This window comes from Blennius ocellaris (genome assembly GCF_963422515.1).
Source record: "Blennius ocellaris genome assembly, chromosome: 10".
Lineage (NCBI taxonomy): Eukaryota > Metazoa > Chordata > Actinopteri > Blenniiformes > Blenniidae > Blennius > Blennius ocellaris.
Window position 1 is genome coordinate 2,970,747 of NC_137659.1, and position 144,179 is coordinate 3,114,925.

The 144,179-nt window shown below is 42.7% G+C and overlaps 1 protein-coding gene across 1 annotated transcript; it reads right to left on the reverse strand.

Annotated features, from left to right (window-relative positions):
* Positions 1 to 22,585: 22,585 nt before the first annotated feature.
* cdh2 (cadherin 2, type 1, N-cadherin (neuronal)) lies at positions 22,586 to 107,899 on the reverse strand. Its single transcript, XM_080503173.1, has 16 exons — positions 107,618 to 107,899; positions 105,746 to 105,854; positions 54,750 to 54,961; positions 49,130 to 49,297; positions 47,822 to 47,977; positions 46,296 to 46,440; positions 45,471 to 45,643; positions 43,592 to 43,729; positions 43,135 to 43,320; positions 41,399 to 41,652; positions 39,816 to 39,958; positions 38,529 to 38,762; positions 36,399 to 36,632; positions 36,019 to 36,158; positions 27,662 to 27,826; positions 22,586 to 22,987 (listed from the first exon to the last, which is right to left on the reverse strand). The coding sequence occupies exons 1-16, from the start codon at positions 107,672 to 107,674 to the stop codon at positions 22,781 to 22,783; spliced, it is 2,721 nt and encodes a 906-aa protein (XP_080359299.1). The 5' UTR covers positions 107,675 to 107,899; the 3' UTR covers positions 22,586 to 22,780.
* Between the last annotated feature and the right edge of the window lie 36,280 nt (positions 107,900 to 144,179).

Consider the following 144,179-nt stretch of genomic DNA (forward strand, 5'->3'; position numbering starts at 1 on the left):
TAATGGTGCTCTAATCACGGATGCCATTTCCTGGGTGGGATAGAGGAGTATGTGTGTGTGTATGTGTGTGTGTGTGTGTGTTTGTGGGGGTTGGGGGCCTTGGAGTGGAGAGGGTGCATAATACATTCTTCGTTTGTTTTCAACCTCAGACCAATGATCTCAAACTAATCGCCTGGCTTTTTGTCTTTCCTATAAAAGTGTTTCTAAAGGGTGTAAATTAGCCAACTGCTTTAGTACACTTCCTTTGGCAAGATATTGATATTAATCATCATCTCCAGAGCAGCACAGTCCTAATATCCATATGAATAAAATATAGACTGTGCACATGGGACGGTCAAATCCCTTCCCTGGCTCGCTTTTGAATGGAATCTCATTGTTCCTCATTATTGAAGTGGGTCAGTGCCTCTTCACCCCTCTGCTCACCTGTAGAAAAACATATGGGTTGAGAGGGAACTGAAATATTAATGCCCCCATAAAGCAGAGTAGACCTTTTCTGCAGCCATATATCACCGTCAATATAGGTTTATGTTTTGTTTGTCGACTGAGAACAAGCTCGATAAAAACACTGTGGGCAGTCGTCTTTTCCTCTCAGGATTTAACTGTACAAAGTCCTGGATATAGGGACATTTGTGTTTGGTGAGTTATTTTTCTGCCCCAAAGGAGGCGTCTGTGCGTCATTTTGAAGACGGGGATGTTTAAAAAAAAAAAAAGACCGTCACCTGGTTGAGCACTGAAACCGTAGTTGGGATGCGTATCAGCGCATTCAGGTCAGAGTCCATGATTCCGTCATAGAAAAAGATTCTGTGCCCTCTCTAGGTAAGGAAGACACCTACCTGAGGTCAAGGAGTTCAAGTATCTCAAGTGTTGGGAGGTCAGAATACTGTGGTTATTGTGTTGGACTGTGGCAGTGAATCATTAAATGGAGCTGAAGAAAAAGCTCTGTTTACTTACCTTCCTTCATCCATAGTCTCCAGTCTACAGGAGTAGACTGTCTATAGGAGTAGACTGGAGACTACTTTGGCCTTGATATGAATTGAGGTACCCGAGAAGATTTAGAGGAGGTTGCAGTGGACAGAGATGCCTGGGCTTCTGTGCTATATGTACGGACACTGCAACCTTATGTGGTCTGAGCCAGGAGGAATGTGGATTGATTGCAATGGATGTTGGACAGTTGGAAAGCTCAGTTATGTTCCTTTTGAAAGATGTTGTGTTTGTAAGGAATATCTATTTGTACAATGAGCAGCAAAGTTGAATATGTGGGCTGCATCCCTGAAGAATTTGCCAAATCGTCTCTGCCAAAAATATCCCCGGTATGCTGATGACACACTAATATATTTACCTCTAAGATTCAGCTGCTTTTCCATCTTTCGATTGTTGTTTTCTTGGCTGATGTCAAAAACTGGGCTGATTCCAATGAAAGAAAGCAGGTTGTCTATTGTTATGGCTGAATGAACTCACTATTTACTTGCAGTATCTAGCATCATGTGGAATCAACTGGAAGTCGACATTCGTTACCGTGGTCTTTATAAACTTGGAACTCCCATTTTCGTTTTTGAATTCTTGAAACTTTGATTTAAGATTTCAATATCCGGTCTAACATGTTTTCATTGTCATTTGACATAGAGACACCTTACATGCTCGGCTCTGCTGGTCATGTTTCATACAAATCTGGCAAGATTTAGGAGGACATAATCAGGCTTTGCAAAGAAAATATATTGCAAAAAGAAACTTTTATGCTTTTGTGCTTGATCGATTTAAATATAGAGAACAAATAGCCTGCTGTAGTGTTGATATCAAGCGTGCTTCTAGCTGTGAAACAAAGTGCATGTCCTTACTTTGTTTCCACTGTCTACATGTTGTGATTGTTTACAGTGTCCACCGTAATAAATTCTGTGAAATTATGCTGTTCTCTGCTGATATAAACATTCATTAAATTTGGATGATTGCTGGCAATTATCTCAGCAGTAAAGTGTTTAAAAAAACAAAACAAAAAAAAAACAAAAAGAAAGAAACAATATGGGCTATGCAGTAAAGTCATACCCTGCAGAAGCGGATAATTAGAAAATATGTATGAATACATTCATGTCGTGAGTAAGGTTCAAGAGAAATTTCTCTGTCTTTCACTTTGTCAAAGCTGAAAAACTGGCATTCGTGCCAAAGTCACAAATTGTTACCTTGTTTAATAGGCTTCCTTGCGCTCTGAATGCTGAGCAGCATCCCGGTAAGCATTGCCATGCAGGTACAAGTGTCCCACTAATTTGCCTGCAGGGCCCTGGGAACACTTAATTCCCCCGTGCTCTTGAACAACGTCTAAATTAGGTTATTTTGAGAAAGCTAAGCAGGATATGGACGTATTCTTTAACAGTCAGACAGTTTGTCTTCTGAAGATTGGGCAAATAATTTACATTTTTATTTCTTTTTGCTTTTGTTTTTCGTTTTTTTCTTTGCTTACCTCCTTCAGCTTTGTGGGCACCTCAGTCAGAACATCTCCCTCTGCAGTCTGTGGGTGTCTTCTCAAGTGAAGTGAAAAAGAAAAAGAAGCTCCTATTGGTCTTCCTTTTGCATCCCACCCACACACACACACACACACACACACACACACACACACGCAAAGGCTCTTCTTTATTATTCTCCAATCAGTCCCTGTAAAAACCTGGCAGTCATCACAGTGTCTGAAACACAAAAGGAACGTGTCTGCCTTAATACTGTCCCTGGGTGCCCGGCGATGCAAAGCCAGTATTGGCAACAAGAGAAGAGCACCGTCGCTTCAGCCCCCCCCCCCCCCCCCCCCCCCCCCCCCCCCCCCCCTCCTATTCACTCGGTCCCCCTTCGTTCCTTCATATGGTGGCGGATCAAACCTCAGAGGAAGCTTCAAGTCAAGTACAGCGACAACAATGGCTTTTTTTCTTCTTCTTCTTCTTCTTCTTCTTCTTCCCCTCAACCAAACACTGCAGGGGTGAATGGTGGAAAGCAGCCAGTCCCATTCTCACATCAATTACAGTGTTTTAGATAATAGACTGTGTCCAGTGCTTGATTTGCTTTCATGCCTTTTCGTGAAGCTCTAAATTGTTTTTGCTGCAAAAAGCAACAAATAAACTAAATAACTCATAATTTCCGATAAACTGCAAATTGGTTTCACTCTGAAATTCTGATAATGAAATGCTGTTTCATTTGTCCCCGGTGCACCCCCCCCCCCCCCCCCCCCCCCCCCTTCTTTCATTCCAGGTCACATTTCATTTCAATGCGCGACCCGGCCAGCTAAGGCGAGCATGCAGCCTTGTTGAGCTAATTAATAGAAGTTAGTTACTGTGTCTGTGTCCTCTTGCTTATTTGCATGGGCTGTCTCCAGCCCGTTGATTCAGAGTTGCATTGGCACTGCCGCTGCTCTCGCCGGCGGCTAATTGGCTGCGTCTGGTAGCAGCTGAGTGGCAGGAACAAACAAGTTCAACAGTAGGATACCAGACATGTTGCCTCCGAGCTCATTGGCCTCCACACAAAACAAAAGTGCCACAACTCATGAATACAAGTGGCTGTTTTTTAATCTTTACATTATGCTGGGCTGGGACTCATCAATTACTGGTAATTTTACGCCAGGGGCCATCGAGTGCGGTCAGATATTGTGCTGTCACTTTGACACAGCGGACGTTCCCTCCGCTGCGGGTCTGTGAGAATGTTTCTCGTCACTGTGGAAATCAAAAGTCACTTCCTGACACTGCTGAGCTGCACACGTTGGAACCGCAGGGATCGACTTACTAAGATCATTTACAAAGTATTGAAGTTGGATCGACTAAGAAAAACACCACTATGACCAACCGTTGCACGCAAACCGGAATTGATCTGCCATAAAGTCAAAAGAATAGAGTCAGAAAAGATTTCCAAAGCTAAGAAGGGGTGCAACTTACAAATATGTGTTGATGAAGTCTGTAAATAAAAGTCATTGTGGGCCAGCTGAGGAAACATTTCTCGTCACATAAGAGGAGTACAACAGTTGATTTCCAGCCCCTTTTCAACTACATAACAACGGAAATGTTTTCAGACATTGCAAGTCACATTGAACATGAATCTATCAGCGTCGACTGCTCCCAGTACAATATTTCATATTTATGAAGGTAAATGACCTCAGTTTTATTGTTTTGCACATCAGTCAGATCTGATTGGCTTCAGTGTGTGTGTTTAAATGTCAGGATTCCCCCCCTTTTTTAATACACATTACATTAATGCATGAATAAGCACAGCGATTGTGACGCTGACACAAAAATCAACCAAGTATTTAATTCAATACTTTAGTAAATCAGTAACATTTGCTTCTATTTGCTTGACATTACACGTAGCTGCAAGTGGAGAGTAATTCATTGACAGGAGGGTATCTCTTGCATTCCTTATTTCTCCAACATCACCATTGTAACTGGAACATGAAGCCTATTTGGTATCATTTAATATAATTTCTATCCTTGAGATGTTTGTTTTTCACCATTATTCTTGAATTAACACCATTAATATTTGGAAATAAAGTGAAACCATGAACTTACCTTTTTTCATGACACTTTAAAAACACATGATACTCTCAGTACCTTTTTCTCCTCCTCGTCCTCGCTGGAACTTTTTATGTGGGGTTCGTTGCACCTGTGACATATTATCCCAAACACAATAGAGAGGACAAGGAAAGAACATAAGTGAGTAAATGCACCTCTAATAATAGACTCAGCATATCACATGTCACACTTTTCAACCAGTTTCATGTTGCCTTCTGCTGACAGCTGTGACATTGTGTGTAGCCATGTCACGCTGACAAAAAATCTTTTTTTTTAAAGTGCACATGTGGCAATATAATGTGCAAAGTTATTTCAGAATTCAGAGCATTTCAAACGCAGTCAGTAGCAAAGCATGTCCTTCATTGTGGCCTTTTTTTCATTAAGGTTCACACGATTTTCGCTTTTATTGAGCTCTCAGCACTGTGTGGGTCAGTCTAATGACTGAGTCCACGTTTCAGCCGGTATTTATGAAAGCGGATATTCATACTCTATGTTTAAATAGAGACATTGTTCACCTCAGAACAGCCAGAGTAGACGCCACTTTAAAGAAATGATTCGTTTTCCACAAATCTACATTAAAAACTTCACAAAGTGCTGTGAGCATGCCAGACCTATAGGTGGCAGTGTAAAGACGAGCGTAATGTCTCTGCTCATCGACATAACGGGGCATTTGTCATTGTAAGTGCAAACAAACCAAAAGCTTTCAGACAAACGTTAAAGCAGGCACTATTTTAATAGCATCCATTATCATCACAGTCGCCAAACTGTAAACACAGGATGCACTCTTTTGACGCCGGTGGCGCTTCTATTGCATACTGTGACGTTAAACTCCATCTCCCCCAATTTTGTAGCTTTGTTTACTTGTAAACGAAAAGCTCAAATGCATCGAAATGTCACCGATTTTGCCACATGCAATGTTACAGACCGACTCTGCATCGCTTTCATTTACTTTGACTATAACTCCCATGAGTGTTACTGCATTACCAATTTCACGATCATAATCAGTTTCTAACAACATAGAGCGGTGTTCAAACACATTGAGACAAAATAAAACTACACAGAGTATTTAAATGCTGGGGTGCTTTGAATTTGAAAGGATGGCTTTTATTCCCACAATAAACACAAGTCCAGTTAAACAGAGCTGTTCCGAACCGTGGATAACAACTTTGGATAATGCTAATGCTAAGTGTCAGCTCAATGAGCACAAAAGAGAGACAACAGCTCTTGTAGTAACTGTAACTGTGTTACTGAATACATTCTAGTGTTCGATTACTAACATCTAACTGCCAGAAGTCATTCCAGCGTCACGTAATTCCCAACAGCGGTTGTCTTTTAGGCCGATGCTAATTTAATTGTGAGCCCCAGACCAGCCACCGTGTAACTATTCAGACCTACTTTAGCTGATATATGACTTGTCCTTTGTGGTAAAATGTCACCGAGAGGGGAAAAAAAAAAATCATATATTCAACAACAAAAGCAAAGAAAAAGCGATTTTAGTGAACATCAATATATCCTCTTACTTTCAGCCGAGAGTAGGTCTGTGGGAACAAAAAGGAAAAAAAACCCAACCCCTGATATATATTGGCTTTCTTGCTTGACTAACGTCTTAATTCTTTGGAGAAATGGCTGCTTGTTTCATATGTTGAGCACACAAAGGCGTATATCAGGTTATATGTAGTGTATTTAACATCGAAAGAGCGACTGAAAAGGGATTAGGGGAATAATCTCTTTTGACAAAATCTCTACCAGCTCAGAAATGAGCTATTGTACAACACCGTGGATAATCTTATCTCAAACAGTGTGCACACGGTGAAATTCCTCTAACTGCACTGCCGGAATTCCATTTAATAAAGCACATTGTATGCATGAGTGATCCTGAAATCATTACAGAGCAGCAACCAACAGGTAGCCATGAATATCCGTCCTTATTTATTTATTTGCCGGGCCCGGCTTGTTTGCATATGTATTTGGTATTTTAGTGGAGCGTTTCGCCCCTGGCTCGCAGAGGGGAAGCGGGACCTGGGCTGAATGCTAATCCCGGCGGGCCGACGTTCACGTTTGGAGGAGCGCTGAATAACACTCCGGGCGGATCGCCGGCCATCTATCACCGTTGTGGGGACTGTTGGGCACAACCTTATCAAGGACAACAGTCATGTTTACACATTGGAAATTACCTCCGATGAATATCTGATGGCTCTCTCCGGTGCATTATGCCACACGCCTCACTGATAATAAAGTGTGTCTGCGATGTATATTACACCTGACAAAATAGTTTCTCTGTCGCGAGGTGATGGCTCGAGGAGATGCCGGCATCGGGCTTCATTAGAAATGTTTTCAGATGTGTCAGCAGTCCCCGGAAAATATGTTTTCTGACTCTGACATCCGTTCATAACTCCCAATCAATGAGTCAAACTTTATATACATTGCACACTTTCCTACAGGTTTATGCAATTCAAAGTATGTCGCGCGCGATAAGGAGAGGAAACAAGTGAGAACAGGAGGAGGCAGAAACTTTTCCAATTAACCTGATCTATCTGAACGAGCTCAGTGGAGACGTGCCAGGAAGTAGAATCCATAGGGAAAACCTCACTTTCAGGAAAGACAACTTTGACTTTACAGGACAACCTGCTCTCACAGCAGCCGCCCCAATGGGCCGGTTTTACTTTCCAGTTTAAGAGCGTCTTCCTTCCTCTAACTGATGTATCTTCGGCTTACGCCCAGATTACAGTGCAGAATAAAACATGGTGCCAAGCGGCACAAATGCTCAGATCTTTGGTTCCATCCCACAAGAAAGGATGGCAACAGGGTAACCTCTACAGTTTCATTAAAGGGAGGAAATACGACCAATATGCCGTAAAATCGGCATATATTTTGAATGGACGCCGCGTTTTCTTGATCCCCTCCAGAGTGAATCTCAACCCGGCAGCAGCCGCGGCAACGTTAGCAGGTCCTCTGCCGTTTAATACTGCAGGTTTCATTTCCAAATGAGAATCGAGCAAGAACCGAATCGTTGAGCAGAATCGAAAATGGAATGGTAAAAATCGTATCAATTCCCATCCCTAACAGTAATACGGATTTTTACAGATTAAGACAGGACACACCGACTATTGAACGGTCAAAAGTATCTATCCCGAGACGATGTGGAGAATTCACATCTATTTTGGAAATCTCACTAAATAATTTCGGGAAATGATTTCCGACAAGCTGCAAGAAATACTGGGTTATGAGATTTCAATGTGCTGCAGTGCATTTTATATGTGCACTTTCACTGAAAAGAATGTAATGGAAAATGATAGATGTTTGATTAAAGTACTATTAGTGGCATGTATATATATATATATATATATATAAAGCTATTATGAGAAACTGGGGGAAGATATATCCACCCAGTAATGGATGAATATTATTGAAGGAATCTACACAATGGATAAACTTGGCTACACAAACTGACTACAGGGACAAATGGACAGTAAATGGAGAAAAAAAAACGTATTGAATACACGACTCAAACTGGCAGAATGCAATACAGATACAAGAGCACTGTTCATGTTTTTGTTCTCTGCAAACTAGTAGCCTGCCACCAATACTTGTTCGGTAACTGTATAATGCGAGCGCTGATTTTCAGTGGCCTGTGCGACACTGCTGATTGCCTAAAGCCTCCGCCGTGTGATGAAACTGTTCAATTATTCCTCCGCGTCAGGAAGGAGGTATAAAGTGTCGCTCTGGTGAGAGAAAAGATCAGGTGAAGCAGAGTCCAGGTCATGTCGTCATGTGATTGCGCCGCGCTTTTCTTCTGCCCATGAATAAACTCTAAAATTGTCCCTTTTTTTTTTTTTTTTTTCCCTCCGCCAATTTCCTTTCAATGTCGCTTGATAACGCCAAGCTCTTCTGGAGAGGCTATTTTGCATATGAATGCTTAATGACTCAAGCCCACCCAACTACAGCCCAGGCATTATTGGCTTTGCATAGCCAATTCATGACTAATGTGTCTTAATGACATCTCTATGGTTCCCATTTAGGACACTAATGGGCAGTAACAGATTTCAAACTGTGGTGTGTTATATTAGATTAATTATTGATCCCGGCCTCGGTGCAATTCATGTCTCCGTCCTCGGATACCTTGTTATCGATGGATGTTCACCGTTGCTGGAAAAGTGTGTCGGAAGATGAAACGCATCAGACTGCGGAGCTCCAAGCCGGCTCGGGGAGAAAAAAAAAAAAACCAACGCGCCAACACCCTTTCATCTGTAATGATGCAATTTGTAGTTCATATTGAAATGAGGGAGATCAATGAGAAACACACAAAGAGATGCATTTATGATGAGGATGGAAAACTCATGTTGCATTCAGTATTAATGGTCAGCAGATTTTTGCACCAGACGGAAATTACTCCTACCACTTCGACTGAGAAGAGAAAGTAAAGGAATTCACAACAGACTTCGCGTTGGATTAAAACCGCTACGGTGCTTAAATTTTTTTTGGACTCAGACACATAATTAGACTGCCAGTCTTTTAATCTCACACTTTTAAGCTTTTTGCACGAGGTATCGGCATCAGATCTGGGCCTTGTTTGTGCGTCTGACCGGAGCCGCTCGCAGACGCCTGCACATAAAGATAATAAAGTGGTTTTGGAGTTGTGAGCTCTGTGTTTGAGCCTCCAAAGCTGTGAAGGTGATTTATTCCTCTTGGCAGCCGCGCATTTCTGCTTGTTTATAAACTGAGGAGTTTATGAGGCTCTTAGTTTTGGCACTGCTGTCTTCATCTGTCTTGTACTTCTACTTTTCTTGTACAGATGAAACAGTTTCTATGCGGCAAGAGATAGCACTCCGTCTAAACATTGCATTTTTTTTTTTCTTTTTACAACCTGCACTTGCACAGGGGATTTCCAATACGGCGGGGGAAAGATAATAAAATGTATAGAAATTCCGATAACTCAGGTTAATCCTGACACTGAACCGGGTAAATGTGGTGGCGTCCTGGATTTTCGTGTCGGTTTCAGTATGACGACGCTGCGCTCTTCCTCGCCCGGGCAGCATCTGGACTCTCTGTGTGTTTGTTTGCTCATAATACAATTTCTCCTGCTATAAAGAAGTGGATCTGTGAGTGTGTGTGTATGTGTGTGTGTGTGTTAGTGCTAAAAATACTCGTGGACAAAGACAAAAGGAGAGCAGAGAGGAATATATATTCTCGAGCTGACAATGTTTTGAAATGTTTTGAATCTGTGGAGCAACCGTAGCGTTACGTGTCCTCCTTCCCCTCACTTAACAATTTGGTGATTACAGATAAATAAGCAGTGTTGGGGAAAACGTGGCATTTACGTGGACGGGCGTGGAACTTAAGCGTGGGTTTTGTGGAATCTAAGAGCCCATGCATTTGGGGGATGTGCAGCAGAACACAAGTATCAGGGCTGCACGTGTGAATATGGTGCTGGGTTTTCCGAAAAGTGTGTGATTCATGGCCGACAAACATTGTTATTGGCGAGTCTTGATATGAAGCGTGGGGAACTCGGGTTTGAGTCATAGTGTCAGCAAGAAGAGCATTCAGTGCAACAAAATAGTTGGTGTGACTTTCAAATTCTATGTCTGTATTACCCCATTATAATTTTGCCTCTCGGGGGGATTTCATCTTCTGTCCACCAGGTGGCAGTTGGGTTTCAGTCCTTGATGGTTTGATCCCAATCTTGACCTGTCCACGTCACAACAAGAAGACTTGTGTGTGGAGTTTGTATGTTTTTCTCGCCTCTCAATCCAGAGAATGAGTGACGTTGGCCAGAAGATGCGCGCACTTCAGTTTGGTGAACATCTAAGTATATAGTGACACTTTTTCAGTCGGTCTGAAAATCCCATATTTATTCTCGTATTTCTAAAAGAAACATGCACACCCTATTTCAGTTCTGAGCTCGGAGGCAGTTGTTGCCAGATCTCACTCATAAAAACCTGCCCACCTCAATAAAAACCAGCCCAAATCTCAACCTCATGCGTGATAAAGAAAATGTCATAAGCACACGCCTGCACTAAATAAACAAAGGAAAACGATAACACAAACAGGCTCCCAAGGAAGCCCGACTGGGCATATTGGAAACCCGCCCAACCTGGCAACACTGCTCGGGGGTCTTTCCATGTGAGGTGGAAGAATAAGAGCTTGATTAACTTTTGTTAATCGGGTTTTTATAAAAACATGTGCACACATGCTATTTTAAACACACATGTGGAAGCTGATGCACTGACACACTGAGGAACACATCTGATATATGTGCAAGATAATACACTACTGATGGTGAATACAAGCTCATAAGCGATACACTTCCCAGCAGGTCTTTTTCATGTAACATCAGTCCAAACTATTTAAAACCCAAATTTGAAAACTTCAATTATCATGTCAATCGTGTTTTTATTCTCCGTTGATTACCTGCAAAGCGCACGCAGCCCAAGACCCAAATCTATTGGCGTGAGCCCGCGGTGTAGCATATTTTATGCAGAATTGTATTAAATCGAGCCCTAAGTTGTGTGTAGGTATGAGTGCGGGTGCTCTCGCAGTCCCCATCCATGTGAAAATTATGAAGAAGTTATTATAGCTGCAATAAAACGGTTGCAGCTTCGTAAGCCATTTAGCTGGATAATGTATAAAGTGGGCCGCGGTGTGGATTTCACAATGACTCGATGTATGTTTTCTTTGTATTTTTTTTTTTTTATTGCTTCCCTCCACAGGAGACATGCAAATGAGTGAAGGGTTTCAGGTTAGCAATAAGCCTCAATGTGACACTTGTGAAAATCTCCCTCGGGTAAAATTGGAGCTCGGACTTCAGACTTCTAAAGGACACCTCTTTGTAAAAAAAAAAATAAAAAGAAAGAAAAGATGCTTCCCTCTGTAAGCCGCACTGCTTTTGAAGCTCCTCTCCACTCAGGATTGAGGCTAAAGGGTCAAATCAAAGGAAGGAGGCATTTGTAAAAATCAGGATGGCCTGAAGAGAAATTAACCAGCAGCAGGTGAAAACTCATTTACAACCATGTAAATCTGTTTTACACCTTCTGAGAGCAGCCGGGGCCGCGTCGCACGACCATGAAATACCAGTTCGAGCTGTTTATTATATCACAGGAATTTTTGTCAATTGAATTTAAAAGGGGGAAAAAAAAAAAAAACCAGGTCTGAAAGAAAGCTTTATTCCACTTCTCAGCCAACCACAGTAGAGTCCCTGCCTTATTGTAATAGGTGACATTAAACACATGTCAAACAAATAAAAAAAAGCTGATTAAAACACGCTCGAATTGACTCTCGCATGCGCTCCGGCGTCCTCCGAATAAAAAGTGATGTTGTGTCGTCGGACCCCGGCTCGGGGAGCTTTTGTAGACGGCTCGTCGCTCTCGCTCTCGGCTATCCGCACTACAATGGAGTCAGCAGACGGGAAACTCTGGCCTTCCCAGTGGCCTCCTTTCTCCTCCATGTACACAATAATGAAACGACCCCCGCTGTACAATCAGCCGCACATTGATCTCAGGGCTGTCTGCCCTTCAGCATGTTTATGTCCCACACTGCACTCTGAAATGTATTACACGCAGGGCCCAATCCGAAAGGGCTGAATTCGCCACCTTGTTCTGTTCCAACATTTTATGAATTTCTGTGGGAAAATGGAGTTGTCCGAACATACTTAATTGAACTAAATGTTTTACATAAACACAATGTATTGGCTTAATGACTCCATGTATTAATAATCCAACAAAATGAACTTGGAAAAAAAATGTTTTTATTGCTCAGATTGTGGCCACAGTTTCAAACAATGGATGCAGCCCATTATAACAACATTGGATTAAACTTATAGAACTCCCACCAAACTTGTTGTATTCACACAAAACATTAGAATGAGTGGTGCAGTGGTTTGCACTGCCACCGAACAAGGAAAACATATGTGACTCCAAATGGCTTATTGGTGTAAATGTGAGTGTTTGACCCGCCCAGGGTGTAGACTGAGATCAAACCATGAACATCCTGACACACATCTGTCGTCTTGAGGCAAAGCTGTGGAGAAACAACAGAGATTGGATATAAACCACATGGTTAAACTCACAAATGTCGATCCGATGCGAGATGCAAAGTTCAGGGGTCTTTAATTCCAACAGGGTCAGTTCACCAGAGGTTGTTTCAAATGAAGCAGCGGAAACAGAATCGACAGGCCAAAAGTACAAAATCCAAAGAAGGTCAGAAAACACACAGGAAACCAGACCCGAAGGAGAAGACATAGAAACATTGAGCTATTAACTAATTAGGAAAACCCCAGAAACCAGACAAGACACACATAACGGGCTCAGTTTTTTGGGGATTTACTCGGTTAGCCAATAGTTACAAAATCTAATCGACTGGTCCTTGGATGATGACAAATCAATGTAATTCATGCGATTCGGTTGAGTAGTTTTTGCAAACGTTTGGTAAAATAGATGCACAAACAAATCAATAAATAAATGTCTCATAAACATCAACAATGGGAGTAAACGGACATTCTCCCACGTAGTCGGAGCATTTTTCTGCTGCGGAAAGTTCCAAGAGCCATTTTCAAAAAGTCAATTACAACGACTATATGTAGCAAAATAAGAGGCATCTGAGGAAGATAGTTTGAGGTTTTTATTGTGCAATTATTACAAGTTTTTGTGTGAAACCTGTGGTTTTTCTTTAATGGAACACGATTATTCACATTCGTCTTTATACTCAAAGTGTTTTGTTTGTGCTGTGGATGTTCTGATGTATATTTGGTTGTCTGGTTGGCTGTCACGTCTGATGATCTTAAGAATCCACAACTCATTTGGAAACCAGACGTTTAATCTAAATGGTCAGCAGAGAGAGAGGGAAAGAGCGAGAGAGAGAGAGAGGGAGACGGTTGAGTTTAGAGCGACTTTACTAGAATTCAGTGTCAATGTAATGGCTTGTGTGCGTACATGTTTGTGTGTGTAAAGGTTGGGGTACAATGTTTTGTGTGTGTGTGTGTGTGTGTGTGTGTGTGTGTGTGTGTGTGTGTGTCTGTCTGTGATTGAAATCGTAAAGAGCTCTGAGACCACAAAAGAGAAAATACGCGCTATAAGTCTATTAACCATTTGCAATACTCCAGGATTCAGAACTATACATTTATTCAAATGGCGGTTGAAGGTCCTCTGAAGTAGCTCGGCCAAAGTAAAGTATTTGTTCTTTATTGGACGAAATTACCCCGTTATTGTGCCGGTGTGACCGAGGGACCTGAAGCCTTAATGACAAGAGGGTGATGGAGTGTCAAGTGTTTAAATGCATGAATAAATCTAAAGGCTCTCGAGGGATTCTTTGTTTCCCGCCTTATGCTCTTTTTTTTTTTTTTTTTAATTTCTTCCTCTCTCTCGCACATTATATGTCACAAGAGAGTAGAAATATATCAAAAAGTATTTCTCTGGAGTGAGTAGCTGCTTAATGTAATTGCTTTTCTCGAGTCATCGTCAGGTTTGAGATAAAGATGGTTGGTGTGTGTGTGTGTGTGTGTGTGTGTGTGTGTGTGTGTGTGTGTGTGTGTGTGTGTGTGTGTGTGTGTGTGTGTGTGTGTGTGTGTGTGTGTGTGTGTGTGTGTGTGTGTGTGTGTGTGTGTGTGTGTGTGTGTGAGGGAGTGTCTTTTAATGTGAGCACGCTTTGTGATTATTTGGGGTGCACATCAGCCGGTGAGGAAGTGATATTAAACGTTGCACGCACAAGTGTGTGTGTGTGTGTGTGTGGGGGGGGGGGGGGGGGGATTTCTCACGCTCGGCCGATACGCATCTCGAAGGAAGAAGTCCACGTTCATCATATTTGTCTCGGCGCGACTGCCCCCTCCAACACCTCCTCCACATCCTGTGCCCACAGTGTCACGACTGTGTGCACGGGCTGAGAGTAATGGCGGGCCGCGGCCTGATAAATGAGAGCTGATAAATCAGCATCGCCAACACGGGCCTGAACAATATCTGCTGAAACAGAGGGCGAGGCGTCGGAGAGATATCTGCCTGCAGTCAGCAGGAACACTGGGGCGCTGTACATCACATGTGTGTGTTTGGTGTGGGTGTGTGTGTGGGTGTGTGTGTGTGTGTGGGGGGGGGGGGGGGGTGCAAAATAAGAACAAGAAACACCACAAGAGAGCGTGGTCGCCACCGCTTCTCTACTGCCGAGCCAAACACGCAAAAAAAAAAACAACTCGTGGAATATCACAGTTTGGAGGACGAGTGTGCTTGATTGATTCCAAAGGAGCGATCGGCTCCGCCCACAAATGCATTGAAGACTGCAGGTGAACTAGCTGTCATCCTCTAGACCGCTTACTTACTTATTCATTCCAAGGAGGAGGTGGGGGTGGGGGTGGGGGTGGGGGTGGGGGTGGGGGTGGGGGGGAGACCATAAGAAATATGCTCTGCCTGCTCCGGGCCAGAAATTTCTATCGATAGCCTGGATAACATCCATCTTCCCAAAGTCCACCAAAGGTCAGGAGCAGCATAACTTAGAAGCTGGTTTGCATCGGATTCTGGTCTGTATTCTGCATGTTTACTGACAGCACCCACACAGAGGCCGGGTGGCTCTGTGACACTTCCACAGTCACACACACAAACACACACACAAACACACACACACACACACACACACACAGCTCTCCGAGGAAGCTGAGGATAGCTGTCTTGTAAATCTGCTGTGGTGAGGGGGTGTTGGTGAGAGCATTGTTTCACAGTCAATAAAAGTGGCCCTGGGGTGCTTGTAAGAACAGCAATCTGCAGCCATTTTCCAAAGACAACATCTTGGGAGTACTTTGGGGAGGGGTGGGGGGGGGGGGGGTCACGAGTCGAGTTCCTCCTCGGATTTGCAGTTAATATTTTATTTTTCGGAGGAAAAAAAATTCCCAAAATAATAATCTGCCCGGCACATATTGCCAGCATCTAATAGGAAAAAAGATATGGAATCAGTGGAAATGCAATACGCACACACAGCAGCCAGATTTCACTCCAGGAGAGACAACAAAGCCCTCAGTACCCGCCAACAACTGATAGCACATTCATTATTTATTTATCGTTTTGTTTTCCTGAGGTGTTTGCTTTCTTTCTCTCTTTCCCTTTTTTTTTTTTTTTCCTTTCCACGAGCGCGTTTTTGTACGTCAAAGATATCCACACACGAAGGCGCGAAGAAAACCAAGTGTCGCTCCCTTCCAGCTTAATTAGCCTCCACAAATAATATGCCGCACATTTAGATCACATTACTTTTTTTTCATCGGCTTGTCAAGCGAGCTAAAATGTGCAAATGAGATACTGTTTTTGAGCAATTATTTCGTCCAACCTTTTCCGGACCATATGGCAAAAAAGAAAGAAAGAAGGATGAAAACATGCTCCTTGCACAATACTTAGTCTAATTACTGCTCAGTCAGTCAATGTCAGTGATTATGAGGCTTGAGAGATGGCGTGTTGTGCTGTAACGTATTCCTGCTGCTCCCTGACTGGAGCCTTTCCACTGCATTATTCCTCTAACAGTACATGTCTATAAATGGTCGCCGTATGTTTTGGCGCTGGATATTGAAGGAGCTGTGCAGCAGCTGCCTTTATGTCCTGGGCTCCCTTAGATTGCCAGCGTACCTTCGGGGATAATCCATGTTGTGAAATTGAAGTGCAGCACTGGAATATCAATTCTTTTCAGTTTTTTTTCTTTTTTTTTTTTTTCTTCCTTCGCCTTGCTGAGGGTTGAAAAATGAAACAGGACTTGACTGCTTGGTGGAGATGAACCCGTCGGAGCAATCTGAACATCAAGATAACAATCCAGCAGGGTGGGGGATCCTGTAGAGGAACTGAGCAGCACGCAGCCAGGGCCGGGATATTCATCCGCTGTGGTGGATTGGAGGAACGTAGTGTGTTTCCCATTGGAGCTCAAGATAGCGGCCTCAGGTTAGCATGACCAGGCTAGCTTGGAAGCTAATGAGGCTAATTCATCTTTTAAAAATATTTTTGATCCCACTCGGTACACACATACACACAGCCGTACAAACGATAGATTTGTTGACATCTTTGATGTTTTTTAGTACTAGAGCGCAACAGTAGCGTATAGTAATGAACGATTCCTGAAGGTTTGGAAGATGGAAATGAAGTGATGGACTCACGACACTCTTCCAACTCGTCAAAACACCGATGATCTCTAACCAAAGACAATCCACGGAGTTTTTGTTGGCCGAGATAAGCGGTGACATTTCAATCAGGTGACTCCAGTGATCCATCTCAGGAAACGAATACAACCCGGTCCAAAGACTCAGCCTCTTCCTTTAATGGCGGTAAATCTCCTTGAAAGTCTGTCCCCGCTTGGATGCTCAGCTCGGGGCCCATCGGAACCATAAAAAGGATTTGATGAAGCTCCTTTAAGACGTTGAGTCACTAACCACAGCTGTGCCTTCTCCGAGATCAAAGCACAGCCGGTAGTTCGCCCAACGTTTAAGTGGTTGTAAGTCCTTCTTTTAGGGAAGCAGAAACAAAAGCAAACATGTTCAAAGCAGACGTCTGGTTTGAGGAGCTCGCCGTGTCGGGGAAGCGATTTGGTGAAGCGCGTCTAATTCAGCTGAAACAACACTCGGAAGGTCAAACACTGCGTTGGTGAACATTTCATCCCGAAACTTGTTGCTCCTGGCAAACGGAGCGCCGAACCCACTCAGAGATAAGTGATACGCAGCAGACAAGGTCCTTTCAGAGGGAGTAAGTCGTTGGATCGTCATCCACAGCGTGTGTTCTTAAGAAATACAGGATGTGGAACTGATTAACAGGGACCAGCTCACTGATTACGCCGGCTGAAAAACAGGAGGCGAGCACGGTTCACTGCTTATTCTCTAATAGACGTTCAGCGTGTTTTGTTTGAGGACGACAAAAACCAAACTAGCTGCTGTCTAATATTCTTTAATTAATAAGGCATGTCTGCACCTATTCAGCACCATAAACAACGACTCTGTGAGCTCCAGGTCAGAACCGAGGGTAAATGCTTCCTGATGCTCATTAGCCAACGATGCTAACGCACACGGCAGCAACTCACACACACACGCACGCACACACACACACACACACACACATTCATGCTTACACAAAAATTTATTATATTGACTTCCTCTACATTTAATTCTAGCCAACTCACTCTGAACTCAGCTGTACCCTCTCTCTCTCTCTCTCTCTCTCACACACACACAGCATCACATTGACTTACATGTAATTCTTGCTGACTCTCTCTAAACTCAACTGTACCCTCCCCTCTCGCTCTCTCTCTCTATCGCTCTCTCTCACACACATGCACACACACACACTCAATGTAACGTAAGACCTTGCATTGACCTACATTCGATTCTTGCTTACTCACTCTGAACTCCAAAGTAACTGCAATCTGCCAAATCTTATTTTAAGACTCATCTTAAAAAGACGTTTTATCAAACAAAGGGGACATGGGTCACGTGTCGATACGCCTCTCAAGGTTATTGCATTGACTTACATTAATATCCAGCTAATTCACTCTTACCTTCACTTATGGTTTCTCTCATGGGGACATTTTGTGTTCATTAGCATAGCAGAGCAATAACTCTCACCTTTGTGTTTCAATGGCTTCCAGTGACGTTTTATTGACACAGCCTCGTTTTCGTTTTGGGCCACCAGTGGGTGCCGTTCGTTTTTGCAATGAAACCGTACGCATGAAGACAGAACAATACACTAACAACATCAAGAACGGTAAGCGCACGGGCATTCATATGGACAGACAACAAAGTTGGGTTGTTTTTGCCGGTGAGTCTCAACTCCAAACCTCCCAAGTCCCTCGAGACTACGGATCGGGAGTCATGACGCTCTGGAAGCAAACGCTATTGTCGATCTGTGCAGAAGAACTATTTACTACAGGTGTGGTGCGCATGCACGGTAGAGACAGAGACAGTTGGAACCTTTTTGGAAAAAGTTTTCTAAAACCTGCGTTTTCAGTGGCTCTGAGCGCCGTTGTCATGTAAACAGACACCAAAAAAAACGGGGACGTCATTTTGCCTTGATGCCAACTCACGCTAAACTCAGCCTTCACTGCGACCTCCCTAACATTAACGTTACCTTAAAACATGTCTTCACATTAAGAAAAAAGAAAAAAAAATGTTACGACGTCCCTCATGGGGACTCTTACAGCGAGTCTTTAATGCCTTTCGGAGACATTTTATTGACTCGTCCCTGAAGCCAGCCGCAGCAGAACATTCTTCGAGATGCGAATTTAGTGATTATCCTCATGTGGACCACAATTTCTGTCCCCACGGTAAAATGAGCTCCCATGTGTCAGGGTGCTATCAGGTTGATGTCCTCACAAGTACAGAGGAACCAGACCGCTCACACTTATGTTTTGGGGTTTTTTCTTCACCTGCATTCATGTCGACAACATCAGAAATTCTGCATGAGGAGTTGACGTACATCCTCAGAAAGACAATGAGCACCTTTAATGAAAGGACGTAAACATGTTTTGTCCTCAAAAGTGATAATTACACACATATAGTATATCTAAAGAACTGCATTCCCATTGGTATAATGGACGAGCGTCAAAGAAAACAAAAGAAAGCCTGACCTTGAACAAGACCTTGAATCTTCTGGGCCGACGAGGTCGCTCGCCTTCAGAGAACATTGTGTTGACTTCCACCGATTTCAAGTTGACATAATAAACGTGGCTTTAACTTTGCTGTAACCCTCAGTCTAAATAAAAAAAAAACAACAGAAACACCTTCACACCAAATTGTATGGCTTTTCTTCACAATGAAAGTGTGTTAGGAGATTTAGGTCCCCGCGTCACGTACACAACAAAACTGTTGTTGTTTTCATCCTTTCCAAAGTCTCGGGAGACCAGATATGCAGCGAATCCCCAGACACAGACACACACACACACACAAAACCCTTTTTTTTTTGTTTTGTTTATCATGCCTTCCAGGGACAATACATTGAGCTACATTAATTTCTTGATGACCTACTCTGAATGTCAGCTTTTAGAAAGTCAGCCAGGAGACTGGTTTGGTTAAATATCGTGAGCTTGTACTCGTGAACACCCCTGAACATTCCTCTATTTCATTACGCAACACATTGACTTCCATTCATTTCTGGCCGGTTTAATCTAACGTCAGTCATTTCCCCACCTCGCCTACAGTTACGCTCAAATCATAATGGGGATCTGGGGTTTTTGGTCCTCGCTGGGACATGGCAGCCAATCAGTAGACAAACAAGAACAAACGCACGAGGTGTGTTTTCATGACTTTTGGGGGCATTTTTTATTGACTTTCATTCAATTCAGGGTCAAAGGGGTCACGGACCCCATCCCAGGTGACGGTTGGGGTGAAGGAAGGTTACACTCTGGACAGGTGAAGAGTGCACACACGCACACAAAGTCAATTTAAAGTCACCAATTAGCCTCAAAGGCATGTTTTTGTTTTCAACAAACCCAGCCTGAAATTGACACGAGGGATCCGCTTGCTTTGAGATGATCGCATGGCCTCCTCAGCTGAAACCTCTACTTGCCCAGCTCTACCTTAACCGAAGTCCAAGTCCACTTGGACTTCCCGTCAAGTGAAACCGCTCATTTCTTAACCTGGCCTCCAGTGTATGAAGCCGAAAACACTGTCACTTTTTGTTTTCAAGTGAAAATACAGATACATTTTTGTTTGTTTGTTTCATTTTGGCCATCCGTTTACATGACAACGATGCTCCGAGTCACTGAAAGTGCAACTTTTCGAAAATGCCGAGACTCCGTCGCCGTGCTAATGGTGGGAAACGCTGCACCGTGGTTGAAGTAAACAGTTCTTCTTCACATGTGCAAGTCGATGAACAATAACAACAATGGCGGCCTCCAAAGTGTCATAACAATAATAATCCAACTTTGTCGTCTATTCATACGAATGTCCTTATACTCCCAGCGTTAATATTTATGGTGCATCGTTCTCTGTGTGCGTGTGTGGTTTCATTTCAAAACTACTTGATAATGTATATAGTTTTTAAAACATTTCAATGTAAACTATGCATTTTCACTCCTGAGAATGAACATGTCCCGTATCCCGTTTGGCTCCACTTCAGCAGAATTTTCAGAGGTTTGGCGTGTTTGGACGTACTTCCTGATGCAATTTAATACTTTGTGTAAAACTGACTGGTTTCCTCTCCATGTGAACGGGCTCGTAGCCAAAAACGACTTCTTTTTATGTCCCCACAAGGGTGAAAAGTCATCTTAATATGAGCTTAAAAACAGATTTATGTCCCCACAGCATCCCTGAATACACACAATCATTGTTTCCATCCCACCCGAAGCCTCGAGAGGCCAGACATACACCGAGTCCCGGGAGTCAATTCCATCCTGACCTGCAGTACTCAACTGTACACTGCAGCGATGGCGGACAGGTGCCGAACGGATCCGGTCTTGACCTCGACTCGGCTCCGGGACACGTAGCTAGCATGAGAAAATGAGCTTATTGTTTAGTCCACGTCCCCTCCAGCCACAATACACAAGCCTCCAGCTTTTACACAGCGTGTGCAAACAACATGGCCCCAATGATTTATTCTCCCTTCCGGTAAAATACTGTGCGCTGAACTTCTTTCCGTTTCAAGCCCGGGTCCTTTGAGATAGATTACGCAATTCACAATCTAATTAAGCCTCTGCAACAATGCTGAGTTTGAGAAAAACAAAGAGGCAGTTTTTAGCTCCAAAATTAGCATTTTATTTGGATGGTCGGGGGTCAGAGATGTATAATTTGTGTTCCAGTACACATAGTTATCCACAAGGCTTTTGAGTCCAAAACCTTTTTTTTTTTTTTCCAGTCTTAAAGCTGATTCGGAAAAAAAAAAAAAATTAGTGCCGACTGCCCCAAGCCCCGCCCCCCCAACCGCCAGCCCCTCCCCGCCCGCACACCCCATTTTTTTGGTACAAATTCAACAGTTGTGCTGACAAGATCACTACTAATTTTTTTTCTTTTTTTTTTTTTTTTTAAATCAATGCATTTTCTTCTCCATTTTTTATACAAAAAAAACAAAACTCTTAACTTCTACACATGTAATGTCACCCAGATTTTTATTTTTTTTTTCACTTTGTAAATAAATTTGGGAAACAACATTTCTTTTTTTTCTTTTTTTTTCCTTTTTTTTGTCCGCTTTGTCGTCATGAAAAGATAAAAACATGCAAAAAACTTTGAATTTGCCGATTTACAAGTTTGGACCTTTTTGCACTTCTTCATATACTACATCAAAAAGAAAAAAAAATAAGGTAAAGAAAAAAAACAAAACATTATGTACACACATCTTTTTACAGTGAAGTAAAACTTAGAAATATCAGATGATGACTAAGGCAAATGAAGTGTACATAGATTAGACCAAAACAGATTTTTTTGTTGTTTTTTTTGTAAAGTACTACATCACCTCAAAGAAAAAGAAAGAAAGAAAGAAAACAAAATCTGCTACAAAAGAATGATTCATAACTCCCTTTATTCGCAACCAGCTGCATAATTTTTTTATTTTTTTTTTAGTGAGAAAAATCTAGAAGTCTAGCGTACTGTACAGTGCTGCTCGTAATCGTTTCTCTTCCCATCCGAAGCTAAATGATCCTTCATTTCTTTGTGGTTTATTTAAATAATCTTTAACAAACAGGAGCATTGTGTAACCAAAAAAAAAAAAACAAAAGAAAAAAAAAAACAAAGAGCATGTCGAAGCATACCAGAGTGTAACATACTTTGTCTGAAATCACTCCAAAAGTCAGTACCATTAAAGCCTTGAACATAAAACTAATCATTTAGATCCAAAAAAATGTACAAAAAGGCACATTATATCCCAGTGCTTCTGTACTGTGAAATTCAAGTGTAACTGAGCGCATTCAATACCAACAATCTGAGTGGCGACTGTCCACAGAGAGTTCCCTCCCACATCCTGCAGAACCGGACATCTGCCTATGGCCTAAGCTTTCAACAAGCATATGTATGCGGAGACTACAACAATAAGCCTAGGTTGGTTGGATTTCTTTTTTTCTTTTCTTTTTTTTTGGAGGGGGGAGAAAAAAATTCGGAATCAAATGTGTGGGTTTTTTTTTTTCTCTCTCTCTCTCTCTCTCTCTCTTTTCCTGTCACAGTTTCTATCACTTCTCTCCGGGAAATATCAGAAGCTGTCCGTGTCCGTCAGTCAACAGGAAAAAAAAAAAAAAAGATCTTTCCTTCATTTTATTTATTTAATTTTCTTCGTCGTGCGTTACAATCCGTTTGTCGCCTCCTCCCCCCCCCCCCCCTCCCAACTGCCCGATTAGTCGTCGCTCCCGCCGTACATGTCCGCCAGTTTCCTGAAGCGAGGACCCCAGTCGTTGAGGTAATCGTAGTCCTGGTCGCCCCCGCTGCTGGAGGAGTTGAGGGAGCTTAGGGAGCCGGCCGTGGAGCCGCTGCCCTCGTAGTCGAACACGAGCAGGGAGTCGTAGGGGGGCGCGGTGGGGTCATTGTCCGCTGCTTTGAGCCCCTGGAGAGAGAGAGAGAGAGAGAGAGAGAGAGAGAAAGAGGGAGGGAGAGGGAGAGAGAGAGGCTCATGGTGAGGCTGCACAAACACTAGAAATCTTTGACAAGCTTATTAAAAATTAAAAAAAACACCCTCTCACATCTGAGCTTTTAGGCACAGATTCTGCACAGATTGGAGATCTCAGAGGAAGATTATTTACAAGGCTACTACCAGAAATCCTTTAAAGACCCCACGAAGAGGAACACACCAATGTCTGTCTCAATGGGAAAAAAGTGGTGTTTTGTTGGTTTTTTGGGGGGATTTGTGGTTTAAAATGAGCAACCTAGAGATCATAGAAAGAGAAGCCGGCTACATGCGCCAAGATGTTCTCGTTAAGTGGTTAAAGCCTCTTTTACAAGACCGTGTTTCGCGACGAAGACACATTGGTTTTGGTTTCAGAAAGGTTTCGCGTTTCCATGGTAACGTTGGGGAAAATGACGTAGTTGGCACGCCAGGTCACAAGGGGACGCCGTTGGTCGTTTTGTGACGGAACCAAACATGCGTGCAGACAACCATACGCTCTAAACGGTAACGTTGGCGGGTAAACGGACGTTCATCGAGACAAATATAAACCAGTCTCAAATATAAACCAGGAGAATAACAACTAATCAATACCACAATGGAGTGTTTTCAAAAAGTGGCGTTTTCAGTGGCTCTGAGCACCATTGTCAAAACTTGAAACAAACAAAAATAAATAAATGAAAAAGAATAAATCACGCCACTTCCAGTCGACGGTTGTAATATAAATGGAGCCGCGGAGTATTTCTTTCACTCAGAATATTCTGCATTGGCAATAACAGCCCGAGTCTCTCCCACCTACCGCTTCACACAAACAGGCTAATCCATCCTCAAACCAGTCAGTGTTTCTGTCTCCATTTGTTCAGGAAATCAGGTTCTCGCCCCAATTAATCACCCTCTAATGTTCCTGTTAGCTCCGCCTGTGCTTCAGACGGGATTCTTCTGATGTTTCCCCGAATGTTGGATTATCCCCCGTTTGATGAAAAGCCAAGATCGAGCATGACCAGCGGCAGGCTCAGATGAGGGGGAATCACCGCCCCCTTTCAACCCCCCCCCACCCACCCACCCACTGACCCCTCCACCACCGCCCCCCGCCCGCCCGACACAGACGGCACAGCTTGGGCACTGATACTGCGTCATCTATCATCTGGACTGTATATCTTTAATATTTCACATTTATCTAAGCAGTCCAAGTAAGCTGAGCTAAGGCAGCTAGGAGAGTGTGTGTGTGTGTGTGTGTGTTTCTCTACGCCATATCTCCAGTCTCTAACTGCTGCTGCTGTGGACGGGGGGGGTGGATCTATTTTGAAGATTGTGCTTGACATTCCCAGAAATCCTCAGCGCGTCATGAGAGGTCCTTATGGATTGTTATTGATTTCCAGGCTCATTCCCTAACGGGGCTCAGGAGACTTGATGGATTGCTAATCTAGAAGTTGAGATGTGCTTTGGCCATGAAGCACTTTGGATCCGCGCCTGGTTTCTCTCTCTTATCGCCACAACTGAGGACACCCGACAAATAATAAATGAATTTTTTTTTTTTTTTTTTTTTAAGGCAAGAGAAGAAGTGGAGCAACACCACATAGAAACAAGACCTCAGCTCATTGGGAACTTGTCAAAGATTTATAGTTTCCTCTACGCTGCCATTATAGTGCTGAAATGCTCTCAAATAAAAAGATGGATTGAATTAAAGTGTCTGGGCACTAAGCGATTATTTTCCACTTGTTAGCTTTTGTTAAGTATTTGCTCAGGGCCGCAGTGCTGATAATTTTGTGGGAAATATGACAGATGGATCGTTCATTACAATTACTACCATAATCGCTCTGCGGGTTATTGCCCCCCCCCCCCCCCCTCTTCTTCCACAACTCCTTTCATCTCCGACCAGAAACCCCCCCCACTGGCAATTTTATAAGGTTATTCTATCACAGGATCCAGCCTGGTAATTTGGTTATGAGTGAGTCATGGCTGGAGCGGCAGACAGTCTTTGTGAAATAAGTCTTCACTTTTTTTTTTTTTTGGAGTCACTCTGATAACAGAGGAGTGTAATCCAACCCGCTGCTATCGGCCCTCTCACAACACGACTGGAAACGGGGCGAGACAATGAGTGCAATCTCCACAGTGGCACCGAGTCGACGTGGGTGCCGAGGTGCTTAATGTGTCTGTGGGAACAGACCAGGGCTGGACTGATGGCCCCCCGGACTGTGTGTGTGTGTGTGTGGGGGGGGTGTGTGTGTGTGTGTGTTAAAGTCCTCACTATAAACTCTAAACCCACGCTTCATTTTCAATCCTTGTGATTTAATTAAAAGCCCCAAGCTCCCGGGGCACGTACCCAACTCAGAACCCTCCTCTCAACTCCCCCCTTGGTTCACCGTCCTCCCCCCCCCACCACCCCGGTTTGGTCAGATTCGAGCCGCCGTGACTGAAATTTCCAAGCTATAAACAGATCCGACGCCGGCCGGGTGCCACGAGCGCTTTTCTGGGTCAGGACGCTTGGAAAATGTCTCGAAGGTCTTTCGGGAGCGATAAAACAGGAAACTGCAAAGTTTGTGCGACCACAGATAAAAGTGCAACATGTTTCAGGAACTATTAAACCTCTTAGCGGGGAAAAAAGGAAAAAAAAAAAAATTTTGCATGTAAGTCGAGGTACGCTCGCTCCATCCCTTACAGGCAATGAGCGCGGCAGAGCTCTGCATCGCCAGACGATAAAACGATCGGGGAAATGTTTGGAACAATGGAAACACAGAAGTTAAACACTTTTAACGACAGTCTCACGCTGGGAGCAGCCGTTACGGAACCTCGGCTCAAATCATCCAACCTGCCCGAAGCCCTGTTAAACAATGTTTTATAGTGGAAACGGAAAACTTTTGTAGTATTTTTTTTTTTTTTTTGTGTTCAACTACCGTGGTCGTAACACAAAAACACAAGTATTTGAAAACAGATCCCAGGATGGAACTTTTGGAAAAAGCTGCAACTTTTGTCTTTCTGCAGTTCTTCTGCACACGGAGAGAAGATAAATAACAGCAATGGCCGACTCCAGACCGTTGTTCTGCTGCGACTTGGTAGTTTTACAGTTGAGTCAACGTTAAAAGCAATACAACCTGGTTGTCTTCCCGTGAACTCGCCATTGTTAATGTTTAGAATGCATGTGTGCACCTACCAGAGCCCCAACGTGCGAAATGGCTTTCAGCCTTTCTGCCATTTCTGTGTCCAAACACAAAACTTTATTGAGGAAAAAGAAAAAAGAAAAAACGATGCCTTTTCCATTTAAACCGTTGTGTAAATGGGCCCCAAGTTCAAACTTGAAATTACAACTTTAAGTGGATTTTTGATTTGATCAAAATTCCACTTTTGCTGTTCCATTGTGCATTTTCTTCTTCTTCTTCTTCTGGGCCACTTGCTATATTGTTATTGGACACTATTCAATTTATATACAGCTTTGCTAATCGACAAATTGTAGCCGTACATCCCCATCAATTACTTTGAATTTGTTAAATCTGTATCCCATGCAAGGTCTCGTTTAGATGATTTTGTTATAATGACACTTTTTACAATTAAAGTGCAATTCCTGATTTTTTTCTAAAGGTGGTTCTATTCTTTTTTCTTCTTCTCTGGAGTAGCTTTCCTGTAACAACAATATAACAACAGATGGCAGCAACGCACAGCCCGTTATATGTATAAAATGTATAGAGGTCACTTGTATCATTTTGGATTAAAACAGACCAATTTGAACCGTCGGGATTTTAGACACCACTGAAAAATGCACGCGTTAGCATTATCGCCGCTAACTCTCCTGAAAATTCTTATTCCAATGCCCATTTGTTGAAATTTGCAGATTTAATGTGCCGCAGCAGCCCCCCCCCCACATGTTAAATTTGTCTGGGCAGCAGCCGTTGGGACGAGCGTACCGAGGTGTATTCATGACTCACGGCGAGACAGAAAATGAGCGGCGCCTCGCCGAGAGGATCTGAGAGATGGATGTTCTGGGGAGCAGGGCTGAAAGAGCGAGTTCTAATCTAAAAACATGGGCGCCATCCAAAAAACTGGCGAGGACTCCATTTGTAATGCTGGTGAAACTCTTGTCTGTTGGAGCTTGTGAAAAATATATGACTGCTCTTTTCATTTTACATTCTCCCTTCATGCTGGAGTCAATGATGGCCTCAGGCAAACGAGGGCACTCCGATAGAAAGCCAATGTATTGCTCCTCTCATCTCCCATTTCGACACTGACACATCTATAACTCTGCTTTGGCGGAAAGTGAGGAGAAAAACAATTACATCCAAGTGAGTTAGCGTCATGTACTTTAAGGGTATTATACGCGTCGGGGCTGATATATGTGAAATGAAAAAAAACCAAAACAAAGTTCTTTACTTTCTGCCGGGAAAAGATGAAAACAATTTTAATAACAATTGATTCGATATAAAAGGCTTCTTCTCCCACTATGCGGCGGCGTTGTGATGCTCAGTCATACGAGCCAAATTGTTTATTTAAGGTACAAGTTTATAAGAAAAAGCGTTCCGCTTGGAAATGAAATTTAAACTACGCGACACCACTGATCTTTTATTTTCTGAAGAAAAGTTTGGCGGGAGGGCTTTTTTTTTTTTTTTGGGGGGGGCGACTTCTTACCTCATTGATGAAGTCTCCGATGTCTCCGGGGTGGGGGGCTGCTGACCTCATGGGGTACTGCGGCTCGGGGTGGAGGGGTCTCTCGTCTAGACGGCGGATTCCCACCGGCTTGATGGCATCGGGCTCTATCGTGTCCGGCTGCTGGAGCTGACTCAGGTCATAATCCTGCGAGGAACAAGACAGATGGGACTTTAGCTCAGGGTGGCCTGACCAGATCCCCCCCCCCCCCCACTCACGCCACACACACAAACTGGCGGCATTTACCCCCCCCCCCCCCCCCCACCCCCCCCAAAAAAAACCAAGTAAACATCCTCGCACGCTGCGGAGAGCAGGAAGAAGCTCCACTGACTTTTCAAAGTTGCGGCGAGGGAGCGCGGAGTGAACACGGGGGAAACTTTAATCTACTCGCCTGTGAAGCACAAGCCCAGGGAACGATTTGACACATAAAGAGAGAGGAGACACCGAGGGGGTCCGAGATGAGGACCACATCACAGGCCGCCGAGTGTTTGTACTTGTGCCGCGTGTGCTGCAGGAAGGATGTGCCGGGCGACTGTTTTGCTCTAATCAATGCCCAGACACGGGATGGTGGATATGCATAAGCTACCGCTAATCCTATTAACATTACCGAGGCAACCTGAATGGCTCGCAGTTTGTGCAAAGTCATGGACAGGGAGGAAGAAGGAGGAAGGAGGAGGAGGAGGAAGGAGTGGGAAAAAAAAAGAGAAGAGGGCACAGTGGAGAGCAGAGCTGGAGGAGGACTGGATGCTATCCGGGCTGCAGCAGCAGATATGATAGAAGAAAATGCCACTGGAGAATCGCCGTGTGCCTAATAAGCGTACATGATGGATTGTCCTTCTTTAGCAGATTTTCGGTAATCCATCCATCTATAATAACACCCCCCCCCTCCTCAAAACTGTCTTTGCTCAGATGCACATGTACCTACACGCAGACGGTAGCAGGGAAAGAAAGAAAAAAAAAAAAACAACAAATCTGTGCATGATCCAAAATAAAAATAAACATGCAAAGTCACTTTCAACAAACACCCCGAAAACAACTTCAATCCACACGAATCACAATCTGCGCCGATTAGTAACAGCATCACTCGCCAAAAAGCATTCAGGGACGAGTCAAAGCGACACTCCAGAATAATGTGCACACTAACGTGCCTCTAATCCACTTTTTATCCAGCAGTCATCTGTGAAGCTGGTTTTGAATTGTACCGACCTGAATGAAAGCCGCGGCGAAAACACGGTTTGATTGACCGCGATCGTCGATCGGCTTTAATATTAAATATCTGAATCGGCACGAAAATGGAAATATCTGCTAATATGACAGGCTGATAAAAAAAAATCTGGCGTTAATTATGCATAGACGCTGGAGAAGTAGGTCAGAATCTGCTGCGTAGACTCTTTGAAAAGCATTCTCATGACTGGATCTTCAGCTGGCTTTCAGTAGAGACCTGGTTTCTTTTGGAGGGGGGGGGGGGGGGCATGTGGATGCATATATGCTCATATATCAGCGTCAGCTGCAGATTTTGTAAACATATCATAAAAATCGCTGCGAAATATCAGGTGAGCATATATATATATATATATATATATATATATTCATTTGTATTCATTTTGTTTGAAAATCAAAGTGTATATTTCACTTCTTATCTCAACACTGCCCCCCCACAGATACTGGTGGTACTGCAGTGTTGGATTCATATCCCTTAGGCCTCGTTTTAAGTTTTTATGGAAACCATTTTGCCTTTTGGGCATCATTTTACACAATATCAATGCTTGGAGTTGATGAAAATGCCCCTTTTTTTTCTTCTTTTCAAAACGCGTCAAGTCTGTTTCCGTGGAAACGGGGTCAAACGCAACTTTGGTGCAACAGTTGGCTTTCAGCGGCTGCAAAGTGGCTGCAGACACAAGTGGCACTGTCACTTCTCTTTCAGCTTATTTCAAGATTTTGATGATTTAATTGAATTAGGTTACAAAGTTGCATTTGTATCAGAGAACGGGTGTCGTAATCATTGCAAGAACAACGTGCTGCTGAAAACATTTGGACCCTTTTTCCTGGTTGATAAAAGCCAAACGTAAACAAGAGCCTTATTTATAGAGATAATTCTTAATATCTCCTCCCATCTTGGTAAATAATCCAGTTCGTGCCAAGAGGCTGGGACCAATTAATCTGGGAATAGCTTTAGCCTGAGGACTTGTCTGGGTTACACATGACGGATTAAGTGTTTGCATACCAAGTGTGAAGCATAATGTAAATGTGCTATTTTTCCCCCCCTTTATTCATTACAATACAGTGATTTCCACCCTGTTAAATGCGTATGCCCACGTCACAATGACGATAACCATGAAATTTTTCGGCCTGCACCCACCACAATCTCAAATCCAAACCAAATATATAGATTTTTTTTTTTCCCCCCCCCATTTGATTTCACGGGGAATGACGAAAGCCCCCGAGGCTAGCCGGAGGAGGACGATAATCATCGCGCTTCATGCAATCACGGCTTCTTTCATCTTGGCTTGGCTTTTTTTTTCCAGGACTGACTCACATTTCACCTTGTCTGAGGGTCGCAGCCGAGAGGGGTCAGCAGTCGGCGACAGTAATTGCAACAGAGCCCTATAATGGCTGAACTAAGCAGGAAGGTCTAATGACATACCGGCTCCCTTCAGGGAATTGACTCCTCGCACGTTGGCCGCGGCCTGGTCGAAATGGCCGCCCCTGGCACTCATGACCCACATTCAAACACGGCAGGCTGAACACGGCTTAGCCTTAACACACTTTATCTGCCGCGAGACATTCAAAGTGGAACCGAGTTTATCAGCGCGCACACGGAGGACTACAAGGCCAAGCGCACCCGCTCTGGGAGGAGGGGGGGGGGGGGGATGGTTGGAGGATTAGAGCTTGTGACTGAATAAAGTGAAGAAAATGTTTCATAATGCTCAACAGGGCCAGATTATGTGGTTCGGTAGGATGTACTAAGCGAGCGTACATTTATCTCCGCATCAAGGCGAGAAAAACAAAGAGACTTGTGGGAAGATTTGTTTTGTGCCTTTGGACACATGTGAATGAGATTTGAAGCGCGATGTCGACATGAAGACGAGTGCAGTGTTGTAAATACAACAAATGAGAATAATTCCTGAAATGGGTAAATTGATGTAAATATTCTTAATGGGACGCCCAAGTTATCGCTGAGCTTGTAACTTGAAATAATGTTATGTTTGATTTTGTTTGTTTTTAATTCACCATTGATCCTGTCCATGTTGTGCTGCTTCTCGAGCCACAAATCCCCTGAGGGACCCTACCAGAAGGAATTAAAACTTTTTTTTTCCATTAATCCATCCATCGCCGTTGAGCTGTTGACATTACATTTTGAGTATGACAACAATATGGATGCTAGCTCTTTCTGAGTATTGACAAATGCATTATAAGAGCACAGTATCATCAGGACACATTAAAGCAGATCAGTATGTAAGAAAAAAAGAAACCCCACAACTCAAAATACTCCGATTTCAAACTCGTAATTCCATCCCAGAAGAGCCTGGATTACAGTTCGGATGTCCGTGCTAACAGCTAAATGTTTAGCGTTGAGGTGAATTAAAGATGCACATAATCATGCTTTGTTTTCACGTACATTCGCATCAGTTCACATCGCAATGCAGCCGAGGCATCAGACAGCGCACCTTAATGGCTGCCGGAGCCTGTTCACCATGGCTGCCATATTGGATGAGGACCCGTTTCATCTCTTGTGAATTCACTTCAATTCAAATGACTCGCAGATTAAAATAGTGGCAGGAGAGCTTAATTAGCTATGCAGCGATGTTTCTCCACCTCATCCAGTGAGGTGAACCTCATCCTCATGCAATATGGTGGCCATGCTGAACATGCTCCAGTAGTCATGGAGACATCTATTTTTATACATTATAATAGTGATAATAATATAATTACGATAATAATAATTATTATTCAATCTTCCTGCAACCAATTAATTGAACTTAACACATTAAGGTCAATGGAATTTATACACTTCCTTAATTTCTATCCATATATATATATATCTCTTTTTGTAGTTTCCACAAGTGCCCTATAAAAAGTTAAAGTGCATCTGGGGCAAAAAGAGAAGGCAAAAGCAGAATTTCAAGAAATCAAGAGATTAATTGTTTCTTCCAAAGCACACTTTCTTTGTTATCTCTTTTGTCGAAAGCAGGGCACAGTTATCTGAGTAACAGGGCGACTTGTTCTCTTTCACTTACAATTTGAGATTAAAAAAACAAATCAAAAGTGTGTCCAAGGCCTGCCTGCAGAGCTGAAGGTTAATGCGAATGAAATTATTCGATGGTCATTTTGGGGATGACTCATCTCTATACCTGCGAGCGCGTTGCACACCCAATTGGGCCTTTTTTATTTTGATTTTTTTTTTAATTCCAGCGTTATTTTATTTAATTTTTTTATTTCTGCTCCGTGTCCAGGGGGAGCCCGATCAGCTGTCCGCCCGTGATGAAATGAGTGCCTCACAAACCAATACGAGGCAGGGCGATGGCAGGCGCGACTGAAATCATACAGTCTGAGAGCACCCAATGGCCTGACACTTCAATTTCTTCCCCCGGCACGAGATAGGGAGGAGAACAGAGGTAGGCATTATAAAGACCACATGGCAGTGGGTGGGGGTTGAGGTATGGGTAAGAGTCAGGTCCTTTTTTTTTTTTTTTTCTTTTTTTTTTACCCCGACGCTGACGAACCCATTTCCCCCCCTGGCGTCCTGCCCTTCTCCGAATGGAAGCTCGTTTTCCCCTCGATAAATCGCCGCCGCCGCTCGTTTGCCTTTCGTTATACCGCGCAACAGTTTCGAGCAACTTTGTGTGCAACGTGGGCACACTCCCTGCTGCCTAATCACTGGCAGATGTGTAATGGCCTCGCAGTCATATTGTTACCTTAGACAGGGCTTCATTATAGCGCCACAGCAGATGCCTGTCTCTAAATGACATCGGCTCACCAATTACAAGGCTCCCAGGCTAATTTGGCAACGGTGGCGGGTCAGACCGAGGTCTCGGTTCTACCTGAGCCTGCAAAGCACCTCGGCCAGCCTATCTGCTTTATAACAGCCTCTTAAAACCGGGAGAGAGAGAGAGGGAGAGAGAGAGGGAGAGGGAGAGAAATGAAATGATTCCGTTCTGCTAACAAGGGGTTATTAGGATGATTGAATTTGTGTCTGTGTGCGGCTGATCGGTGCAGGATGGCGCCGAGACGCGACTGCACTGGCGCCCGTGGCGCTTCTGTGTGTTCGTCGGTCGCGGAGCGAGGAGGCGGTTCCAGCTGAGGGGGCATTTTCAATATTTCCAGAACCAATCGGATCAAAATGTGTTTGCCTTATTGATCGCAGTTTCCATTCGAGCCTCCTGTTTAGATTCCTTTTTTTTTTTTAAGAAGAAGAAGAATAAGAAAAAGGTCCTCTCTTCCTCCTCCTTGTTCTTCTTGTGACTAAAGTTAATGCTTCAAACAAGCAGGGCGAATGTAGAAAGAATGGAGGTGGTCCGCTTTGTCCCCGCGCCGCCGCTTCTCTGCATAGCTGTGACCTGAATATTCGTCTCCCAACAAAGACCACACACACACACTCGCCTTCTGTCGCCCCTTTCAAGGGCACTGTACGGCTTCACGATTTGTACGACTGACTATGTTCTCTCGCATTGTTCTGCACTCATGCGTGGCAGAAAAAAAAAAAAATGAAAAGAAAACTCAAAGTTTTCCACGAAAACAAAAAAAACCAAAGCCTCACCGCAAAGGATTAACAAAACTGTTACCTCCTGTAAATAACTTTACAAGCCAAATTCCTCACAGGGGTGAAACTCCTGCAGCTTGGCAGAAATATTTCACCTCAATCAAAGAAGTTTTTATTCTTTGTTTGTACCGAGAAACTTTCACATTTATTCCTGTGACTTTTAAAGCAACAATAGTACGTTAATTAAAATTTAACACATTTCTGTGTCCTGTGAAAGCCTTCAACTCTTGAATTTGATTAAACGGGTGGCAGTTACAATGTGGTCATTACTCAAATATGCATGCAGACATGAATATTTCTTCCTTCAAATAACAGGATATATTAAATTAATGGCTTGTTTCTGGTCACAGTACACCACGTATATTGTGGGATACGCGCATTCAGTGGTCCATTCAATGTTAAAAATGTGGAGGATTTACAGAATACTAATATATTTGAAGTAAAACAAAGAAATACAATATTTCTAGAATGTTCTAGCATTTAAGCTATGTGAAGGGTCAACATTAAAATTGATAATAAAGGTTGGAGGTCAAATTAACGCCGACAGGTACAAGTTCAAGTTTAGCGATAAATTCCCGACTTAGAAACTTCGCTCCTATTTCAACATTCAAAATGAACCTTTTTTTTTTTTTTTGAAAGGTTTTAATAGATTTTTTTTTACTTCTATTGTACGGTAGTCGATGGTCCAGAGGCCAATATGGTACGATCTGGGTGGGCAAAGGCTACCATATATTTTCTGAAAGCCAACAGCCTCAGGTGTCTGAAAATGTATGTTAACCTTTTCAACTTGGGAGCTTTTAGAAATTACAGCTAGGCAAAGATCGGAAATTGTGAAAAAAATATGACAAACTGTGAACATTTCAAATTGCAATAGCTCTGCATACAAAAGTACATTTGCAATAAATGCCCTCCTTATAGGTTATTTGATATGGGGAATTAATTTATGGCACTCTAATTATCATTTAAAGGTGAGATCATGCTCTCAGGTCAAGGTCAATGTAAAAATCGCGCAAAATTAAGGATGTGACTTCATTTAACATGCTCTAGATGCCACCGCATATATGTTATAGCTCCAAAAGTAATGTAATCTTAAAGGCAAGGCTATGTGCTTTCAGGAAATGTGTAATATGATCATGTACCACAGTAAATTGTCCATCTTTGCTGAGCTGTAATTTCTAAAAGCTCCCAAGATGAAAAGGTTATCATGCATTTTCAGACCCCTGAGACTGTTAGGAAATATATGGTCGCCTTTGCCCACCCAGATGGTACCACTTTGTCAAAACCTGGCCTCTGGCCAATGAACTACTAATAAATTTAACATTCATTATAACCAATGTTTGGCAAGTTATCCATTAAAGCAGGGGGCAAATTGGAAACATATCAAAGGAAACATCGATTCTTTTGCAACCTGTTTCTTAGGAATAGCGGTTATATAGACTAGATATCGTTGATACCGCCATTAAAGCTTCCTAGCTGCAAAAATCCAGCTGAGCCTCAAAGACATGTTCCTATAGCTATAAGAGCAAGGAGAGTTTTCTTTTTTAAATACATTTTTACTATATTTTGTAGAAAACATCATTAAAATTGGCTTTATATTGAGATCGTAGTCATTTTCAGGGGGAGTAATTAGCTGGTAATATACCACAACTAGACATTTACATCACATAGACTCTTCACCACAACAAATAAAAACTTTAAAGATTATCATGGCACTGATTTACCGTTCCAGCCTAATCAAGATGATATCAGGCTGTATGTGGCCCCTGAACTAAAATGTGTTTGACACCCTTGCATTAATGATTAATTCCAGTTATAAGTTACTTACTGTTGCTGTTGCGTTTTAAAGGATGTTGTTTAACATTAACTTCTTGGTGCTTTTTTGGTCAGCGGTATTTAAATATCACATTTCCAAAACAACCAAGGTTGAGCACAGAGCTTTACAGTTCATAAGGAAAAAGAAGACAATCTGTGAGGAAATTAAAAAAAAAAAAAAAAAAAAGCTGTATATCAAGGCGTCAGCACTCACCTAGAATTAAAAGCCATACGTCTTTAGAAAGTACTTGAAGGTAACAAGAGACTGAGTGGTTCTAATTTGAAAAGGCAAGCGGAGTGCAGACACAGAAAAGGTCTGGTCACCTCAATTTCTGAGCCTGGATCTGGAAACTTTAAGGACAATCTGATTAGCCGACCTCGGCAATAAACCTGGAGCACGGACATGTAAAAAGCTCAGATGGATAAGAAGGCGCCGACCAATTTCACCAGTTAAAGCCAAGCAACACAATCTTAAAAACAACTCGGAAGCCGACAGGAAGCCAGTAGATGAGGCTAAAACTAGAGCGATGTGCTCTCATCTCCTTTGTCCCCTTTAGACGTCGGGCAGCAGCGTTTTGAACCGATCTGATCAAGACCGACATACAGGAAGTTGCAGTCGTCTAGACGAGATGTGATAAAGGCCTGTGCGACTCTCAAGAGCTGCTGTGGGAGAGGCTGGGCTTTACTTTGGACCAATGGCCTCAAACTGGACGGCGTTACTTTAACAGAAGATGTTCTGTGCATTCAAGAGACGTTTGTCTCCTACCTGATCCTCCTCTCCGCCTCCTTCCTCGTCGTACTTGAGGATGTTGTCTCGCACGTCGTCCTCCGGATCGATGAGGAGCTGCTTGGCCTGACGCTCTTTATCGCGGCGCTTCATCCACACCACGAACATCAGCACGAGGACTGAACGAGAGAGGGATGAAGAGAGAGAGAGAGAGAGAGTTCATATTCGAAAAAAAACAAAAATAATAACTCGCATATTTTCAGTGGAGTGTAATCGGATCTGATGTTTCAGAGCTTGGACGTGTTCCTGATCAAGGCTATCTTTTGTGGTAATCCGGCAGTAATCTAGTGATATCTCAGATCATGTTCAGCGGCCTTTATAATCCCTGCGCGCGCGCCGGTGTGTTTGCCGATACTCACTGAGGAGGATGATGATGCAGAGGAGGATGGAGATGATGGCGCCCGTCCCCAGGCCGGCGGCGATGATGTGCTGCTGGTCGGTGCAGTCGCCGTTGATGTCGCACTGGCACACCTTGACGCGCAGGTAGGACGTGTTGGACATGGGCAGGTTGCCCGAGTCGGTGATGATGACGGGGAGCTCGTAGATGCCGCTCTCGAGGAAGCCGATCTTCAGGCTCACCTGGGCGTAGTCGCCTGCGGGACGGAGGAGGGACAGACGGGAGGAGTCAGCGGCGCTCTGTCGGGGCGGAGCCACAGATTAAGCAAGCCGGCGCGTCTGAACGCGGCATCGCATCCTTCGGCAGCGGCGTGTTTGAACGCGGCATCACATCCTTCAGCCGCCGCGTCTTTGAGAGGGGATTAAAAAAAAACTGAAGTCTGAACAGTGGTTTGTATAAAAAGCGTCTTCGCGGCGCGATTACGCTCCCGTTACCGGCGTACGAGTCGTACCTGGAAGTTGCATCAGCATATCTAATCCAAAACACGGTCAGGATTTGGATTTCGGAGCTTAGAAATGTACCGAAAACCTTGTGATAATGCTGCTTAGGCTAAATTCCCAGCTGTGATAATCCAAACAGTGTTATCCTATTAACGTGTATTCACTGTGCTGCAACTCAACCCAACAAATTAGTTCTTCCACTCCCATTTTTGTTGTTTTTGTTTGTTTCCCCCCTTCCCCCCTCCCCCCTCCCCCCTCTCACTCACAAATTAGCATAAACAATTAATGACTATTTGGTGAGGTTAATATATTAGAATGTTGTTGGTCTCGGCTCTGACACTTCCGCCGTGTGCAGATTACACACTTCAGAAGTGCTCGCAGATCAAAGTCTTCCGCTTTAATTACTGAACTGTTGAATGCGAGTTTGGAGAGTAGTAACGAGGTTTGACAAGACGAGCGACTTGAAAAGAAAAAAAAAAAGAATGCCTGCCATCGGTTTGTCGACGCGTACAGTTCACGTTCATTTGAGGCGACAGTTCTTTCAGGGATTACGCGTGAAAATGGTGCAACAAACGACGTCCGCATAGTTTTTTGAAAATAAATGAATATTTCCAATAAAACCTCCGGGCCAAGTGTTACAGGTACATTAACAGCTTGGATGAGTAAGCTGCTTGCTTACAGAGTTTTAAATGGATAAACGCACCTTGGGTTTATCTGGTAATGCTTTGCAGATGAAAATATACCTTCGCTGTGAGTACTTAGTAAATCCCAACCCACCACATCATGGTGTTTAAGGGACTTTGCATTTCTAATAAAGCAAAAAAAAAAAAAAAATGCATAATAAAGTGAATCTCTATGGATGGAAGAAGCTGCATGCTGGTGGAATATTTTCACTGGATTGAATCGATCGCCGTCACCACTTTTCTTGGTTAAAATGAGGCCAATTTTTAAAGATGATTTCCCTTCTGAAGAAGGTTTTTTCTTTTCAAACGCATTAAATGAAACGCCTGAGATAAACATTACCCGACTGTATATACGGTGTAAAGCATTTATCGTAAGCTGCAAAAGTCAAAATGTAAAAATGTCTTCATAGGAGACATGTTTGGAAACAAGACTTTGACATTTGACCTTCCGAGAAACTAAAGTGCCTCATCAGACACATGAATAAATTACAGTATCCTCAGCATATGAAAGTATATTCTCATATATATTTTCATCCCTGGTTGAAGGATGAGGATGGCTGTTCTTTTCTAAGTTGGCGGCAATAATCTCTGCTATAAACAACTGATATTGTTGGCTGATAAGAAATATAGATTTTTTTGGGGGGGGGTTAAGCAAAAAAGAAATTGTAGGATTGATTAAGAGTTTACGAGTTAATGTTTAAATAATGATGGTAAAAGCCTGATCTGGCATATATATATATATGGAATTGCAATATATATTGCTATTATATCGCACCAAATACAACACAGTAATTTCCAGGAGATTTTACAGTGGCCTTGTCAAAAATATCCGAATAGTCGAATTAACTCTGCTATAGCTTTCTTCTATATCCTTGTTTTTACATCTTCGCTTTCCTTCGGTTCCATTCAAGCTCCCTTGAATGGAACGGGAGGAACGCGATGAAACTGTGAATATCTCAAGCCTCCTACCGCTGATCCTCGTTATGGTCCAGTTCCTGCGAACGTCGGAGGGCCTGTGGGCTAACTCGAAGGCGAACGGCCCGGCGTTGGGGTTCAGGTCTCCGTCCAGCGCCGTGATGTTGATGGCGTTGGGCTCGGGCTTCTCGCATATCTCCGCCCCCTGGGGGAACACCTTGGGCGCGTTGTCGTTGATATCCAGCAGGTAGATCTGGAGGGTGCCTGTGCCACTTGCCGGCGGCACACCTGTGTGAGCCCAACCCACCAAAAAAAAAAGAGACGAACACACTCAGCGCATACATATTTATGAGAAGAGGAACTTCTAAAAAAAAATTTACATAAGGAAGGGAATATATGCGGCTGAAACGCCGTCATTATACAGTCGGCAGAGAGGAGTAAGAAGTTTATTCTTTGGGCATCTTGCTATAATAAGACACTCTAAGCAGCTATTTGCTCTGGTGGGAGACGACCCATACAAACTGCATACTGATCTGAGAGTCTAATCGCGAGTGAGGACAGAAGGAGTTGGATACGAAGGCGTTCGGTGGGTGCGGGGAGCGTCTTCCTGACGAAGGATGCGGGACGGGAATACTAAAGCCAACAAACAGAGGCCACTGTCGCTTCTCTCAGGCTCCTCTATGTATTCACTGGGCTAAGAGGCTTTTTTTTTTAACCATTCAGGCCACGCTCAAAGGAGCTAGTCATCCAATCCTGACCCATTAACGCTGAGAAACCTCTTTATTGGTGGGGTTTTTAAGCCTATTGGCCCGAGCTATGCTCGGCGGAACAGGGTAAACCTGAACAGAGGTAAATCCCCGCCCGCGCGGACGAGAGGTGAATGCATCCACATGCCGCACGGTTCTGGGATCGCTCGCACATTAACCTTCGACCGAGGCGGCCGGCGCTCGCAGACGTGCCAAGTGGCCTCTACAAGGTTGACCTTCAAGCACGAAGGACGTCTTTGTGGCTCTAAGTGAGATGGATTTTTTTTTTTTTTTTTCCCCTCCCAACAGATAAGAGTGCATTTCTGGCCTGACTGGAGGTGAAAAACACCACGCAGGTAGTCAAAGCAACGCCGGGTGGAAGATTGACCTTTGAGCTGGGCTACGCTTAGACATGAAAATTTAGAGGGGGGAAAAAAATAAATAAATAAAATTATCTCCTCCACAATAACTGGATGGGAGGTGCTTGTGTAACAACCTGGAGGAAAAAAAAACATTCAGACCGTGTAACCGGTGCAACACAGGAGCTCAGTGTAGTATTTTTAGCCACTGCAGCAGCAGTCAAATGGTTACGTACCGCTGTCAGACGCCAGGAATGTGGCATTGTACAAACTGTTCCTCACATAGGGCGACTCGCGGTCCAAAATGGCAATTGTTGTAATCCGACCAGTGTTGGGGTCGATTCTCAGCCAGTTGGCCAGATCTGAGAGTTTGGAGTATCTGAAAATGGGGGGGGGGGGGGGGGGGGGGGGGGGGGGGGACAACAAAACAAAAAAATAGATTCACATTTTCAAGTGAAGAGATAGAAAGAAGGGAGAAGTCAAAAGAAAATCCTCCCAATTTCAAGTTTGGCATTTTGTTTACACCGAATCAAGATTTCAGACGTCGTGCGTCATTCTTCCAACGTTGCAGAGCTGCCTCACAGGGGACCGCAAACTGGCTCGCCGTTATCGACAGCTCAAACTAATTTGTAGGACAAACCGTGGAATTACAAAGCTAGCTTATTTCTCATGGAGCGTTTTCAGGCAGATAAACACTCTTCACGGCCAAAAAAAAAAACTGTGATGAAAACGAGAGGAATGAAAAATAAGACTTGTTGGGGGAACGAGCCGGCAGCTTGTTGTTGTTTGACTGTTCAAAACAGGCGAGTCACTCCGCTGTTATTACACTCTACTGTCGAGTGGTATTTAGATTAAAGGCTTTTCAACATCCATTTTGAACGACTCGCCAAGAATGCCTTAAAAAGTATATGCCTAATTAGTCAAATCATTCAAATCTATTTTAAAAGAGGGTCACATCATCCAACACTTTCACATGAGCCTCGTTGCTCCCAAAACATTTTATTCAGAGTTTATTGCCCCAAATCTAGCTTTTCCTTGATTTTTTTTCTCCATTTGAACATTGGATCAGAGGAGCTGCATTCAGAATCTGCTGTGTCTGTGTGAGCTGGACTGGCTCCGCCCACACATGCCCATCTATGGGAAGAGGAGGAAGTACTTCCTCTTGTGATGCCATGTGCCAGAGCAGCGCTGCCGGATTGTGGGAGGAGTCAAAGGGGGGGGAGGAGCCTACCTTGATTGGGATTGGCTAAACTCCCAATGACACTATATAGGGTTTGATTTCTGATTGGCTGGTTGGAGCAACACACTTTTTAAAAACTGAAACAAGCTAGGGAGAGAGAGGACACACTTTCTTCACTTCTGGGGCGTCATTCCAGGTATGGGGACGATTATTACTGTTGGGAAACCATTAAAAAGTGAATTTTGCATAATATGACGTCAGACAAATGTATCCCAATGTGGATGGGGGGTGCTCCAGATACCATTGACATTTTCATCAGCCAATCACTGACAATGTGTAATAAACATGCTTACTGTCAGTTTGAGCGCAAATACAGTTTGGATAAATTCCATCATTTGGTGGAAGGAAGATGCTGGACGATAGGAATTTATTGAAATAGTTAAGATGCAGTTAGCAGAAACGAGACAGTCTTTTCCGGCTTGTTCCCCCCCAAGTAGCACGGAAATGTGAAAATACCTAGAATATTACTTTTTCCAGTTTCTTTGAACAGGAGCAAAATAAACAATGTGAAAAACTGAAGATAAATACAAATGATTTTTTTTTTTTTGTAATTTGAAGGCATTTTCATGTATTGTGTACCGGATGGTTTGCTGCATGAAGCGGTCGGGGTCCTGCGCCGTGAAGGTGGTCAGCGTGCTCTCGGGCAGCAGCCCCTCCTCCAGTTTGATGAGTTTGGGGTTGGGCTCGAAGTAGGGACTCTCGTTGACGTCGATGACCCTGATGGAGACGGTGGCGGTGGACTGGCGCGGCGAGTGGATGCCTCTGGCCAGGGGAACCTCGTTCCTCGCCTCCACCGTCAGCACGTACGTCCGGCTGATCTCGTAGTCGATGGGCTGGAAAACGGGGCGAGAGTACAATTAAACGGCTGAAATATCCTCCGCGCACGCCGATCTGCAGCTTTTTATCCCTGCGATTAAATAAAACATCCTTTCGTTGTCGGCTCAAGAGCTGCACAGCCACTCTGCTCGAAACATGGTTTGGAATTTTACACATCTTGGACCAACTTTGAGCCGTGTCCAAGCTTCCCACTGCAGGAATCATCTGTGCAGAAGTAATCAGAGTACATGGAGGCAAGCCACACTGATTGGCACTTTTATCTGCATTAAGGTTATTCAAAAAAGAATAAAAAAAGCTTCACACCCAAGTAATTTGTTCTCTGCATCAACAGAAAGCAATATGACATTTTAAATCAGCTTCACTACTACCAAAGTGAGGGTTACTTCATATAACCACTGTGAAAACACAATAGAAAGTAACTTCTGTGGCTATTTGAAGTTTTTCCCAAGCATGAAAATGAGGCATATTTGATGTCTTGTATCTGAAAAGTGTCTCCAATATGTCTCTATGAAAGGATACACATTTCTATTTTTTCACAATTGATAAATGGCTGATGCCTTTATTCTGCAATATAATGTGACATTTCTCAAAAACAGTAGCTGAAATGGCAGACCAATAAAAACCGACTGTATATGCACTGTGCACGTCGTCAAAACTGCTGTCAAAGACAAAAACACACCAGTTTAATAATAAAAGGCATGACATAAAGCGCACCTGCGATAATAAACCAAATCAAGATTATACCCAGACACCAGAAGTTCAGTGTTTTCATTTAAAATTTCATTCAAAATTCTGTCATTTTGAATTTCCAGAGCATGAATGCAAAGTGCAAGCAAATGTGATATTCATCAAAAATCCTGCAAAAGTTTTTTGTATCTCAATGTTGAGCATTCCTTAAATTTAACAGTGTTGTATGATTTAGGACTGCATAATATATTGAAATATTGTGATATCGACAAGCACGATATACATATCGCAGAGTGAACTGCAATAAATCGTGCTTAAGTCCACTGTGCATTCAGGCTCTGGAAATACAAAATGACAGAATATCAAATGTGAATTCATTTTTTATTTTTAAATACTGCAATTCACTAATTAATTTGTTAAGATTGACAGTTGCTATTATTCATGTGGCTACAGGGCAAAAACCAGAGGCGCAAAGGGGAAAATATGGACTCTCATTCACAGCTGCTGTAAATTGTCCTTAGAATTTAGTTATTTAGAAGAACAAAACACCCACTCGTCCCGAATCCCATTGTTGTTAATCGACAAAATGACTGCATGTTTACATCATGCACATCTACGACTTGGAATGAGAAATAACGAACCAAAAACATGCATTTCCTGGAGCTTTGAAACGCGTTTCTCAACAGCACGTCCTCGACATGCATACCTGCATACACACGAGCCCAGTCAGAAATTCTTCATGCCTGCATCTCCATGTGATTAAAAGGCCGAGTGTGGAGAGCGAGCCTCACCTTGACAACCGTCACCAGGCCCTCGTTAGTGGTGGGATCAGTGGGCACCGAGAACCTGCCGGTGGGGTCGCCCCCGGTGATTTTGTAGACGGCGTTCCAGGCCGGCGTGTTGGGCTGGTCCTTGTCAGTCACCGTCAGGTTGGCCACGATGACGTTCACGCGGTTCTCGGGCACCTCGCCGAAAAACTGCATGAATAAAACATGAAACGTTAGCGATATCGCTGCTGCAGCAGGAACACACCCCACCTCAACGGCCCCCGCACCCCCCCTCCCGTCTCGTGTAAATAAGACATCCAGGGTAAGGCTATCGTGCCGTCATGGCCGTCTCGTTCAGAGTCCATCGAGGCGCAGTCAGTACTTCTCCCGGATGCACGTGTCAACATTTGGAGAAGGGGGGGGGGCTATGCCGTCAGCTAAAGCGACAGCATCGAGGTGAATCGGAGGGGGGGTTTCTTACCGTCTCCGCAGTGAACTCGGGCGGATTGTCGTTGACGTCGGTGACCCTGATGACGGCGGTGGCGGTGTTGGAGAGGCCGTACATGGGGTTGCCCTCCATGTCAGTGGCCTGGATGATCAGCGTGTACTGAGGCACTTTCTAGAAAAGGAAAGGGGGGGCAAAAATATATATATTACAATATTTCTGTTTCCCACTTTTTAAATGCTAAAACCTTCAGGCATTTTTTTCCTTTGTTGTTTTTTTTTTTTTTACTCCATTTGGTTTGTACCATCAGGCTGCATAGTAACAAGTCCAAAACCAGCCTGGAGGCGGGTAAACAATGAATTCACTTGGGGGCGCTGTTTCAGTGATGTTACCGGCGAGAACAGAATACAGATAGTGACAGAGCTAAAACCTAGTTCAACGGTAGGAAATTCAAATCAGCAAAGAGAGTCTGAAAATATGCACGCGAAAAGTAGATTGTATTGAACTGGCTCAACAGCGCCCCCTACAACTTGAAATTTGCGATGTATAGATGTAAAGATCCGCGCGCTTGAAGAACTCGTCAGGATGACAGGAAGTCCGACACGAAACAGGAAGTGATGTGTTCCAATCTGCCCAAAACTTGACACGTTTCCTTGTGGTGTCAATACATTTACATTTTTGACACTATCGGTGGCCCACATTCCCAACGGCTTGTCTGTCGCTGCTTGCAGCTTCAATCGGGAATCTTTTATCCAAAATGCTAAATCTTCACTTCATCGCTCAGAGCTAAAACATTAGCACCAGTGCGTAACCTGAGCCATAGAAGACACATTCTTTAGTTTGGAGAAGTTTAACTGCAAGACCAAATGACGATACTAAAATACACTTTTCCCCTGTAAGACAGCTGGCTCATGCTAAAACTTCCAACTTCACTTGTAAAAATAAAGAATTAGAGGAATCCTCAGGCTGCACTGGACTTTACAACCCTTTTTTAATAAGGTAGCAACACATTTTCCATTATCAACGTGCAAAAGTAAAATCAAACAAATCCTACCTGGCTAGCTTTTTAATTACGGAGATGAACGGTTGTGCGTGTGTGTATATATATATATCTATATATATATATATATAATATCACATTTATTCCCTCGGAGGTGATGCGAGTTTACACGCACTCCTCCGCCGTGAGCGCCACCGTGCCGCTAACAAATGACTCTTTTCACATTAAAAACCACTCAGGTGACGGACCAGTTGCTAGGTAATGAGTGCAGGGCAAATTACTTTCACGGTGGCAACTGGCGGACGTAAAAACGGCCGCTCCGGGGCGGATGTGATTGAGCGGCCGCCTCGGCCAGATTGCCCTCACTAGGTTTGCGCCAACTGGCTCCAGCTGTATCTATTATTTTATTCACCCCACCCCCCCCCCCACCCACCCACCCACCCACCTATCAAACAACCGTGCAGCTTCCAATTAAGTTGCAGCATTGGGTTAGAGAAAGAAAGAAAGGAAAAGCAGTTTTTAAGTGGGGGGAAAAGAGGCAGAAGGATGAGGGAGGGGAAACATTTAGCTGCTCGGTGATGCACGCCGCCTTCGTGTACGAGTAAATAAGTGTGAAACAGTCCACTTCTACTTCTCATTTAGTTCGTAATAAGCAAAAATTCACTTCGGCTCATTACTTCTCATACAGTCTGGATATTAGCTGCATTTTGTCATGGTATTAAAGGGGGGAAATTTTTTTTTAATAATTATGTAAACAGAGAATATGTTGATGTAAAAGGCGATTGAAAAAAAAACCACCCGTACAATGAATGTCCTTGCTAATGAGAACATCTTTTGACTCTATTAAGCCCGCCTTCATGCTGATGAGTCACAAGAGGAAAAAGTATGACTGACAAACGTAAAGCGATGGAATACCTCGCGGTCCAGGCCGGCCGCCACGGTGATGATGCCGCCGGTCTTGTTGTTGATGGTGAACATGTTGGAGGTGGGGCTCTCGGGGTTCTGGGACAGGATCTTGTAGCGGAGCATCCCGTTCGCCGTTTTGGGATCATCTTTGTCCACGGATGTCACCGTCATTACGAATGTTCCTGTGAGACAGATTAAAAGACTTATTCCCTCATTGCCAAACACTTTTGTCCCATTTATGTCTTTCAAAAAAAGTATTATTTTTTGTAAAAACTTAGCGTCACCCTTTATGATACTTCCATCTTATCGTGTAATGCATCATTTACAACATTAACATTACTTTTAGCGGTAACTGGTGGTTTTATCATCTTAGTTAGACTTTAGCTCATTTTCATAATATTAAATGCTTTTAGCTAAGTCCCATTTTAGACATTTTAAGAGCTTTAGGAATTTTGGCTGTTTCATCAGTTTGAACTATCTTTGCTGTTTGAGCCATTTGATCTTTTTTTAAATTTCCAGCCATTCTCGCCATTTTCGCAATATTAGCCTTTCTCAACCAATTTTCGCCCTCTAAGTTTATCATACAACCTGCAGTGGGCGCAAGTTAGAAATCACTGCCAAGTGCTTTATTTTTATGTGCACAGTATTAATAGTCCACTCCTCAATCAGCAATAACCAAAACTACTATTCGTGAATGATCGTGACAATAAAGTCACTAAACGCGAACACTCGCTCGATATAGAGTCATAAAATGACCAATGGCTTTGACACAGAAAACTCGTCAGGATGAATCGATGCCGTTTGGTTTGCTGGAAGAAAGAAACAAACTCTTACCTGGCTTGGAACCCTCCGGAACGGTGCCGTTCCAGATCTGGTGGGTGAACTCGGGCCTGTTGTCGTTCATGTCGATCACATTGATCACGATGTCGATCGGATTTTCCACCTGGTTGCCGTTCAGGTCCACGGCGTGGGCTCGCAGCTGGAGGAAAACACAAACACGTGAGTCCGCGTTTTATAAACCGCACGAACAAAAACCAACGCGAGGTTTCACGTCGCCGGTAAACTGTATAAACTGCTGAGAGCACTTAAATGTTTAAAAGGCTATAACTAAGAACAAACAATAGAGCTTAAATGGCGAAAAGAAACTAAAATATTTATAACAGCTAAAATAGTGTGAATTACAAAGAAAAGAAAAGTTACATATGATAAATCTGTAAAAAAAAAAAAAAAAAAAAGCTAGAAGGGGCTAAAACCATTGAAATGTCAAACAAAATCGCTGAAATTGCTCAAAGCACTAAAATGTCAACATGAGCTTCACTTCTAGTAAATATAGAAAAAGTTCAATTTATAAGCTATTTATCCTCATTTTTAAGGTTTTGTGGCTCCAGATGGAATTTTAATTTGCGGAAAGTTACAAAAACAGCTTTTTAGGTGATAAACCTTACGAACCCCCGAACTGGCTGGATAGAGCGTTTCATTAAAAAAAAAAAATTTTCATTCTTTACATTCGACTTAAAAATTCTAGGATTTTTCTCGTTACTCCTGAAATTCTGAGCAAGTGCAGAAAATACAGGTTCGAAAAGTCTCATGAAGAGACGAACGTTCTGAGCAACCAGTGATGCAGTGAGTGGATTTGTCACGAAAAAAATAAGAAATGAAAAAAAATAATAATAATAATTTCTCCCAGACACATCGCTCTCGATTCAGCTGAAAGCCGGTGAAGATTGCACATCTTAACTGTGAAAACTGGCTTTACACTCAATAGAAAAAGCTGACAATAAAAACCGGGATTGAAAAAACGAGTCCGATTTGTCTGCGGGGATTTAGACGGACCACCTCATTTTGGGTTTGCTGCAGCTCTGATTTCGGAACATGAAAGCTTGGGCCGCATAAGTAAGGTTTTCTCCTGTGGTTCACCTGCATGATCAAAGCAAAAATGCGGGGAATTTGAAAGATACAAGTAAATCAATTATCACCAAACTTCACAAAGTTGTGATATGTTTTAATGCACCACCTCACTGGCCCCTCCGGTTTGTGCCGAGATGCTTTCTTTTAATTTCCCTTGTTGGAGGGGGAAAGAAAGTTCACAACTTATCTGACGCACACTGAAAATCTTTGAAATTCTCAGACGGATAAGTCAGACTTCCAAGGAGACCCCCCCCCTCCCCCTCCACCCCCGTTTTTATTGAGTCTGAGGAGGCTGTTGCGGCTCCACATGACCCTGAAGCACATGTCTGCTGACAACCCCCCCTCCCCTCCGCGCGTCTCCTGATGAAGCCCCCCGGAGGAAATCAAAACATTTTTGAATCACAGTGAAATTATTGGAAGAGAGGTTGGGTTTTTTGTTGATTTTGACTCACGTGGAAGTTGGAGATGTGCTCTCGATCCAGCGGCTTGTTGACGGAGAGCTCCCCGGAGATCGGGTCGATGATGAAGATGCCGGTCGGAGGCTGGTCGGCCCCGGGGCCCGTCACGCTGTATCGCAGCGAGCGGTTTTTGTCGTGGTCCGATCGGATCTGTTGGTGGGAATAACGCGTTAGCGACAGCACTGAAACATCACCGACGGCTTGATTCGTTCGTCTCCATCGGCCTGATTGTTCGTACACCTTTTCTCTCTCTCGTCACCAAAATGACCTGTATGTATGTGTTTATATGTTGACTTATAACTTGGGGGGGGGGGGGGGGGGGATCATAAGCCATTTTTGACTCACCAAAGAGTTAGCACATCAAAATACACGAGAGCCAAAACATGAGGCGACTATTCATAATTATAATATAATAATAATAATAATTATAATAAGCGCGGATGCCAGACATGATCATGTCCAACCACAGAGGTCATCTTCAGCTCAAAATCTAATAATATCCACAGAAACGGAAATCCAACATCTGAGAGGCCGAACTCGGCATGTCTACCATTTCTGGAAAGAAAAGGAAGAAAAAAAAACCCCCGATAATTTCCATGTATATTCACTTCCTTATTGACAAACCAATCACAGTATTATTCTAAAAATAAGGCTGCTGGCCGAGTAAACACGAGCTTATAATGAGAGCCTACGTGATATTGAAATTCTGTCTATCCGGTTTGCTGTGTAAGCCGAGAGCCGCTGTGCCTGCAACCTCCATCCGTTTTTCCAGAGCCTCTCCTCTTCCTGATATCAAACACTAAATCCCAGTGACATCCCGGATTAAAAAATAAAGCATACATATGGCATGTACCGGACTTAAAACTTGCGGATGGCTTGTTGCTTTCCTCCGGCACCTGACCCTGACCGGAGAACAGCAGCCAATGAATTATCTATCCTAGAGTCATGAGAAAAGGAAGTACAATACCATCAACAATTACGCCCACGAGTATTTGGGATTTCTTTTTTCCCTTGCTTCTCAATAATACCTTTTTTTCGACTGGTGCACACTGCCCCCCCCCCCAAAACAAAGGATAAATAATAGAGAGGGAAGGAAAAGCCGTGACCTTTAGCGAAGTGCTGTAAATATGAAGCGTTTTGTTGAAGGCTGATGTCTACGACCCTTTGAGTGCTACCTGAGGGCACCTGCAAGGTTGTCATATCAAGCAAAGAGCATTTACTTTGAAGTCGAGACGACAGCGTGTGTGAGTGTGCACGTGTGTGTGCGTGAGCGTGTGTGTGTGCGTGTGTGTGTTACGTTACCCGAACGAGCTCCTGTGGGAACGGGCCTCGGGAGTTCTCAGGGACGTTGATTGGGGGGATGACCCAGTCTCTCTTCATGCGTTTCAGTGGGCTGTCCGCATTCCGTGATGGAAACGTTATTTCCTCCAAATCCTCGGACGTGACCGGAGGGACGAGAGCTTCCTGGACCTGGCGGAAGGAGAGCGGTTCAATCGTCAGACGCAGTCGAGGCGAGGTACGTACAATTTTTAGCCGCGCCGGCGGCGGCGCAGCTTCGCGAAAAGGCGAGGCACGACTTCTAGGTCGACGCAACAAAGAATGAAATGTTTCAACTATTACGCGGGCCGGGGGGAGGAAGTCGAGTGCTGACATTCAGTCCTCCTCAACCCCCCCCCGATGACTTTGAGAATCACCAAACACGAGTGCGTACCAACCGATAGCTGCCTTCCAAACACACAAACTTTCCCCGAGAACCAGGAACCATCAAGTAAATTTGTGTTTTGATTATTCGAATCATGGTTACAACATCGTCTTGGTTGATATTTTTGTGACACTCCTAACAAGTCCTTCTACTCATTTGGTAGTACTTCCAAAAGGCCCGCCATATTTAAAAACAAATCAACCTCCAGCTCAAGAAGATAAATACCTGGAACTTAAGATTTGGGGTATTTTTGGTCAAAATGCATCTCAAAATCTTTCTTAATCGTAGCCGTGGTTATCGTAGAACTTCAACTAAGCCAATCAGAGCACCACGTCCTGTCCGCCAGATGTGCATATACCCCGTTGCTCATTGCGCATTACAACACATACTTGATCAGGGCAGAGTTGAAAATGGTAAATAAAAGAAAACGCAGCATAAAATGTGCTTGTAAGAGGTCAAATATATATATACGATTTGGATCTGTTGAGTTTCTCTCTGTTAAAAACACCAAGAAATAACTGTTGTATCTGGTGCTGTATAAATAAAGTTGAATTGAATTGAAATAGTCACAGTGTCGTCACTGTGAGAGATTTCAATGCTTATTAATAGCATGTACGCATCAAAAATATTTACCTGGTAGCATTTACTTACAGGAGTAACTGTGCATGACTGGTGCTTAAATACCATCTTATAAGTAACTTCTTAGCATCACCATTGAAACAAGCAGAAACTGTACTTTAAATTACATTTTGATCTAACAGCAAAAAAAAAAAAGGGGGGAGTCGGCAGAGTAATGCTCACTGAGTAATGCTCACTGACAGGTTAATAATTTATTGAATTTAATTTAAATAAAGTTGAGTGCCTCACCTGGAGCACTCAATTTTTGCATTCTATTTCACATTACTCTTGTATTTTCTTCTTTATGTTTTGTTGTCGCCCGGGCCTGGAGTACGAAATTGTGTACCATTATGTGTCACATGTACCGGTATGACAATAAACAATCCTCGAAAAAAACCAAAGGAGGCCACAGTGAAAGAAAACACTGGTACTTTCCACAAGCTTCTCCAAATATCAGTCAATACCAGTTTTGCAGTACATGTTTGCTGAAACGGCCCCCGTCCTACTGCGCCTCGGCTTTGTAGCTCGAAACACAAACACGGCGCTACGTGTGATGATGAGCCTTCGGACTCGCCCGGTATCGCCGCGGCGGCAGACGCACACCTCCGGCGCCGGTTGGAGTTGAAATGGCAGACCTCTTCTTATGTCCCGATAAAATGCGCCCACACAGATAGAGCGGCTCCCATAATGGATCTGCCATCCTCCCTCGGCTGTAATGAATGAGGTTTGAAACAAAGGAGGATGGCACCTGAAAGCCAGACACTAAACACACAGATGGCTCAAATTGCCTCGGCAGCTCCAGAGACCGAGGAGACTGAAGTAGTGCCAGAGAAACTTAAAATAACCTTCAACAAAACAAGGCGGGAAGGGAAACAGAAAAAAAAATACAATATGTAAACTGCGCCAATGTCAATAAATGATAGCCCGGGATTGGAACAAAGCTGTGGCGTGCCTCGGAAGTACGGTCCCTTCTGTTATCCGAGATTACTTTGGATTACGGGGAAAGGTAAACGGGCGAACTGCCCAAAAAAAAAAAAAGTACACGAAGTCAGTTGAACCTGTGAGCCCGCCGCCGAATGTGTCACAAGTTTCAGGTCAACGTGCGATACTGTGAAAGAAATATATATACGAATGCGATGATGAGTCGACCGTCATCGTGCTTGCGGCAGAATCAGACACAAAACAAAACCCCCCCCCCCAAAAAAAATAAATAAAAAAACACAGCTGAATTAGAGCATGTGTAAATTAGGGGCAAGTGAAAGCCCCGTTAATCGGATTAACAAATCGGTTACTTACGAGTTTTACCAACTACTGATCGGAGTAGCTATCCAAGCGACAACTGTTAGCCAACTACGAAAGCAAGATCAAATGCATCAGCAGCTGACTGGTATTGTAAGACCATAGATAGATGACGGTTAATTGTTACAAGACGACTGTACTGCACGTTAACCTAACATCGTGGAGCTCGTCTAATTCGATAAACGTGTACCCGAAATGTAACGTCTCGCTTTGTGATCGACCCAGCTGGATAACAGGAGTGAGGCAGTTTAAATGTGGCTAATAACAATTAGATAACTGGAGGAGGATATTACGTGACCAGCTCGCCGACTTATTCTAATTACTTTTTTTTTTTTTGTCAGAAATTCACAAGTTTTACATACGAGATTAAAGTGTAATTGATTGCAATTAATTCAGAGATTTAGCAATTAGCTACGGGGCATCAATCAGATGCAAACACATGAGAAAAAAAAAAAAAAATTACTTCCCGCGACAGGTATACTGTGAATGTTGACATCACATTGGATGTGCAAAATAACGGGAGGTGCCTCGCATTAAAAATTAATCACCCGTTTCTCACCTCATAACACCCCCCCACCCCCCCACCCCCAGTCTCCTCTAACATCTGGGGAGCCGTCGCAGAGTTTCCACTAATCATGTTTGAAATCCGATTATTCTGCTTTGAAAATGCAGAGAGGCGTGCGGGACAGATAGTGAAGGAGCACGCTTCAGAAATATCTATTACCCTATTAAAACTGGGCCCCGGCCAGAGCGGTAATTATCGGCGACTCGGCGTCGGGGCTGATGGATGACGCGGTGGGGTTGGAGGATCTATCTGTGGCGCGCTGGAGGTCCGAACCCACTCCACGCTCTCCATCTTCCCACCGCGTCCGTGTCCAGGAGAGCTTTACCCTGAGTGATGGTGAGCGTGTGTGTGCGCACGTGTGTGTGTGTGTGGCTTCGGGATCTCTTTGGGCAGACTGCGACACACTCCGTACCCTTCGATGGCGGAGGTGGAGATGGCGGGCACGGACGCGTTCACATTAACGAGGACATTGTTTTTCTTGTCACTGATTAAAATGTTTCCCGCCGCCTGCTGCATTCACGGAACCAATAGTTTAAAAAAAAGAAGAAGAAATTTAATGGCCAATGTGATTAAGAGATGCATGATGATTCATGACAATAATTGTTCGGGGGGGGGGGGAGATAACCGCTCATGACCTCATGAACGTGGAAGATACGAGAAAGTCAATCCCTGATTTCATTAGCGACAAATTAGGGCAACAGATAACGGATCAGATCGCCGCTCCAGATAATACAACTTCGCGTTCCGACCAATGCGAGATTGTGGCTTTAAATACAAACTTATCTGCGCTCTGTAAACACACCAGCACTGTTTCTTCTATTTACCTTTGACCGGCTGACAACACTGAAGAATGGGATCATTAAAATCACATATACCTGCAGGAGTCCCGATGGTAAATGATTGTCAGCGGCTAACGGCGTGTTTTCGAAACGCCACTAAGTTTAATTTGGTGTGGGCAGACCACTGCGCCTGCAGCGCCGACGCTAACCACACATAACTGTCACAGTTAACGTTTGGGGGGGGGAGAAAAAACAAACAAAAATAAACGCTGCTGATTTTCCCTCTTGAGAGTTCAAATGATGATTGGCTTTATTAGAAAACCTGGTTAGCCAAGATGCTAACATCTTTTGAACTTTTAACCCCGCAGAAAAAGTGGGTGGGAAAACAAACCACTAAAATAAAACATCTTTAATCATGGAAAAGTTTTATTGCATTTCTTTTTATTCAATATTTCAGTTTCATCTTTGCAGAAGATCCGTTTTTTTTTATACATTTTATTCCATCGCAACCCATTTGCTCTTTTTTTTGGCTCTTTGTTATTTCATGACCTTGTGTATTGATATTTTTAAGATTTCATAAGTACTTTATTATTCATTCAATTTTGAGAATGTCTGCTTGTTCTGCTACTTTTTTATTATGTTATTTCATTAAGAAAATACTTTGACCATTTTACCCTTGGTTCATATTCGTTACAGGCATTTTTTTTAATTAACATTCAATAGTCTTATCTATATATATTTCACTGCTTTTGTTCCATATTTTATTAACTTGTTTGCATTTTATTTTGCAATTTAAACATGTATTACAGTATTTTCGATTCACGTTTAATATTCTATCCATTTTACACGCATTTTATATTTTTTCCAATCATTAAAATCATACACAAATATGTTATGTTTTGTTGAATTCCAATGTAATATTTCTAGTCAATTTCACTCACTTCATATTTTTTTTAGCTTATTTGCATCCGCTTTTCTACATTTTTTTAACGTTATTTTACTTGAATATTTTTTATTAATTAATATTATTTTCTTTTTATGCTACAGCACTTTATTTTATTCTTTTCTATTTTTCTATTTAAGTTTTTTGGACCTTTATTTTATATTTCTGCTCCCATTTTTACAAATATTTCTGAATTGTTAGTATTTTCTTTCCCCAAAACGGGTTATTATCTCCTCGCATATTTTGTTAAAGTCGTTTAAAACCACATGTCGCTTGTGTAATATACCTGCTTCTTTCTTGTAAAAACTCTTTGAGAACCTTGTTTTCTAAGGTGCCCCATATGTGAGGGTATTATGACTGTTATTAGAAACCGAGTTAAAGACCCTTGTGAGTTTAACGCAGCAGATAACATCGACTTCAGCCGGATAACTTAATCCAATCTTTAGTGGAAGCTGAAATTTGTGCAATAACAGCAGCCTGCAGAGCTTCTTTTCATTTCCTGGTTGAAATCCTGACAGTTATTACATGCTCTGCTTTTTCCTCCCTTTATTTCTACACTTGCCTCTGATCCTGATCCGATGTTGACATAAGAGCGCGCGGCCATCCCGGCTAATTGCAGCCGACTGTGAAACACATGCGGTCGAGCCGCTCGGGCAGATGCTTCCCATCTTCCGAAGCGCTGACAGAGGTGCGCCGCGCCGCCCCCCCCCCCTCCACCCGGTTTTTGGATGATAAGGCAATAACTTGTCGGTGAGATCGGCTTTATGGCGAGCTATTCTGCATCTGCTCCCGCAACCCACTGACCATGTTGAGTATATGTTTGTGCGCCTGCTAAATCGACACATTAAGTTTTAATTAGCAAGCATCCATCCAGTCTCAGAGAACACCTGCTGTGGTTTAAAGAGCGAGTCATCTGCGAATGTGACGAGTTATCCGAGGGAGGAGCGGGGAGGGGGTCGTTCCACCTTTTCTGAGGCAGTGGCAACATCAGCCAGGTGTTTTGGAGGTGAACTCACCTGTTGGCCGGGGGATGTCAGCATGACTCGGGTCACCCACTGCTGCAGAGTGGCGGCGTCACGGGCCGTGACGAGCAGAGGCGACGGCGGGAGCGCGGCGCCATGCAGGGTCCTGGCGGCGTAGGCGGTGCCGTCGGCTTCTATCCGGAAATCGGACGGGTTGCTGCACTCGAACAGAAGCTCGCCGCCTCGGCCGCAGCTGAGAAACCGCACTGAGGGAGAAAAACAAGGAAACGTTTAGCTTCAAACAAACTTCAAACACGAAACCCGCAAGTCTTTATTGGGCAAATCACTATGGGGCTTCTACCAATGCCCATAATGTATTACCTGCCAATTAAGTAACAATTTTAGCCAGTTTAAATGTAATAAATCCATAATAACATGATCATCATTGTGCTTATGGCAGAAAACACATTATAGGACATTTCCTATTGTGTTGGATTTGGAGAAAAGGGGATGTAGTGTTTTACAGATCTTCATCCCCCCATTTAAAAGTATTTTCAACACAAGTTGCCTCACTAGGTCAACTTTTTAAAAAAAATACAAAAAGGGATATACTTCTGTTTGTTTCTTTCCAGCTTTCCTGTCTATTAGCACTTTTACTCTTGTACACTGCAAAGCTCAATTCTTAAAGCTCCGCCTCTGCAACACACGTTTGGTCCCACGCGAGCTGTGAGGTTAACGTTAGCCAAAAGAGAAGTCCTTCGAAAGGACAAACGGAGAGACATCCACACGAACATAATTAACCTCACATTTACCGACAGACTCCCCAAAGAAAGTCCAACCCGGACAAGACCTGGAACCCGTACCCCAGCGGAGGCCATCGTTTTCAAACTCAACAAAGTTGATGGGAATAGGTAGCGACTTGTTTTGAGAGTCAAACTTTGTGTTGCATAATTGAAGTCCTTCACTGCCTATATGGATATATATATATATACGTATATATATATATAAAAAAATAAGGGGTACAGACAAAGCAGGAGGCAGACAGGCAGCCGAGAAGAAGGTCCACAAAGGTTTTCTGATTCTGGCTCATACATTATTCACATCAAGCTGTGCCCCAAAGGTATTGCTCAAAACAGGTGCAGTGGAGGAGAAAGATGGTGGGATGGAGGAGGAAAAAACAAAAAAAAAAAACGAGGGGGAAGTTACCCTTCAGGGGTATTAAAGACAAAACCGGGAACCCAAAGCGGCACGTTAAGAACTGAGGTGTAAATGAGGCTTGTTTGGTCGCTCGGCTGCGTTTGAGGAACTGTCCCGAGCACACGCGGGATGAAAAGTGTCCAACTCCGCGGGACAAGTCCCATCCTATTCCCAGACTTCACCCAGCTCAGGCCATTGCATGCTCGCTTTGTCCCCCATGACACACGGAGACGCCTCCCTGACTGCGATCCTTCGCCAGGCCTGCTTGAGAGGCAGATGTAAGCGAGCGTGATGTTTATTTCATAAGCGGCGGAGGAAAACACACCGAAACTCGAGCGTGCGCGCGGCCCGACAGGTGGCTCGTGGGGAGGCGGGGGCTCCGGTCCCACAGGTGCCCCCGGTGGCTGCGCTACAACATCGGTTCCCGTTACAAGTGAGTGACAGTACAGTGCAGCACAGCCTCCGCGCAGACCTCAACACATTTATTGTGCGATCCTTTAGTGGAGATCCCCCCCCCCCCCACCACCACCCTCTCTATACACAAAAAAGCATAAAGCGGGGGATAAAAATTCCTCCAGGCCACCGAGATCACAACGTTCCCGTATCCCGCTTGTGTGAAGGTTCTGTTGAATTATTAAAGCACATGTGGAATTACTTAGCAAAAAGCCTTGAAGCTGGGAGCCTAATCTTCCTTTGTGCTGGTTCCGCCGAGACCCACTGTGGTCCTCAGAGCATCATCGAGTTCCTCTGGGCTTTGCGAGGAGATGCAGCCGACGAGGTTTATTGGGGGGGGGATCCCTCAACAGCACACAAGCACCCCACCGCTAACAAATTACCCAGTGATGACAGCTGTGGATTTCACACTTTTGTTGCCGATGTTTTCAGCTTCATGGTTTTAAGAGGAAGAACGCGAGTTTCGTTTTAACCCTCTGGTTACTGATCGTTTTAATTGGACTTCCAATGCCCCCCGATGACGCTGATTTACGAAGAATTCTGACTCTGTATTCCCAACAAAGTGTAGATCAACTTTGTGACAGCGACATTTGGAGACGTATCACAGATGTAAGATTTCAAATGACATTCAGCTGCAAAATATATCACTTATCCAATATCAGTTTCAAATTTCATATATGAAATGATTAATCACAATCAATTTAAATATAGTGCACGATGAACTATTTAAAATATCTATTGATGACTAAAGCTTTATATAATTGATATTCACAAGACAGAAGTTGAAAGCACAAAAATCTAGGAAAAGTAGCCAGAAACACCAAAGAAAAACAAACAAAATTTACAGCAAAAAAACAAATACTGGTGGAAACTAAAAAGCAAAGAAAAATGAGAACATAGATCGAGAACAATGCTCGCTTAGCATGTGATAAAGTGGTTGAGTACTGCCTTAATATGATTTGTGATAAATACAAACACTTATACAGATGATGTTAAAGTATTCAAGGTTCTGTCTGTGCAGAAAGTCGCAAGTTAAATCACAGATAAACTTGCTAAAACAATTTTATTTGGAACAACAAATCTCAACACACATAGACAGTCATGTCATCTGCGTAAAGATGAATATTTATGGCATATCATACCTAAAATTCTCTCATGTTCACCTGATGTCGTTCGCGTCACCACAGACTTCAACATTCATCCAAACGCTTCAACAGCACACAGATTCCTCATAACACGAGAGCCAGCAGTTCCAATAACGAGGAGGACAACGTCTGTCTTCAATCCCTGAATGCAATTTATGCTGCTCGTCTCCCTCCTGGTTTCTCTGTTCAATTATCCTTGACCAATTAGTTTTTTTTCCCCCCTCTTTGAACCAGACATCAGACAGATGACCTTTTCTCTCTGCAGGTTTCACCCTTAAAGCCAGGTGCCTGTAAACTCAAAGCCTTCAGGCAATCACCAGCCATCCCAAGTCAGCAGATACCCGAGACGGAGGCAGAATACAAAGCAAGGGTCTGTCAAAGGAACTCACAATAAAAGCACAAGACAGTTCATAGAGTGAAGCTTCGCCACGTCGGAGGCGGTTGAAGTCTCAGTCCCTCTCCTCTCGTTTAAGGTTCGAAGTTAGGAAAGTGACATGAAGCTACTCGGCCAAGCCTCATATAAGATGTTGATTCATTGGTTTAAGAAGTTTGAGGACTGAAAAATTCTTGAAATAATTTCCCCGCAGATTGATTGAAGGGGGGCAAAAAAAAAAACACACAAAAAAAAATGTAAACCTCATTATCAATGATTTAAATTAGCCGCAGTTAAAAGAAAAACGATGCATTCAGGTACAAGCTTGGTTAGCGGCCATTAATTATTAAAACTAACTGTTCGATATTTTGTCTGCCTCTCCAGTCTGGCGGCTCTCACTTCTGCGGTTGTGGCCAGTTTCCACCCCCCCCCCCCCCCCCCCCGCCTCACGTTGTACGGTCAGTATACCGTCAATACGCCGCGACAGGACACTGTTAATGTAACATCGACTTGTCTGACCTTAAAAAGAAAACAATTAATAAAGAACACAAGCCCATCTGGACTGATAGTTTCCGTCCACTATTTATTTATTAGCAGCTATCAAGTAGCTCCGTTCCTCCAATTTCAGATGATTCAACGGTCCCTCGCTTAGTCGAATTATGGATTCGCCTCCGTGGCTTCTTCATTTCCAACTTTTGTTCATCTTGCGGGTATCAATATGGGTCGTAAACACTGCGGTATGAAGTAACATGAGGCAGAAACAAGTGTGAAAGTTATCGCAAGGAATTGGAAGATTAAACCGTAAGCATTAGTATTACCCAAACCTATTTACCTATGTAAGAAACAGATTTGTTATTTTCTCTGTCCGGCCTGTACTTCGCAATAGCAGAAGCTCATATTTCCAGAAAAGAGCGTCTCTGTTACTAGTTAATAACCTCCTGTTTAAAAAAGGATGCAAATCTTCCTCATAAATCACGAACCAACTCAGTCCTTGTAACAGAAACATCAAACATCACAAATGCCACAGTGATTAATACACGATTAGCATTAGCAGCTTTAAATGGCAGTTAGCTTTATGGTCGTTCTAGAAGTTTAGTTTTGGAACAGAAAGTAACTAGTAACTGTAATCCCCTAACTTTGAATAACAGCGGCATTATTACAGTTTATAACACTCGCCGTGCGAGCCATTTAAGCCCCTCATTGTTGTGAGCCTCAGCTCTTTAACGTCGTTCTGAATTGTGGCCGTCAGGGCTCCGCTGAGAGGCCCCGCAGCCGCCGGGCCCCGCAGCAATCGCTACACAAACTCCCAGCAGGCACAGCCGTTCCCAATGATAATGAATGGGAATGTCCTGCATGTGTCTATTCATTTATCAGACAGGCTCTGGTGGCTTATAAAACCAAAGAAATGTGTAGCGCTGCACTGCTACGACTTATCCATATCTAGATGTATGAGCTCCCCGAGGTAGAGAGGTTTTAAAAAAAGAAAAAAGCCAAAAAAAGAAAAGAAAAGAAGGGAGCCTGGCTGCCACGCCCTGTCACACATGTCGTCATAGGCTGAACAATAAAGGCTTGAATTGGACAGAAATGCCGATGCAGCACTGGGGGTTGGGGGTTAAAAAAAAAAAAAAGAGAGGCATGTCAGCAGAATGGCCTGTCGGAGTAATGCCCTGCACCGGGGCCCAAAATTACCTCCGATTCAATGATCCCATTCACAGCTCAGATGCCCCACCACTCCCCCCCTCCCTCTCCCGTTCCCGACAACACAAAAAACCCCCTGACGAACCTCTCCACAGTGCAAGAGTGCCTCTCTATTGTCTGCCGGGGTCACGTGATTTCTCAAACTCGGACAGACACGGAGGGCTGGGAAGCGAGAGCAAGGGAGATGCATTTAATTTGGAGCGTGGACCCGGCGACTCCGCCGGGGCAAGACGGAAAATGTTCCACGCTCTCATCTTTTATGCCCTGCCTTGCCAAACACGCCGGCTGCTTAGTGAGCAGACTGCGAGTCCCTCTAATGTGCCGTAAATGTGACAAGACTGAAACCTCTCATGTGAGCTCATCCCCGCACCGTCATTCATTTGTGGGGAGTGAGGTCACCGACGCCCGACAAATACTCCATGGAGGTGTTTCTGAAGTCACCTTCAGGTCCCTCCGGTGATCGCGCGCTACAATCCAGCCTTCCTTCCTGTAATCCTTTCATCGTTATATCACCAGCAGTCTTTTTTTTTCTCTTTCTTTTCTTCCCATCTTAGTCTCCCATCTTGTTCTTATGTTCCCTTGTTTATACCACTCTTTTCAGTTTCCTTCATTCTCAAGCTCATCCCTTCTCCCCCATTGTTTGTTCCTTTTCATCTTTCATTCCCATTCTTTCTTTTCCCAAATGCCCTTTCTTTCCTACCCATCTCCATTCCCTTGATTCCTTCTTTATTTCCCTTCCCTGCCATCCTTCCTTCCGGTCTTTTGTTCCTTCTTCCTTTCGGGCTTCCTTCTTTCCTTGACATCCATCTTTAATTCAAAATGTTCCCCCTCTTTCCCATCAGTCCTACTTCCATCCTATTCCTCCCTTCCTTCCCATTTCCCCCTTCGACTTCCTCCCCAACTCTCATCTTTTCTTTCAACTCGTCCCTTTCTTTTGGATCCATCCATCCCATGTTTCTCTCCCTTCCTTCCTATCATTAATGCTTGCAGATAAACGCCTCCCCCGTGCAAATGCCCCAGCGGCAATCGCCCCTCCCCTCCCTCTGCCCCTCCCTCCCTCGCCCACTCCCCCACTCCCCCCCCTCCCTCACCCCTGACGAGATGCATTCTTCACAAATGAATGTGAGCAGCTTTAGCACCGAGTCGGGCCTGGCAGCGAGACAAAGCGATATGAAGCTCGGGCTCCAGCTGAATGTGCTGTGCGAGACATCTACGCCAGCACCACTGTTTATAAGATCCTGTTAAGCCCCACTGGAGCTCCCACTCTGGTCCCTCAATTCAAACTGCTGTGATATGAAATTCTCATCTCGCCCCACAAAAAAAACAAAAAAACAAACAGACACAAAAAAAATAAAATAAAAATGAGAACACACTGAATTAAGGTCAGCACCGTCTCCAACAGTGTGCCCACCACAATAACAAAAAAAATATAAAAACATCCTTCACAGCAAATTCTATGACTGTCCAATTATTACATAAACTGCTAAGAGCACAATGCAACACCAAGGAAGATTACTTCTCACCACGCATAATTGTCCATTTTTTAAGCAATAATGTGGTTATTATGAATGCATGTTCTACAGCTTCAAGGCTGGTGAATAAACAAACACCATTGTGCAGCTTAACACTTCCTATTTATTGCAATTATAGCTTCTTTCATAAAGATGCCCCGACATGGATATTTCTGAGAAAGTCATCAAGCTGAAAAACAGTTCGCTCACTCTCTGGTTTCATACAACTCAAGTTTGGAAGGAAGGACGGCGGGATTCTGACAACCTTTTATTATGAATGCATTATGTCCAACTTCAAGGCTGGTAAACACTTGTGCAGGTTATTGCATCCTTTTCTGACATATATATTTAAAATGATAGTTATTTCATGAAGAAGCCACAACATTTACGACCATTTCTCAAAAAGGCATCAAGAAGACTGTAGCATTTAAATGGTTGATTTACACAAGAAATAATTGTATAAAGAATGGTGGCGATTCTCATTTCTTCACGTTAATAATGGAAGAATGTCAGAGGTGGGTCGTTTCTGCTGCCCGACACTGGTTCGCCATTTATTTACATCAGCAGAGATGGAGAGATGAGAGACCGAGGTACATTTTTTGTTTTTTTGCGTGGTTTTTTTTCTCTCCTTTCTTTCTGGAAATAGGGTATTCTTCAGAGAAACTAAACTGTTTGTAGCTGGGGCTTGGATCTGGGGATGATGATACTGCCTTTTGCCAGACTAAGCCCTTGAAGGCGTTTTACTAATGCACTGCACTTCAAACGCGCAAAGCATTCCGTGCATTTATAGCTGGGCCTAAAATATGTAAGGGATTTGCATGAGAAGAAGAAAAAAAAAACAAAAAAATGCAATGTTTGTACTCCGTTCAGTGTCTCTAGCAATTAAGAAAACTAAAGAGGAATTGCATCAGAGCATAAACACATTTAACAAGCAGCTGGCTGCTTTTCCTAGCATGATTGCAGAAAGCCCCCCCCCCTCCAGCCCTGGATTGGTGGAGATTGTTGCTGGTGTTTCCTCCTTCCCTGAACCTGCTGCAGAGTGATGGCAGGGGTGGAGGGTGGAGGACAGGGGTGGGGGTTGCCCTCTGAAAACACACCCGGACGTTTTACCTCCAAGCTCGCCCACATTAGCACACAGGCTGAGGAAGTCTGAGCAGAACACTTATTTGACTTCACTCAATCTCAAACACAGAAATGCTTAAGCTGCCTTGATCTGGCAAACTGGCCCCGAGGCGAAGGAAAGCATTTAAATTTGTTTTGATGTATTTCGTCTCCCACCCCCCCCCCCCTTCTTTTTTTTTGGTACACTCTATATCACATTTGGTCATTTGTTCTCTCGGGCTATGGCTGCCTCGTCTGACTCCACTGTATTCACGACTGTGAGGAAAGTAAACTCACAACTTCCCCCGGCGTCAATCCCGGTACCAACATGGACTCCTTCTCTTCTCTCTTTCTTCGCTCCATTTTTGTCGTTTCTCTCTTCCATTCCTTTTTTTCATGTTTCAATCCTACCAATCCCTCTGTCTTCCCAATTCACGTTTGCTTCCCATCCTACCCTTCTTCCATCCCTGCAATCTCTCCTTTCATTCTTCCATTCCATTGTTTTTTTCTTCAATTCTGAACTTTCCATTCTATCGCCCTTCTTGTTTTTCTACCCTATTTAGAAATGCTTTCCATCTTTAATTATTAATTGTTTGTTCTTTCCATCTTTCTATCTTATCTTCTTTTTTCTACCCCTTGTTGTTCTTTCCCTTTGTCCTTCTCATCTTTCTATTCTTCCATATTATTGTTCCCCCACGACCCTCTTCAATCCTTCTTTCATGATCCGATCTTCCCATTTTTTTCATCCTTTTGTCCCATCAATCTCTTTCTTATATTTCCCTTCCGATTCCCTCCTTTCTTCATATTATTCTATAATTTCTATGCTCTTTCTTGCTTCTTTCCATCACACTGTTCTTTACTTCTGCTCTCTCTTTCACACATCTCTCCATAATTTACCATTCTCTCTGCCCCATCTCTTGCTTTCTTATCGTTCTATAATTCATTAATCTATTCATTTCCATTATTCCCTCGCCTCCTTCGACTCTTCCCTGCATTGCCTCTCCATCTCCTCGTCTGGGGTCATGAGACCTGAAAGCCCGTCGCGGTTTAAATCAGGTGAAAGACAGAAAAACCTGCAGTAATTAGGTAAAAGAAGCAGCTAGCAGTAGCCGTCTCCACAGGTTCACATTAGCTGCATGCCCGGTCGAAACCAGACGAGTTCTGACGGAGCTCAAAATAAATAAATAAATAAGTAATGATAATAATAATAACCCGACACCTTTAATCTTCCCAAAAAGTATAACCACTAATCAACCGTTCATTCCAGAAAAATGTTCCCTAAATGGTGACAAAGTAATTTGAGGCAGCAATATTTGCATATTTAAAGGTTCGCCATCTCTCCGGGGTTGTTGTTGTTGTTGTTTGTTGGTACAGAAGGAAACATCACAATAACTGGCAGGTCTTTGTTGGCTAAATGAACTGATTCAGTGTCTCCCAGTACAATGACAGCGGAGCGTTGTACGGGATTAGCGTGCCACCGGAGCCAAGAACTGATAAGGCTAAGCTACATCCCTCTGCCGTTATCAGCGCACGGCGACTGGGATTTTCCTCCGAGAGTTATTGAGACGGCCACTTTTGATACCCAGGCGTCTGTCGGCAGCGTCGGACTGGCCACATTAGCACGACGCCGGACTCTCGCGGCGGTCGGGACGCTGTTCCCGAGAGCGGCGATGCATTTTATATAAATACCGGTCGACTTTTCATTAAAACACGTCGGGAAGAATCAAACTGAGGTCATCAAATTATAGTTTAGTTATTCCTTCAACTTGAGAGACAAAAACAGGAAGACTGATACTTTAAAAAAAAAAAAAGGAAACTTGTAATTACTCTCCAAATGGGGGGGGGGGGGTTTAAAGTTTGTGCCGAGCATCAAACGCCTCGCGCCTCCACCCCCTGATCATAACATCATGATTCCCCTCAATTAAATCTCTCAAAACCTTGTGGTTTTCCACGCGAGCGCCGCCGTGATGCCACGTCTGACGCCGAGGCATCATTAACACGCCCGTCGCACGCGGCAGAGAGAACTGAAGCTTGGCCAATGTTCTGGAGCTTTAAACACCTTCGTCATGGTTGCAGCTACGGGACGGCGCCTCGGCGGCGGCGCCATTCTGCTCTAGCTTTCACCCCGAAAACATACATTGGCTGCCTCTTTCTGGCAAACAACCCCAAAGTGGATTCAGAACCGGTCCACGAACATCCGTCTACTCTGAGAAGTTTAAGATGCAAATGTGAGTTGGGTTGAGATGAATGTGCATGGAAAAATAATTATTAAATGGAAATAACTAGATTTTATGAGTTTACACATGTAGTTAGTAAAAAAACTTAGATATATATAATATACAAGTGACATCAACCAATAAAGCAGCATGTTGACCCATATTAATGTCGCTTTACTTTAATATCTGTAATTCACATGTGGATGTTTGTAGGGGATGACATGTTGTCAAGTTAAGTCACCGACGCAGGAAATAAAATTCCCCAACTGCTTCTGATCTATTCAAAAAGTTATTCCATATAGTGTATTTATCCTGTCTATTGATAATCTTGATTAGATCATATTTGTGATGAATCAACACTTATTTGGAAGAACAAATCTCAAAGCAAACTGAGCACAATCTGCATAACGGTGCCATTTCTCTTGCCCCCTCTCTTTACCGTGACTGGGTTACATTTTTTTTTCAGTACTACAGGTCATTGTATGGTTATATAAAATAATTAAAGCTGCCTATTGCTTAAAATCTTTTAAATCTGATCGTTCCCATATCGCAACGGCCTGAACGCCTTATTTTCCGCAGACTATGGCGGATTTATCAGTAGAGAAAGTGGCTCAAGTAACCCGTCCGTGGATGTAAACCTTACCTCACCCAGGTAGACTGGAACACCGAGATACCCTCTTTTAAAATATCACATTGTAAATATTAGGCCATTTAAGGTCTTCCCATGTATCACTTTTTATAGCTGGGGTATTGCAGAGGTCATTCTCTAGTGGCTGAGCACCTCAGACATACACAGTGATGCACATTTTTTGGGGGGGGACGCTCGGCTGCGCCGTGCATCCATCACCGCCGGCTGCTGGTTTCGGCACAGCGGTGCTGCATCTCCGCCCGTTTCGGGGTGGACAGAAAATTAACTCCTGCTTCAGGTCCTCCGGGTGGCGAGATAAAAACCATAAATATCAAACATCAAATACTAACCTTCACTTTTTTTTTCCCCCACTTCATTCATCTGCCACCACTGAAACAAAGAGGCTATTTAAAGGAGTTGGAATAATACCAACCTTCAGCTTTCATCTGGAGACTGAAGCCATTTCTATGGGATGAAACGTCATTTTCATGGTTGTTTTTTTTTTTTTTTTACTTTTGTAAGTAATTTCATCTCGCAAGGCGGCGTGAACGTCAGCCGCAGTTAGGATACTGTAAAGACTTTGCTTTAATTAGATGAAAGAGTAGCAGGTATGCAGGGTAATTTCTATTTGGAGACTCGTGTTTGAAAGCGACGCGTCTAATGGCCATATCCGCTAATCACGACGACGACGCACGCGCCTCTGGCTTCAAGCTGGGCTGATACTTTGTGAAGGGGCCGATCACGAGGGCCCGGCTCTAAAACTGCCTCGGCGCAACCTGTAATGTGACATTATTGGTGCCTTTTGATCTCAAAAGCACCGACTCAGAGCCATTTAGCTCCACTCTTTGATCATTTGTGTCAAAATGCCGTCATAAAAATCAAAGAGACAAAAACCAGCGGCTGTGTCCAGAGATGAGATAACCTCTGCCGGCATGTTCGCCGGGTCCCTCTAAAGGCTTTTTAATCACACCAGCGGAGTAATTCCTGTCTCTGATTTGTTGCCGAGAGCGGGAAACGGACAGAAAATGACTACAAGTCGGTGCACAGAACTGTACCAATCATTGTTCCTCGGGAACAGTCATTATCCGGGGGCAGAATAGGTGACTTTTTTTCCCCCACCGCCAACGATGTCAATGCCTCATGCTAGTTTATCCGAGTGCACAAGCACAAAAGTTGAACAAGTAAATTGATCTGAACAGTTCAGGGGAAAAAAAGTCTGTGTGATATATCTCAAAAAAATCATTAATCTAAAACAGTGAGTGAAACATACTGGACCAATCAGACACGGCGGTTCTGTGTCGCCAACAGATTCGATTTCAGCATCATTTCATATGTGCTAGTGGGAACTGCCAGCGCAACTTCCGACCGAATTTGGTTTAGAATTGTGTCCGGAAAAAAAGCAGAGCAACGTTATTCAGAAGTAGAAACGCAATAAATATCATGTACTTAAATGTTAACCTATTGCATGTCATATCGCACGACTTAAACATAACAGATTAAAGAGCAGGGCTTTTAAGCAGTTTAGACACACTTTGCTTAAACAGTTGGCTCAATCATTAGAAATCAGATTCTGACAAAGAAAGTGGCTGTATTTTTTTTTTTTACATATTCACGAGTTGAACTGCGCACTCGCTGTTCCTGGACAGTGGGAAGATTGGCAAGACATTTGAATGGAGACAACAAACCGCCGTGTTAATTAAAACTCTGCTTTTGCCCCGGACAAAGGTTGTGGAAATGAATGTCTGAGAAGACAGAGCCATTTCCCGGGAGATTGACCACCGGAGGAAGCCATTTGTACATTATCAGTTTTGATAAGATTAGCGCAGTTGTTTATTAGAATGTGATTAAATTCGGACAAATTGCCTAACCTCTTGTGTCACCACTCGACACGGAGTTCATTTGAATGAACGAGCGAAGCGTAAATAAAGAGTGCGGCGAGGTGGGGGCGCTCCCGCTCTTCAGGATGCGACACGCCGCGCCGCGTTTTAAACACATTTTAAACTTTCATTACGCGGCGCTGGAAAAAGCCACGCAGATGACCGGCTCAGAGCGAACACAATGGGCAAGGACGGCACGCCACATCCAGTGCGGTGTAACAGAATAATATGAATAATATTCCAATTTACATGCACTGGTTCCCACCGTTTAGCGAGTCACATTCGCACATTTGCAAGTGAGTGGAAGTCAAGGCAGCCTATGAGAATATGTGCAAAAAAAAAAACCCCAGCGATTTTAATGGAATCACTTTTAATTCAGTGTGCACCGCTCACATCCAGCAGAGCTTAGTATGACTTTTTTTGTGGAGGGGACCTCTAGACTTTTCTTTGTACTTGATTGACATATTTCTGATATTTGGAGCCTTTTCAATTCCTTTATAGCGAAACTTTTATTTAGATGGCAGACCAAGAACTGATGGAATTCACCTGATCCACACCGCGTATTCTCAGTTAGCATCTTGGGGCATGATTTAGGGTGAGACATTTTATTACTTTACACGGTATTAGGCTACATGTGATGATGTACAGCAGTAACGACGTGTGATGAATACAAACGTATGCAGACGATGTTGGTGTCTTTGTACTTTGAGATTTGTCCCGTTTCTTTCACAGACCGCACGTTATCGATTAATTATTTTAAGTAGATTTGTTTTTCCCGACGCTCCTGTTTCAAGACCGTTTACTCTCCAGCCGAAGGACTTGGACCTTTTTCGTGTAGAATTGGTTCAATAACACAAATTTACATGAGCCCTGCTCAAAATAAAGTCACATCCGACATATTCAAATAGCCTGAGATGCGCTCTGACTGATGGGCCATGTCTTAAAATGATTGATGCAAATTAAGTGTTTATCATTCTCTCTACACAAATGAATGAGAAAGTGAAAGCTCTGTGCATCCCTTCAACTATGGGCGAAATTTCTCAGTTTTCAGATTATTGACTCTTTTACACGAGTATTCAGACTATTTTGTTTGACTCCATTATGTTCAATAACCCCCCCCTCTCAGAAGCCCGATGGGCGGGCCGTGTCTGAGAAAGATTGATGCAAACTATATTTATGCCATTTTCTTAGCAGTGATGACTTAATACTAATTACCAAGGAAGTGAAAGGTAATGGAAAAGGCATGGTGTGTGCATCCCGTCTGCCTACATGGGGAATAAAGCCCGGACCTGCTTTGCATAGCTCTGTTGTCAATCAAACCAATGCAAATGACTGGCTCAGGTAAAGACTGTTACAGTCCACTGCATCCAATTACAAAGCTAACCACACACACAAACATGCTGTTTCTGTTCACTATCCACATTTTTTTTTTTCTCTGAACACATACACGCACACATTTTATTGTTTTTAGGTGCTTCGAATAAAAAAAAAAAAAAAGAAAAACAGCAATTTAATGCAGATTGAGAAACTGGGGATTTTATTCAACAAGTTAAACGAACAGACGATAGAGGAAAGTGATTTGCTCACCTATAGCACGCGATGTTTGATAAAAGCTGCACAAATAAATTAATCTGGGTGTGTGTGTGTGTGTGTGTGTGTGTCACGAGTTCTGATGAATTCCTGCATTTGTGCCTCTCGCTGCAGCAGAAGTGGGCACAGGGGTGGTAGAAACAGGGAGCGGGCATGCAGGCTGGAAGACAAAGAGGCAGACAAAGGAAGACGAGGCGGACAGCCGCTGGAGGAGACTATTATACTGTACGATCGAGGCGGCTTTCACGACTGTCGAGGAGAAAAACGATCTGCGGAGTCAGCCGCACACAAATATCGCGTATAATACAGAATGTGGATAGTGCAGTCGGCTTCACCGGACAAACAAAACTCCCCACATACACAATAATGCAATATATTCGGTTATTTTTAGTTAGATTTTTTTAAACACAAGTGCGGTGGTTCTCAAACTGTTGGGAGGAACTTGTCTTTTCCGAACTTGGAAAACGTAATAAAGAAAGAAAGAAAAGCCAACAAAATAATGTAAGTCGGACACATAATTGTTCTTGTGCCTATTTCCAATGAAATGCTTAGAAGTAGAGTGAGCGTGTTCCACATTTCATTGACATTTCCAGGAGCAAATCGCACCACTAAAACAGTTTGACAGTTAATAACTAAATAAAATGCACGATACTCGCATTTGTGCCATACATGGAGACGAGTCTAGTTTTGATAAAAATTTCATAAAAGTTTCTGACACCTTGTGTTTTGAAATCTTTTTTTTTTAAATCCCTGTGTTTAATCGAGAAAATTGTTCTATAATATGAAGAAACTTGGATTCTGAGAATCATAACACGGTAAAAACTGGTATTGACTACCATCTCACCCGAAAATTCTTCAACTGGTGTACAATTGGTCCTCTTTTCGAGGTTTGTGAATTTGTCTTGTATTTGAATAGGTGTCCTATAAATGGTGAAGAATGAGGACATGCCCCTTCGGTCCCTGATAAGTTAGACTTTTGAGCCCGTTTTACTTGAAAAGAAGAGCATTTAATGAAGAAACACCACAATGATTCGCTTTTTGACAATGATTTGTGATATAAAGAGCTAAATGAACCAATGGGACTGAAACAAGATAAAGCATGGAAAAGGAAAATGGCATAAAAGTCCATTCCAATATCAAAAAGGAGATCCCCCCCCCCCCCCAGCTTAACAATGCGAATGAGTCATCGTAGATAGCCGACCATTACGGCTCACAACTATTATCCTCATTTCACCCACTTTTTGCCCTGCGCCACTTATCAAGAGACAAAATGCTCCCTCTTTCAAATAAACACAGAACTAATGCATACAAAATCACAATGCTGCAGAGTTGCCCCCTTTATAAACCGGCATGCGTCCTCCCGGAGGTTGGAGAGAAACCAAAAAAATTAAATAAGTCTTTTTTTCACCAAAGCAACTTAAAAAAAAATAAAAATCCATCGTCAAAACAATGACAGCAAGGAAGAAATAAGCTTCTTCAAAGAGAGGGATTAGGGCATCTGCCAATACAGCCTGTGTGCACGTTTGCCACCGCACATTTGAATCGATACGTGTCAAATTCTGCCTGAAACACAATTAGCTTGTGCTTTTGGGGTGGGGGGAGGGGGGGGGGGGGGGGTGGAGGAAGATTAAAGATAAGTTCCTGCTCCTCGAGACACATGACGGCTTTGCTACGTGCTGCAAAGTGGGAAACGCACGCATTCCCGGCAACGCCGGCTGAATCCGCCGAGCCTTTTGTTGCAGCGTCGCTTCCTGCAGACACAGACGCATCGCACCGCTGACTGGCTTTGACCCGTTTGACCCCCACCCCCCCCCCCCCCCCCCCCCCCGCCTCCACCGCCACCCCGACATGCAGCCTGTGCTCGGGGGGATCAGCAGAGGGGAATTAAAAAAAGACCAGGGTGAAGGAAGAGGTGATGCTGTGGAGGGGCAGAGCAACTTCAATCTCTATGAGGCAATTAATGCGTCTGCAGGCTGAAATCCTGCCAGGATGTATATGCATCTCTTGCTTTTCAGACTTCTGTTGTGTTTTTCAGGTGGTTTGAAGACAATTCAGAGCGGTTATTGATCGAAGTTGGCTTTTTTTTGTTGTTGTCGTGGGTTTTTTTTGTTGTTGTTTTTTTCGGTCTTGAATGAAGTTCAGCGTCTGACACTCGACGCGGCATCAATTTGTAAAAGAGACACATCTTTCTATTAAGGCTGCTCGCTTTCATATGCACGACTTCTCCCTTATTTTCTTTCTTTTTTTTTGTCCTATTCCTCAGCAAAAGCAATTTAACACAATCCGACCCGACAAATTGACGCAGTGCACCGGAGTCTCGACATAATTCAGTGCGAGGGGAAAACAACAACCTGAGAACTATAAGGATTTTAAAAGTTTATAATTTCTTTATTAGTCTGCTGCAGCACTTTAGTCGCATTTTTACTGATTGATCGCCTGTTGGTGTTCTATGTGGAAACAGCGGTTTGCACCGTCACCTCACGAAGGGAGTATCCTGGTTTGATTCCAAGATCTTTTGATATTTAAACTTTATATAACATGCATGACGTAGAATTAAAAAAAAAGTTGTTTTTTTTAAATAGAAGTGAGTTTGTGGGATTAAATCTGGAAAATAACATTGAATGTAATTAGTTTGTTTTCTGATGACACTGTGGTGTTGTGATCGAGTTCCGGGCCAAATCCACCAGGAATAGCTGAATACTGACAAGCTGAACGGGTGTACATTTCCACCGATCGTCTCAGAAAGGACACTAGTTTAAGAATAAATCACACTCCCATGGATGCAACCTGTGACAAGGCAAAAATTAATGAAGAACTTTGTGCTGCAGCTATAATGAACAAACATCAGAGCTAAATTGGGGCAATTTGAATGAGCAAACTGAGAAGATCCAGACTCCAGTGCAGTCTGTAAAGAGTTTTCATGGTCTCCCTGTGCTTCACTTAATAGTGACTAGCATTAGGAAAACAAGACAGTTGGACCACAGGTAACGGTTATAGATGCATCTTATACGATAATGTTGCTATATTACGGCTGGCAGGAGAATCGACTACTGGGCAGCCCAATTTCCAAACAGATGCTCATTCATTCTTCAGCACTTTGTCTCGCCAAATATTCAAATTTTTATGAATGCAAATGCTAATTGAAAACACAAGAACATAAAAGAAGAGTATAGCTTGAATAATATTGTCATTTCTTTGGGATATGGTGTTTAAAAAAAAAACCAAACTAAAATGCAGTGCTAGAATTTCGAGGCCGTACAGCTCGCGGTCCCCGTGTGGTAACAGTTGCTGGGTGCAAATGCAGCATCAGGTGTGAACAATTAGTCCTGGCACGAGTCCAGCCGGAGGAAATGTACCCCCCCTCTCTCCAACTCACATGCATTATGCGTGTTGAGGAAACAGTTGGAGCATTAGCATGAGCGGTGCATGTCTGTGCAGAGCCGGACTGTGTGGGGAGGGAGTCGTCTTCCTCCCCATGTAATCAGCTGAGCCGAGCGGGTTCAGAGCTGGGATCCGTGCAGCTGTGCTTTATTACAGACACAATGACTCCCAGATTAGGGAGGAGGAAGAGATGACGGCGGGGGAGGAAGAGGAGGGGAGGGAGAGGAGGGGTGGGGGGCTCCACATACACACACACACACACACACATCTGTCCTCAGTTTGTCTGCAGCTCTAAACACCAAACCACAAGCATGGCCGCGTACAAATCTGTCTGCCCGCGGAAACCATTTCAGACCCAAGGTTTTTTTTTTTTTTTTTGGTTTTTTTAACACGAGGACTCGTGGGAATACCGCGTCGCCTCGCGGTGATCGCGGCGCTCGTCAGGGTCAGCCGAACATCGACAGCGGTGGCACAAACAAGCAGGTGGTGCAAGTATGTGAATCACTGTTGACAGCTTCTCACGCTGCAGTGAAGCTCCTCTGCATGGATCTGGTACAAACTGTGACCCTGTCTCTCTCTCTCTCTTTTTTTTTTTTTGGTATTTCCTTAACCACAAAAAATAAATCAGCCTAATCGGTCAAACAAGTAGAGAAATCTTCCCCCGTTTTACTATGTACCCATCATTCTGTGCATCTATGCCTCTGTGAAGTTTTTTGTTGTTGTTGTTTTTTTTTTTTTTTATGCTTTGAAGAATGCACTGCGATCATGTCGTTTTCACCTGAGTCACCCGGGCCGACCTGCTGAGTGCGACAGGCGGATGAGAGGCACGGAATTGAGATGCTGTGTTTGGTTGCTGCCGTCGTATCATCATTCTGCTCCGATGGAAGCTCTCAAGCAAACAAAAAAAAAAGAGAAAGAAATCCAAAAAAACAGGTCAGGTTCACACAGTGTTGTGCCAACAGAGGAGAGATTCACCAGGAAGATGTCCCGCTGCCATTAGAGCGCACAGAAAAGCCTTTATATCCCCGTCTGAACCGCTCAAGCATAGGGAGTGATTAAACATCAAACCACACTGTTGCACCTCAAACCCGCCACACAGGCCCTTCTGTGTCTCCTTTTTGTTCCGCTTCCTTCCTATATGTGTGCAAAGACACTTTAACACTACTTAAAAAAAAAAAAAAAAAAAATAGCCTACAGTATAAAGCAGAAGGAAACTGCAGGTGATTTTTCTTTCCTTTGCTTTTGAAGACTGCAATTTTAACAATCTGTGTAAACTTTGTGGAAAACCGCATTAACTTGAGGACATTAAATGTGACTGTATGGCGTCACGACAGCTATATGTACAATACCATCATGGGAGTGGTTCTACATATTTTAAGCATAAAGCAGTGTGTTGTCTGCATAGAGAGAAACTTCATTAATAATCTATCAAGGCTTTGTTACTGTATTACTGCAGCAGTTCTATAAATCCATATCAAACTGAACTCTGTAACCAACGTCAACATCAATCTGCACGTCATGCATGGAATACAGACATTTCTGCAACAGCGAATCCAGTCGGTCTGCAATGCAATGTTGCATCATTTCATCAGTGTGACGGCTTGTGTGAGTGATGACATTTCTAGATTACCGTGCGAGTGCTTCAGACTTAGAAATTAAACTTTCCGCGGCAGTTTCCAGCCACTCAAGTCTTCTGTGAACATATCCCAATGGTCAAAAGTCAAATAGCCACGCCGAAGCTCCGCACCACACTTTCCCGCCTTTTGCCAGAGACGGCACCAAAATTGCACATTATGCAGCCGCATTCACACAACTGAAGACATTTCCCTTTGTTAAACTCCCTCTTGTTCACCACAGACCTACATGCAACTTAGCAAACCGGGCACAGTTCTGCTTCTGTGGACTTTTGATCAGCTTTTTCATTAGAGGAGGAAGCCAGAGTTGAAATAAATTGGCAGAAAGTGGCAAACAGACTCGTGACAAAGGCGGGAAAGACTGCTGCTGCTTCTTTGTGGGAAATGGTTGCCGGGATTAAATTGTTCCAGGTGGGGTCCCATTTTCTTTAAAAACCCCTCTGCTCAGCCTGCAGGTATAAAGGATACCAATCCTCAGTACTGAAAGTGATCCTTTTTCTTTTTCCGAGGCACATGAACGAAGCAGCAGGAGTGATGAGGGCTGTATCTGTTGGTCTGTTTCTCATCTTTAAGGCTGTTCTCCTCACTTACCCACATGTCTCAGATTCACGGGAACGGGCAAAGGAATTAGAGTCCCCCCCCCCCTCTCTTTCTCTCTCCTCGCTAGCTTAATCACATTACTTGCATATGCCGATAAAACCCTGTGCTGAAAGTAAGCTTATTATTTATTGTTTTGAGCAAAGTGTACCTTCACCAGGTGTGTGTATGTGTGTGTGTGTGTGTGTGTGTGTTTGAGGGACTGCACTCAGATGTGTGAAGGGATTGAGATGAACAATCCAGAGGTTAAAATAATAAGCTTTTATTTATTCATTTGTCTAATCGCTTTTGTGGTGGGCGTGCGCTGGAGGAAAAAAGAAAAGGGATTTGAGAATTTAAAAGCATTGTCTGTTTACTTGAAGGGAAATGTGTGCAACGCTGTGTAGCCATGCCTTCAAAGTAGATTACCACCTTAAATTAAAGTTGGATTTATCCAGCATGTCTGTAAAACTTTAAATATGGACGTGGTGTTAAATTGAATCAGATTTTTAGTTTGTCGTACAAGTGAAACTTGAGAAATCTCCCATTTGTATCATTAATTGATCAGATCGACTGGTCTCATGGCAGCTAGAACATTTTGTGACGTTACCTGTGGCCGTGTGTCGTACAGTGAGACGGGTACGACGCCAGCTGGTGTCTCCGTCGTGTGACCAGGCTGAGCTAATGTTATGACAAGTATCAGAAATCCCACGATGACTCAACGCAGAAATTCTCGGCGACTGAAATGGATCGACTCTGTTGCATCAACTGAGCTCGCTGACAGATTTGAAGGAACTCCTGCAAATCTTTGCAACGACTTTTCCCCGATGCATCCATGCAACCAGCTTCTCCAAGATTGTCATACGAGACTTGTTGAGTAGAGGGTTGGATGATAAGGGTTTTAAAAAAATGTTAGTCTGTAGACGGATTCCAACTCGGACTTCACACTCATGCAGTGATTGCAAGTCGTGTTTGACTCTGCACAGTAGAACTAGTTGTCATATGATGGTTGACATGAATTCCATGCAGCACAGCAGGTCAAGTGATGAACGTATAAGACTATTGAAATGCAATGGTCTCTCGAAATTGCAAATTGAGATTCTGAATCTTGTTTTGCTGAACATGTTTGCAATTAAATGGCTGAAAGGTTATAGTTTTCATGTTGAGTCACCAGTGGGTGCCGTTTGGTTTTGTAATGAAACCGCACACGTTTTTCAGAATTCCCGTAAACGTAATCTGACATTTGCTTCCACCAGACCCTTGGTATTTACACTGAGCTCACGTGTGGATGTGTGAATAGTTCAACGGTCAGAAGTGTCGGGGGTGAGGCGGTTCACGCAGGGGGAATGCGTCCACGCCGCTGAGGCCTTCACACGCAAACAATAAAGATTTGAAACACCTCATCTGCTTAACAGGAAACCGGTGGGACGAAGCAAGAGCAGGTGTGCCATGTTCGTGATTTTGCGTATCAGTTAAAAAAGGCAGGCGGAAGGATTTCGGTAATCAGGATGTTAAAACAATCAGTCGCCGCGTTGCAGTAGGCCAGTCGCACGGTAATAAATATATCCGCGACTCCTTCCAGGTTTTGTAATGAGGAAAAAGGCCTTCAGCTAAAATCTGCAGCTGGAAAAAGTTGACTTCAACAACTTGTAAGTCGGTGAGAAAAATACAATGAAGTAAGGAAGTTACCAAATACGGTAATTTGAGAAACCATGTGAAAACTGATGAAGCATGTGTATTTGATTTATTTATTTCCAGTGTGTGACCCAGGTGTTCAATATGATCTCCTCGGCTACTCTATTTTCTCCGGGAGCACACCGGACACGCCAGGCAATATACATGGCCACCGGAGATGTACGGCCTAATAACTCACCTTATATGAATTCAATAACACATGTCTATAGCGCTGCATGCCTGTTGATGGGAGCTGTAAAGCAAACTTTAATATCCCAGTGTGTTAGAAGCGTTAATGACCGGCGCTGAGGCCGGTCGGGCTGTAACTCAGTGTCGGCGTCCACCTTTCCCGCCGGCCGTAACTCTCACACTAACGCTGTGCGAGTGCCCCTCCAAAACAGGCAGACACAGCACCTTTAAATAACGCCCAGGCTGACATTTTTACAGGCTTACCAGCTCCGTGACGTCAACGCTGAACTTACGGAGCCTTAAAAAAAAAAAAAAAAAAACTCCCCACAATGCACTCGTTCGCCATCTTCTTCTTCGTTTGTGTTTGTTTGCTAGTTTTCAGGAAAAACTTCAGAAGGTTATTCATAAGTCTGCCATTTGGCATCCGGGAGAGAATAATTAGTCAGCAGAGGTAGGGGCTTTCGACAAGAGATGTTAAATCCAGCAAAAAATATGGGGAAACATGTCATGCTATGAGATCACAGCCTGCCTGCCAGCTGTGGAAACCTTTCAAGCCCCTTCAAGCATATGGTTCGAATCAGCCACATCAGAGGCACACCGAGTTTAGAAGAAGAAGAAGAAGAAGAAGAAGAAGAAAAAAACACGCGCAAGCCGACAACCCATGTGTTTGCAAACGCCGGATTAATTAAGACCGTGAAAAACATATTCTGAAATGGATTCTGACGTGCTGGCAAAGCCAACACTGTACTTATGCCACCGCATAATTCGAGACAAAATACTTGTTTCGGTGCAACGCAGCGACTGTTTCGCATCAAAATCTAAACAGCGAGTATCAATAACTCCAGTCTTTGACCTTTATGTGGTGGCTTTCATTGGATTATGTGGAATCGCTCTAATAATGACGCATATCTTGTAATGCAAAGTGACAAATCAGATTTATTATAATTTTTTTTTTACATTTCTTTCTACTATCATCATCGGTTCTTGGGCCAACACTAACCGTCAAACTTAACCCCCCCCCAATATGTTGAGTATTTAACTGCTAAAACAACTGATACAACATCGACTGCCATGTGCTTCGTGATTGGTAAATCCATACTTACTGTTGCGTGTGCACGCACCGTTTATTTTGAAGGACCTTGATTATAGTTGTTAAATATCATCACTGCTACACGAGCGACAGTTTTGGTATGTAAACGACAACGTTTAAGTTTAAAGACCATTTTCTTTATTTTTAAGTCTATTCTATTCTTATGTAGCAAAAAAAACCAACAACCCCAAAACAAAACAAAAAAAGCTTTTTGGTTTCACAGCGTGCTCGTTTGGCTCGTAATATGAAAAGAGCTTTTTGCATATTTCATCTTCACTTCAGGTGAAACCAAATTGGTAAAAAAAAAAAAATCACACAAAGAAATAGACGCGACTCGTTTCTATCAAAACGGGAAATGATTGCGTTTATAAACGCACCGCCGCCCCCCTCCTGCACGCGAACAACCACCACCGATCGCGCAGATGTAAAACTTTATGGACTGTGAAGGCCCTGCTTTATTCCGATCTGAAGCGCATCGCAGAATAGAGCGAAAAATCTACATAAAAGCAGAAAACGCGGAACAAAACAAATAATACAATTCAGAGCACCGTGAGCCATTAAGGCCAGCTGTGCAACATCCATTACAGAGGTGTCAAACAGGTTGCTGTTATAGTCATTAACAATGCAAACAAAGGGCAGGATTTCCGTCCCGACGCGGCGACGGGCTAAATAAATGCCACGGTGTTTTCATTAGGAGCGTGTTAAGAGCTCAAAAGTCACACGGACGCCCAAAAAGTGCAGACGATAACTCGCACATCAGCCGCCGACCTCTCCTCGCCTCACATACATCATCATGTTTCAGTCAAACTGCAGACAACCTGTTGTTAGGGTGCAATTATGGTCCAGCAGTCGGGAAGGTATGAGCACAGCGGCCCAATTTAGCTTCACTTCACCGTCTGCAGCGATGTTTCACAGGTCCGTGTGGAAATTTAATAGATATGTTTCAAAGGATTTTTGGTTAAATAATAAAATAAAAGCAGACACACTTTGATTAAAAAAAAAAAATTTCCATTTAGAATTAAATTAGAATAAAAAAAATTAAAAAAGATGTGAACAAAATGATTTCATGTTTGCCACTTTTTCATTAGTCCCCCGAAAAGGGGCATTTGTTGCTGCTGCAGCAGCAAGGAGAAAATACTAAAAGAATAACAATAATAATAAGTATTAACAAGATAATAACCATGACAATATTTTATTAGTGTGGGTAGTGATAGAATACCAGAGATTGTTATTACTGGATAGAATAAATAAATGAGTAATGCATAATGCACATAGACCTCATTTTAAATTATGTTTATTCATCTATTTATTTGTACCAAATAGTCATCAAAACATTATCACAGTTTCTTTTTTCGAAATAAAGATTGATAACAGATCATGTGATTTAAATGTATTTTTTTTAACCTATAAAACTCACGTCAAATGTGTAATGACTCTTCCTGCATGGGCTGGTGAGTCATTTCTACATCCCCATCCTTTCTTTAAGATGCTGGTTAATGGCGACAGAATGTCAAACACAGCTTCCTTTCAAGTGATGTCACAAAATATGTAACTATACAAACTTATGTTGGGTTTTCAACATTTAAAAACATTGAAGATGATGTCATTTAATGAAGAAGAAAAATACTTTCAATTCAGTTAGTGTAATTATATTGGCTGGGAGCTTATTAATTATGTATAATTCATATTACATTATATATCGTATAGATGTATTTGTGAAGCAGTAAAAAAAAAAAAAAAGAAGAAGAGGGAGGAAAGAGGAAACAGGAAGCAGCTCCAACTTCATGACTTTCTAACCCGCTGACTTTTGCTCTACCGTGACTCAGACCTCCAAACATGCAGCGCTCATAAAATCTGCTTCGTCTGCAACTTCTTCCTTCTACAGATCCGCCGTATCTCTCAAACTTTCAAAAAAAAAAAAAAAAAAACTGCAGTAAAACTTAATTTCACCCAAAGCTATTTGCAACCTACCTGCAGATCACGCACGTGCCGTTATACCGCAAACAATAACGGTGAAGACTCCGGCCATTGCAGTGATAACAAGTGGCATGAGGAGCGAGGGGGGGGGGGGGGTCAAGAGTCTGGAGATACGAAAAGCTGAAATCGAGTGAAAAAAGACGGGACGGGCAGCGTGTTCGCTGTGAAATGTAAAACCTCAAAAGGTCAGAGGTGGTTAGCCGATACGCTCAGATACAGTCTGGGAAAGGGCGTTGTCCATGAACCTCAGTGTGTTGCTCGGGCTTGCGTTACACATAAACCCCCCCCCATCCTTTGTGCAAGGGGGACAATAACAGCGTTTGAAGGGGTGTGTGTGTGGGGGGGGTGTCTGGTTACCGTCGCAACCACTGCCTTAACAACACCATGGAAGAAGAAGCTCGGTTACAGGACAACAGGTCCATCCATCTCTCCTCGTCTCCTTTCGCCCATGCTGCGCGAATGCCCGAAGACCAGCGGCTGCCGAGCAGTAAACACTCCCGAAAAATAGAGCGACAAAGATCTAACGTCCACTTCACCGAATCGAGGAGTGCGAACTCTTTATCAGACTCGCACATAATCAAAGCGCACATGTGCGCTGGCCCTCTGTGGAGAGAGAAGGAAGAAGAAAAAAAACACACAAAAAAAAAAAAACAACAACAACGTTTCATCCCTCTCTTATTGTGCACTCATTTACATAACGTGGGCGTAGCGGGGGTCAGAGATCATCCCCATCGCAAATCCCTTTGAGTGAGCGCTCACAATGGGCAGGAGCTGGATGCTTTTAGCCCAGCGGCAAAGGGGAGAGCAGCTCATCCCTTTGGTGCAGCGTTCCTCCATCCGTACTCCTGCAACTCCACTCCACCCCCCCCCCCCCTCCCTTTATTCACAGACTTTACCGTTTGAAAAGTATCTTACAGTCTGCTCTGTAACCTGAAGCGCTCTATCGCATATCAGTTTTCCGCCATGGAGGAGCGAGAATAAGGCAGAGTAAAACATTTTTTAAAAAGCACAGTGAAACAAAAAAAAAGGAGGAGGGGGTTTAAAAAAAGAGAGAGAGGGCTATTGGTGTTTTATTGTTTTCGGGTCTGTGGTGGAGAATGAGGGTCTCCTTTCAGCTGTCGCGTTAAAAAACACCCATCCGTCAGAAAGCGAGTCGAGTGAAGTCCCTGAAGGCGAGCGAAGACGGGGACACTCAACACTGCTGAACCCGCCTCGAGTAAATCACATTTTCATTGCCACTCGTTACGATCGGGAAAGGAAAACAATTAAATTAGAGACCAGCTCGCAAAGGAGGATCCTCGCATACAAACAAGGCGTAGCTAACCAGAGGATTTATTGTCATTTACCATCAACTATAATCAGAGGAGAGCGACGCCATGATGTTGTGCAAGTGAGGAAAAAAAAAAAAAAAAACAGCCACGATTCGTTTTAAGACTTTCAAACCTCTGAACAGGTTGTGAGGTGAAGATTTCTTTGTTCAGTCCGTAAATTGACTTTCGCTTTCAGCTTCTGTCTGAGATGCTGAACCTCCACTGGGGTTGAAATTCTGTCCAAGGATACTCTGACTCGCGGGCAAATGGAGACCGTGGATCAAACTGATGACCTCACGACAGGGCGTCAATGCCGTCTACGAACACGAGCCATGGAGGGAAAGGATGCTGGATTTAGGTCGAGTTCTGGGGGAATTCAGGGACCGAGTCAACACCTCAAACTGATGGCCGTGTGCCTCAAACCGCTTTGCGTCAGGGTGCATTATCCGGCTCAAAGAGAATCCCAGAATTCCATGGAATATGATACATGCTGCACACAGGTGTGCAAAAAAAAAAAAAAAAAAATACGTATGGATGTCAGCAGTCAAGGTTTCCCAAAGCGTCATGCTGCTCCACACGTTGACCAGTTGGTAAATCCCTAGTTTCATGTTGGGAATGTTTATATGTCTGGATTACTTCACTTCTAAACATTTGGAAATACTGCTGTTTTTGTAGGAAACTAATTTCTTCCAAGTTGTTGTGGTTTGCCCAGTGTGGACTTTGGTCCTTAGGAAGACTGCTGTGTGGGACGTTTACTGATCAAGTACACAAACTTTAGTTTAAAAAAAAAAAAAAAAAAGGAAAATCTGAGCGCGTCGGCAGCTGTGACACAAGCCAACGTCCTGTCGCATTTTGACCTGCAAGTTATGTGCAGGAAGGAGGGGGAGGGGGGAGGGGGGAGGAGATAACGTGACAGCTGAAGCGACCCAGGATAACACGAAGACCTGGAAGCACAAACATTTGCCTTTCTGCCTCACTGGAATCCACATTAGGAGGTCACTGGCATTACGGAACGAACCCCCCCCCAGACGTGCCTGGGTGGCAGCTGTGCATTGAGGGGGTTTACAGCCGCCCCCCCCCCCCTCCCCGCCGCCGCCAACACAAACAGGAGATAGGGTGTCTCCGGGACGGATGCGTGTTGCCGTGCATTTACTGTACGACGCTGTCACACTATGCCTCCTTGCGCGCCCGGAGTTAATTCAATTACCATCTCATGACAAGCAGTTTCATGGAACCAAGGACACATTTACATATATTTACTGAGAGGATGTTAATCAGGGTGAGAGATTTGAATAAAATATGAGAAAAAAATGTAGTTTTGGGTGCAGCATTGGGGTCAGCCCTGAGAACCCGCATGTCCTTTCCAAATGACAGTATTGGGCGGGCTGAATGTCACCCAACTTTTCTATAATAAAAAAAAAACAAACAACAACAAGAAAACATACAATTCCCAATATGCAAGTCAAAACCTGTTGTCGTTTCAGAAACTGGAGAGGCCTTGTCCTGCGTGTTTTCGCTCTCTCCCTGCTTCAACACACCCGATTACATCCACAGGCTCATTGCTAGGTGCTTGGCGACGACAGGATCATTAAAGTGGATAACCATCCATGTAAAAAATGTACAGACTGATCTCCCTCAATAATATAACATGACTTACAACATACACACCCACGGGCATGCCATTCTAGTGATTATGACTCCATTATGACCATCATTAATTATGACTCCATTGACCCCAACGCCAACCTTATACATATGCACCTACCTCCATTCATAGCTTACAAACCAAGCTAACGCTCGACAGAAACATCCAACTACATAAAACATAACTTACTGCATTTCCATATCAATCTACCTGCCGAGATGCTGACATACAAACACACTCAAACAAAGTGCTGCAACATAAAGCACCAGAGTTGGCATGTCATGAATAATGGAACAATGAGTTACATAATTAGATAATAAAAATGTGAGCAATAAAATACTTTCCACCCACTGGGCAAACGTCTGGTATGCCAGACAGCCAGTTTGACACAGTCTCAGCTCAGTTTCTAGTGAATAATTGTAGGATTATAACATTTATGTGCGTCCAATGCGTGCATAGTTCTGCATGCATTGGACGTTGAGCTTTGGAGGGCTTGACATTTCAAAGATTCCACTAATTGGGCTCCCAAATAATATAAAATATTACAAAAGGCAGCATCGAGAGTGGCCCGGATGTTGTAAGACAAGGAGGTGACGATACCCAAAGCATTTTAACTCAATGCAGTTGTTTTGGGAAGGGGAAGGGGGGGTGAAAAACAATATGCATTTGTGGTCTGCAGACGTGTACAACACCGACATCTCCTGCTCTACATCCATCAGTAGACTTGCTCTTTTGAAATCAATCGCATGATCGCGCATCAAACACTAAAATGTTTGATGATGTCCGCGCATATGTCGCACTCAATCAGGCGAAGACCTTCTGCTCGAGCAGACCAGTGGGAGCTCAGCTTTTTCAGATCAATGCAACATATGGAACACACCAAACTCGAGAAGGGAGTGGCGCTCAAGGCTTTGGATTTAAAACACGGACAGACAGCTGGTGCCATGAGCTATGACAGCAGAGAATTTGTAGGGAATTCAATTCCTTGAGGTTTTTTTGGGCTTTTTTTTTTTTTTTTTACAGCTGAGGTCTTGTGAGCAAACTGTGGAGCGTCCCTGGTAAAAACGTTAAAGTGTTTATTTTTTTACGAGTCTGCTGCTAGAGAGGATCTGGTCACTTTAATGAGGGGCAGTGTCCGTGCCCGTGCTCCACGTGCTGGACCCCCCCCTCAGCCACATTGGGGACATCTGGCCCCTCCATCAACAAACATGGCCTTTAATGGGCAATTACAAAACCCAGAGCCCAAAAAATAAGCTTCGATTTATAGTTCCAACATATCCCAAACTCAGATCCTGTCCATCATGGCCACATTAGGTTATATGAGACAGGAGGCCCATCAGACCTAATAAGCCTTATCCTTTCCAGAGGATGGCCATTAAACTCCTTCCTTCCATGCCAATGCAACCATCAGGTCCCCAGTCGGGTGAATTAAACAAATGAATGGCATCCTCAGTATTACAATTAAAGAATAAAACGACATGGAACTATGAAGCACGTTGACTCCATCTACGCTCTCTGCAGAGCCTGGGAGAATTCAATTATAAATCATTTATAAAGGCATCCAATGTGTGTATTTTGTTTCAGCCTCTTAGTGTCGGCTCATATTCAGGCCAACGACATGTCTGCATCGCAGCATTTGAAAGAGGAGGGGCCTCCCCCTCCCCCCCCCCCCTCCTTTTTTTTTTTCCACCAAGCTCTTCTCGTTGCCCCTGACGATCTCTGGCCTTTGCCAAGTTGAGCCCTCTTCATTTAAGTTCCCCTGTTCCTCCCTGTTTTGTTTAGGTTTTTTTTTTTTTTTTTTTTTTTTTCCAGCCGGGGCTTTCCTGCTTTTATCAAGTCCCCTCCCCCTCCCCCCCAACCTCTTCTTTCGTTACAAACACAACCACGTTATCCATGTCAAATCCATTGGAGTCAGCCCGGGGAAGTCAATATGGAGCCAATAGATTATCTGCCTCCACTCGCACGACTCGGAGGCAAACGGCACTGAAAAACCAGCACAGAAAGCTTAAAAGAAGTTTGTTATTTTAAGGCGAGAATAAACTTTGTGTCACTTCTTTTCGCACATCCGGCTATGATCTATTCAGGCGTGACAGTGATGTTTCAACAAAACAATTTCTATCTCACGGTGTAGAGGCAGGCAGCTATTAGTGAAGAAAACTGAGGGGGATGTTCGCCACTGGGGGGGAGGGGGGGGTTGCTTTTCCCAGCATGCCGCCTGTCTTGTATATTTTGAAAAGAAATGAGGGCGAAAAAAGGAAAACAAGACAAAATAAGACTTTATTACTTTGACATTCCTGAAAACGTGCATTTCAATAGAGCAGAGCAGCCTTTCATTGTCACTGCATGAAGCATACAATTGGATTTGATGAAGGATCGGAGGAACACGTGCGACGCTTTCAGACTGAACTGATCACCGGCTATATTTGAAGTGGGATTGCGCCATTCAACCATAAACCGCGAGTTCAGAGCAAACGGCGAGAGTTTCAATTCAAACTTGGAAAAAGTCAGCTCTGATTTACTGAGAATTAAAGCTGAATTTCTTTGATGGGTTTGATACGGTTTGCTGGTGAAGTAGCTTTAATCAGTATGAAGGTGGATAAAGGGGGAAGGGTATACCTCATGACACCCCCACATCCTTAGAAAGCTTCGAGCCTTAGAAATGAAAATCTGGAAAACTGTTCTGCTGCCTGCATTTTATGTATCAAGTCCCATCAAGATTACCGTTTCAAAAAACAGTTAGTGCATGTAAGAACAAAAGATATTGATTGGAGGAACGAGTCGCTCCCAAAATGCCTTCTTCGTGGAAAAATCAGGATAAATAGGTCATTGTTTCAATACCACCATCATGTTTTGAAAGTAAATATTTTGGGTCACCACAAAAGGTCATTGCGATTTGTATCACAAGTAGTAAAACAAAAGAAATCAAATATATTTGATCATTATACATCAGGCTCAGAGCCACGACTGCGTTTACAAAACAATGATTTCAAGTCATAAATGGAAGTTTTGGGCGTCCCTTTACACCACAACGGTGCTCAAAGTCACTGAAAACTTAACTTTTTGAAAACAACAACTTGCCTCGCATGCCAAGTACATCCTTTTTCAGCATCTGTGATTGTTTTTAAAACATCGCCATGTCAACACAAAACTTTTCTAAAAACAAAAAACGTTGTTTTGTAAACGCAGTCGTAAAGTTCTAATATCTGCAGTCTGGCAAGAGGGGGAAAAAAAAAAAAAGAACACACAAGCGGCTCGGATTTCAGACATTTTGGAACTGGCATCATTTTGTAAACATGTCTAATACTGAGAATACAAACGTTTCCAATGTTTGTTAGCTGAAGTCATTGAAGAGGATTTTAGTGTTCATATATTAGTCTGTTGTGCCTGAGCAAACAGACTTGAACAAAAAAAAACTGTTTGCCCCTCCTGTTTAGATGCAAAACCATCAACGCCGTTTAATTTTCTTTCTTTTTTTTTTTTTTTTTTTAAAGTGCCATACAGTATCATGCCTTGTTGGGAGGGTTTGTGTGCGTTTCAGCAATTATCACCTGCCAACAGCCTTTCGCCCTCCTGTCCTGGGCCGCAGGTGTGAGGAGGCTGACGTGTGACCTGACGAATAACACACCGCCAGCGTAGTGCCAAACAGTCATTTCCCCTCACTGATAGGCCATTCTTTATTTAGCGTAGCCTAAGGAGGTATGCTTAGACCTGACACACACCGGCACCGACGCTAAAAATAACCCACCGCCAGGGCTGGCGGGGCGCTCGCTAGTCACATATTAACCACAGCAAACTAGCTCTTCTCCTTTGTCTGATGCGATGGCGAGAGAGAGAGAGAGAGAGCAGGAGAGAGAGAGGGGGGGCGAGGGTGGTAACGCAGGTGAAGGCATGAATCACCACCTGTAACAACGCCGTCGCACCCCACCGTTGCTCGCCCCGATGGTCGGGGCTCTGGCAGTGACAGTGAATACTAACAATGCGAGCCGCTGTCTCCTGGGCCTCTGTACAGCGGGCGCGGCGTGGAATCCTAAATGAGCCATTTTGACAGAAAACACATAGGCTTATGGTGGGGGGGGGGGGGGGGGGGGGTGGGGGGGTGAAGGATGAGTAGCAGAGGAGGCAATGAATTTCGAGGATGGGGGATTTTTGATATGACAGGGGGTAGTTATTTGCTGGCAGCAGCAAGCCCTTTACCAACAAAGGGCCTTTCATATTTCCTGTGAACAGAGACAGAGACTCCCATTAATCCCGAAGGGAGGGCTCATCTCGGGCTGCTCCTCCACACATAAATTACTCCGCTTATGCCCTTCCTCCCATTACCGCTCAGTGTTTACAGCGTAAAGAGCAAAGAGAGAAAATCGAGGAGTCAGCCACACATCTTTAATGTGTTAGGCCCGCTCTTAAAAACAGTTATGTCGGCGCTAACGCATAACACATGTTTCCGCATTTGTCTTGCTCCAAGCCACAGTCGGGGAAACTGTGGCTTCACCCCCCCCCACCAACCCCCCCCCCCGTCTGTGATGTCACTGCACACGTTCTGTCTCTCCATGTCTCATTTCTGTCCATCTTGCTTATAAGGGTGGAGCTAAAAAAAGAAAAGGGGCAAAAAAAAATAAAAAATCCTCTACCCAGCTGTCGCATTTTTGGAGGAGATGAAAACCCGCTCAGACGGGCAGAGAACATGCCAATCCCCACTTATCCTGCACAGAACGGAGTTTTAACGACAGTGCATGGCACCCCCCCACACACACACACACACACACACACACCCAGACCCTCCAGGTGGTCTGTCGGAGAGAGCACCGTCACCTCCGATGTGTGGCGTGCCAAAAACAGATTTGCAAGAAGCTGACGAGCAAGAAAGACGTGCAAAAAAGGAAAAAGGGAGAGAGAGAAAAAAAAAAAAGAAGCAACCATTCATGCATGTGCCCAGTGTCTGCATCGCCTTATTTCAAACCGACACAAATCAATGGCGGTGCAATCACAATTTCCAGGCACACTGCAGACAGTCCAATAAATGAAGGCCAGAGATCAGCAGATAGGCTAAGAAGAGGATAGAATGCATTGTCTGAGACCAACTTTTGCACAATACTGTTCCAGGTGTTGTTCTGGTCTCACACACACGCATATACTTACACATGTTTTCACGCCTTGCAGGGACATTACGTTGACACGCATTCATTTCCTGCAGGCGAATTCAAAAGTCATCAACTCTTTGCCTAATCCTAAATCTGGCTCCTCAATAAGTCTTCCGTCTCGAAAAGGCATATTCTCATGAGAACACAATTAGTGCAGAAGAACACAGACGCACACTTTCCATACCTTCCAGGAACGCTGCATTAACTCAATCCTTACCACCCTCTGCCGTTTCTCACAGGAACCCAATTTAGAGGCGCAAATGTCGGAAAAGAAACTGACGAAGACGTGCTTTTGTACTCTTCAGAGACAGTCCATTCAATTACACTTCTTTTGTACAAGCTCGCTATAAAAGCAACCATATCTACCGACTATCGCCAATTGTAATCGCTGTCCCATGTAGGACCTGGGTTATCTTCTCCATCTGTATGGAGAACATCGCAGATGCACCTTTCTGTTACTGTCTGGACGCATTATGTTGAATTATCGTCGCCTCACACTAAACTCAGCCATCACTCCGGCGATGCGAAAATTCTACTCTGACCAGTCTGCCTTGTAAACAAGTCTTCACCTCCAATTTTAAGGTGTTTTTCTCCGAAATCCAATTTATCCACTGACACTGTGTTTTCATACCTTCCGGGTAGATATTTTTACCTTACCATTCCTGTCCTGCAGGCTTACTCTCAACTTGGCCATGACGACTAATTATCCCCCTTTCTAACTCGAACAGGCTTTAAAACGTGACAAAAGGGGCCCCACAGTTACATGAAGCCTCGTTTGTCCACGACACCGTCTCCAAGCATTCCAGAGACCTCGCATTGACTTCCAGTCATTTTCTGCAGGCGTACTCCAACTTCAGTCGTAAATACTACTTGTCCACCTTTAACGTTTCATCCCGACCGTAATCTTGGTCGCCTTCACCTAAAGAACGAGTCCCCATTAGTGCAGAAAGGCCTGTGTACCCATACACACATATGTATTCTTTCATTTATTTTACGGCCAGCCAAAATAACAAGCTGCCCAACTCTTACCTAAGATTTCTTTATGTACAGTTCATTTTTGTTCCTAGAGGTTTGTAATAATGCGGTTGTGTAAACCGATGAGGTCCCCACATGTGATGTCGACACACACACACACACACACACCTTTAAATCCCCGCAGAAGCCCTGTTCATAAGGCTCGCTTGTTATTAGTTTTACCCACCATTAAGAGCAACAACAGCCCCATTGTTCCAGCGAGACTGCGCTGATTATAGCTGCAAGTAGCTGAAAAAATGTGGACGAATTGTCTTTATAGTTTGGTGATTTGTTGACCTCATTAGTCAGGATATTCATTTAAGCAGGCGTACTTCAGTGCCGGCTTCTGGAGCCACTGCTATAAATAATTAGTCTGAAATCTGAAGTCGTACAAACGAGGCAGCTCTGCGTGTGCCCTGAAATTGGAAAAACAAGAGTGGATTTCATTGTACTCTGTCGTTTATCATCAAATATCTATTACTGAAGCGCATCAGATCCGTGCCACATATCAATACGTAACCGACTCTGTTTAGGCTGGGTTTTACGTCTCGGGGAAATAAAGAAAAACAAACCTCACCATGTAAAAACTTCAATATATTGTAATTTAGTGGATGTGTGCACGACCATCTTGGCAGCCCAAATGAAATAAAACCAATATACAGTAGCGACGCTCATGAATAAATATTCTCTTTCAATCAACTGCACCAATTTCTCAACCAGTGTGGAACAATGTGCACCAGTGTTGCCGACTGCAGCCGCGCTGGTGCACAATAAAGCCCGGTAGAAGAACAAAACCTTGTTTGTGTCTTTTGACCTCCGCTCTCCCAGACAACACATTCCTGGTAGGACGGAGGGAAAACATTCGAACGGGTCGGCCGCAGTTGTTTTTCCGCTATTTATCCAATCAGATCTCCTTGAAAAGGGGCAAACTGTGAGATAGCGGCTTTAAACAAACTCGAGCTACGAACGTCACGTTCGACACTGTAGGTTATTAATGGGAGCACTTTGCACATACACCCGAGTTGCAGCCATGTGGCAAATCTCAGTTTAGCAATTGGAACTTGGAATTCCCAATTCAGAAACTCCTGTTGATCCGACTCCTAAATCATCAATTCCGACTTCTGACCTTAACGTGGAGAAAATTTTGAAACGTTATATGAAGAGGAACGTTGCGCCTTTCCGACAAACCATCTGGGAATTCCCACCATAAGGGGGCGGAGCTATGTTTCTCAATGTCAAAAATAATGACGATAACAGAAAGGGCATAACAAACAAAACTGGAGTCACTGTGTGATTCTGACTGGCAGCTCGATAAGCTGATAGAATCTGATCTTCAGAGGTTGACTAAAGTGTTTGGATTGTCAATAAACTACAAACACAACTGGGAATTCTGACTTTAGTGGCTGATTATTGAACAGAGGAAAGCTGAGCCCTCACGTTCAAGGGTTTGTTTTCTAACAGAAGTAGAAACTTGATTTCCTGATGCGCACATATCTTTCCCAACTAATTATTTACTAGTGAACGGCTCGGCTTTTAGAATCCGTCTCTCAATTCCTCCCCCAAAAAAAGACAAATAATTCTGACATCAACCAGTGAAAAATCTCGCGAAAACTCTTTATTTCTTAAAACCTGGAATTACAAGAACAGCTGGAATCCATCCTCGCGGTAAAGACTCCGTTGTTTGTGACTGACAGCTCTGTCGCATGTTACATTACACACCTCATCAAAACACTTCAGAAAACACTTCCATCACATCACGAACAGCCGTAACCATGGCAACAATACACATTTGGAAACACCAAAACCCAAAGGCAGTTGTGTGAAAAGTGTTTTTTAGGGTTTTTTTTTTCTTTGCTTGATTGTTCCGGAGGTGTGATTTTTGTCCTTGTGGGTTTAATGTGCTGCCCCCCCCCCCCGGTGACACATTTAGCACCTTTCAGGGAAGGTTTGGTTTAAAGTACAGCATTTGGGCACAGACCACAAAAATCACCCAGACCAAGCAGCTCCAGTCCAAAAGGCTTGAAGATGTAAGGACGCCACGTCGTCGTCGTCATCACTGCAGAGAGAATTCCTCACCATTTTAATATTCCTAGTATCACGACGACTCGATAACATAAACCGTGTCCGGCTGTGGATACACTTCCCAAACGCTACCACAGGAAGTGGGAGGGAAAAAATACCAGTCGTACCTTTGATGTTGCCAAAAAGAAAGAAAAAAAACGCCAACGCCATTTCAGTACACACGGTGGAAATTTGAAATGAGCAGGCACTTTAAATTTCACTTTTGCTCGCTTAGCATTCGCTGGTCATACGCTTTTCTACCTGAACCGAGTGTGAACCTGCGATTTGGAGTGACGACCATATTTAGCTTGCCGCAGTACGAACACATCCTAAGAGCCCCCCCCCCCACGCGCCCCCATCCATCAACCGGCACCCACTTGTCCATAGTCCCAGCTCGAGGTTTTTTTTTTTTGCGATATGGAGCTTTTCAGCTCCAAAATACTCCTCCCACTCACACGCACCCCTGCCACCGGCAGACCGAGATAATTTCCCTTTTGCACATACTGTACATTTTGATAAGTAATCCATTTCGCCGAGCGAATAAGTCCCCTCCTCCTTCCCCCCCCCCTCCACCCGCTTCCTGTCCCTCAGCCCACCGACGACCAACCAAACAGCACACTCCAGCTCACAAAACTCAAATGCATTAGTCCTTTTACCTCATCCTCCAGCTATCTCGCCGCGAATAAACAAACACTTGAAAAATTCAACAAGCCCCTCTAAATTAATACGACGGAGGGGCCGGCTGAGGTAGCCTCGACAGCTCTGTACCCCCACCCACTCCCCCTCGCTCTCAAAATGGGTCTTGCACAATGTGGGATGTATGTAGGCGCTCAGCAATATTACAATTGCCTGTACGAGTCGGACCTCATTTGAGAAGTCTTTCAATGAGTCTTTTTTTTTTTTATTTTGATCCATTGCTTATTTCCACAGGGGATCCGATTGTGGTCGTACGTACAAACAATGCATGAGGCGGGGATATCTTCTCCAGAGTCAATAAAAAATGGTTTTAGTTGAACCTCCCCAACATCCATAAGGGATTTGATGTGATTATAAACACAAGTGGAGGAGCTGGAAAGAAATACCATCATAGCATGTTGATCCAATATAAATGCACGCCTCCCACCAGGTTTTTACAGACCGGGGGAGCTCCGAGGGAGGACAGCACTCGAATAACACGTGCTCAATCTTCTCTATCCGCGGCATTCTTTACATGCTTTCTTTGATTTCAGAAGCTTTTCCGCCTCTTTTGGCATGCCTCCATTGTCTGATGAGCTTCGTGTGCGAATGAATCACAAGAAAATAAACAACAAAAAAATAATACCAAGATTTGTGTTGGAAATGAAACTCTGAAGCAAGCCGAAATGAAAAAGAAAAGAAATTTGTGAATCCTCAATCTGACGATAACAACCTCAGTTTAAGTAGAGCTGCTGTAATGCAGCTTTGTGTTAATCCTGCGGGCTGTTGGCACATTACCGCCTGATCTCAGCCGGACACGCCGACGACCGAGTGCAACTCCATCTGCATGAGGTGCCGTCAATTTCTAATTTAGCCCAAGACGACCGGTCAGACAATGTGAAGCCGGGGTGTCAAACGCTCAGCCTGCAGGCTGCTGAATAAACACTTTAATTGTATTTCAGACTTATCGACGAGGGATTGCGTTACTGTAGAAGAGGAGAACAGAGAGATCGGTGGTGGAGTGGTGGAAAATAACGACATTACTGCTTGCAATTTAGCAGTAACACTAAATTTACACTATCTGGAGATAATTCGTGGGATTATATTGTACAATCTTTTAACATAATCTCACTGAACTCAAAATTAAGTCATTTCTCACAGAGATTGGGGCTGGAACGTTTTATAACGACATGATCTGTTATAACCACGTATGCAGACGATGTTGCCGTCTTTGTAATTTTACATTTGTACTTTGATTTGATTTATTTTTTCCCCACATCAGTCATGAGCGAAGTTCACACCTGCAGTATTTCAGAAGTTTGGTGGCTAAATATACATTTATGCAATCATAATTAATCTCACTTTTCTTTCATATTGAAAACTCATTATAAAACATAATTTAATTGCACTCAGGTCTGTTTCACAATATGCATCAATACCAATAAACCTGAAGAATAATATTTCTAAAATAGCATCAACATGTTTTCTGGAAATTTTCAATTATATTTTGCATTATATCTATGAAATTGTACTTTAGTGTACTTAAAACATTTGAACTCCAAGGGGTTTGTAAAAAGAGACCGATTTCCACAATTTGTTCCAGCACTACGGGAAGCTTCAAGAGTTGAAATTTTTTTTATTCCATCCCTTCGCTCATTCAGCCCAGTGCAGATAGATATATATATAAAATCAGTTTGACACCTCTGGTGGAAAAGGTGGTGGAAATAAAAAAAAAAAAAAAAGCTTGGGGGAGTTAGGTTCCTCCCCCCAGGTCTGAGTCAAAGCCCAGCTCTCTTAATAAGACCAATTCATGTTTCCTCCTGGGCCTGGCTCCTTCTATCACCAGTGACAGCCGTGAAAGGTCAATAACCTTGCCTCATAGCCCTCATATGGTTAGCAATGCCGTGAATTAACGGCTGAGGCTGTTATTCCGAACTCTTCAAGTCAGCTGAAGGAAGCTTATCTTCTGCAAAGGTCACGGTGCTTAGATCACTTAGTGTGAGAGCGAAGCGCCGACACACAGGACCTATAGAAAAAGATGGAGTGCATTGTGCCGGGGTGAAATCCGATGAAAAGTAGTCGGTCAATAATGGCAGATCACGGCCAAGCAGATGCCGCATAGAGTTCCGAGATGAAATACAGAATTCAGCACGTCGATAACATTTTTAGGCTTTATCAAGCGTTTTCTGATATTAAAGGGAAGCCAACCTTGAAAGTTTTGGTTGAGACTACTTTCCTGCAGGAATGTCCTGGAGGTTGGTTTGCCCTTGAACACGTCACGGTATTGAACTTTCCTTCCAGTGCTGCGCCGATGCTTGGTTTGCAATGTACTTCAAGCCGTCGTCAACATCTTAGAATCCATTATTTTCCACCCAAATAAAAGTGACGGCGATTTCAAGACCGGAGCGGCTTCGGGTCAGAACTCGGCCGCAATCGTACAATCGAAAGTAGCTCCTCTCCTGCAGAGTGGCTTAGTTTCGTATAGCGGACAAATTTCAGGGGTGTTTGGATTAGCAGGGGATCAGACGCATTGAGCCAAACAAAGGGGAAAATCATCTTTGAGTAATGTACATATAGATTTTAGATGCACTGTTTTAGTGTAAATAATGGAACGCCGCCAATGGGAAGCTACACAACATGAGCTAAATCTACCTGCATTGTAAAAGCTGTATTGTCAACACCGACCTTAATTAAAATGCATTTGTTCAGAAGGTTAACAGGAAGTTGGACAGAAAACATATTTCTAATCAGGCCACGTAGGTGTAAATGGCTTTTCTACTACAGATATACGTGGTTTAAATTGTCATAAAAATTAAAAGATGTTGAAAATTGAGAGGTAATAATCCTTATGTAGGTTGTCTGACATAACTTCTATGCTTTATTGAGCCGTAGTCCTGCTCATGTAAGGTGAGATTCATAAAAATACAAAAAGACAGCTGGCAAAGGTAAAAGGAAGTTTATTGAAGAGACTCGTATGAAATAATAGTCTTACCTCGCTGTTTTTTAATTGATTAACCAGTTAGTGGCAGTGAGATGTTGCAATAGATCCGCTTTACGAAGGGATTTCTGTGATGCATTATTTGTATATCACTTATCCTACTGATGTTTCCATGCATTCAACCTCGACAAATTCAAACCGGCACCATTTTAAATATGAAAGAAATGTGGGACTCGTTCTCAGAAATTGTGCAATTAAATGAATATTATATATTAACTAACTGGAAAGAGCAAGAGCAGCCTTTTTCTATTTGGAGCTAAAAACTTTAAACAATTCAGTAGATCGTTCATATAATTTAACTTTTTCCCCATAATCCTTTCACACCAATATTCTATATGCTGGAGACATGATTTGTATCACAGTGGCTCTATCGTGTGACTATTTCTCAATATTTGCCATCATATACTGTATAAATGGCAGTGCAGCTGTTTCTCAGTAGTAACTATAAATCTTCCTATAATCCTACAGTAATACATCGATATGCTGCAGTACTGACCTGCATTTTCCCATAATCCTCTGCAGTTCACTGTAAAATACTCCACACACTGCCTCAGAGCAGCTTTTTATTGTAGTAACCAACTCTTCCCATAATCCTGTTGATAAATGCAGTAATATACTGCTGCAGTAACACTGCATTTACCCATGATCCTTTGTGGTTTACAGTGATGCTTTCCACACTACATTATACCTGTGGTAACCACAGATTTCCCATAATCGTGCTATTTATTATATTTATTAGGGCTGTAGAGTATCAGGTAAACATGTGATTACTGCAATATCAATGGATCTGCAATGAATACAAACATTGATGCTGATGATGTTGAAGTGATCGTGCTTTGAGATTTATCAGCTCGCTCTCTTTTTAATTATTTTGTGTGCTTTTCTGCCTTGTGACTGTTCAGTTAATCACAATTTCGGTGAATTAATTCCATTTAAATTCCATTTTCTTTTATACTTATCATTCTGTCATATGCATGGAAATAATTTACTGCACTATTAGTCTTTTGTTGCATTTATATTTGCATGCGTTGCTATATTGTGCAGCTGTAGTACATATTTTTGTGTTACTGTGCATAACCATAATACAATTGAATAAATCTAAATGAATTTAGCAGGTGGTGATTACATGTTGCCTTCACTGTCTAATAGCTTTCTAAACATAACAATGGACATTAAGAATAATAAATACGAGTTTGAAATTAGAAAATCTTTTGATTTAGCCATTTCTGGCGGCTCACAGTAATAGAAATCGAGCTAATTGCGCCGGAACCTGAGGCTGAAAGTCATTTACGAGAGTGGGAAATTCGAATCGAAAATCACATTAAAGCTGCTGCACCACATGTTTCTCTTCTTAGTCACCAAACTGTTGCATCTTCCGTGCAACACGCTTGTTGAAATTAGGCGCTCTGGCTCGTGTAGCATCGGAATGAATATCTGCTTCCTCCTCCGGGCAGCTTGTCGTGCTGAGGAGGCAACGCAACAGGAAATAAAGCAGCGACAACGCTGCACGCCCTTTAATGCCTCAGTAAATATCGACGGAGGGAGAGATAATATAAACTCAAGACAACGAAGCGATGCGATGCGTTGCCGGCCGCGCGCTCGAATGGGGCCCAGAAATTGCCGCGGGTCAATCATAATATCCGTGGCGGTGGCAGACACCGGTGTCAGCAAGGCCGAGCAACACTAGATCACTTGGGACAAGTAATACGGTGTGCTACATATGCTTATCTGATGAGCAAACAGTTTTGAGCGCGAGGGTGGGGAGCAGAAATCCACACCACCCATCACTTTTATAAAACAAAAGTGCGCCAGGATGGGGGGGGGGGGGGGGGAGAAAAGAAAAAAAAAAGAGTGGAAAAACTATCAAAACCTCTGACGGCCATCAGTCAAAGATATTACCCACAGCACTAAAAGTCACAAATCACACTCATAACAGAAGCCATGAAGCGAACAAGGTCAGTCCAAGAAACAAACTCACTTGTAGATGGGGGAGAATAAATGCTACACTTCTGTCCTTGCATTACCCAATTAAGACGCATCAATCATTGTGTGGCGAGCCGAGGGAGCTCCTCCATCTTAAAGCTGGCACGAAATGGGGGGGGGGGGACGGGAAGAGGCTGCCGGATACAAAAAAGGATCTCTGCAGGAATGTCACGAGACGCAACCTAGCAAGTCATGGGAGGGCCGATGTCCAGGGAAGCGCTGGTGCGTTGAAATTGAAGCCAGCACCAGGGCACAATGGCCGGCGCTTCTTCCCAGGCAGGACATCAGCCCTTTGTCAACACGGTTACAGTATCTGGGTCAATTAACGTCGCCTGTGCTTCAAATTTCCCTTTTTTTGTTGTTGTTGTTGTTGGGGAGGGGGGAATAATAACCCATGCGTGTCGCCTCTTTAGCACAGCGTGCGATGCTATATGTGTGTCAGAAAAGGGGCTAAACACAGGGCTGGCTCCGTTTCCATTCCCCCACATTTTTTCGCACAAACTGCCTCATTAATATATTCATTGGAGTATTAGCTTCCTTGTTTGACCCTGCTCACAAAGGCACCGTTGTCTGGGTGCAATCCGTTGCCCCTGCAGCGACGTGAGACAGGTAAATCCTGCTGAGTCCACAACTGGGCAACTAGTGAATGCACTCCCGTCTCTGTGTGGGTAAGGGGAAAAAAAGAAAAAAAAAAAGAAGCTAAATGTATTGGACCGGCGGACAAAAGATTTAACAAGCGAGAGGGAGAGAAAGGAGACGGGAGAATGGGAGTGGCTTCCATTCACATGCCTGCCAACGCAAAACGTGAGGGCACGACTCTCTACGCTCTCATCGAGCTCAACGTAATGAGACCAAACAAGCAGAGAGAGACACCGTGGGCAAAATCCAACACGGTTAATGCACAATAAACCGCTGGAGGAAACGGCTACAAACAGAGCTCTGCAAGGAGAGAATCTGTGAAAGAGATATGGGCTTGTTTGCTCTGTCAGAGTCAGACCCTGTGAATATACAGAAGAGAAAGAAAAAAAAAAAAAAAAGAGGTGGGAGGGGGGGTTCCGGGGAAGAAAAATGGCATCGAAATGCACAAATCAGTCCCTGGAAAAGTAAACAATTCACTCCACACTGCTGATGTATTGTCTTCTAAGTGCAAGCTGGCATTTTCCCTTCTCGCACTGGTTCCAGCTTTGTGAAAAATAACACCAGCCTGGTTATAAAGGAGGCATATATGCAGAAAGTCAGGTCAATAAAGCTATTTATATACGACCTCATTACATAGTGGGGTCACACTCTGCACCGACTGGGTGTTCTTCACATTAAATAAAAGCCATCAAAGCCACAGCACAAAGCGCTAAGAGCCCGCGTCTTCTTTAATACGCAATTCCACGACAGGGATATATATATATACATATATATATATGAGCGTGTATTGTCACACTTAAATCCTTCCCAGTGCAAACATGGTCTCGTCCCCCGGTCAAAACACATAATACCTTTTTCACGTCGTGACCGGCGGCGTGGTAGAAAGATTGATTTCCGGGAATAAATAAATCTCTTTTTTCTTTCTTCTTCTTCTTTTTTGACAGTCTTTTAGATGAAAGTGCACACATCAAATTTAAAACCTTTTGCAATGCAGGGTCAGAGACGGAGGTGCCCAGGTGTGCTGTAGAATCAAATAACCTATAAACCCCCTCTTAACCTTCACATGACTGTGTGAAGGGGGCAACACAGTGAGGTGGAGGAGGAGGAGGGGAGGAGGGGGGGGCACTGCCTTTCAAAGCCGTCCCTGCGGATCATAGCAGTCACTGTAATGTGGAAAAGAGAAAAGTGGCTATGAACAAGTATGTTAAATGCTAATCCTCGTCATCCATACAGCATCGGTGAGATGGCAGAGCCTAATCCCGCGTTGACAGCCGTCACAACGACACAGATCTGGAGAACTGTCACCAGTAAATTTGCTCACCGCCATCAAAAGCTCTCGGAGATAGAAGCTAATTATAAGCCAAGGACAAACCCCCCCCCCCCCCCCCAGGAGAAAAACACCTTAACTGAGGCCGAGAGTCACAGGCATGTGGTCGGGCGCCAGCAGCAGAGTGCAGGAGGCCTGCAGCTGATAGCAGCGATAAGAGCATGGAGTGATGAGAAGCTACTAATGATGTGTTCCAGTCTCCTCAAAGAGACGTCAGGAAAGAAAGAAGAAGAAAAAAAACCCACAGTCGCATTCGAGTTGATCAAAATCTTGCAAGTTGGGAAAACACCGGGTCTTTCTGAGTTTGTGAATGTGTTCCAGATGCCCTTGAGAGTATCATTTGGATCTGTATCATTCCAAATAATCAGAATTTTGCAAGTCAGGACCCAACATGTTCGCCTCCAGGAAATCTATTCCTTTACCAAATTTGAGGTTTTGGGGTTTTTTTTTTTTTAAATAAACAAAACTACACCTATTTCCAGCTGGATACCCGGAGGAACTCTATGGCCGAGCTGGATGATGATTTACAAACAAACTCAAAACAGTTTAAAAAAAAAAGAAAATACATTTTAACTTCCCAGCTGTTTCTCAGAACTTGGGAGTTTGGAGTGTTTCAGACTTGGAACTTTTACAATGTCTTCATCTCGTCTCCAGACTTTGTAACTCAAACATGACATCTTGAGAAATTACTAGTCAGAAAACAATAATGCCTCCACCAGTACAGCTTTCCCTGTGCTAGAACTTTCTGAACACAGATAAACGCAAAGCATTTTCTACTATATTTAAGAAGAATGACTGCAGGTAGTTACAGTGGATTCCAGTGGTGATTGTGGTGTTTGAGTAAAGTTGTGTAGATAACATGTTTACTGACAAACAGGCTGCACAGCTGTGTGTAAAAGTCTTCAACTATAAGTTATCGTAAAGTGCCATGAAAACAGTCAAATGGGGTTTATGCCAAAATGTCCCTCCCTCAGTTTTCTTTTAGAGTTTCACAGTTCAAATTGGGCCAAGTTTACATGTAAACATTTTAAACGATGTTCGTTTAACACTCCAACGTCAGAGACGCTGAAAACAATGTAGTTACAATGCCAAGCCACCAGAGGGCGCTAACGAAACCACACGTACATGAACGCAGAGAACAATATGCTACAAGCGTTAACAATGGGAGTACACGGACATTTGCATGGACAGAAGACGAAGCCACCCAGAAGTTGTGCTTTTCGGTGGATCCGAGCACCGTTGTCATGGAAACTGACACCCAAAACACAACGGGCGTAGTCCGTTTTCACTGGAAAACATTGTCGCGTAAACGCAGCCTTACTGGACTGGAGTTAACGGTAGGACTGCAGCCAATCGGTTCATTTAGCAGCAACAGCAGATCGTCCATGAATCCCCAAACATTACCCAGTGTACAGAGATCAATGCAGATCTCGCACCTCAACGGTGCTTTTAGAACAATTCCAAGGTCCGAGAACAACTGGAACACGCCAATACCGATTTCTTTGGGGATTTTAGAAAAAAAAAAAAAAAAAAACGCCGCCTCTAAATATGCCGGGATAATATTCAGACGGCCCCAGGTTTGGTTTAAAAGCCTAAAAAGGTCAGACACAAATAAAATATGTCCTGCTCGGTCGTGCCGCCCCGGCAGGCTCGGAAAAGCACACACAATTTAACCACAGATGGGTGCACTCGCTGTAGTACGCTAACATTATTATTATTTCATTTTTACGATATACCCTCAGGAGCTGCAATAGCGCTGCGATCCCCTGACAAACGACTGGAGCGTCGTTACCAAGTAGGACTCGGGGAAAAACTGCGCTCCGACGCCACATTGTAGGCACGGCGGAAAAGGTTGCCATCCATGCAAGATTCAATCTGTCGTCGCCACATGCGGCGGTTATCTAGGCCAGCGAAACAAGTGGAGTGAAAGTGAGATGAAAACAAATTTATGCCGGTTGATAACAATAAAGAATGAAGCAAAGTCTCGTCGCTGCCAGTGAATCTTTAGCTGGGAATTGGAGCGCGGGCTTCATTACAACATATTGATCTCGCCAAACAAAGACCCTGAATTCATTGATCCACTTACAGGAAAAAAAAAAAAAAAAAAAAGAGCAAGAGGGGGGGGGGGGGGGGTTGGACTGATCTTTCAAAGAAACCTACAGTAAAACTGCTGCATCGGCTAAAAGAAAAAAAAAAAAAAGCAGAGGAGTTTGAATTTGAACTCAAGCAAACAGACAAGACAGTTAGAGGTTGCTGTTGAAGTCCCACGACGGCAAAGAGAATACGTGAGGCGCTGCCACGCCGTTATGAAGGAAGCGCTTCAAAGTGCCCCGTGTTTGTTAATTTTCCCTCATCCCAACGCGCCGCGCCGTACGTATGGATACTCTTCTTGAGAGGGAATCCGAAAGACGTCGTGCTTGACAATTAAATTATTCAACATAGGCACTGAAATCAATGCGCATCTTTGAAAGGAAAAAAAAAAAAAAAAAAAAAGTAAGATCCCAACAGCAGGAACGCGGTTGGCTTCGGGCTATTGTCTAAAATTGTCGCTGAGCGCTTTTTAACAAACACAAAACTGTACGAAATGTGTGGCTGGCAGGAGGAGTACCAAGCAGCCCGACAGGCCCCGATTTTTTTTTTGGTTTTGTTTTGTTTTTGTTTGTTTTTTTCTTAGTGATGAACGAGGTCAGGGTAACAGAGGGCACCAGGCATTTGTGGCCTCCGCGGTGACGGGTCGCGACCTCTTTGGCTGCTCTTTCATCCATCTGTACCTCGCTACCAGCACCAGCAGCCTCGCTCCCAATCAGAAAGCAGAGGAGGAGGAGGAGGAGGAGGAGGAGGAGGAGGAGGAGGAGGAGGAGGAGGAGGAGGAGGAGGAGGGGGAGGGGGGAGGGGGGGCTGAGTCCTTAGCCTAGTTTACAGGAGAGGGTCGAGCAGGGTCACGGCTCGCCAAAACGCAGGGGCCCCTTAAACACATACGAGTGGCCGCAGCTGGATTCAAGCAGAAAAACAAAAAACCGCGTTCGGTCGGCGTAACACCTCGGCCGTCTGCGGTGTTATTCCTCGTCAGGGAGGTTGAAACTCAGTCTGCTTGAAGAGGGTTTTTTTTTTTTTTTTCTCTCCCCCCCCCCCTTTCTCCGCCCAGCGATGACGGGTTATTATTCTTAATGACAGATTAACTGCAAAACTCCGGAGATATTTTTAGACCGAGACGGCCTTTTCCACTGACGCTCTCATTTCTGACGTTGACACTAATTGTTTCAATCACTTTATCAAACTGGTCAACTGTAAATCCCTCCCCCCCTGGATCATCTGTGGAGCCAGCTCCCCTCCTCCCCATTCTCCTTTAAAGCACTTGAACCGAAGCCAAAGCTGCCTATAAACATACTTCTCTTTCATCGCGGGGCGCTCTCGTAATTGTCGGGAAAATAAAGTAAAAGTCTGGTCCGAGGGGTGGAGGAGAGAGAAGAAAAAAAAAAAAATGAAAGCGGGATACAAGGTTGGGGGGTAGGGACGGCAGAACAGCAGCATAAGAGAGTGTATTAAGCTCAATTAAGCTTTTGGGCTTTTCATTAACCCAGTTTTTTAGGGAGGGGAAAACCTCTGCTGAATAATGCTCTGACTGACTCACACTGCAACCCCGGCTTTAAAGGCTGTGTGAAGAGGGAGGGGAAGGAAGAAAGAAAGAAAAAAATACCCCTCCACAATGTGTGTCAGGCCTCCAAAGCCACCAGAAATCCATTAGACACCCAGGGGCAAACCACCCGCGGCCACGGCCCACCTGAAATTAAATGCAATTTCGTAAAACAAGTCACTTAATCAAACAGCTAAACAAGATAAGAGGAGGCCTCCGGGCCCGAATGTTTAAAGACTTTGGCTGCTTTCTTCTTGTGTGACGGCGTGATAATAATGTTTGGTCATTCCTCTCCTGCTCGCTATCGGGCCGGTGAGCAAATATTCCAGCTTGCAAAGCAATGTCATGTGGGGGGTGGGGGGGGGGTGTGACCTCCTCAGCCCCGAGGTAGGGTTTGTTTTTTTGCATCTGCAAACAATAAGTGTACCTTCGCCTTAATGGATCATTGGACAGGAGCCGTCTTCGAGCGACGAGTCGTCCTTCCTGGCTCTTTTGCTCTCACGCAACTTTGGAGAAATTCATTTCAACAAATCCATTGGGAGTCAATGGAGCGTCACTCGGGAAGCCAACAGTTAAAATCTCGTTTAAGCCACTAAGAAGGCGATTAAATCTTACTGCTAACCAGCTAATGTTAGCCGTCTGGCCACAATTACCATAATCAAATCCACAGGATGTCTTTAATTCGGAGTGCATACAATGTCGGCCGTTTACACGTGAACTGCCACCATTTCCAGGTTTTACGGGCCCCGGGATGTGGATTCCCGGCAATCGGCAACAAAGGCGACGCCGCAATTAGCTGCGAGAGGATATTTTAACGGCCCACCCCCCTGCTGTGTCTGACATATAACAGGGTTAAAATGCAATATAATAGGAGCTTGGGGGGGTCACATCCCTGGCACCTTACACAAACAGATCATAGTATTACACAGATCTGCTTTCATATCTGAAACGGAAGCCAAGAGTGAGGCAGGGATAAAGGGTTTGAAGGACACATACAACCAGGGTGGGGTTACAAAAAAAAAATTTAATCAAAAGGCGTTGGGTAAAAGAGCTGGAGTGCGAGCAATGGAAAAATCAATACCATCCCAATGTGTCAATACAATCCCATAGGGAATGAAACTTTTGCTCACTGCTCTTAGCAAATACATTAATTTAGCTATTCAATAGCATTTGTACCAAGTGGTTGTTTCCTGTGTTCTAAGCAACTGTGTGTAACATGAGCTCTTGTACCAGATGGAAGTTGTATTCCATCTTCACACATGCAGTGACAAGATGTTTAAATTGCCACCATGACTCTCATTGAGTGGATTCAGCAGCACAGGCCAAAGAACTGGAGGACATTAACATCACAACTCCAGCAGGAACCTTTCAGCAACTGCAGTGACGGTAAACAACCACACAAGACAATGGAAGTCATTTAGCACAGCAGCCCGAAGCACAGGATGTTTAGCAGCCCAGATTATTGCTAACGACTGAGAACTTTGTGTTTTTTCCAATGGTAATGACGTCACAGATGTCCGACATGCTGGTGATTCTGGTCCCCGATTGAACGGTTGTATTGCAGGATCACTAGAAGAGTAAGCCTCCATTTCTCTGCTTTGTTGTTTTCTTTCTTGAACCCTTTTGGCCTCTTTTACGCAACATTTCCAAGTGAAAACACAAAACTTGCATTTAAGGTGTCAGCATTGTAAACACATCTTTACAAAATGGTCCGACTCAGTTTACATCCAAAGAAGGGAAAAAAAAAAAAAAAAAAAAAAAACTTTTCTACAATTGCACTCCACGGCTGAAGTGAATAGTTCTTCGAGAATCTAGATGAAAAACAACAACAATGGCGGCCTCCAGAGTGTCATGGCTCCCGATCCATATTCTCCTGGTACTTGGTAGTTTTAGAGTCAAGTCACGTGGAACAACAATCCAACTTTGTTGTCTGTCCAATTGAATGTCCCCGTACTCACTCTTGTTAATGTTTATAGCATACTGTTGTGCACATGTACATAGTTTCATCACAAAAAAAAAAAACAACAACAACATGAAAACACAGTTTTCAGCATTTCTGCCATTTCCATGGAAACGGACCGTTTTCAAAATGTTGCTGTGTAAACACAAAACTTTTCAGAAACGAATGCAACAACAATGAGTTTTCACTTGAATGAGCTTTTTTGGAATAGTACCATTACAAATGTGTGACGGCTGAATCGGAGCCATCGTATTGATGAGGACAACAATGCAACGCAAAATTTCTCTGCATTATTTTTTTTTTTTAACCTTTTAGATATCTAGAATGGTGTCAAGAGTTCCTAGTAGGTAAAATCTGTTAGCAGCAACAAGATACAAGCAAAACGGTTGAAAATGTATACATTTACACATTTATCCATTTGTGAGTTTCAGTATTTTTTGCAATACATCAAGCTAAAATTCATTTTTCACTGTATATTGCAGCTGCAGCAACGATAAAGGGACTGGATGGCTGATTTGCAGCATGTCAAAGTCTCTTGTGTTCTGCTCTGACACTTCCACACTTTTCAGGCAGGCTTAAGGATTTCCACCTTTCAGAGCCACAAATGGGAAAGTTAATGAAATGCAAGGAAATGTAAAGCACGAGTCTGCTGCCGAATGGAGCCAAAAGAAGCATCCTGCTCAAAAGCTTCTGGCTGAAAACAATCATCTGAACCAGCATGGCGAGAGCGAAAGAGTTGGGGGAGGAAAAAAAAAAAAAAAAAACTTCACTCTGCCACACTGTGGGGGCTTTGTCTTTCAAAACATGCCACAGGAGATTTTTTTTTTTTTTTTTTTCATTAGAGAATCCAGTTTCATTAGCATCATCCCACGCTGCTGAGCTCGGCTGCATCACAATGACACAGGAGTGCCCCTCTCTGTCCAGGAAATCTCCTCACCGAGGAGAGGGGAGGGGCAAAATAAAAAAGGAGAGGAGAGGAGGTGAAGGAGAACGGTGGGAGGGTGGGGTGGAGACAAAAGAGAACCCGATTACCCGCGGTCACGGCTCATCCACAAGCCAACACAGGGAAACCCATCACCTGCGGGATCAAACGGAAACTTGTGCACAAGGTAGAGTCCGGTGAAATCTGCTCCCACCCATCTTGAGCACTCTCTCCTTTTGTACTCTTGTCATTGACGCCTCCGCCTCCTCCTCCTCCTCCTCCTCCTCCTCCTCCTCGCAAACCAACGGCAGCATGCAACTTTTAGGCGCACACTGTGAAATCCAACTCAAGTGAGAATGTCTGCTGCTTGGAGTGACCTCCAGGCTCCAACCCTCTCTAATGGCACGCTGGTGATATATTCCACTTTTTATTACCGTCTGCAGACCTACGTACCATTTCACGGTAGCTGCATCCTCGTTTTTTGAGGGCCAATATTAAACTCCAAAGAAGCTGCATTGGTCATGGCTGATGCAAAGTAATGGACTACTGCAAAAAAAATAAATATATATATATTGTTTCTCACTTCTTTTTTTTTTTTTTTAAATCCCATCACACCAACTTCAAATGTTGAAGACAAAAACGACGACAGTTAGGGTTCCAACAGAAGGACTATTGCCGCAACAAAACATTTGAAGAGATATCCAAATTGCAGTTATTACTCTCATTGAGAGGATTTAGCAGCGTAACGCAGCAATCGGGAACATAAACCACATAATTCCAGCAGGAACCTTTAGGCGTACAAGTGTTTTAAAGCAACAGGCAGAAATGTCTCCCAACTCAAATCTGTGCAGTCAAACAATGCCACAAGATAATGGAAACAATTCAGCCTCGCCAGCACCAGCCACAGGATGTTAAATAGCACGATTATTTGCTCAATTAAAGATGCATGAGTGTTCAAATCTCTGTGTAATTGATTTTTACTCACTGCAACAAGATGCACAGTGCAATCACCAAAGTTTCTCCACTTCTAATCTGTCCAGGAGAGAATAAAGTGTCATCACAGTGCGAGTCGAGCAAAACCGGAGAAAAGTCGGCCAAACTGTTCAACCAGTGTTGAAAAAAGTTTACAAAAAAAAAAGGAATGGATGGACAGGAGCCGTGTAAAGTCGAACCACATTTCAGGGGGTTTACAAGGCGAACGACATGACTCGCAATACCACACAACTGCACCGAAGCTAATTGTTTAAATATGTGGGCCTTGTTCCGATCCCTTCTGAAATGTAACACATGGAAGGCAAGCACGCACAGCTGGCGTACATGCATGCACCCCCCACCCCACCCCACCCACCTCAACCCTCCAATACGCACACACACACTCAATCAAACGCAGACATAACAGGCACGGAACAGCACTGGAAATATTTGGGCACTCACCGTTGAAAAGGGGCCGTCCTTTCTCTGTGATATCTGGCACCACAACCGTGTATACATCTTCAGAGAAGCCTGGCCTGCATGGTGGGGTGCCCCTGCCCTCTGCTGCAATCTGTGATGGGATGGGGAGGGGGGGGGGGGGGGTAATGAGTCATAAATCAACCTTCAAAAAAAATAACAACCTCTTGGTCACGTTCTGAAGTCCCTACAGTTGTACAAAAGCATCTGTTGTTTTTATAGCAGGCACCGCAATTAGGATAATGAGGCCAAAAGGGTTAAGCATTAGCCAAAAAGCACGGCTAGGCAAGAACAAGCTCCATTTGTCCCCCCCTCCACCCCACCCACCCACCCTCTACCCCCCACTACTACTACCCCTTCCACTCCCTGTGTGAGTGGGGGCCCATGCACAGGGGAATAATAGCCAATGCTTTCGGTACAACCCCTCTGATCAACAGAGGCTCTGGACAAACACTCACTTTGAAGTGCAGGAACAAGGGAATGGTGGGGGGAAAAAAAGTAAAATACTAACAATCCACAGTGGGGGGAATAAACATTTAGGTGTGAGCGTCTGAATAAACATTCTAAAAAACAAACAACAAGAGTCTGCAAGGTGGGCCCTGATCAATATGTCAACTCCTGGGTTTTAGTGAAACTGTGCTTGAAGGGGGGGAGAGGACTGGTAAAGTTGCAAAGCAGCAACAAAAGAAACATGAATCACGGAGGGTTGTTTCAGCAGGAGCGAGGATTTACCCGAAAAGGAAGCAAACAACGACAGTATGAAGAACAACAACAAAAACCTCCACACAAACAGGTCACATAACTCCAAATGCACTCCATCACAGGACCTCAGGCATTGATCCACACGGACCTGGCCCTCTTTATTTCTCTGCAGGAACTCGGTTTTAAGAGCATGTTTAATAAAAAAAAATAAAAAAAGAGCCAGGGAGAAAGTAAGAAAGAGGGGAGTCCTGCTGAAAAAGAGCATTGTGAGCGTGTCCGTGCCACTTGCCATTCTTAATCAGAGGAATTTAAATGGGAAAACTGCTTTGCGGGGTGGGGGGAGGGAGCAAAGCTGCAAGTCCTGCACATTACAGCAGCAGGATGGACATTTCTGCATTAAAACGCTTTACACTAAACACCAATCCACTATGCAAGGAGAAAAAAAAAAAACCCTGCTGATTTTTTTTTATAGGTACTTGAATCAGCTCGCAGGGCTGCTGCTGCAACAAGGGAGCGATTTTTTACAAAGTAGCCACATAGTGAGGAAAATACATTCTATCCACACACGAACACTCGAGGGTTTCCATCCTGTATACCGGGATCACCCGCTGTAGTGAAGACAACCTCACGAGTGTACAGAAGAGACTTTTCATTGATTTCTCCCTCATAAGGAGTTTCTTTCTTTCTTTCTTTCTTTCTTTCTCTTTTTTTTTTTTGAAGCATTGAGGCAATTAAGTCGCCGGGAGGAGAGGACACGCTGCAGCGATCTACATAAATATACTACTAAATATACCCAGGTGAGAACTGGGTTAATGTGGGCCTTGTGTCGCCCAACTTCCAACACAATAAAGAGCGAGCAACACCCTTGTCTTCTAAATCCGTTAATTAATTACTGTGCGTAAAGCTCGCGGCGCGAGCGCGCATTACGCACGCATGATTTGCTACATTTTTTTTTATTTATTTCTTCCCCTGCTCGTTTTTTTTTTTTTTTTAGAGGATTTCACCCCTTCGATTCACACAGTCACGGCAGAGAACGCTGCTCCGGGATCGGCTGGACAGAACAAAACCAAAAACAACGCAAAGTGTCCGGATGCGTAAAGTCCGCCGTTAAAACGTTACGCGGAGGAAATAAATAAATAAAAGACGCACAATTACCTGCAGTCCTGCCAGGAGCACCAGCGGCAGCAGCAGACCCTCGTGTCGCGTGCACATCGCTACGACCGCGTTTAATCCCACCCGATCCGGAATCCGCAAAGAGAGGACAGTATAAAAAAAAAAAAAAAAAAAGAGAGAAAAAGACAAAACACCAAGACCAAGAAAAATATCCGTGTGTGGCGGCGGCGGATTTGAGGAGAAAGATCCGTGTTGCGGCGGTCGTGTCGGTGGTCGCGGCGCGTCGCAGGCAGCAGCAGCGAGCAGCCTCCTCCTCCTTCTTCTTCGTCGTCTTCCTCGTCTTGTGTCTATCCAGTCCGTAGTGAGGGAGAGCCGTGCCTGGTACTGAGGCTGCTGCTCCCTCCCATCCAGTCCAACCGACACACAAAACACACACAAAAAAAAAGAAAAAAAGAAAAGAAGCAGCACCCGGCCACTCGACTATAAAGCGCCCATCTCACTGTCTCTCCCTACCGGCGGCTCGCACAACTTCAGCTCCGCGGGACGCAGCGCCGGGGCAAAGAGTATTTATTTACTCTCTTTGCCTCACAAGTCATCTCAAGATGAAGCATTTTTACAATATATATCCCCTACTCTTTTCTTTATTTCATACGATCAGATTTTTTTCTTTGTCATTCCCCTCATTATGCTCCATCTGCTGCTTTTCTAACATGTTTTGATTTAATTGTGGGAGTTCATTCAAGCTTTCCTTATATTGTTATTGTTTTTAGCGTGTTCAATGCAACAAAAGAAAACGTTTTTATACTCTTGGTGTATTTAACTTTAGGATGTGTGCATAGAGTGGAATAGAATGGAATAGAATGGAATAGAATAGGAAAATTGTTTCCACACAGCACCGTTCACACACAAGGACATTCACAGGGCTTTACAAAGGAATCAACCATAAACATTAAAGCAAGCAATTAAGAGCATGAAATACTTTTATAACCTCTCGCACACTCCAGTCGTTTTCATTTGGATCGACTTCACAAAATGTTTGTTTAGATATTTGACGATTTTAACCTATTTGACCCGAATTATGCGTTCGTATAAGTTGGCATATATTTTTGTGTTGCTTTTACTTTATTTACGTTGAGTTGTGTACTTCGTTTGTAAAACGATCTACATCGGATAACACTACGAACACAGTTTTCGGGATATTTAGCTTCAAGGTGAAATTTCAGAATGAACCTAAAATGCACTCTAACCTTTACAGGTGAACCTTTCAACTTTTACCTTAACCTTTAATTCACGATATAATATCACTGTAACGTGAACTTTTCCTATAAATGTTTCCCGTAAGCCTAAAATACCCAACTTTTTGTGAGTAGTTTATATTTGATGCTACATTAAATGGACCCAGTTTTTTGTTGTGTATCCAATTTTACACTTTGTTCAACATGTCAGTGTTACATTGTTAACTTGTGGCTGTCATTTTAACCTTTGTTTATAGTTAGTATACCAAATTTAATTAAAAAGTTTGTATAGAATTTGCTTCTCTTAGTGCTGTATATCTACCTTTAACAATGTGTTTCATTTCAGTTGAATGTTTGTAAATATTTGTGTGAATTTTAATCTATTTAACCAAGATTATGTATCAAGTTGTATTCCTTATACGTTGACCTATATGTTCAGTGTTAATTTCAAGATTTGTGTGCATTTTATTGGCTTTAACTTTGTGTATTTCATTTGAAGCTTTTTATATATTTTTGTTGCTATATCCTTTTCGGTTTTAATTTGGTTGTTTTTGTTTGGGTTTTTTTAATCTGTGTTATTTATTCAATTATAATCCTCATATGTTTACTAATATATGTGATTTGACATCAAGGTCCAAAAACACACGACAAGTGTAAACAGAAAACCTTCATTGTGTTTCGAGTGTCAGTTTACATGACAACAGAACTTTTTGAAAACGGCTTCCAAGGTGGAATTTTTTTTAAATCACTTCGACTCCGTCTGCATGTAAACGGGGGGGAAATACAAGTTTTGTGAAACGCTACGTACGCGTACGTACAGTGACTAGTTCTTCTGCACATGCTCAGTAGATGGACAATAACAAGAATGCCGGCCTCCAGTGTGTACACAGTGTCCACATTCTCCTGCGACTTGGTACTGTTATATTTCAGAATTACCGTACTTGCAATCCAACTTTGTCACCTGTCCATGTGAATTTCCTGTATGCTTGCCACCATTAATGTTCATTTGTTCATTTTTATTCAGCGCCCCATTAGCTCCTGACTTATTGCAGGCGCTATTCTGCCTGGGGTCTCCTTCTTTTTTATCATAAAACTATGTAATAAAGCATATCTGTCAAAAGAACACATAAAACCAAAAACACCACATATTACCTATAATAACTATGGGGTCATAAAAAAATCTGAATGAAACATTGACACCATTAACAATTATTATTACATTATTATTGATATTGCAATCATCATTATTGATTGCCGATCACAGATTGTTAACCAAAATTCATTCTTGTGTGAACAAAAACACTTTTGATTTCTTTTGAAAAATTCTTTTTTTCTGTTATTTTCTGACAACAAAAATCCCGGTAAAGCATTCCAGGCTACCTTGGCTCTATAATAAAAAAGCGTATCGCACTGTGAATTTCCCCAAGGGATGAATAAAGTATCTATATAACCTAATCTAAGTATACTTCTCTCAATGCATGTGTGGAATCATTGAATTATCATTATAAAAACAACAAACAGCCGCAACTCGTAGCCGGGGATGCTAACAACACCGTTTTAAGCGTTTCTGCGGTTTCATTTTGAAAACGTTGCTGTGTGAACTTTTCTGAAATGAAAACGCAAAAACGATGCGTTTTTTTAACTTGAAATTTAAATTAGCTATAGCTATGTGACGGGCTGACAACCCGTAAACCATAACTTGGATAAAGTGGATATCAAAGATGGATGAGGTTAGTGAGCGTTCAGTTTCCTGGAATCACACTTTTGCTGCATTGCTTGTATGTTGTGGTCGTTGTTCAGGTGTACAATGGTAAGAACTCCAAGAAGATTGATTCAACAGTGGGAAAGTCTTACTCATACGGAAAACCTTTTCTCGTTTCTTAATATAATGTATAATGTATAATTTGACGCAATTTATGTTCATGATATACTCGTAGGTTTGAATTTTCAGAAGTGTGAAAACAATACAACCAGCCATTGATATAGTTCAATGAAGTTTAAAGTAAATATACGCTTCAATTAAAGCGCTCTTAAAACTGTTTATATCCACCTTGGTAAAGGTTGGATTTGTCACTTAAGACTGCGCTTATGTGGATAATTAAGTGACTATTTTTTGTGTAGAAAGCCCTTTTTCAAGTGCTTTAGTTTGGAATAAACACTCTAAATCAACTAATTTATGGCTCTCAAATCATCACATGTGACAATGTAAAAGCGCACAAATTTACACCTCTTCACAAATCAACATGAATGAGAGGCCACACGGAGCACATTTTGGAACTGGTTTTGAAAATAACACCTGGAATCGTTCCAAATATTCAAAATAAAACCACGTCACCAGTTAAAGTCAATTATAAAGCTGTTAAAGGAACTTTTTTTTTTTTTTCTTTAAAAGGTGTTTAATGTATCCGTGAAAGCTGTGTCACCTAGAAAACCGAGGCCTGTGAAGTGGTTTTCCCGGACTGTGAGGTCAGTTTGACGCGGCCATGTTTTCTCTTGTGCATTCACGAGACAAACAAAGAATCCGAATGAAAGCAAAACATCTGATTTCTATGCATGTCATCACATATTTCAAGTGCACCTTGTCAACTATCCATCATGTTAATATATAAATATATATATATGTCACCATAGCTATTTTGTAGTTGCGCTTGTTATTTGTGATTGGAATGGGGGCCTCATTGCATACCCTCCATCCATATTGTTTTTTCATTGAAATTCTCTGGTCATCACCTCCAGACTCCTCTGAGAAAAAATGTGTTTTGAATGTCATGGGCATCAGTACATCAGGATTCAGCCGGTCGTCTTGTCAGCCTGCATAAAGAGCAGCCCAGACTCTATTGATCATTAGGTGTGAGAATTCGGATCACACCAGCTCCTCAGATAATTGCTGTTTACGGCGTGTTTCATCTTAAGGATTATTAATTGTCAGTGATTCTGTGCTAAATCAGTTTCTTTCTCTCTCACACACATGCTCTGTTTTTAATGAGCTCACTGTTTGACTAATGACTCAATCAGGTTGGGATTCTGATTTCTGTTCATTGCTCTTCTCTTAAACCCAGAATTTGTAAGTAAAACCCCCCCTTTTTTTTTCTTCCACGATCCACTAAAAGATGCAATGAATAATTCCCTTATATTATCTTCTCATGTGCTGCAAACCGATGAAGGTTAAATTACCTGAGTTGTGCTGCTGACACCTAATTAACTATCACGTGCTGGAATTGATCGGATCTGTGAAACTGAGAGGTTTCAGTTTGCAAAGCTGTGTGCAAAATCTGAAGAAAAAAAAAACAAAAAGAAAAAATGTTTCTGAGATAATATCTCAGTTGAAATGATGCATCTTGTCAATAAATGGGATATTGTTGGTGAAAGAAAGTACACACGAAAGCAGAGGAGAGTATTTTGAAATGGAAAATGTTGCCAAGGTTTCTTGCAGGGCTCCTTGGTACAGTGTGAGATGACGTTAAGTGAGAAGGAAAAGAAACCAGAATTTCAATTTTCTTCTTATTTAGATGCGGGAACTTTTGGAAAAAGCTATTTTTCTTGCAACAGCCAAGTGGTGTGTCGAAGGACGGATGGCAGAGTGAGCGGAAATCGAATTGTACATGTCCTCGGCGTACAGGTTATCAGCAAGGTTTTGGAGATTAATTTAACAGTAAATTAAGAAAATCTGTGTTTGACAGGTAATTTCTTTGGATCATGGGAAGGACACAGTGTGGGATAATAGTCATGGATCTGGTTAGATCAGAAGCCGTGGTTACATGGACCAAAAGTAATCTGATTAAATGCCGACCCAATTACATTTTCATCACAAAAACACTTCAGTCTGATTATATTTGCACCGTCGGATTGAAATTACGATCAGATTGTAAGGGGGTAGGTGTCGAGTCCCAAGTCTGGACACTCGTATCCTGAGTTGAGTCCAAATCCTTAAATTTCTCTGTCGAATCCTAAACAAGTCCACTAAAAAAAAAAAAAGGGTGACCCAAATATAAAGATATGAAAACAAGATTTGACAAGAAAATTACTTCATACCAGTGAAATCCTCTGTCCATGCAGCAAGTAAGTAAATAACATTTTAAACAAGCCAAATGATCCAACATGTCGAAAAGTCTTGGCAAGTGGCAAATAATTTGCAGTGTCATCAAAAAAATATTAGCTGGGTAGGCACCGATAAGGACGTTTTTGTCTGAGGTATGACTTGGTAGAGTTTGTCAAGTCAAGTCAAATCCTTTTTTTTTTTTTTTTTTTAATTTCATGAAGCCAATTCAAAAAGTCATAAAATCCGAACTGGAGTCCAGTTTCCGTATCCCTGCTTCCTACATACTTAGCTTTGTGTGCATGTCTGTAACGTCAGTTCACATAATGACATGTAACTTGGCCGCGTAGGCACACCGGTGCTTTGAGAAAAAGGGCAGTAGGAGCAAAGCAAAAAAGAAACAACAACTCTTAGTTTGAAAGGCTTGACAGATGTGAAGGTTGCAATAGTGACCTGTGTAATCACACGTCTGTGTCGCAAACCGCAAACATTGCAGTGCAAAGCATCATGGGATCGATCCATTGAAATGAATCAGGTCACATCTTGGTCAATAAAAAACTGAATTCTGATTCATTTCTTCAGTGTTAAAATCTGGTCTTCGAATCGGAAAGAGCTCAATCAGTTTGACAAAAAAGTAAAGTAAATTCAGTATATCAGTATGTCATCGGCATACAAGCGAATGGCAAACTTGTGACTTTTCAAATATGACAAGTGAGTCTTCAAGAAAATAGAAGGAAATGTGCTTTGTCAATTTTCCTTTTCTAGCTTCTCAGTGAGTTAGCTGTGGCTGGTTCCAGCCCGCTTCCTATCAGCAGCTGAATTTAAACCACGGGCAAACAATCAATCCCTGTCGGTTAGTTGCTGTGGCGCCCTGGTTATTTAATATAGACTCTGCTAAAACTCCATTTTGGAGAAAAGTCTGCACACCTTGTTAGATTGCTTGTATCTCGCACTCAGGAATAAATCCGCCCCATTGTCTGCTTGTGCGAGTAATTTAAAGTAAAGTAACACAGCAGCCATATCGCTCATCAGGAATCTTCAACCAACCGAAGTGTTTAATTTCATTTGGTCCATTCCAATGATAATCAGTGCTTCTTTGTTATGCTGTACAATGTTTTTTTAAACTGCGATCAGCTCCAGTAGGAACCGGTTTCTGTCGTCATCCAGTTGCCATTTTTTGGTCCAACTGTCTGGTTTTCAGGGCTGAGCAGTCCACGGGTACTTAAAAATTAGGGTATGAAAAATATTTCACTGAAAATCCAAGACGGCCGCCGACCAAATGAAAACCAAAAATGTACGCAATAAGCCATAACTTCTTTGGTCATCGTGATGGAGCAAGAAAATTGGTGCTCCTCTGTGGTTTTCAGGGGTAATTCATCCTAGTGAGGCAATTACATGGAAATCTGGTAAGTATTTCGTCCCAAATCCAAGATGGCTGCCGAATCAAGTAGCTTTAGCACAAACAAGTTGATCCAACATGTGGGTCAATGTGGATGTCATGGCAGCTGGCAGGTACCTTTTGATCAGCCGCTCACTCTGGGGCCCAGCATTGTCACCCGGGAGGATTTGGCTTCTAGAATTTGTCGATATTGAATTGTCACTGTTTGCGGATTCTGACTTCAATGCCCGTTTGCCTTGAGAGACGCCAGCTGAGACAAGAAACTAAAAACACGAGTCAATGGCAAAATAATGTGACAGCTTTGCAAATCTTCAATCGACCCGCATGCTCACCTTTGCTGCGCATCCCACACATGCATGTTTTTGTTAACTGTGGCACTATTTAAAAGGGAAATTAACTTTTTTTTAACCAGTTCAAAAGGCATAAACTTGACAAATTCAACAGTTAATTTCAAAGACACAAACACTGAAATTCATATCTACAGACACATTTGAGTCATGTCAATGTTTCAAGTGAAAATGCGTAATTTTTCCTATTTTGTTTCAGGAAAGTTTTGCGTTTACACGTTCTGATAAAATTGCATAAACATGAACAGTACATAGACTACATAGACATTCGTATGAAGTTTGACTGCAATCGTGGTGACTCTCAACTATACAACTACTCAACTCAATTGTATTTATGTAGCACTTTACAAAAAACTACAACTGAACCGTAGTGCTGTATATAAACAGACATAAACACCGTTCCTTTAATTCACCAATTAACCCAAAACAAACCAGAGGTACCTGGAGAAAAAACTCAACATACACAAACGTTTTGGACTGTGAGAGGAAAACCTTTACATTCACAGGGAGAACATGCAAACTTCACATGAAAACACCCCCCCCCCCCCCAGCCTTAGAAATACATTTCAGGGTTTGTCGTTGTGAGGCCAGCAAGCCAACAAACACAGTTTTCCATAATTTCCATGCTGACGCTACATCCAGACGAGAAGAAAAATCACATATTCCCTTTTTGCACATAATAAACAGAAGCTGACTTTTGCTTCACCCCCCCCCCCCCCTTCTGGGCGAACTGATATTTTCCAAGTTATTGGCGTTTTGAGGTGCAGGCGAATATGTGATGGGAGCAATGCTGCACTCATCCTCCCACAAATCAAACCGCCCGCTCCTCAGAGCCTGTTGTAATCCTTCACAAACAGTGAGCGCCGTCCCAGCCCACTTACTGTCAACACACACACACACACACACACACACACACACACACACACACACACACACACACACACACACACACACACACACACACACACACACACACACACGCACACACACACACAAAAGAGGAAGCTGAATAGTTTCTGAAAAGCTCTTGGTTGTCAAAAAATAAAAAAAAATAAGAAGGAGAAGGAAAATAATCGACTCTTGTCACTTCACAGTCCTGTCATTGATTAGTACGCCTCATCGTTTTATGTTTAGAAATAATTAGTCTCTTTAGTGTGAATGAATGCAATCAAAAGAAGACGAGAGTACAACAGAATTAAGATAAGGCTTGTTAAAGAAAGACTATTGTGGCTGCAGTCACATTTTACTTTAACCCTTCATTAAAGGCCACTTGTTTTAATACGTCATTAAACACAACAGACAGCTGTATTTTAGTTTCTCTTTTAAACGTAGTATACGTAGCCACAGTTTTAGCCAATTTATACATTAAAAACAACATTTTGTGATTTATGTCACATGTATTTCACAATTCGTGGTTTAATCCAGTGATTCCCAACTGGAGGAGTGCCAAAGATTCTTGAGGGGGAGGTTTATTTATTTAAAAATATCAAAATTATTAAAAGAGCTCAAGGATTTGGCCGTGTAGTAGCATACACGAAGGTAAGGAAAGTAAGCTGCAGGGGTGGTGGGGGGTGACAGCACCTCGGGCCAAAGAAAGATGAATCCATCAAAAAAAAAAAAAAAGAGTTACATAGAACTTTGGAGAGGTGATGGACACCAAACTCCTCGAGATGTTGAGGAAACCCAAATAGTTCATCCTGAGAAAGAAAAGGAACTCATCATCATTACAAAATATAATAAAGAAACTGTGCCAAGGTTTCTTCGTTACGCCTGCCAAGGATGTAATAAAATCATCAGTGTATATTTATCTTTTTGTCTGTATGTCTGTTAGCAAGATTACATCAAAGCCACTGGATGGACTTTGTCTCAACTTTCGCCACAGATATATACATTAGGTCCTGGAAGATTGCATTCAATGTTGGAGGTGATCTGGATCCAGATTCTGGACGAAATCTCTGATGGATCATGTTTTTTGTAATCCTGTGTGCCTGTCTCTTTAAGAGACGAAGCCCAACGATTACTATCCTTGATGCCCTCTGATTTTTAATCTTCCGGCAGATTTTGGGGGATGGAACTAGTCCACTAAAGGCACATCAAAATGTGTGGAAACTTCAGGAAAAGAGTGCTCCGACTTCTGTTAACTATTCGGCAAACCGTTACATAAAACTAAAAATCTCCAAAAAACTGCGGATGAGATTTTAGTGGAAATGGAAGCATGTACACAAAAAGTACATCAATAATTGCAGAACATTCGGGAATACTGTGCCACGACTTTTAGTTAATGATTTGGCAAACTGTTTCTGAAAACAATTGCAACAAAAACCTTAAACAATGGAGAAGATGGAGTCAGTTTCTGAATCAACAATTGAATATTCTGCTAAACTAATTCTAACTTCAGTTTCTTTCAAAACTATGTTTTTTTTCAATAAAAAAAAAGTCCTATGAAGGTTAATTCCCGTCTTTATCCTAAATATTTGGTAACTTGGTTTGGTAACTATTTGGTAAGTTAAAGACTATCACAGAATACCTGAATAACCATCCATGCCAGGATCATTTATAAAATGTTTTATTCATATTATTACTGAAATTGTACACTAAGGGAGCGCGTCCCCTCTTTTAACCAATAATTGTCTTTAACTGTCAATATCAGGCAGTTCGGTCAATATTTGTCACAGGCGAGGGGTCGACTGGAAGGTGGTCGTCTTTATGAAAGAACAGAGGAAAAGAAAGGTGGAGTGCGGCTTCAGATATTCACAAAACTCCATTTCTCTGCTTTCCAGTAGTTTTTGAATTTTCTAGATATACTAAACGGTCTATGATTAATGGTGAGGAGAAGTGTTAATGTCCATTCCTCTCATCTGTGGCAGGATATAAATATCAGGGCTAAATAATAGTCCTATACGAGGAGATAATTATAGCTAAAATGGATTTCTGCAACATGGAAATACAGATACTGTTTTTTGTCATTTTGCCATGAATATATCGGTCTCACATTAAAGAACGATTTCATTTACATGGCACCAATAGCAACATTGTCCTCTGCAGGAAATGTTATGGATAAAACCCCAACGACACGAACGAGCATAGGAGACAGTGGAAAGAAAAAAATGCAAACAAAACCTCAGTTTTGAGAGGAGTCTGCCGACCCAGACCCAGTGGTGGAGACTTTCTGCTCTTCTGGTTCGAGGTTTGTGGGCAGAAACTGAGCAACGAGCTGTGAGAAGCAATTTTATCATGAGGTTCTATGTTTGCTTTCAATGCCATATTAAGGAAATATTTTTTTGGGGGGGGGCAAAAAACACATGATGTAGTACTCAAAAATGTATTCAGACAAATGACATTTCTATTTTTAATTTGTGCAAATAAAAAGTTCAGGGTGAAGCTTCATTGAGTAGAAAACCTACAATATTGCGCCTTTATTAAAACATTCATTCTCTCTGGTCTCTAATTTGAAAAAAAAATGAAAAAAGAAAACACCCCGCCACGGCGCACCAATGTGCATCTGCACCATCACGCGCCACCATCTCCATTTGGGCCTGTTGTTCGAACGACGTGAAAGGCTGAATGAGCCGATTTGGCATGAGAGGAGAATAATCAGAGCAACACGGCCGGTCCTCGGAGATCCTTTATTGAATGCATGACAATGAAGCTTGATTGAAATTGATAAAGGCTTTGAGGGCTGGGTTGCTCCTTTCCACTCACTAATTTGTTCCAAAGCAACCTTTGACACGCACGAGATTGCCACTGACAAGCTAATTAGCCAGCTGCTGAAAAGGGTCGGAATATATGTGTGTGTGTGGGGGGGATCTTTTTTAACACCCCCCCCCCCCCCCCCCCCCAAAAAAAAAGAGAATAAATTGCCCCTGAATCCTCCTTCAAAATACTTTGACTCGTTTCAGAAATACTGCATGTGTGACTCAATGCATTCAAAAGGAAACAGGCTGCCTATGCAAGTGTGTGTGTGTCTATGTGTGTGCGTGTGCGAAAACTCTGAAAAGAAATCACTGAGCTCTCCACGCTCTGGTGTGTGGGAGCGGAGGGCGAGCTGTGTCACATTCCTGTATCAACACAGAGTCAGCATGAAGAAGTGCGAGCGGATGTGAAAGTGCTGCTGACCTCCTCCATTTTTTTTTTCTCCCCCCCCCCCCCCCCTCGCAGCGCCGTCAAGGCCGCTGCGCTCCCGGCGCCGTGGCCAATTGTGTGCACTAAAAGGTGTGGAATGGAAGGGCTACCAGCTCGCCGACACCTGCGATGGCGAGAGTCAACTGTGGTGTCAGCATCACCAGTGACATGCCTCACACACACACACACACACACACACATACAAACACAGACGCACACACTCACCGATTATAACTCCTGCAACATGATATTGTTTGATTGAAAGCACCGAGCCCAAATTGGATTGCCGTCGCCGCCCCCGCCCTCTCGGCCCAGACAAGTGCAGATGAAAGATAGCCGCCTCTGCATTAATCAAAGCGATGGCGCATTCTGATGCCGCTCGCAATTAGATTAGATTACACGAATTTGAACAATTTGTACAAAATGTGATAGCAATTATCCGCAGGTCATCCATCTTTGATCCGAGTTCTGCCCGTCCGTGTGCAACGTTGTCTGTGGTAAAGACCACATTTCTAACATTTGATGGGGAAATCCGAGTGTGGGAACGTAAAAATCCATCTTTAATGAGCTGATTGTGTTGGTTTATTGACATTTTTTTCTCTTTTTCAGCCTTTGTAAGGCAAGTCGCCATAAACTCTTGTTGTTTCTTTAACACTAATCATAATTTATTAATGAATCAACTTATTAGTTAATTAATTAGTTGTACTTATTAAAAGTAATGTAAAATGTACTTGTTTAGACATCCAGTAAGAATTGTATACAATATAGAGATATTTATATATATCAAGACTAACTGCAAGTTTAGGAATCTTACATTATTTTGGTCTGTTTTTCATGTTTAAACTGATTTTTGTATTTCTATAAGACATTTATCGATGTTTGTTGTGACGGTTGGCAGTGTGATGAAGGAAGCACACAGCAAGGCAGGAATGTTCTTTACCATATGTTTTATTTACGGCGCTCCTCAGAGGTTACCTAAGGAATTCCATCAATATTGCATGAAAAGAAAAAAAGAAAAATTACTGATAACTACTCAAAAAGGTCTCAAGGGAAAAGTTGAGTTTTCTGTGACTAAGACCTCCAGACACCCAAAATACAATTAAAGCTTTGTGTTTTCACTTGAAAATGTTTTGGGGCAAATGGTGCCTAAGGCCAAGCCCACAAAAAGAAGGAAGTGACCCCCCCCATCCCCCCTCTGGTTGGCAGCGCCACCATCAATCACTCCCCCTGCGCGCTGAGCCCATCAATTCACTGCTATCGATACTTAAACGCTACTTGTTTGAGGATCGACTACTCTAAAGTATCGATATTAATCATCAATCGGGAAATAAAGGCACGTGTCCCTTCCAAGTAATAATAATAATAACAATAACGATAATAATAATGAATTTCATTTAGAACACACTTTACATTAAAACAATCTCAAAGTGCCAGAAGAAACAGATAAGTAAAAATATATTTTTTAAAAATATGGGTGTTTTTGGTTTCCAAATGAACACCATAAGAGGCAATTAGTAAAAGGCTTTACTTTCTTTTTTTTTAGGTTTTTAGTTTTTGTTTTAAAATACCCACAGCCCGAATCTGGTAGAGCTGAGGTTTTGTGACAAACACAGAGACGTTCTAGTGTCATTCTAGCGGCAGTCATAGCAAAGAGGCTGTTTTAAGTGTTTCACCAAATTAAAATATAGCATCTCTGGGGTATTTTATGTCATATGAATAAATGATAGACGCTGAAATGGCCTTAAGAGCAAAACAATTTATAACACAGTTTGTTTTTTTTGTTGTTTTTTTTAATTTCATTAAAAGTATTTTACTCACAATGGTCCTTTATTCATTGTTTACAAAACCCAAAACAATACCACTGAGGTAAAATGCTCATTAAAGCTGTTAAAAAGAAACAATGTTAGTCCTGTGCTTTTAACTGTAACATTTTCATTAAAAGGGAAAAAAAACCCTGAAAGAATCGACATTTTATTGAAAAACTGCCAAAAAGTAGCCAGTTTCATACCAAATCATACAAGAGTAGAATCTGCAGGCCTGAGACTCCTGTTGCCCCGCCCATCCGACCAAACCATCAACAGAATGAATATGCTTCACTCTGAGGTTCTGTTCCTCTATAAATACACATCAGCTATGCTTCAAATGCCTAAAATAACAGAAATCCATGGAACTCAATGAGTTTATGACGATAACCACAATCCATGTTCCCTCTAATCTCTGCCACACTTGGTACGTTCCATTCTGTTCCCCACAAAAGGAGGGAAGACCTGCCCCTTCCTGTTTGCCAGTCACACCTGGAACCTGCTGACGATCTGAAGAGAACACAGGGAGGCGTCAAACATTTTGGACTTGGATCGAGCTCACGTAAGTTTTTATTATGCCTGTTAGAGCCCCTTATGGTATTTCTGTATGATTGCTGTTGCCCAGGTCATTTATAGTCTTATCTATTCCTCTTATCTGTACAAAATAATATATCACATAAAACATATCAAGATCACATTTAATATAGTAGACAAAAAAAATGAAATTTTGTTTTTTTAACCTACCCAGCAGCAGTAATGAACACTTCAACAGGGGTTTGCCCAAAACACACAAATATATATATGTGTGTGTGTATATATATATATATATATTTTAAGTATACACAACATTTTCAAGTGAAAATGGAAACATGAATGTTTCGTGAGTGTTGTTAGTTTGAGAGTTGTAATAACAATCCAACTTTGGCGTCTGTATGTATGTATGATGTCCGTTTCCGTGTAAACGCACATCGTTTTCAAAACGTTGCCGTGAAAAATGCAAAAGTTCCTTGAAACTGAAAATGCGTTTTCACTTGAAATGTTGTGCAGATGTGGCCTTAATCCAATAAATAACGTTCGGCACATTAATGAGACCCACACTTTATTTATTTATTTATTTTTAACTGTCTTCCTAACGGTCCTCCCTCCTCCTCTCCTATCTTCCCTTTTGGAGTCTCTCCACTGTGCTCATGTGGAAATCTTTCCTCCCGATCACTATCAATGTGGACAGGACTTATTTAGGAGGCGGATCAGAAGCCTGGATAGATTTTTATTGAGCCTCCTGCTGGAGACCCAGCCCTTATCATGCCACATAATACTTTTTTGGGGGGGTAAACTGGAGTAATACGATCAGAGGTAACTCCAATAAATATTTAATTCTCTCTCTCTCTCTTTTTTTTTGTTATCTTAATGTTTTCAGCTGGGAGAGTTTACTTTTCACATTTATTAGATTGCTTTCATGCTGGTGGAGGTGGCGGTGGAGCCTGATTACAAGAACGCGTTAATAATTACTGTGGGCTTAAGAAGATGGCGGAGGGCCGCTTGGCTCCCCCAGTTTTGTCAGATCGCTTAAAGAGGTTCATTAAAATGATTAAAATCACCATGAAAAGTGAGATAAAAGGAAAGGCTCTGAATATACCATCAAATCGTAATGCACCATAATGAATGAAACGCGGAATATTAAGAAGCCTTGTAGTTTGAAGTCTGCTTTATCATATCTGGATGGAGTACATTGTATAACGCGAATAGATACGATTAAAAAAAAAAAAAAAAAAAAAAGACACGATGACTGAATTGATGAGAATTCAAATGTTGCAGTCAACAATGTTGATTTGACATGTTCTACTGTGTAATAATGAGATTAAAATATGATCCTGATTCACAGTAATTGCCATAGTACCCATTCCAACACTCCCATGTGCCGGTGGGTATTACAGCCTATTTTTCCTCCCGTCGGTGTGAACGGGATTATTATCTGCTGCGTAACGCTATCTCCACAGCTCATTAGCAGTCAGCAGGTTATCAAAAGATGCTGTTTTTCTTTCATTAACTCGGAAATAATGCTGCGTTTCTCATCAGAATCGGATAATTACAAAAAAAAAACAAAAAAAAATCAAACCTCTTAACACTCTCAATGTTGCAGTGGATGGTGATCCCCCTCTGCATTGAACCAGCGAGAATCTTTCCTCTTGAGTCGCGTTCAGTCGGCCGCTCGGGCTCAAAATGACTGGCAAGGATGAGGACGCGCTGGTGATGTGAGGAGGTTTTGATGTTGAGTTTGAGACGAGGAGCAGAGGGAAAGGGGTCTGTGGCCAAAGTAGCAGATGTTGGCGCCTCATTTGGCTCGATCGGGGCGCCATACCGAGGCATTTCTGCCCTCCACGGATCCTTCATCCACCGGGATTCCGGTGGAGGAAGGAAGCTGCTTCGACTGCAGCCTGCAGGCGGAACCAACCAGGAACTCGCCATCTTTAACTCATAGCTGCATTTAATTTGGTTAGACGAATTATGATAATGATAAATAATCTATGAATACCATTTTAAAGCAGGTTTCTACGCATATAGTAAGTATATGTACGGTATATATGTATATATATGTGTGTGTATATACACACACAAGTTATATAATAACAAAGTGAATCTAATCAATTAAAAATAAATGAAATGGTACCAAAGTAAAAATAAAGTACCTGTATAAAACAGAAAACATTCCAAAAAAGGTTACTGGAGATACTAGACAATAAAATCCCAAAATTAAAAAGTAAAGATGAAAAAAGAAAATGTATATAAAGAGTGTTGACATGTATCGCAAAGGAAAGGAAAAAAACATCTTTGAACACTCCAAAATAAAAGTGAGAGCATTAAAATTTTTTTACAAAATTAATCAACTGGAAAACAAAAACAATGAAAGTTGAAAATGATTAGGAATCCTATTTAAAAAAATTAAAAAATAAATAAAAGTTCTAGTAATTATTTAGATTATGTATGAAAATATAAGTGATTCATGAAATTATACAAAAATAAATTAATAAAAGTGAAATTGCTAAACTTTAATATTCAAACAAACTGGAGAATAGAGTAATAAATGCAAAATTCCAAGTGAGACTTGAGGCATTTTAAGCTTAGTTTAATAATCAATAATACAATTAGCCCTTGTAAAAAGACTATTTTGCTCTTTTTTTCTTTTTCTTGTCAGGTCGTCACCAGAAATGTTGGCCTTTCCAGCTGGTGTGAACGAGGCCAAACACATCAACGGTAAGTTACAAAACACTGAAAAAGAAAGAAAAGAAAAAAAAAAAACGCATCTTATCGAGAAATTTAGTAAGGCATAATGAACTCAACTGAACTCGCCCTGGTTCTTCCAATATGAACATGTGGGTCAACTATTCAGAGGGAGTACAATAAGAACCAATAAAATCTTATTGAAATGGACTCTAAAAGCCTCGGTGAGCCCGAGTCGAGGCTAACTCAGATGTAGCGTGTTCATAAGCGAGACTCTTGGAAAAGTCCCGTCTGGGAGTGAAGCTTTCTTTCAGGTCTGTCCTTTTTAATTTGAGGTTTTTGCTCTTTCTTAGCCTTTTGTCAGGAAGCCACAAAGATTTTCTCACAGGCATTTTCACACACACACAAAAAGAAGTGTTGAGGTTCACTTTTTGTCTTTTTGTCTTTTTTTTTTGTCTCAGCCTGCCTTCGCTCTGCTTGCTGCTCCACTCCTCTCTCACCTTTCTTGGTATCTAATTGGGTTTCATTGATTTACTCCTCCATGATGCTGGCTCGGCCAACTCTCTGCTGAACCTGCAGAAAAATATCAGCCGGTCTGTCTAACAGGCACGCACGCCCACACGCACGCACACTTACATGTTTTCATGCTTTTCGGGGACATTGCACTGACTTCCATTCATTTCCCGCACATCTTTACGACTCTGACCCTCACTGTAGTGTCAGTATGAAACATGTCTTTGTATAAAAAAAAAACCTTGTGATTTCCCTCCTGTTTCTGTGGCATTATGAGTCCCCATCAGTATAGAAAAACAAGTCGTCATTCACACATGCTACGTTTTAATCCCTTTGGGGACCTTTCATTGACTTACACTCATTTCTTGCACTCAATCTTGCACAAAGTCTTTAACTTATAATTATTTTTCCCAATGGGAACTTGCCTACACGTCTATGCACTCGCTCACACGCGCACACTTGGGGCAGTGTTCTTTACCGTTGTATATAATACATCCTCCAACCTCTTGGCCAAACCTCAACCACCTCAGCTAAGTGCCTCCCCTTAACCGAATTGTACCCACAGGCCAGAAAAACCACATTAACCCTCACATGCACATGTATGGACGGCCCTCACGCAGAGGAATAGAAATCCATGCAGACGCACTGGGTAACGCTGTTGCATTGACTCGCATTCATGTCCCGCAGGTTAACTCCAAAATCAGCCATAATTTACGTCTTTACCTCGGAAGTCAGTTTTTCTTCATCGTATAACGAGGGAGTACAACACAAGGGAAGTTTCTCTGTCCACATAACAGCTTTTCGTGTAACTGCGCACTGTTTGGCCGATCATCCACACGTTTTAGGACCCTGAAAAACAACATTTGATAATGCCACCTCAGCTTTAACGTGTGGGTGGGCAAGATACACATCGGCATGAAAACGATGACGTCATCGCCCCGCCCCTTGACGTGGTAACCCTGCAAAATGACCTCACAGCGACAATGGCGGACTGCTTGGCTGCTCCAGGTTGTGCTGCAGAAGCTATTATAGTTTAATAAGGTTATTTGCATATCTTACACTCGCAATAAAAACAATGGCAGCCTCCGGAGTGTCATGAGTCCATGTTTTCCCATGAGAAAGTCGATGTACTCGCCGTTGCTCACGTTTATAGCACACTTTTTACGCACATGTCTCTTTAGTTTCATTACAAAAACAACCAACTGTGCCGACTTGTGGCCAAACTGCCATTTCTGTGAAAACATTGTTTGCAAAATGATGCCACATGAGCGCAAAACTCTGAAAATGCAATAATAATGCGTTTTCATTTGAAGCTTTGTCTTGTAATTGTGAAGAGCGCAAGGAAAGAAAGTCCCATTGATGTGCATGGACGACTTCGTCCATGACTACTTTTTTTCAGCATCATTGATTTGAAGGATTTCATTTGACACATTTGGGTGAGGGGTTAGTTTAGGTGCGATGGGAGGTTTTCTAAGCTCAATTTGAACAATTCTCAAGAGAAACAAAGCCAAATGATACTATATTAAATAGATATGGATATATACTAGCTCTATGAAAAATATCAATTGGAAATAACATGTTAAAGTACATTGTACGGGGATTTATATTCTCCCCAAAATTCTGAAATCTCATCCATAACCACACACACACACACACACACACACACACACACACACACACACACACACACACACACACACACACACACACACACACACACACACACACACACACACACACACGGTACAAGCGGTGAGTGATGTGTCAGTGAGCTGGAAGTGAGTCAACCTGCCGCTCCTGTGGCACTCACAGCAGAACCATAGATTAGCGTCGCACTGAAACAACAAAAGGCTTGTGTGGTGGTGGTGGGGGGGGGGGGGGGCGGGGGAGTTTGTACCAACAGCTCAGGGACTTTGAGTACAGTCGCAGAAGGGGTGATGTGGGGGGGGGGGGGTTCTCGAGAGGCCGAGGGACGCAGCCACTCATCTGTGCCCGAGCAGCCATGTGTCACCTTGAGCGTCCGGACACCAACCTGCTGGGCCAGACGGCGTGCGAGAGCAAGGACAGGAAGGAGAACCTCCCCCCGCCCCCCACCCCCCCTGACTTTGGAGGGGGCCTGCAACAACCCTGTCTGCCATCTTTTCTCCGTCTCTGCCCTCTTCCTGCACGCAGGACGAGAGAGGATAAGAAGACGGTGATGTTATGCAGACGGAGCTTTGATAGCGACTGCGTCCTGGTTTCCTCCTCCTCGACTCCTGTCCTCCGTCTGCCGCGCATTATAAACGGCTGATTATGACAGTGACAGCTCCTCAGGTGTGCAGCATGCGAGATTTGTTATTCCGCTCACAGGCGTCTCTGTCCCTCCCTCTTACCACCTGCACGCCAGAGACACACACACACACACCCACACACTCACACACACTCACACACACTCACGACGTATTGCTCACAGCTGCTGTGTCAGCGGGATTCCTGGAGCCAGAGAGGGGGGGGGAAGGGGGGGGGGATTACAACTGTTGTTGTATTCACACTTCCTTGATCCAAACCCCCACCACTTAAACTCAAGCTTTCACCGTTTGATTTGAATTTCTGCGACAGGCCGCTGGCACTTTGGTGAACTTCATTTGTTAATTTTTAATTTTTTTTTTTCGGAGACGTTTGTGTGTGTGAAACGGCCTGATCTGCGTTCCTGGAGCTGGATTCCGGAAGAGGAGTTGAAACCGAGCGGTCGGGAGGAGCAAAACTAAACGCTTTATACAACAACTGAGTGATTAAACGTGCAATGTTTGTGTTTACTATTGTGCCATTGCAGATTTTAGAATAACAATTGACGAAATCTGTTGAAATGTTGGGGGGGAAAAAAATACTATTTGTAGTAAAAAAAAAAAATTATTTTACTTAGGTTCTTAGCTGTTTGGAGCTTTATAGACCCCATTAACGGTTACGCCTCGTTTTCTAATACTGCAATTTGTCAAAACCTCTAAAACTGAGTGGTAATATGGTGTGGTAATATGGGGAAATAATTATAATTCAAACATTGATCTTTTTTTTTTTTTTAATTCAGAAATCGGCTATTAGACTCATAAATCAAGCTGATTATTATCATCCTCCAACAAATCCTGTGTGCCATATCAAAGACGATAAAAATACACAATACTGCCTTAATACACCAGTATGTTTTTGTGTCAAATATGCTGAATAATCCTTGAAATCAAATAACGCTGAATGAGATGTCCAGAATCACACGGACGAGCCGTCCAGGGTTGTAGATTTGTGGATGAGTCGTCTTTGCGCCGGAAACCACACAACACTGAGACCCCGAGATCATCGCGAGAAAACTAGCATTAGTCTCAAAGCCATGTTGTCTGGGTGAGTTTGTAAAAACATGCATAATACAAAATTACTTTGGCAGGGGGAGGGGATTTCACTTCACTATAATTGGCTTCATATTGAGATTGTAGTACTTTTTGGTAGTAAGTGTTTGATTTTGAGAACGTATAGACATTTTCATCACATAATCTCCCAAATAAAAACTATTAAGTTGAATTTTTAAGGTTATTATAGAACTATTTTACCGATTGTTTGACACCCCTGATCTCAAGCTCACTGATTCCAACCAAACCTGTAGATTTTCCAAAATTAGATTTTTGGAAAAACTTAAAATGATAAATATTATGGAATTATGGATATTGGCATAAGTCAACGTCTGCACCCTCGTAAGTCTCAATTTTAATTTGTCAGCTAAACCAACGAAAGTTTGTTATAACTAAAAAAACAACTATATTACCACTGTACCAATGCATGACCATATTAATGTGCATTGAACAACAGCTGCTGCTAAGGTTGCTAATCCACTACAATTAGACTACTTTACCATCATTTACCCAGAGACACTGTAACCTCAGGCGTCCATATTGAAATTAACTTGTGTTGCTTCAAATCATTGGGTAACTTGACTCACTTGAATGTACAATTGTAACTTTTTGGTTGTATATTGTGAAAAAGCTCATTTAAAGTCTTGAAAATAAAACACTTGCTCATCTTCTACCTCTTCTTTGGCCTGCAGAACATTTCTGCCTCTTTCAATTTGGTCAACAATATGGTATTTACTCCACTGGAACATCTTGAAATAACTGCAGGACAAAGATTAGCACATTCACTTGAAGTGGAAAACTGACATTTCTGTTAGATATTAATAATTATGAACATAAGCCAAAAAAACAACAACTTTTGTCTATAACTATTATCATGCAAATGAAGTTTAGCCAGCTCCTACATGAATTTGTGCAGAACAACAAGTTGACACAGGAAGTACCGACATAATACCGACTTAATTTTCCATGTGATTTGCATAAATTTAGGGAATTGTGACGATGGCTGTATATGAAGGGTCATATTTGTGTTAAAGGTAGTCTGGGGAATGTTCCTGAAGTGGGATTGTATCTCATTTGCAATTATTAATCAGCAATCAGGATAAAGTAGCACAATTTCATGGCTGTTTGAGAGAGTGGGGAACCATGTGTCAGCCCCGGCAACAGAAACTAGCTCTTGGGATTGTAACTATATATACTAACTCTTATATTTACAACCGAAATCAACAAATTATGACGCAGAAGAATCAGCGGTAAGACATGTTTTAATGCAAGATCCAAATGAATTGAATGCACTGTCAAATATGTGGAAACCTTCCTAGATTCTTACACCTATCCTGCTACCCTCACATTCTTTCATATTTGTTACCCGTTACATGCTGAGTGCTACCAGAAGGTTTCTTTTAAAATGTTCGGAGGATCAATTAGATAACATTTCCATGATTTGCACTTGTTATTCTCACTTCTGCCCAGACATTACACTCACTGAAAGCTGCTTATGAAAGCGTCTGTGTGGAGAATGTTGAGGTTACGTCCTTCAAATAGCATTAACCCCCCCCCCCCCCCCCCCCCAAAAAAGCCACTCTATTAGGACATGAAAAAGCTGGACCTTCGCATCCTTGCAGGAAGAGAACATCATTCAGTGCGTATTATTGTGGTAAACTATGTGAAGGAGCTGAAGTCACCTCGAAAACCTTATTTCCCCCCCAGAACTGCCAGTGGAAAGGCTTGATTGAAAACATCCGTGGTAAACATTTAAAAAAAAAAAAAAAAAAAAATCTGAAAGCAAGGACATTTTCAAAAAACAGAGCTGAAGCTGCAATTATAATTGGCTGGTGTGTCATTTCTCTGGATTCAATGGGTTCTCTGGTGGTTGTTTCAGAAGCAAAATTAAAGCTGTAAGCAGCCTTGATTGGGACCTCGCACTCTGGCCTCAGGCCCGCCGGGGTCGGGCCAATCACGGCCCTTGAAATATTGATCAAATATAAATTTGGAAGTTTTTAACTAAAAAGTACTTTACTACAGTAAAATGTGTGGGGCTTTCATATTGAACGCCAACTAATCTCTAATCTCGCTAATCCCTAGACATCAATTTTAGCGGTTTTTGGTGTAATTTCTAAAAAAAAAAAATTACAAAATGCTGCATTATTAAATAATGACATAAAAACGTATTACATTGTTACATATTGCAATAGTTTTACATAAAGCGGCGCTGCAGCCCCCCCCCCCCCCCCCCCCCCCGCCCGCCGTAAAGAAGCACATTGTTCAAGAGTTGATTTTCTGGCGCCATTCTCTTCGTTATTTCATCGTGGGTTGAACTCTTTAATTTGCTCCGGCTTTGGCTTCACTCTACCATGTAAATGCAATCAAGCTGCTGACAAAGTATTTCTCTTGGCAGAGCTGCCGTTTCCCTTTTTACACTGAAAAAAAAAGAAAGAAAGAAAGAAAGAAAATAAGAGCCCCCAAAGAAAATTGTGGGAAATGGATCTAAAAATAGAAAGATGACTCACTTGGCTGTGAGAAGCAAGTAACTTCCAGAGGCTTCACCTTTTTTCCCCAGCTCCATCGATTTCGCCCCACTGGGTTCTACTTGTGTTTGTGGGTTTGCCTCAAAGTCTTTTTGCTCTAATCTAACTTGACAGGGTTAATATCGTGAGGCCGAGCGTACAGTAGCGCTCGCCGCCGACCTTTTGACACACGGCTTCCCGCCCGACGTTTAATTAAGCTCCGCGTTCACTTCGTTACTTTTTCCCAACGCGGTGCGGATTTGCAAACGGCGGACGCAGAAGGAGACGTGACGTAACCCAGAGCGGGGTTTAACGGAGCGTCACGCCCCGCCACATTAAGAGCGACTGGCCGGAGCTCTCCGACGGAAAGGTTACGTCAACCTTCAGCCTTCACGTCTCCCCACACGCCGTACGTTGGGCGAGCGGTGCAAATGTTGAATGCTGGTGACAAGGTCAGGAACAGTAAATGTTAACATCCCGGCGAATAATTTACTTTGATTCCTTCAGGGTCAGAAAATTATGGCTCATAAACGCATCATTACTCCTGCTGGATTTCTGTGTCAAAGTCAAAATGTTGTCCTTTGAAGTAAAGGTTGCAGATATTGTTCAGATTGTCAGTTTAGTACAAATGAAAACCCTGGTTGATGTCAATATTAACACAAATATAAAAAAAATTTTTTTTTTAAAGAATAATACCAAAAGATGACATATGTAACATGCATATAAACAAATAAATAATTGAGAGCAGATACCAATAAAATTGATCAAACAAGAGAAAATACACACAAACATTAATTCATCTCAACCGTTTTCAATTCAAAGCCAAAAAGTTATATTTGTACTATTGTGTGGAATTTCTCTGAAACGAAAATGCAAAAAATTTTTTTACTTTGGCCTAAAAATAGCTAAATATATGTAAAAAAAACAAAAACAAAAGTGTAAAAAGCCAGCAACCCAAATAACTGCTATAATGTGACATTAAATTAGATCAAATCTCTATTATTTAAAAAAGTGTTTTTATAGTGCTTTGCATTAGTTTTATGTAATAAACACTGAAACGAAACAAACAGATTAAAAAAAACCAAATCACATAAAAATGGAACTGTTTTTGATGGTAATAGTTTTAAATTGACTGGTTTTGATGCTCCTAAGATTGAAAAGTAACACGACAGAACTCAAATGATGAATATAGATTTAATGAAAAGTGGTCATAAGCTTTGATTTCTTTATTTTAAGTCGTCCAGATGCTCTCAGATCTTCAGCGTCACTAAAAGTCCAGATTTGCCATTTTGGGGGACATTAACTGATCCACGCAGGATGACCTGAGCTTCATTCTTCAACACTTTCCTTTAATGACCCTGCATCCTGCAGAGGAAGTGTGGCGGCGGCGGCGGCGGTGTGGGTCTGAGCAGCTGTTAGCCGGGGCCGTGTTGGCGAGCGCCGGCAGCGGAGGCGGCGGACCTTGGGGGCCGCCGGAGCATCTGTTGGCTCTGCAACCTCTTAAAGTGAGACTGAAATTGATCCTGACAAGAGAAGCTCCTCTGAACGTCAATCCCCCCCCCCCCCCCCCCCCCCCCAATGAGACGACACTCGGCATCGTGGCGAGACTTGAGGACTGTGGCGACAGAGTGTCGTCTCGCATTAGCCGGCGGAAGACTGGCGGCTGAACGTGGCGGCAGGAAGTTGCACGGAGGTGCAGAGAGTAGTCGGCGGTGATGCCGGTAACGGTTTACTCTCATATGACCACTTTTTCAGTAACAAGTAATCTAATGTAATCTAACCAATAACCTGATTAAAGTTACTCCTCCAAGTCACTGTGCGTTACTATTGTAGCGTTTCTACTGTAGCATTACTACTGTAGCGTTACTATTGTAGCGTTACTACTATAGCGTTACTACTGTAGCGTTACTATTGTAGCATTACTACTGTAGCGTTACTATTGTAGCGTTACTACTGTAGCGTTGCTACTGTAGCGTTGCTACTGTAGCGTTGCTACTGTAGCGTTGCTATTGTAGCGTTACTATTGTAGCATTACTACTGTAGCGTTGCTACTGTAGCGTTGCTACTGTAGCATTACTACTGTAGCGTTACTATTGTAGCGTTACTACTGTAGCGTTACTATTGTAGCGTTACTACTGTAGCGTTACTATTGTAGCGTTACTACTGTAGCGTTGCTGCTGTAGCGTCCCACAGGACAAGTCTCTTGTCTGTAAACATGCTTTATTGTTAAAAATCAACAGCCGCTCCTCCGTTCTCCTCTAAACCGACTGTGTGTCTGCACGCTAACCTGTCCCGCCCCCTTCTCCACTCTCAGCCAATCATAGACCAGCTCGCTCTAACGGTGCATTCAGGTTGACCCAAACGTATAGGAAATATAAACATCAATAAATCATATAATTGCAATAAGAACGCAACTGCAGAGACGTTACACTATTTTTGTAGTTTTCTTGAGTAAAAAGATTTGTCGGCAGGAAGCCCCGCCCCTTTTTTCTTAGCAAAACTGGTTTCCTTTTTTTATGCTGAGATGGTGGTGGGGGGTTTTTACCAATTAGTTACTTCCAGCAGCTGCTGGAAGTAACTAATTGGTAAAGTAACTAAGTTACTTTTTAAAGGAGTAACTAGTAATCAGATACATTTTTCAAGGTAACTGGCCACGCTGGTAGTCAGTCGGTGTCGTCGCATGCATTTTCAGCATTCTCGTATTCTCTTTTCTCCCCGTGAAATGAATCAACAAGAGCCATTTTTAGCTTTCACTTCTCTTTTTTGGGGTTTTCTTTTTTTGGGGGGGTGTTTGGGAAAGACTGAAATGTAAAAACGCCACACGTTTTCGAAAGCTAGAAAGTAGCTTTGACGCTACTCCGTCAGCCTTCAAGTGAACAGAGAAAACATCAGATAAAAGCTCTTGTTCTTATCAAAACCTCCTCAAACCTGGAACGCGCTGAGCGTCCGCCCTCCCCGTGGCTTCCCGTCGGAATCACAAAACCGAGGAACCCAGCCGAGATTCACCACATCCAGTTTGTCGATTATTTTTAGCTTCCCTTTGAGCCTCCACCGATCCAGGAACCGTAACCAACAAGGTGTTCGCTTTTCCGTCGACTGGAATCCGTCACCACGCTGAAACCTGTCCCGTCAAGCTGCAATCATGCGAAGTGACGCCTCTGATGTTGAAATCTGACTTTGCTTTGGTCACATTTCATCAACATACAGTCATTTTAACCTTTTCAGAATATCTGAAGTGTTTTTTTTGTCATTGAATTTTAGAAAAAAAAGTACTTCAGAAGAAACTGTCATTTTTAAGGTAAAAAGCAAGATTTGTCAAAAATAAAACCCCAACTCACCAAACGCATCCTATTTGTTGAAAATGTCAAGTGATGAAAAACAGAAATGAAATAAAATGAAAATATTCACACAATTTCCTCGAAAAGTGAAAGGGAATGCCTTGACATCTACCTTGAATTCAAGCTGAATTTGTGCCAACTAAATCAATGATTGTGTGATTTAAACAGGGACTGTTTGGATTTCTTTTGATTCTCTTAGTGATGGTTTGTCACGAAATGAATAAAGAAATAGGAACAAATAATGTTAAATCTCATCTTCGTTCTCGAGGTCATTATTATCAACAACAGGACTTATGACCAAAAGCACCCTTGAAATAGTTAGAAATACGGTTTTAAAGACATGTATACAGATCATTAGGATCCCCACTTTGTTTCCATGTGGGTCAAAAAGTCAATTACCTTTTGAGGTGCATTATGTCACACCATATGTTTTCGGCAGGTGTGTTTTGTGATGATGTTAGAACTTAAAATAGAAACCAAAAAAAACAACAAACAGATTTCTAGTCTGTTTCCACTTTAATTTCACATCAATAAATCAATTATCACACAATTCTGTTAAAAAAAAAAAAAAAAAAAGGTATTACAAAAGTCCCTAAAATGTAAAATATTTAATAACTGCCCAGAAAAAGGAACACTTTTTGCAGTCATTTTGGTTGAATATATGATCGTCTTAATATCTGGCAATTCATTTTCGTCTCTCCGTCACGCTGAATTGATGCAAACAAAATCAATCCCGGTGTATTGTAAAGGCACCTGCTTGGGTTTCTAATGACACCTCCGCCGTGGGCTCATGACTAATAGCGCAAATTAACTTTCTCATTAAGTTGGGACTTCCAATGCAGATTTCACATTATATGGTGGCAGGTGGGGCAGGCGATACGTTTCAGTTGCAAATTGCTCAACTATTTCTCCTCTGTCACGGGTTTAACTCCGGTTTCAGAGGATTACATTAGTCCACTGTGATTGTAACCCTTCCGAAATACTTTTACTCACCGTTTATTGTCATGGGAAGCAGATCTTTAGTAGTAATTTTAAGGTCAGAGACCCGTAGATTACATAAAAAAAACAACAATAATTTGCTTTTAGAAACTGTAGTACATTCATGATAAAATTATGTCTATTCGTGTAACATCCTGCATGTTTTGACAAAATTACAATCTGAAAAATGCATGAAAATGTCAAACATGACCATGCGAAATGAATACGGCGAAGTATAAATATGGAATTATACATATAAACAACATTGTAGAATGTCCTTAAAATGAAGCAAACTGTTGGTTTGCAAAGTGTATGTTCTGTGCTACACTGAAATTAGTCACCAAGAACATCAATGATTCGGTTTTTATTCTGGTAACTCGGCCTTCAAACGCCATTAGGTTGTTCGCTGTAGATTTTGTGTTATACTCCAATTGTCTGTCTCTTTGTGAGCGATTCAGATCTTTTTGTGTCTCCGTTTGTGAAGGACCTATACTGTGTACATTTACTGCTCCAGTTCTCTCAATGCAATTCAGCTTTATTTAAATGGCGCCAGTAACAACACTCGCATCTCAAGGCAGTTTCACAAAGAAAATGAAACAATTCCACATGAGCAACAAGAGGCGGCGGGGAGGAAAGGAAACACCACCTTTTGATAAGAAGAAACCTGCAGAACCAGAGTCGTAGGTGAAGACTTTCTGCAGAACCAGACTCAGAAATGGAAATACCTGCAGAACCAGGCTCGGAGGTTACAGACATGAGAAAAGTGGTGCATTATCACTTTCTTCTAACAGTTTTCAGTGTCTGGTTACTGCCAGTGTCTTATTTTTTAAATCGGATGCTGTAAATTGTCCTTGCAATATTATGATGTTAATTTAATTTGTATTCGCAATTTATAGTCAGAAAGGACAATGTGACATCTCCCCGCATGCAAAGTAGGGGGGGGTGAAAAAAAAAATCTGTGTTATCTTATAATGGCTAATTAGATTTCTGGTGCGAATAGTGACATGTTGAACAGGCTTCTCCTACCAGTGTCCTTCATGGGCCGCACCCGTGTCTCTGATTACGATTAATCCTGCCGGCGGAGTGAAAACATCTGTCTGGATGTAACGGGCGGCTCATCAGTCATATCAAAAATAATTTGTTTGCATTGATTGATTCATTGTAAATGTTGGACGGAGGTTATTTTATAACTGGGGACACATTTTTCTTTTCACCGCCTCTGATTAATGCGGATTAACCCTTCGAAGGTAGCTTCCTGTTTGGCACAATGGCAGACCGCAGAAGTGAATCACTGCGTGGTGAAATCAGAGTTTCCACTCAGGGTTTCAGAAAACCGCAGAGATCTTTTTTCCCCACCCACCATGTTTTAAAGTTAAACGGAATAATTTGCAGCGTTTTGAGAAGTAAATCCTGGGAATGATAAAGACGACGTTTTGCTCGTGCTGATGGTCCCTCCCACTTTTACTCTTAATATTTGCTCCAAACAAAGAAAGGAGATAAAGGACAAACCTTTCAGCTCAATAAATGAAACCTTTCACTTATGACCTGAAAACACAGATAACTGCAGCTCGTCACATTCAGAATCGTTTTTACTAATATTTGAACGGATTATGCGTTTCTGAAGGCTAATTATCATAACACGAAGGGGAAGACATTAATTATTATTATATGTTGGTGGAAATTGACTCTTAAGATCCTTGTGTCTTTTTGTCAACCAGAATAATGGAGACAGTAAACAGGTTATATATTTCTCACTCCTTTTGGAAAATGCACATCTTGTTTTAATCTTATTTTCGTAATCCTAACTTCAATTGTTGAGAAATTGCCCAATTGATGCTTGTGAAAATGTAGATGGACAGACTTTCATCATGTCCAACCCGGCTTTTCTCTTCGGGTAAATGAAATATCATCACTGCACCTCCAATCATGTCCCAGATAACAGTTGCATTGTAAGCTTCTGAGTAAATAAATAGCATAGACCTCGTATTGTATCGTCACGTCTGAAAACTGCAATATTATTTATGAGTTCATATTATTCTCATGTGATGGGCGGAATAAAAAAAAAATGCAGCCACTTTTCCACACCGGGGGACTTAATTGTATTGCTACGTTTAGACACGGAGATGTGACTTTAACATGAAAGTTGCTTCATGAAATGAATTAATTGGCATGCAGGTAAATTCTCTATTTGCTGTACAGTCAGAACGGTGAGACAAGTGGACGTTGCTTTTTTTCCCCCCCAACCTGTGTCCTCAGTTGTTGGGCTATATTTAGTTTGAAAAGTTGCTTGTGTGATGCGTTAAAGTCCAAGATTCATTTCTCAATTAGATATAGAACATCCTGCCTGCTTGGATGTTTTCAATCTCAATGAGAGTGAAAGTAAAGTTAGTTCGTGTACAAACATCATAGTTAAAAAGTAATCTCACGGTACTTCAGGCTGACGGTCCAATACTACAGATTTGTCATCGTGATATCACAAACCAAAATATGCATATCGAACTGTGATACAGTTTGCTTTAATGCGCTGTGCATTTATGCTCTGTGACGAGCAGAAAGAAATCAACAAAAGTTAGAAAATGAGACAACAAAGTGCTCTTCTTTTGAAAGGGTAGGAACTGCATGTGAGCGAAATGAAGGAAAACTAAACTGGTGAAAATTGGGTCCAAAGTGAGAGAAAGCAGTTGTTCAACTGTAAAAAATCTGAATAAGCGTCACATGCTTCAGCGTTTAATTCATCACAGCTCATATTATGATGAAAGAATTGTAGCTTCAACTGATATTGTGCTGGAAAAAGAAACCTAAAACAAGATCTATTGACATTTTCAACCTACACACTCTGCTCATCCCACAAATGCAGGTTAGAAAGGTAACGCCATTTTTAATGTGTATAATGTGATTGTCATGTTTGAAATGTACACATTCCTATGAGTGTACCATAAAGGGTTAACAGTGGTGCGTTTAAAAGATAGAAACATGTGGCACTGCTGTGCTTTAAAGAAAAATCAGCCGTTTGAGCATAATATAATTTGACGCTGTCGGTGAAACGGCCTATCGTATTTTTTAACTCAGACTGTTTTTTTTTCTCTTTTTTTTCCTTTTTAATTTGTTTGAAGATTTACGTCCCAATTCTGCTCTCGAATCTCCATTAAGGGAATAAATCTTCCCGGCGAGCCAGCGTCACCCGTCAGAGTGGCGCTGACAGGACGTATGAGGCCAAATGAAAAATTAGATGTCAGCGGTATTGATTCGTCAACAACCGTGAAATCATCGACCCGGAGAACGGGCCCCGGCGCGTCTTCCTCTTCATTTACAAATGGAGCCGGTTTGGAAGCGGGAATAACGAGGCTTCCGCATTTCCACAAACGAATAAATGTATCCTTGTTAGCCGGAGTGTAGCCGGAGCGCCGTCGCCGTGATGTATTGACGGTCGCGGCGTTCTCGCGCTGCTCCTCCCCGCCATGTCCAGCCAACGCCGGCGCAACAACAAATCACCCGATGAGTCCGGATACTGTCGCCGCGGCCAACATCACTCCTTCTAATATACGCCCGTTTTTCTAACGGCTCATCTTGAGATTTTATGTGCTTGTCAGACTGGGAAGGCATAAAAACCTTCAGTCCTTCGACACAATCATCCTTTTCCACAACTGTTTAACTGGGAAAACTGTGTTTTGAAACACGTCTTATTTGTATTCTCTGGCTAAGGTTGTGACAAAAAGGTGGCCTGCGGTAGGAATGTTCACAAGATCTCTCGTTTCTTGGTTCAAGCGCAAACTGATTCACGGGGGTCCCAACCTGGGGGTCCGTGACGGTTTTATTGGGGTTGGATCACATCAGGGCTTTGAAAGGTTTTCCATTCACACTCGTCAAAGTAAACCCGGATAAGAATCTTTCTGGAACAGATAATAAACGACCTCATGTTTTGCTATGTTGGCGAAATTGGGTGTGTCCACCACTACTGTAATGTCATGTTCTGGCAAGTCAGAGATCAAAGGGTCCCTAACCAACTAACCAACTGACCAACTGATCAACCAACCAACCAATCAACCAACCACGATATCAGGAGAACAAGCTATAATGTTAAGACTTCACATAACTATAGGATTTGCTTGTGTATGTAAACATATGTATATATATATATATATGTGTGTGTATATATGTGTATATATATGTATGTATGTATATATGTATATATGTATGTATGTATGTGTATATATGTATGTCTGTATGTATGTATATATGTATATACATACATATATATATGTATGTATATATATATATGTATGTATATGTGTATATATATATATATGTGTGTGTGTGTGTATGTGTGTGTTTAGAATTACTTGGTTGATCTGAAGTTGGTGGCAGTATTCCTGCGTCAGTGTTTATGAATGACGCACTGAAGTGCTAAACATTTATATAGTTTTCTAATCATAATAATCTTGAAAAAAGGAAATGCTCATTAGGCACTTCTTAGGGCGATTACTGGAGCAGCAGTGGGAAGCGACATGGAAGCAGACGGGGCTTAAATATAATGACCTGTTATTACATCTTCTTGAGACATCAAATTGACCACCTCTGCTGTTGACCCATCTGTAAAGAATTCTCTTCTCTGCAATCAATTGTTGAGGTTAAGTGACATATTCTGAACTCAAAAACATGATTTTATACCATTTAACTGGAATGTGGCAATAACTGTCCAGTGTATGAGGTTAAAGGCTTGTCAAATCAATAAATAAGTTGAGATGGAACATTGAAGAACAAAAGCCACACTGATGAAATATATACACAGGAATCTTTCCAGAATAACTGGGTAAAATATCATTGCAATCTTGAAAATAAGTAAGATATTTTAACATTATTAGTGATACTAATGTGTTGTTTGTAATTCTTATGTATATGTTGTGATGTAACAATTCACAGAACCCACAGTTTTACAGAATTTCCCCTACATTTCCTAATTCCTGTGAGGTTTTACCAGCAATTCCAAGAAAAGATTTTGGTGTTTGGGCAGCTCCACAGAAGAGCTAGAGTTTGGCGAACAATGTTATCTGTGCTTCTTTGCTCTCCGTACTGTCGCCATGACGTGAAAAGAATGACCTTCCAGTTATTCTTTGCAGAATTTGTAATCGGTTGTCTCGCCTTCTGTTGTCTTTATACACTCGAACTCGAAGGAATGTCAGTTTTGGGTTGCCCTTACCTTCACGTGGTTGTGAAAGAGTTTGTGGGTACATGTAATGAAGCCAACGCCGCTGAAGTAATCGCCGAGAGGCTGAATAAATACTCCTGAACACATGCGGTGCTTTGCTTGGCCTCACTTAGGTTTTTTTTGTTGTTGGTTTTTTTTAATTCTTTTTTTTTAATCTCAGGTTCACAACTGTGAATGTGTTGATTAGATGCTCTACGTGCTGGCGGAGCCTCCTCGTCTTCATTGCTGCCCCCCCCCCCCACCCCCCCGCGTCCTCTGCACTAACAATCACATGTGGTTTATCTCAGTGCGATGACTGCAAATAAGATGTATGAGCAGTCAAAGTAAAGGGAAAAAAAAAACAACAGCCCACAGCACATACTCCAGAACCGAGGGCGTCTCCTTTATCTGCCGACGTGCTAATAAGAGATATTGTTTGCAGAGAAATACACAGAATGTGATGATTTATGTCGAGAGACGGCGCGTCTAACAAGGTGGAGGTGGGTGCTGCACTGTCGGGCTCGCATCCGTCGACACTACTCCCATTAAAACCCAAACTGAAGCCAAAAACCTCACGTGATCCACTTTAAGTTCTTAATCCTGATATTTATATCCCGTCACTGCTTGACAGCGTTTGGCATGCATGCTTCTCCTCACCATCACGCTGTTGATATTATCTAGAGGTGTCATAAATGAGCAGGGCGCAAATGCGGTAACCAACGGCGCTCAGACACCCTTTTTGATGATGTATTTGAGCTTTTTGATAATGCTCTGGGAGGGAAATTCTACTTTTTGAAAAACACTTCATCTCTATCTCAGTGGAAATGGAGGGAGGGGGGGGCGACTTTTTGAAAATGCTCTAACTTCATCTCCATAGATATGGGGGAAATCACAACTTTTTGAATGTGCTGCAATTCCTTCTCCATGGAAACGGAGGAGAACGCATGCGCTAATGCCGTTTCCATGGAAACGAGGAAAACATAACTTCTCGAAAAACGCTCCAACTCTGTCTCCATGGGAATGGTTGAATAGACTAAACTTTTCGTAGCGCTGCTATACCAGTCGTGCGCCGCCAACTATGTAAATAGTTCTTTTGCACGTGCAGATGACATTGATGACATCATAAAACACAAAACCTTTCTCAAAGAAACTAAATCACAAAAGCGTTTTCACGTGAAATGCTGTTGCATGAACGGGTCCTAAATAGATCATCGTTGGCTACTTAAGTAGCTCCACTAATTTAAAAGCAGAAACTAGTAACTTTAAGGATCGTCTATGAAAATTGTCTGAGTAGTAATTCTTAAAAGTGAATTTGTACAATAAGCTGTTGGAGCAGATTTGGCTCATTATCAATGTGCTTCAACCCCGACTGTCAACTCTGCTGCTCGTCCCACAAGTGTATGTTCCTTGTATCCATTTCATAAGCATATAAAAGGGAAACAACAACAGTATACAATTTATATACAGTAGAAGTGTCGTTGCAACAAAGAATGAATTCTCCAAGCGCAAGTTTCCTGAACTGTTTGTAATTTCCATTGACAGCCATGTTTATAATGTGATGTTGAATCTTTTCAAACTCAACTTTCAGCCTCTTCTGTATGGAATCTCAGTATCTGCTGTCAATTACTACCTTTATGTGCTCGCTACTCCCTGTTACCGCGCGGTAGGATTAAAGAGATGCAGGTATTTGTGTCTTTGATGCCTGCACGCCGCAGACAGCCTATTTGATTTCTGTGCTAAGAGCAGGTGTCGTATGATGTAACTTTCATCTGCTGCGAGTGAAATGCACTGTTGTTTCCTTCCCTCTGCTGCACATGTCTGTCAGCCAACGCCGTGAGAGGGGGGTTCTCTGCGTGAGGACGGAGCAGCGGGGAAAAGGGAGTGGACAGGGTTGTCGGACACTCATTAACCTCCGCGTTAGCAAAGTGTCAAAGTAACAGCGGGACTGTGGACGTGTGTGTTCAACCTGCCCGTCTGCATTAAACGCTCCCAAAACAACGGCTCCCGCACTCTGTCCGGCGTTGCCTCTATTTTCACGCGTTTTCTGGCCCAGCGGGTGAAGACTTTGGTTTTTAATTGAGCAAAGTGGGCTGTCGGCGCAGGATAAACATCAGGATTTATGGCCGGTAGACTCCCGCTATCAGAACGCCTGCATTCACCGCCTCGTGACATCATTAGCTCCGGGCTAAAGACCACGTTTCCAGCCTTATATTATGTCAATGACGCACTATTAAAAGTGGATCAGGACCCCTCCGCACGATAAAATATGTCTGCCCTTTGTTTGGCATCGTTCCATATGTCGGTGGCCCTGGCGGTCGACGCAGACCTCGCCTGAAAACTCAAGAGTGGCACTTAAAAAGCAGAGGGGATTTTCTGCACCGTGGCATAATGATGCATTATTTATAGTGCTTAATAACGCGATGTATGCAAATGTACCTGGACAGATCACTCCTACACACTGAGTACAGGGGGTCAAACGTACAAACAAACATGCCCAGATCTTTCTTGTCGTTTGTGTCGCTCTATTTCTTTAAGATGATCAGGTTTTACACTGAGATCCAGAACCGACCAGGATGTCACACATGTCAGGTAAAATAGTGTGACGCACTCCGATATCTCTCACAATCTGAGCGTTGACTATGGAAGTCTTTGCACTTGACGTATTGCTTCGGCTTCCTCTCCTGTAAAACTTCACTTGTTTTGAGTCTGATGACCGTCTAAGTGAAATGAAAATACAAAGACTGCTACTCTTCGTCCTTGGCCCGGCGCAGCGGGATTCTGAACCTTTCTGACTCGTGGCAAAATGTCGTCCCTTGCAGTTCTCCGATTTTCCCTCCACTTCTTTTATGAGGAGTAGATTGAAAGAAGCGGCATCGTGTTTTGCTGCATGTAGGTGGAATATATCATCCGTCTCTCATCCGAAGAAACCCTCTGTTTCTTCCAGCCATTAGTCTTTTATTTGTGCACCTGTGTTTGAGTAGTGGCCTCCTCGTTGGCCTTCAGCCACGGAATCCTGCTTGTTTGCTGTTTGATACTGACTCAAAGCTGCACTTCAGATTGCTCCAGCTCAGCTCTGCTCTTTTCTACCTCCACGCTTTCTACCGAGCTTCAGAGACGCCTCTCATGGAGATTCTTTTCTCTTGTTTTTTCATGCCACGTCCTGGAAACAGCTTGATGGTTTTCTACCTGTAAAACTTGTAGGATCTTTACTTTTTAAAACATTTTATTTTAGTAGCCTTTACAGTTATTGTGTGTGTTAGGAGCGCAGCACAATAGAATCAGAGATAAACAACCTTTTTTTAAATCGTTATTTACCAGTTGGATTTGGGCTGTGTGTGTAATAGCTACAGCGTTTTATTTGTATTTTGCAATTGAGGGATCAATTAAACTTGGTGGAAGTTGTATTTTTGCACTTTATTACAAGCAGCCTATTTGTTTTTGACCAATATTTTCAAACCGAATATTGAAATCCTGTATGTTATTATAGATAAAGCTGGTTTTTGCATGTTTAAGTTGAATCAATTTGCATATTTTGTTCAAAAGTATTTGATTTGATGTATCTATAAACTGAGGGCAAGTCATAACAATTAGCCATATTGATCATTCTACTAGAGGTTACATCAATATCAGTACAAGCTAGTAGTTCTGAAACTGTCGTGATATTGAATATTTAAAAAAACAAATGTCAGTTTTTGCACTCAATTTGTTGCTTGTTGACCTTTGCTTACTAATAACACTAAACATGTCAATACACATTACACTTAGTGTTGTTTCTAATCAACTCCAGGACACGTTGCAGTTTAAAACCAAACTAAAAGCAGATAAATAAAAGAAACATTAGTCTTCAACTGTTTACAAATGTATTTGCACTGCAGCTTTTGTATTGTTAATTTATCGCCCCAAGGCTTTTTATTGGTGATGGAATTAGGACACGCCCACAAGTGCAGAGTTAAAATTAATTTTATAGGAAGACAAAAAGAGGAAAATCTAATTGTCAAGGATGATTAGAAAAATTCACATTTAGATCGAAAGGGGAAAACGTGGAGGTGTTTTCATTCAATTTCATCCCGCCTTTATTGCAGGAGGATTGAAAAGGTGTTTCAGACGCACCTGAAGCCCTTGTTTCTTCGCCTGCCGCTGCAGCAGCAGTGGGAACAAGCTGAGCCCAGCAACCTGAGCGCACAAATGAATAACATCCCGCCAAGTTAACCCGAGATGGACGGCTGTGCCCAAAAGCGATGTGCTCCCTGGCCGGCGCCCGCCCCGCCTCTTCGTCCTCTTCCTCAGCCGATGCATGCGCCAGGACTGCTGCCTGGGACGCCGCAGGCCCCGAGCGCCCTCCGAGCCGACAAAACCACCGAACCCAGTGTGGTAACATGAAGGTGAATGCCCAGAGGTCGTGGAGTCGGCTGCCGCTGTAAACTTTCTCAAAAAAAGGAAGGGAAAAAAAAACAAAAAGGAGTCTCTGACTCCCACCGCCTCGTATGGAAAAGATTGTTTTAGCACAAAACTTTTTCCACCTTTTTTTTTTATTTTTTTCTGTTTATTCAGT

Bases quoted from the DNA above. Each gene is read 5' to 3' on its own strand.
- cdh2 (XM_080503173.1), bottom strand. From the start codon at position 107,674: ATGTGCACGCGACACGAGGGTCTGCTGCTGCCGCTGGTGCTCCTGGCA. The intron at 47,978-49,129 runs GTAACGTAACAC...TCCCACCAACAG, and splicing joins TCCCACAGGAGCTCGTTCGG to ATCCGATCGGACCACGACAA. The intron at 38,763-39,815 runs GTACGTAACCAT...GGGCTCACACAG, and splicing joins ATTCCTGGCGTCTGACAGCG to GTGTGCCGCCGGCAAGTGGC.